At 60.0% G+C, this 138,125-nt stretch overlaps 3 protein-coding genes and 1 long non-coding RNA gene across 6 annotated transcripts; 2 read left to right on the top strand and 2 right to left on the bottom strand.

The window, feature by feature from the left end:
* The first annotated feature begins 18,998 nt into the window (after window positions 1-18,998).
* DDR2 (discoidin domain receptor tyrosine kinase 2) lies at window positions 18,999-99,226 on the top strand. Of its 2 annotated transcripts, none has more exons than XM_084865581.1 (17): window positions 18,999-19,132; window positions 62,904-63,004; window positions 75,478-75,580; window positions 76,202-76,433; window positions 76,519-76,666; window positions 76,887-76,992; window positions 80,326-80,509; window positions 81,558-81,801; window positions 85,603-85,665; window positions 86,324-86,454; window positions 88,931-89,141; window positions 91,493-91,713; window positions 92,643-92,770; window positions 94,563-94,754; window positions 94,910-95,144; window positions 95,773-95,922; window positions 98,861-99,226. In XM_084865581.1, exons 2-17 carry the CDS (start codon window positions 62,923-62,925, stop codon window positions 98,993-98,995), a joined length of 2,565 nt encoding a protein of 854 aa, XP_084721707.1. In that variant the 5' UTR covers window positions 18,999-19,132; window positions 62,904-62,922; the 3' UTR covers window positions 98,996-99,226. The 2 variants fall into 2 exon arrangements, with proteins under 2 accessions (XP_084721707.1, XP_084721706.1); XM_084865580.1 differs by having other exon boundaries at window positions 88,931-89,150.
* Window positions 99,227-103,364: 4,138 nt separating this feature from the next.
* LOC311612557 lies at window positions 103,365-105,687 on the bottom strand. Its single transcript, XR_014793308.1, has 2 exons — window positions 105,287-105,687; window positions 103,365-104,735 (listed from the first exon to the last, which is right to left on the bottom strand). It is a non-coding gene; the product is annotated as an uncharacterized lncRNA (long non-coding RNA).
* Window positions 105,688-105,740: 53 nt separating this feature from the next.
* HSD17B7 (hydroxysteroid 17-beta dehydrogenase 7) lies at window positions 105,741-116,807 on the top strand. 2 transcript variants are annotated; one of them, XM_084865583.1, is made up of 9 exons: window positions 105,744-105,860; window positions 106,333-106,536; window positions 107,404-107,496; window positions 108,806-108,920; window positions 110,693-110,887; window positions 113,607-113,711; window positions 114,378-114,434; window positions 115,619-115,717; window positions 115,850-116,807. In XM_084865583.1, exons 1-9 carry the CDS (start codon window positions 105,826-105,828, stop codon window positions 115,940-115,942), a joined length of 996 nt encoding a protein of 331 aa, XP_084721709.1. In that variant the 5' UTR covers window positions 105,744-105,825; the 3' UTR covers window positions 115,943-116,807. The 2 variants fall into 2 exon arrangements, with proteins under 2 accessions (XP_084721710.1, XP_084721709.1); XM_084865584.1 differs by lacking the exons at window positions 113,607-113,711; window positions 114,378-114,434; window positions 115,619-115,717; window positions 115,850-116,807 and adding an exon at window positions 111,582-113,600 and having other exon boundaries at window positions 105,741-105,860.
* A 1,133-nt stretch (window positions 116,808-117,940) lies between these two features.
* Window positions 117,941-120,688, bottom strand: CCDC190 (coiled-coil domain containing 190). The gene is made up of 3 exons (XM_084866548.1): window positions 120,474-120,688; window positions 119,300-119,420; window positions 117,941-119,224 (listed from the first exon to the last, which is right to left on the bottom strand). The coding sequence occupies exons 1-3, from the start codon at window positions 120,667-120,669 to the stop codon at window positions 118,555-118,557; spliced, it is 987 nt and encodes a 328-aa protein (XP_084722674.1). The 5' UTR covers window positions 120,670-120,688; the 3' UTR covers window positions 117,941-118,554.
* Between the last annotated feature and the right edge of the window lie 17,437 nt (window positions 120,689-138,125).

The raw sequence follows: 138,125 nt of genomic DNA, 5'->3' as shown, positions 1-138,125 counted from the left end.
GAGACCAGAGCTGGGCTGTCTTCAGACGTGTGGCTGTGCAGTGGGAACGTTTTCTCCCCCTCCCCCTCACTGCAGTCTACGCACGTGTCCCCTGCTCGGAAGGGACGCCGAGACCTGTGCACGTGGCCAGGAGAAAAAGGCCCGAGCACTACGTGGGCTCCGTCCCGCTCAGGGGCCGCGCTGAATGCTTCTGGGAGTGAGAAGAACACCCACACCCACGGTGTGCGCCTTGGGGTGCAGGTGGAGTGGGAAACGCACCCCCGGCTCCCTGCTCAGCAGGCACAGACTGTCTGCTGTCAGCACTCGTATCCCAGAAGGACAAACAGGTCATGTGGTCTAAGCATTTTGCATATGAGACAACCAAGGACCAAAGAGAAGTGACCTCTCAAAGTCCTGTGGCTAGTGACAAAGTTCAGATTAGAGTCTAGGTCAGCCAGACTTGGAATTGAGGGCTCTCAGTTCACTGAGAGTAATTAAAGCTTGAAGTGTGGATACAGTGGTAGGAACTGTAGAGGAAGATGAGGAAGGGAAGGTTAGCATGTGCCCAGATCCAAATTGTAGAAATTAGTAAAGTTTTCTTATTTTATACCAGTGCCCTGGTGCATGGATTTGGACATTGAAAGGAAATTAATTAGAAGGTGGTCAGCGGGGCTGGGTGAGATGAATTGGACACGCCCGGGAGCCAACCTCCCGCAGTCTCTCCCGAGCCGTCTGCACCTGGGGTGGTGCTGTGGCTCAAAGGCCGTCTGTAGAGTAAGCGGGGTCCTTCCAGCAGGCAAGTGGGGTCCTCAGCATGGCCTGCAGCAGTCAGGCCAAAACAGGCTCTCTGACATCCCCGAGGGGTCCTGGCGTGTGAGAGGGCACCCTGCAAAGCTGCTGTGGTACAGGGTGTGGAATGCGCCCCAGCAACAATATAACCCACAACCCTGTGAGGAATGGGGCTCCTTCCTCTCTGGTTTCGGGGTGTGTCAGCCAAGTCATTGCAGCTCGGCAACTCCTGAGTTGAGCGTCTGCCCCCTGGTGGTCAGTGCGTGTCATAGTGACCAGTCGGACAGGTGGAGGGACACTTAGCATATTAGCCTATATATATATATGCTCTCCCTACTCCTCCCTCTAACAAAAGTCCTTTGTTTCATTTGTACCCAGAATGTCAGAACGTGGCTAAGCCCTTACAGCACGCAGAGGAGGAGACCTAGAGCCCCATCCCTGCTGCCATTAAAAAACACTGAAACTGTAATAAATTTGTGATTGTAGCTCAGTCTTTTAAGACCCTAATGAAAGGTATGCTTTTATTGTGTTCCTCCCAAAACACTGGGTAACTTGTAGATAGCTTGGCAGTAGTTAAAAACAAACAAACAAGCAAAAATAGGTGATGGCTTTCCACAGGTATCTCAGAGATCTCAACAGTTGGCCCATGACCCCTGTTATAGGCCTTTCTCCTGGACTCAGGTAGCAGCCCACCCACAGATCCCACCAACCGGTCCACACAGAAAGCCTGGCTAAACTTACTGGTGAGGAGCTTTTCTTGCCAAATCCAGTCTGTAAACACTGGAAGAGATGATTGCTTTTTCAAATGTATGACTACAAGATCATGAAGAATCAAAACTGGCACTACCAAAGACAAAAATTTAAGCTCCAGTAATTCATCCTAAAGAAATGGTAATCTACAATAGCTAAGATATAACATCAATCTAAGGTATTAAAAATTTTCATTCTGGACGTTTCAACTTCCTTCTGGACAAAGCCATGGTGGTATGGGCTGAGGCAGAGGTGGTTAGGGGCAATCAGGCCAGCAGGGCAGGGCAGTTGGGGCCTATCAGGTCAGCAGGAGAGTATAGTTGAGGACATCATGCTGGCTGGGAGGGCAGTTGGGGGCCATCTGGCTGGCAGGGGAGCTGTTAGGTGGCAATCAGGCTGGCAGAGGTGGTTAGGGGTGATCAGGCAGGCAGGTGAGTGGTTAGGAGCCAGCTGTCCTGGATTGTGAGAGGATGTCAGACTGCCAGTTTAGGCCCGATCTCAGGGCCTAAACCAACAGTCAGACATCCCCTGAGGGGTCCCAGATTGGAGAAGATGCAGGCCGGGTTGAGTGACACCACCATCTATGCATGAATTTCATGCACTGGGCTTCTAGTATATATATATATATAAAAACCTAAGTGACGAAATGACCAAACAATTGAATGATAATCTATATTTTATAAATGAAAGTCGTACAATGGCTGTCAATTTAATGGAGAAGTCTTTTATAAGTTAAATGTAGTTCCATATACTGAATTCTGGCTCAAACAGGGTAATATGTGGGTATTGATAAGCTATGTCTAAAAATATCACTCAAACAATTGATTAAAAAAAACCCAATAATTTTAAAAATATCAAATTGATTTCAAGGATAAGTTACATTTATATATATATATATATATATATATATATATATATATATATATATATATATATTTTTTTTTTTTTTTTTTTTTCATTCTTTCTATTAAATCAAAATGCATCAAGAATAAAACTCTCTACCTACAGGTTGGGACAAAAGTAGCTTTACAGTTGTTCATATGGAAAATAATACAATAATTACTAAATAATAATATAAGAATAAATTCTATGTTTTGTGTACTCACAACTATAAACCTATTTTTGCCCCACCCTGTATTTAGAATAGTTATTCATTTTATAGATTTATTTTTGTGTGATAGGTATAATATTTATTGATAAAAATATAGCTCTATTTCATTTACAATTTTTTATTATTAAGTCTATGGCATTTGAAATTGAATTTTCTTTTATTATAAGTTGCTAAAATTTAGAGATAATATTATAGTTTCAATTTGTTGTTGTTTTGTTTTGCTTTATTTATTGATTAAAATTGTTTTCAAGGATGTAAACACTGAAACCGGTTTGGCTCAGTGGATAGAGCATTGGCCTGCGGACTCAAGGGTCCTGGGTTCGATTCCAGTCAAGGACATGTACCTTGGTTGTGAGCACATCCCCAATGGGGGGTGTGCAGGGGGCAGCTAATTGATGTTTCTCTCTCACGGATGTTTCTAACTCTCTTTCCCTCTCCCTCTCTGTAAAAAAAAATCAATAAAATATATATATTAAAAAAAAACAAAAATGCATGGGGACATTTTCTTACTTTTCTTTTTTTTTTTTTAAATCAATCTTTATTGTTCATATTATTACAAAGGTTCCTCTTTTCTTCCCCCCTCCACCAGGTTCCCACCCCACCCTCTGCCCCCTCCCCATCCCCCATTGTCCTCATCCATAGGTGCACAGTTTATGTTCAGTCTCTTCCTCCCTCCCTTTCCCCGATAGTAAATCCCTTTTCAGATAGTAAATCTGTTACTTAGCATTTTCTCATATCAATAATACCTCCACATGCCCAATGATACACTTCACACAAAAGACATTTCCAAATAGGTCAACCAGCCTCATCCAGGCCCCACCCAAGGCACTCACAGATCAGCACCCCAGCGCTATACTAACTCAACACATCCAGATCTAAGCCTTCATCACTTGATTCAGCAGACCCTCAAGTTCCCGCAAAAGTTTCCAGCCATGTCTGAGAGGCAGCTGTGGGCAGGTACAGGCGAGGAGCGAGCTGTTTCGGGCCTGGCTGCTCCGGGCCTGGCCTCTGTTGCTCTGGTTCGTTCCACAACCAGCTGCTCCGGGTCTGGTCACTGCCGCTCCCGACCTAGTTGCTCTGGACTTGGCTGTTGCTGCTACAGGCCTGGCCGCACCCGACCCGGCTGCTCTGGGACCGGTTGCTCCGGTCCCGGCCGCTCCGGGCCTGGCCGCTCCCAGCCTGACAGCCGCTGCTCCGGGCCTGGCTGCTCCCAGCCTGGCAGCCATTGCTCCTGGCCTGGCCGCACCAGACCCGGCTGCTCCGGGCCTGGCCGCTCCCAGCCTGGCAGCTGCTGCTCCGGATCTGGCCGCTCCCAGCCTGGCAGCCGCTGCTCCGGGCCTGGCCGCACCAGACCCGGCTGCTCCGGGCCTGGCCGCTCCCAGCCTGGCAGCTGCTGCTCCGGGCCTGGCCGCACCAGACCCGGCTGCTCCGGGCCTGGCCGCTCCCAGCCTGGCAGCTGCTGCTCCGGGCCTGGCCGCACCAGACCCGGCTGCTCCGGGCCTGGCCGCTCCCAGCCTGGCAGCTGCTGCTCCGGGCCTGGCCGCACCAGACCCGGCTGCTCCGGGCCTGGCCGCTCCCAGCCTGGCAGCTGCTGCTCCGGGCCTGGCCGCACCAGACCCGGCTGCTCCGGGCCTGGCCGCTCCCAGCCTGGCAGCTGCTGCTCCGGGCCTGGCCGCACCAGACCCGGCTGCTCCGGGCCTGGCCGCTCCCAGCCTGGCAGCTGCTGCTCCGGATCTGGCCGCTCCCAGCCTGGCAGCCGCTGCTCCGGGCCTGGCCGCACCAGACCCGGCTGCTCCGGGCCTGGCCGCTCCCAGCCTGGCAGCCGCTGCTCCGGGCCTGGCCGCACCAGACCCGGCTGCTCCGGGCCTGGCCGCTCCCAGCCTGGCAGCCGCTGCTCCGGGCCTGGCCGCACCAGACCCGGCTGCTCCGGGCCTGGTTGCTCCCAGCCTGGCAGCTGCTGCTCCGGGCCTGGCCGCTCCCAGCCTGGCAGTCGCTGCTCCGGGCCTGGCCGCACCAGACCCGGCTGCTCCGGGCCTGGCCGCTCCCAGCCTGGCAGCCGCTGCTCCGGGCCTGGCCGCACCAGACCCGGCTGCTCCGGGCCTGGCCGCTCCCAGCCTGGCAGCCGCTGCTCCGGGCCTGGCCGCACCAGACCCGGCTGCTCCGGGCCTGGCCGCTCCCAGCCTGGCAGCCGCTGCTCCGGGCCTGGCCGCACCAGACCCGGCTGCTCCGGGCCTGGCCGCTCCCAGCCTGGCAGCCGCTGCTCCGGGCCTGGCCGCACCAGACCCGGCTGCTCCGGGCCTGGCCGCTCCCAGCCTGGCAATCGCTGCTCCGGGCCTGGCCGCACCAGACCCGGCTGCTCCGGGCCTGGCCGCTCTCAGCCTGGCAGCTGCTGCTCCGGATCTGGCCGCTCCCAGCCTGGCAGCCGCTGCTCCTGGCCTGGCCGCACCAGACCCGGCTACTCCGGGCCTGGCCGCTCCCAGCCTGGCAGCCGCTGCTCCGGGCCTGGCCGCACCAGACCCGGCTGCTCCGGGCCTGGCCGCTCCCAGCCTGGCAGCCGCTGCTCCGGGCCTGGCCGCACCAGACCCGGCTGCTCCGGGCCTGGCCGCTCCCAGCCTGGCAGCTGCTGCTCCGGGCCTGGCCGCTCCCAGCCTGGCAGTCGCTGCTCCGGGCCTGGCCGCACCAGACCCGGCTGCTCCGGGCCTGGCCGCTCCCAGCCTGGCAGCCGCTGTTCCGGGCCTGGCCGCACCAGACCCGGCTGCTCCGGGCCTGGTTGCTCCCAGCCTGGCAGCTGCTGCTCCGGGCCTGGCCGCTCCCAGCCTGGCAGTCGCTGCTCCGGGCCTGGCCGCACCAGACCCGGCTGCTCCGGGCCTGGCCGCTCCCAGCCTGGCAGCCGCTGCTCCGGGCCTGGCCGCACCAGACCCGGCTGCTCCGGGCCTGGCCGCTCCCAGCCTGGCAGCCGCTGCTCCGGGCCTGGCCGCACCAGACCCGGCTGCTCCGGGCCTGGCCGCTCCCAGCCTGGCAGCCGCTGCTCCGGGCCTGGCCGCACCAGACCCGGCTGCTCCGGGCCTGGCCGCTCCCAGCCTGGCAATCGCTGCTCCGGGCCTGGCCGCACCAGACCCGGCTGCTCCGGGCCTGGCCGCTCTCAGCCTGGCAGCTGCTGCTCCGGATCTGGCCGCTCCCAGCCTGGCAGCCGCTGCTCCTGGCCTGGCCGCACCAGACCCGGCTACTCCGGGCCTGGCCGCTCCCAGCCTGGCAGCCGCTGCTCCGGGCCTGGCCGCACCAGACCCGGCTGCTCCGGGCCTGGCCGCTCCCAGCCTGGCAGCCGCTGCTCCGGGCCTGGCCGCACCAGACCCGGCTGCTCCGGGCCTGGCCGCTCCCAGCCTGGCAGCCGCTGCTCCGGGCCTGGCCGCACCAGACCCGGCTGCTCCGGGCCTGGCCGCTCCCAGCCTGGCAGCTGCTGCTCCGGGCCTGGCCGCACCAGACCCGGCTGCTCCGGGCCTGGCCGCTCCCAGCCTGGCAGCTGCTGCTCCGGATCTGGCCGCTCCCAGCCTGGCAGCCGCTGCTCCGGGCCTGGCCGCACCAGACCCGGCTGCTCCGGGCCTGGCCGCTCCCAGCCTGGCAGCTGCTGCTCCGGGCCTGGCCGCTCCCAGCCTGGCAGTCGCTGCTCCGGGCCTGGCCGCACCAGACCCGGCTGCTCCGGGCCTGGCCGCTCCCAGCCTGGCAGCCGCTGCTCCGGGCCTGGCCGCACCAGACCCGGCTGCTCCGGGCCTGGCCGCTCCCAGCCTGGCAGCCGCTGCTCCGGGCCTGGCCGCACCAGACCCGGCTGCTCCGGGCCTGGCCGCTCCCAGCCTGGCAGCCGCTGCTCCGGGCCTGGCCGCACCAGACCCGGCTGCTCCGGGCCTGGCCGCTCCCAGCCTGGCAATCGCTGCTCCGGGCCTGGCCGCACCAGACCCGGCTGCTCCGGGCCTGGCCGCTCTCAGCCTGGCAGCTGCTGCTCCGGATCTGGCCGCTCCCAGCCTGGCAGCCGCTGCTCCTGGCCTGGCCGCACCAGACCCGGCTACTCCGGGCCTGGCCGCTCCCAGCCTGGCAGCCGCTGCTCCGGGCCTGGCCGCACCAGACCCGGCTGCTCCGGGCCTGGCCGCTCCCAGCCTGGCAGCCGCTGCTCCGGGCCTGGCCGCACCAGACCCGGCTGCTCCGGGCCTGGCCGCTCCCAGCCTGGCAGCCGCTGCTCCGGGCCTGGCCGCACCAGACCCGGCTGCTCCGGGCCTGGCCGCTCCCAGCCTGGCAGCTGCTGCTCCGGGCCTGGCCGCACCAGACCCGGCTGCTCCGGGCCTGGCCGCTCCCAGCCTGGCAGCTGCTGCTCCGGATCTGGCCGCTCCCAGCCTGGCAGCCGCTGCTCCGGGCCTGGCCGCACCAGACCCGGCTGCTCCGGGCCTGGCCGCTCCCAGCCTGGCAGTCGCTGCTCCGGGCCTGGCCGCACCAGACCCGGCTGCTCCGGGCCTGGCCGCTCCCAGCCTGGCAGCTGCTGCTCCGGGCCTGGCCGCACCAGACCCGGCTGCTCCGGGCCTGGCCGCTCCCAGCCTGGCAGCTGCTGCTCCGGGCCTGGCCGCACCAGACCCGGCTGCTCCGGGCCTGGCCGCTCCCAGCCTGGCAGCTGCTGCTCCGGGCCTGGCCGCACCAGACCCGGCTGCTCCGGGCCTGGCCGCTCCCAGCCTGGCAGCTGCTGCTCCGGATCTGGCCGCTCCCAGCCTGGCAGCCGCTGCTCCGGGCCTGGCCGCACCAGACCCGGCTGCTCCGGGCCTGGCCGCTCCCAGCCTGGCAGCCGCTGCTCCGGGCCTGGCCGCACCAGACCCGGCTGCTCCGGGCCTGGCCGCTCCCAGCCTGGCAGCCGCTGCTCCGGGCCTGGCCGCACCAGACCCGGCTGCTCCGGGCCTGGTTGCTCCCAGCCTGGCAGCTGCTGCTCCGGGCCTGGCCGCTCCCAGCCTGGCAGTCGCTGCTCCGGGCCTGGCCGCACCAGACCCGGCTGCTCCGGGCCTGGCCGCTCCCAGCCTGGCAGCCGCTGCTCCGGGCCTGGCCGCACCAGACCCGGCTGCTCCGGGCCTGGCCGCTCCCAGCCTGGCAGCCGCTGCTCCGGGCCTGGCCGCACCAGACCCGGCTGCTCCGGGCCTGGCCGCACCAGACCCGGCTGCTCCGGGCCTGGCCGCTCCCAGCCTGGCAGCCGCTGCTCCGGGCCTGGCCGCACCAGACCCGGCTGCTCCGGGCCTGGCCGCTCCCAGCCTGGCAAACGCTGCTCCGGGCCTGGCCGCACCAGACCCGGCTGCTCCGGGCCTGGCCGCTCTCAGCCTGGCAGCTGCTGCTCCGGATCTGGCCGCTCCCAGCCTGGCAGCCGCTGCTCCTGGCCTGGCCGCACCAGACCCGGCTACTCCGGGCCTGGCCGCTCCCAGCCTGGCAGCCGCTGCTCCGGGCCTGGCCGCACCAGACCCGGCTGCTCCGGGCCTGGCCGCTCCCAGCCTGGCAGCCGCTGCTCCGGGCCTGGCCGCACCAGACCCGGCTGCTCCGGGCCTGGCCGCTCCCAGCCTGGCAGCTGCTGCTCCGGGCCTGGCCGCTCCCAGCCTGGCAGTCGCTGCTCCGGGCCTGGCCGCACCAGACCCGGCTGCTCCGGGCCTGGCCGCTCCCAGCCTGGCAGCCGCTGCTCCGGGCCTGGCCGCACCAGACCCGGCTGCTCCGGGCCTGGCCGCTCCCAGCCTGGCAGCCGCTGCTCCGGGCCTGGCCGCACCAGACCCGGCTGCTCCGGGCCTGGCCGCACCAGACCCGGCTGCTCCGGGCCTGGCCGCTCCCAGCCTGGCAGCCGCTGCTCCGGGCCTGGCCGCACCAGACCCGGCTGCTCCGGGCCTGGCCGCTCCCAGCCTGGCAAACGCTGCTCCGGGCCTGGCCGCACCAGACCCGGCTGCTCCGGGCCTGGCCGCTCTCAGCCTGGCAGCTGCTGCTCCGGATCTGGCCGCTCCCAGCCTGGCAGCCGCTGCTCCTGGCCTGGCCGCACCAGACCCGGCTACTCCGGGCCTGGCCGCTCCCAGCCTGGCAGCCGCTGCTCCGGGCCTGGCCGCACCAGACCCGGCTGCTCCGGGCCTGGCCGCTCCCAGCCTGGCAGCCGCTGCTCCGGGCCTGGCCGCACCAGACCCGGCTGCTCCGGGCCTGGCCGCTCCCAGCCTGGCAGCTGCTGCTCCGGGCCTGGCCGCTCCCAGCCTGGCAGTCGCTGCTCCGGGCCTGGCCGCACCAGACCCGGCTGCTCCGGGCCTGGCCGCTCCCAGCCTGGCAGCCGCTGTTCCGGGCCTGGCCGCACCAGACCCGGCTGCTCCGGGCCTGGTTGCTCCCAGCCTGGCAGCTGCTGCTCCGGGCCTGGCCGCTCCCAGCCTGGCAGTCGCTGCTCCGGGCCTGGCCGCACCAGACCCGGCTGCTCCGGGCCTGGCCGCTCCCAGCCTGGCAGCCGCTGCTCCGGGCCTGGCCGCACCAGACCCGGCTGCTCCGGGCCTGGCCGCTCCCAGCCTGGCAGCCGCTGCTCCGGGCCTGGCCGCACCAGACCCGGCTGCTCCGGGCCTGGCCGCTCCCAGCCTGGCAGCCGCTGCTCCGGGCCTGGCCGCACCAGACCCGGCTGCTCCGGGCCTGGCCGCTCCCAGCCTGGCAATCGCTGCTCCGGGCCTGGCCGCACCAGACCCGGCTGCTCCGGGCCTGGCCGCTCTCAGCCTGGCAGCTGCTGCTCCGGATCTGGCCGCTCCCAGCCTGGCAGCCGCTGCTCCTGGCCTGGCCGCACCAGACCCGGCTACTCCGGGCCTGGCCGCTCCCAGCCTGGCAGCCGCTGCTCCGGGCCTGGCCGCACCAGACCCGGCTGCTCCGGGCCTGGCCGCTCCCAGCCTGGCAGCCGCTGCTCCGGGCCTGGCCGCACCAGACCCGGCTGCTCCGGGCCTGGCCGCTCCCAGCCTGGCAGCCGCTGCTCCGGGCCTGGCCGCACCAGACCCGGCTGCTCCGGGCCTGGCCGCTCCCAGCCTGGCAGCTGCTGCTCCGGGCCTGGCCGCACCAGACCCGGCTGCTCCGGGCCTGGCCGCTCCCAGCCTGGCAGCTGCTGCTCCGGATCTGGCCGCTCCCAGCCTGGCAGCCGCTGCTCCGGGCCTGGCCGCACCAGACCCGGCTGCTCCGGGCCTGGCCGCTCCCAGCCTGGCAGCTGCTGCTCCGGGCCTGGCCGCTCCCAGCCTGGCAGTCGCTGCTCCGGGCCTGGCCGCACCAGACCCGGCTGCTCCGGGCCTGGCCGCTCCCAGCCTGGCAGCCGCTGCTCCGGGCCTGGCCGCACCAGACCCGGCTGCTCCGGGCCTGGCCGCTCCCAGCCTGGCAGCCGCTGCTCCGGGCCTGGCCGCACCAGACCCGGCTGCTCCGGGCCTGGCCGCTCCCAGCCTGGCAGCCGCTGCTCCGGGCCTGGCCGCACCAGACCCGGCTGCTCCGGGCCTGGCCGCTCCCAGCCTGGCAATCGCTGCTCCGGGCCTGGCCGCACCAGACCCGGCTGCTCCGGGCCTGGCCGCTCTCAGCCTGGCAGCTGCTGCTCCGGATCTGGCCGCTCCCAGCCTGGCAGCCGCTGCTCCTGGCCTGGCCGCACCAGACCCGGCTACTCCGGGCCTGGCCGCTCCCAGCCTGGCAGCCGCTGCTCCGGGCCTGGCCGCACCAGACCCGGCTGCTCCGGGCCTGGCCGCTCCCAGCCTGGCAGCCGCTGCTCCGGGCCTGGCCGCACCAGACCCGGCTGCTCCGGGCCTGGCCGCTCCCAGCCTGGCAGCCGCTGCTCCGGGCCTGGCCGCACCAGACCCGGCTGCTCCGGGCCTGGCCGCTCCCAGCCTGGCAGCTGCTGCTCCGGGCCTGGCCGCACCAGACCCGGCTGCTCCGGGCCTGGCCGCTCCCAGCCTGGCAGCTGCTGCTCCGGATCTGGCCGCTCCCAGCCTGGCAGCCGCTGCTCCGGGCCTGGCCGCACCAGACCCGGCTGCTCCGGGCCTGGCCGCTCCCAGCCTGGCAGTCGCTGCTCCGGGCCTGGCCGCACCAGACCCGGCTGCTCCGGGCCTGGCCGCTCCCAGCCTGGCAGCTGCTGCTCCGGGCCTGGCCGCACCAGACCCGGCTGCTCCGGGCCTGGCCGCTCCCAGCCTGGCAGCTGCTGCTCCGGGCCTGGCCGCACCAGACCCGGCTGCTCCGGGCCTGGCCGCTCCCAGCCTGGCAGCTGCTGCTCCGGGCCTGGCCGCACCAGACCCGGCTGCTCCGGGCCTGGCCGCTCCCAGCCTGGCAGCTGCTGCTCCGGATCTGGCCGCTCCCAGCCTGGCAGCCGCTGCTCCGGGCCTGGCCGCACCAGACCCGGCTGCTCCGGGCCTGGCCGCTCCCAGCCTGGCAGCCGCTGCTCCGGGCCTGGCCGCACCAGACCCGGCTGCTCCGGGCCTGGCCGCTCCCAGCCTGGCAGCCGCTGCTCCGGGCCTGGCCGCACCAGACCCGGCTGCTCCGGGCCTGGTTGCTCCCAGCCTGGCAGCTGCTGCTCCGGGCCTGGCCGCTCCCAGCCTGGCAGTCGCTGCTCCGGGCCTGGCCGCACCAGACCCGGCTGCTCCGGGCCTGGCCGCTCCCAGCCTGGCAGCCGCTGCTCCGGGCCTGGCCGCACCAGACCCGGCTGCTCCGGGCCTGGCCGCTCCCAGCCTGGCAGCCGCTGCTCCGGGCCTGGCCGCACCAGACCCGGCTGCTCCGGGCCTGGCCGCACCAGACCCGGCTGCTCCGGGCCTGGCCGCTCCCAGCCTGGCAGCCGCTGCTCCGGGCCTGGCCGCACCAGACCCGGCTGCTCCGGGCCTGGCCGCTCCCAGCCTGGCAAACGCTGCTCCGGGCCTGGCCGCACCAGACCCGGCTGCTCCGGGCCTGGCCGCTCTCAGCCTGGCAGCTGCTGCTCCGGATCTGGCCGCTCCCAGCCTGGCAGCCGCTGCTCCTGGCCTGGCCGCACCAGACCCGGCTACTCCGGGCCTGGCCGCTCCCAGCCTGGCAGCCGCTGCTCCGGGCCTGGCCGCACCAGACCCGGCTGCTCCGGGCCTGGCCGCTCCCAGCCTGGCAGCCGCTGCTCCGGGCCTGGCCGCACCAGACCCGGCTGCTCCGGGCCTGGCCGCTCCCAGCCTGGCAGCTGCTGCTCCGGGCCTGGCCGCTCCCAGCCTGGCAGTCGCTGCTCCGGGCCTGGCCGCACCAGACCCGGCTGCTCCGGGCCTGGCCGCTCCCAGCCTGGCAGCCGCTGTTCCGGGCCTGGCCGCACCAGACCCGGCTGCTCCGGGCCTGGTTGCTCCCAGCCTGGCAGCTGCTGCTCCGGGCCTGGCCGCTCCCAGCCTGGCAGTCGCTGCTCCGGGCCTGGCCGCACCAGACCCGGCTGCTCCGGGCCTGGCCGCTCCCAGCCTGGCAGCCGCTGCTCCGGGCCTGGCCGCACCAGACCCGGCTGCTCCGGGCCTGGCCGCTCCCAGCCTGGCAGCCGCTGCTCCGGGCCTGGCCGCACCAGACCCGGCTGCTCCGGGCCTGGCCGCTCCCAGCCTGGCAGCCGCTGCTCCGGGCCTGGCCGCACCAGACCCGGCTGCTCCGGGCCTGGCCGCTCCCAGCCTGGCAATCGCTGCTCCGGGCCTGGCCGCACCAGACCCGGCTGCTCCGGGCCTGGCCGCTCTCAGCCTGGCAGCTGCTGCTCCGGATCTGGCCGCTCCCAGCCTGGCAGCCGCTGCTCCTGGCCTGGCCGCACCAGACCCGGCTACTCCGGGCCTGGCCGCTCCCAGCCTGGCAGCCGCTGCTCCGGGCCTGGCCGCACCAGACCCGGCTGCTCCGGGCCTGGCCGCTCCCAGCCTGGCAGCCGCTGCTCCGGGCCTGGCCGCACCAGACCCGGCTGCTCCGGGCCTGGCCGCTCCCAGCCTGGCAGCCGCTGCTCCGGGCCTGGCCGCTCCCAGCCTGGCAGTCGCTGCTCCGGGCCTGGCCGCACCAGACCCGGCTGCTCCGGGCCTGGCCGCTCCCAGCCTGGCAGCCGCTGTTCCGGGCCTGGCCGCACCAGACCCGGCTGCTCCGGGCCTGGTTGCTCCCAGCCTGGCAGCTGCTGCTCCGGGCCTGGCCGCTCCCAGCCTGGCAGTCGCTGCTCCGGGCCTGGCCGCACCAGACCCGGCTGCTCCGGGCCTGGCCGCTCCCAGCCTGGCAGCCGCTGCTCCGGGCCTGGCCGCACCAGACCCGGCTGCTCCGGGCCTGGCCGCTCCCAGCCTGGCAGCCGCTGCTCCGGGCCTGGCCGCACCAGACCCGGCTGCTCCGGGCCTGGCCGCTCCCAGCCTGGCAGCCGCTGCTCCGGGCCTGGCCGCACCAGACCCGGCTGCTCCCGGCCTGGCCGCTCCCAGCCTGGCAATCGCTGCTCCGGGCCTGGCCGCACCAGACCCGGCTGCTCCGGGCCTGGCCGCTCCCAGCCTGGCAATCGCTGCTCCGGGCCTGGCCGCACCAGACCCGGCTGCTCCGGGCCTGGCCGCTCTCAGCCTGGCAGCTGCTGCTCCGGATCTGGCCGCTCCCAGCCTGGCAGCCGCTGCTCCTGGCCTGGCCGCACCAGACCCGGCTACTCCGGGCCTGGCCGCTCCCAGCCTGGCAGCCGCTGCTCCGGGCCTGGCCGCACCAGACCCGGCTGCTCCGGGCCTGGCCGCTCCCAGCCTGGCAGCCGCTGCTCCGGGCCTGGCCGCACCAGACCCGGCTGCTCCGGGCCTGGCCGCTCCCAGCCTGGCAGCCGCTGCTCCGGGCCTGGCCGCACCAGACCCGGCTGCTCCGGGCCTGGTTGCTCCCAGCCTGGCAGCTGCTGCTCCGGGCCTGGCCGCTCCCAGCCTGGCAGCCGCTGCTCCGGGCCTGGCCGCACCAGACCCGGCTGCTCCGGGCCTGGCCGCTCCCAGCCTGGCAGCCGCTGCTCCGGGCCTGGCCGCACCAGACCCGGCTGCTCCGGGCCTGGCCGCTCCCAGCCTGGCAGCCGCTGCTCCGGGCCTGGCCGCACCAGACCCGGCTGCTCCGGGCCTGGCCGCTCCCAGCCTGGCAGCCGCTGCTCCGGGCCTGGCCGCACCAGACCCGGCTGCTCCGGGCCTGGCCGCTTCCAGCCTGGCAGCCGCTGCTCCGTGCCTGGCCGCACCAGACCCGGCTGCTCCGGGCCTGGCCGCTCTCAGCCTGGCAGCTGCTGCTCCGGATCTGGCCGCTCCCAGCCTGGCAGCCGCTGCTCCTGGCCTGGCCGCACCAGACCCGGCTACTCCGGGCCTGGCCGCTCCCAGCCTGGCAGCCGCTGCTCCGGGCCTGGCCGCACCAGACCCGGCTGCTCCGGGCCTGGCCGCTCCCAGCCTGGCAGCCGCTGCTCCGGGCCTGGCCGCACCAGACCCGGCTGCTCCGGGCCTGGCCGCTCCCAGCCTGGCAGCTGCTGCTCCGGGCCTGGCCGCTCCCAGCCTGGCAGCCGCTGGTCCTGGCCTGGCCGCACCAGACCCGGCTGCTCCGGGCCTGGCCGCTCCCAGCCTGGCAGTCGCTGCTCCGGGCCTGGCCGCACCAGACCCGGCTGCTCCGGGCCTGGCCGCTCCCAGCCTGGCAGCTGTTGCTCTGGGCCTGGCCGCTCCCAGCCTGGCAGCCGCTGCTCCGGGCCTGGCCACACCAGACCCAGCTGCTCCGGACCTGGCTGCTCCCAGCCTGGCAGCTGCTGCTCCGGGCCTTGCCGCTCCCAGCCTGGCAGCCGCTGCTCCAGGCCTGGCCACACCAGACCCAGATGCTCCGGGCCTGGCCGCTCCCAGCCTGGCCGCCGCTGCTCCGGGCCTGGCCGCACCCGACCCAGCTGCTCCGAGCCTGGCCGCTCCCAGCCTGGATGCTCCGTGCTTGGCTACTGCTGTTCTGGGCCTAGCTGCTCCCAACCCGGCTGCTCTGGGCCGGGCTTCTCCGGGCCCAGCCACTCCGTGTCTGGGTGTTCCTGGACTGGCCACCCTGGGCTTGGCCGCCTCTGCCTCAGGCCTGGCTGCCACTGCCCCAGGTCTGGCTGCTCCAGTGCTGGCCGTTGATGCTCTTGTTCTGGCTGCTGCTGCTCTGGGGCCTGGCCACTGCTGCTCCAGGCCCAGCTGCCACTGCCTTGTGCCTGGCCACTCTAGGCCTGGTCGCCGCTGTTCCAACATTCTGTCCCTTTTTTCTCTTTTTTTTTCTTTCTTTTTTTTTTAAAAAAAATAAAACGCATTTATGTTGCAATGTTGGCTGGTGCGTTGAGTTCTGACGTAGTCTTTGATTTTTCAAGATCTTCTTTGTATTCTTTCTTAAGTAATTTTACTATCATTTGCTCTCACTTGATTTCTTCACATTGAGAACTTCTTTGGTTTCTTCCTCCTTGTCCTGGGAGCTCAGCAGGTTGGCCTGTGGCACCCCTTTGTTCTCCGCGGGCTCCCGCGCTGCTCCAGTCTGTTGCCGGGGTCGGCGCCGCCCAGGAAGTAGCCCCCGTCCTTGGCTCCGTTGCCAGCGCTCAGCAGTCGAAGGCTCAGGGGCACCCCCCCCACTGGGGGCCCCGTCGCCCGGCTCCTTGCTGGCGCCCGGCTGGCCGGTGTCCGGCAGGGGCTCCTGCTCCTCGTGGCGTTCCTCCAGTCTGGAGCTTTCTTTCTTCCTCCCACTAGGGGAGTCCAGGATCAGAGTCAACAGGCTGTCCTCTGCGCACAGTGTGCGCGACTCCGGGGGCTCGGCCTTTCGCCGCGCTCCCAGGACTCCACCTCACAGCTCCGTCTCCCCCTGCCCGAGCCTGGGTCCCCAGGGACTGGACCAGACCTGGAGTTCGTGGCGGTCTGGACTGAGGCTCAGAGCTGCCGCCGGAGGCTTTGTTTCTTCCGGCTAGGGTAATCCAGCATCAGAGTCAACATTCAGTCCTCTGCGCGCCATGTGCGCGCGACTCCGGGGGCCCCGCATTTCGCCGTCCCCCGGGATTGTCTCCCCCTGCCGGAGCCTGGGTCCCCAGGGTCTGGCACATAACTTGGGGCTCAGCGCTGCCGGTTCGGGAGTTCAGCCCAGGCTGGGGGTTCTATTTCCTTCCTGCTAGGGAACGCCAGGCAGCACCCAGCCCTCTCCTCCTCTCCGGCTGCGACCTCTCCGCGCGCGCGCGCGTGCGTGCGAGCGCGCAGCATGTCTCCGTACCTTAGGCTTTTTTTCAGCTCCTCTGATTTTCCTTCTGGTTTTCTCCCTCCTTCCTATTGTAGAGTTTTCAATCAGTCGACTACCTGTAGCTCTGGGCAATGTCCACTCTACATTTTAGTTGTATTCCCTTGAAATTGTTGTGAGCTGCTGCGGCTAGGTGTATACCCGAGCAGCCATCTTGGATCCATTTTCTTACTTTTCCCTCTCAGAAGGTTTATATGGGAAATTCTTTTTAACTCTGGAGTGGAGCTTTCCTAGTATTTACAAATCAACCCTGGACCCAAAGCATAATGAAAATATCAATTTTCAGTTGGCAGGCCAAAAAGAAGTTCTATTTTAGACATTCTTATTTTTTCCAAGTGCAACTGAGATTATGATAGTTTTACATTTCTATAATCGACTTCTTTTTTACATAGAGCCTGTTTAGAGCCTCAAACTCAGCACACCAATTTTATTTTCATTGGGTTCTTTTCTCTGAAAACTACAAATTACGTTGCTTTATGTTATTTCCCAAACCTGCTTCCTTTCTTTTCTCCATCCCTGGTTTTCAAGTGATGGCTCCGTGTGGAGACCGGGCAGTAGCTGGTGCTGTGGTGCTGGTTGAAGTCCATATGTCTAACCAGCTGTTTAACCAGGAGCACAGTCCCACCTGGTGGTAACCAGACCTCGGTGTATCTGCAAATAATGTGTCTCCCTCTCCCCGCGAGACCTCCTCATCTGGATTTACATGTACAGCGAGACTCTCGGGACCTCGCGACAAGCAGGACACACCCACATGACATCATTTAACATTGAAAGTGAAAAACTGGACGTCTTACCAATATCCTATTTTTGTCATTCCATAAGATGATTTTTGTGTGGTTGCCTTTTCTACTTTTTCCATTTTCTTTGAGACATTACTTTCAAATGCACATTTTAGGGATATGATTATGTAATATTGTGTTTCAGAGTTGGAGGCTTTGTGGGTTGTTTTTAGAGACCCTGTCTTTTCAACCAACTTCAAAATAGAAATTAAAATGCTGAGGACCCAGATGAAGAGCTGGGAGCCAGGCTGATGCAGTTGGCCCTCAGCAGCCTTAGCCTGTAACACGCTCTGGGTGTTCTGTAAACTGTTCCTCGCCTTCATCAGCATCCTCTGGGAGATGCTTAGGGGCGGACACCCGGCCTCCCGTCTGCCTTATGATGAACCCGAGAGGCCAGGGCCACGTCAGGACTCCTTCCGGCTCCAGTCTCCTCGCCTGCAGAGGGCAGCGGGGTGTGTGTGTGTGTGTGTGTGTGTGTGTGCTTCGCCTCCTGTGCCGAGACTTCGGACTGGTGGCGTGGGGCACTGGGCGGTGAGTGTGGCGGCTCAGGGCCTCCGGTCCCAGGCACCCACGCTCATGGGGGAGCAGTTGTCCTTGCTCTGTCCTCTGGGCCCAGCACGGAAGCTGGCCTGGGGGTGGTGGCCCGGAGCGCGGTGTGGCACGGACTCAGCTGGCCTTTGTCCTGCGCGGAGGGTGCACTGGCCCCAGGCTGCAGCCGTACGGGAGAAGGACTGTGGCGTAGACGTTCCCTCCTGCTGTGGCGTGTGCTGTGTTGGAGCCGAGAGCTGAAAACTACAAATTACGTTGCAGGGCAGCTCGGCAGTGCAGAGAGTCGAGTGGCGGCCAGGGAGCGAACCCTGTCTCCGGAGCCATCTGCCTGTCGCCCTCCTGCAGGCCCTGTGTCTGCGCCTCCCGCTGGGTCCAGGGACAGCGGCCTGTTTCTGAGGAGCATTAGGGCTCTCCTTAGGGGAATGCCTCCTCGCTCCCATTCCTCTGATGAAGAGTCTCCCGCTCCGGGCGCTCTGAGGGACGGTCCCTCCAATGGTCTGCCCACTCCTGTGCGTCCCAGCCTGGCTGGTCGCTGGCTGAGCCATCACCCCAGGGCTTGCCAAGTTGGACGGAGAGACCGAGGTCTGGGAGCCTGGAGGAAGGCAGTGTCTCTGGAGCTGTCTCTGAGGTGCCTTAGGCCCTTTGACCTGCTGCTGCCCCCACCCTGCCCCCACCGTCTCTGGGGCCTGCGCTCTGGGCCCTGCGTGTGGGCATCTGGGCTGGGAAGGGTTGAGGCACCAACAGGGGTGGATGGAGAGGATGGCTATTTGTCATTTAGGAGCCGAGGGAGGCTCCTTGCTGCAGCCCCTCCCCTTCCTCGTGACCTCTGGCCACGGCCCAGACTGAGAAACGACGGGGTGGGGTGGGGGCGGGGGGGAGGGGTGGGGGTGGGGGAGGCTTCCCAAATAACCGAGGAAGTCCTCTCAGCGCTGTGCTGTCGTTTAGCCGCTGTCGTTGCATCAGCCCGTGGATGTGCGCTGCCGCGGCCGCCGAGCGGGAGGCGTCCACCCGCTCCCCTCCGGCCGCTCTGTCCGGCTCCCGCTCACGGAGCTCCTGGATGAGCGTAAGTTCTGCGTGTTTTCCTTTCCTTCGCTTTCTTTCTTTTCCGCAAACGAGAGCTCACTGCCCCGCGTCTCCGGAAGAGTTTACAAAGGAGGCCGCGGGCTCCATCAGGTGGGGCCGGCAGCCGGGCGGCGGGGGGACCAGGCCTCCGCTCGGCCGGCTCTGTTGCGGGAAGAGTGGGAGCTGCGGGGAGGGCCGGGGCCGGGGCCGGGGCGCAGGCCTGGACCGAGCCTGGACCGCTTCCTAATTGAAACCAAATGTGCGGCGTGCTGGATGCTGGGAGCCTGGAGCCGGCCCCTGGGAATTGAGTGGAAAGAGGAGTCCTGAGCCGTGTTTGTGTGGGAGCCGTGGGAGGATGGATGGAGCCGGATCTCCCCGGGCGGGGGTGGGGGCGGGGAGCAGCTCTGTGCTCAGCTCCGTGTGGGACCCCATGTCCGGGGGCTCCGGTACGAGAGTCCCACCGTGCGCTGCGCCCGAGTCCCAGCCCAGGAGGGACAGGAAGCGGTCACCGGGTGGGGACCAGTTCGGGGGGGCGGGGGGGGGGCGGAGAGCTGTGTCTTTAAGACTGTGCATGGTTACACAGACTTTTCTCTCCCGTGAATGGGTTTTGCTGTAAATTACAGCTCTGCGTGGTCCCTTGGGTCGAAAGAGCTGGTCTCCAAACAGAAACAGCTCCGATTGGTGCCCGGGCGTCCCTCCCAGCCGCTTCCTAATTGAAACCAAATGTGCGGCGTGCTGGATGCTGGGAGCCTGGCGCCGGCCCAGGAATCCCCAGAATGTGAGGTTTCTCGCAGCGGCGTCTTGCATCAGCCCGTGGATGTGCGCTGCCGCGGCCGCCGAGCGGGAGGCGTCCACCCGCTCCCCTCCGGCCGCTCTGTCCGGCTCCCGCTCACGGAGCTCCTGGATGAGCGTAAGTTCTGCGTGTGTTCCTTTCCTTCGCTTTCTTTCTTTTCCGCAAACGAGAGCTCACTGCCCCGCGTCTCCGGAAGAGTTTACAAAGGAGGCCGCGGGCTCCATCAGGTGGGGCCGGCAGCCGGGCGGCGCGGGGACCAGGCCTCCGCTCGGCCGGCTCTGTTGCGGGAAGAGTGGGAGCTGCGGGGAGGGCCGGGGCCGGGGCCGGGGCGCAGGCCTGGACCGAGCCTGGCGGGCGGAGGCGCTGGGCGGGAGCGGGGCTGGCGCTGGCCTTCGAGGCCCCCGTTTGAGAGGAGGCGCCTGGTGCTTTGTTTTGGGGGCACCCCGGGCGGAGGGTGCCTCGCCCCGAGGCTCTGTGCGTGGGGCCTCCCGGGCCGGCCCGGCGGCTCTCCCTTTGTCCCTGGACTCGGGCTGTTTGCCTCGTTGGCTGTGGGACGCTGAGCCCGGCCGCGGCCGGTCCTCTGGGCGGGAAGGAGCTGTCTGCGGGCGGACGCCGCCAGCCATTCCAGGCGGGAGCCCTGCGGGCGCGGGGCCTCAGCACCATTTTGCTGTTGGCCTGGCGAGGCCCCCGGGAAGGCGCCCTCCCGGGAGAGGGCCTGAGCACTGGTGTCACCGCCTCCCCGGCCGGGAGGAGCTGTCCGAGGGGGGCCGCGGCTCCCGCGCAGGGACAGCCCTCCGGCCAGCTCCACGGAGCGCTGCGGGCCGCATTCCGACGCCGGCGGGGAGCAGGGTGCCGAGGGTGAGGGCCGTGGGGCCTGTGTCTGCTCACGGCGCCCGGGCTCCGCTCAGAGCTCCGAGGTCGCGGCCCCAGGTGCGGCAGGAGGGGAAGCTGGAGCGGAGGGCCAGCTGCCGCGACGCACTGGACGTGACAGCCTGTCCTGCTGCCGCCTCCCCGGCTGAGCCTCAGCACGGCCGGTGTAGGGATGAGCTGGTGTCTGCTGGGACGTGTCTGCGGGGACTGCTCACGCCCGCACCGGCTGGTCCGCACGGAAGAGCCCTGTCCTCGCGGGAGGAGGACCAGGCCCTGCGCGGCCGTGAGAGGGGCTGGCGCCCGGCGGGGCTCGTGCTGGGCGCCGGGAGAGCGCCGGCTCGGTGGCATCGCCGGCCGTGCTTCCTCCGACCCCGGCCTGGGCGGGGGCAGACGCCCCTGGCGCTGCTGCTCTGAATGCTCTGCAGCGCCTGCACCCCCAGTCCTGTGGGTGGTCATGTGAGCAGCCTGGGGGCGTGCCGGCCCGCGGGCACGTGGGCGTGTGACTGACAGGGTGGCCTGTGTCCGTGGCCACCTCCTTGATGGAAGCCGTCCCTGCTCACGCCCGTGTCCCAGGATTCTATCTGAGCCTGCGGCTGGCATGGCCCTCCCCTCCTCCCGCTGTGCCCGCGTCCCCGTCCCGCGGGGCTGAGGGGTCTGAGGCGCCGGCACCGCCTGTGGCTTTGGGGGAATTGTTGATATTTGGTTCCAAAGAGTATGGAAACATCGATGCTGGGAGACCAGGAGCTTGACTGGCCGCTCCCGTGCCACCCTGGGCACTGCTCTCCCGGCACAGCCCGGGTGCTGTGTGGGCACGGCACCTGCTTCCAGGCCCTGGGCCTGAGGTCTGGCAGGTCCACCAGCTGCTTCACCCGCGATGCCTGAGTCCGCTCAGCCCCCTGGGGTGGCAGGCGGCTACAGGGGCTGGTGGGCAGGTGACAGCATGGCGTCCAGACCACGCCGTTTCCCCTGCCCTGCCACCACCCACTTTCCCAAAGCAGGGGCACCCCCGGCCTCTCCCAGACCCGGAAGTGGGTGAGAGCGGGAGCCCCAAGTGTGTGCTCACCCCTGAACCCCAGCCACCCCCTTCCAGGAGCCGGCTCCTCAGGGCAGCGGGCTGCTGGGCACTGTGAGCACTAGCACCGCCCCAGGTCTGCCCTCCACGGGCCCCGCCCACTCCCCTCCAGCAGGCACCTCCTCCTCGGTGCACGGGCACCTCCTCCTCCCCCACACCTGGGCACCTCCTCACTGCCCATCCCTGCCCGCTGGGCCTCCACCTTCAGGGGCATCACAGGCCCCTGCGAGCTGTGTAAACAGGCAGATCCCAGGCTCCACCCCGACGGCAAAGAAGGACGTCTCTGCCTGGTGACAGGCACCGGATCGAGCTCCTCCCTCGGGGACTCCGGTGGCGTCCGGCCTGCAGTGGGGGCCTGGAGGGCCACGCGGTGTTTTGTTTTCTTCTCAAGAATGACTGTGGCCGGGACCGGTTTGGCTCAGTGGATAGAGCGTCGGCCTGCGGACTGAAGGGTCCCAGGTTCAATTCCTGTCACGGGCATGTACCTTGGTTGCGGGCACATCCCCAGTAGGGGGTGTGCAAGAGGCAGCTGGTCGATGTTTCTCTCTCATCGATGTTTCTAACTCTCTGTCCCTCTCAATTCCTCTCTGTGTAAAATCAATAAAATATATTAAAAAAAAAAAGAAAAAAGAATGGCTCTGAGCGGAGAACGTGCTCTTGGGAAGGACACGCCTCTGGCCAGACCCTGGAGACACAACTCAAAGGCCCTTCGCAGACCGTCGCGCTCCGGGCCGGTGTGGGAAGCGCGGCTCCGGGTGCGGGAAGCGCGGTCACCGCCGGTGCTGAGCGAGGCGCCGGATAGCCAGGCGCGAAGGCCCGTGGCCCGGGAAGGAGCGTGTGGACGTGGCGTTCCTGCTTCACTCCGTCCGGGCTGACGGGCCCCACTCCTCCGGCGCAGGGGTCAGTGCCGGCTGGGGCCTGATGCCGGCCGCTCCCGGACCGCCTGTGGCCTCGGCTCCGTCTGCGCTCTGCTCGCCCGGCCGCCTCCCTCCTCAGGCAGCCGCCCTCCACGTTCCAACCGCTCCTGTCGCAGGGTCTGGTCTGCGTCACGAGCCCGGGCCGTGCAGCTGGGGTTCTGGCGAGAGCTCGGCTACGGAAATGGTCCCTTCTCTGAGACAACGGACACCGAACTAGTGATGCTTCAGGATCAGCCAGTCCTGGTCTCCTCTCACCCCCGCAGGCGACTGTGGAGCAGGGCCAGTGTCCCCAAGACCCTCCCGGCGAATCCACCCGTCACCGCTGCTCTCATAGCAGCACTAGGTGCTTCCCCCCCCCCCCCCCCCCCGCCCCTCTCTCTCTGACGTGACATTCGCTCTCGCAGCAAATTGAATCCAGAAGCAGCGGAGACTGTCCCAGGGCCGCCTTCTCGCTAAGTACTTCTGAAAAGACATATTTTTAGAAAAAGTCATTATTTGTGTTAACACACAATTGTCATTTCACTGAACTCGTAAGTGACGGCCTCTCAGTCCTCAGTGTCCCCTTCCAAATTGATGACGTCATGAGCAGAGCCCTCTGGACGGCTGTGGGCCCAGGTGGGTGTGAGGTCAAAGGGGAAGAAAGCGGGAATGAGGCCGAGTTCGTGCTGAAGCACCGAGCCCGGTCTGGCTTCAGTGGTCTAGAACGTTCCGAGGCCTGTGGCCGAGGCGGAGCAGCGGCGGGAATGAGGGAGCACAGGCCAGCTTTCCTTCGGAATCCATCCTCAGAGCACGTCCTGCGCCTGCTGACGGAGGAGGCGGCCGGCGCTGTCTGTGGGAGGTTGGCTGATGGCAGGAAGGAAGGTGTGCAGTGCTAAGGCTCAGTCAGCAGCCCTGTGTGCAGGGCCCTCAAGCCCCGCTGGCCTGGCTGGGACACCCCCGGGCCGGGCTGTGCCTGGCGCTCATGTGAAATTCGGGGACGACGCCCTGAGTGCAGGAACCCGAGGCTGAATGCTTACTCTCCACCCCAAATAGAGGTCAGTTCTGGGGTTCCCACCCCGCGTGGCCAGGATGCCGGCTCAGGACCTGCCCGGCCCTCTGGTTCCTGGGCCCGTCTGGGTTTCTGCTGACATTGCAATGCTCTTTATTTAAAATGCTACCTTCCAGCAGTAACTTCGGGGGCTGAGGGGAAATACTTAACAGAACTACCGCCAGCAGCATGACGGCCAGAGCCGGAGAGGTTCAGAGGCCTCAGTCCTAGGGACCCTGGCCCCGGCCTCTCCTGCAGACGGGATAAACCCCTCTATCGCCGTGTCCTCTATCGCCGGGTCGCTGTGTCTCCATGTCGCCATGTTGGCAGCAGCTCAGCGGGTCGGTCTGGGTCTGGGACTGTCAGTCAGCAGGCCGAGTGTGCAGTGTGCAGTGCTGGGACTCAGACAGCAGCCCCGTGTGCAGTGCTAGGGCTCAGTCAGCAGGTCCCACGTGCAGTGCTGGGACTCAGTCAGCAGCCCATGTGCAGTGCTGGGCTCAGTCAGCAGCCCCACGTGCAGTGCTGGGACTCATCAGCAGCCCTGTATGCAGTTTTAGGACTCAGTCAGCAGGCTGAGTGTGCAGTGCTGGGGCTCAGTCAGCAGGCCGAGTGTGCAGTGCTGGGACTCAGTCAGCAGGCCGAGTGTGCAGTGCTGGGGCTCAGTCAGCAATCCAGTGTGCAATGCTAGGGCTCAGTCAGCAATCCCGTGTGCAATGCTAGGGCTCAGTCAGCAGGTCCCGCGTGCAGTGCTGGGACTCAGTCAGCAGCCCCGTGTGCAGTGCTAAGGCTCAGTCAGCAGCCCTGTGTGCAGTGCTGGGACTCAGTCAGCAGCCCCGTGTGCAGTGCTAAGGCTCAGTCAGCAGCCCTGTGTGCAGTCCTGGGACTCAGTCAGCAGCCCCACGTGCAGTGCTGGGACTCAGTCAGCAGCCCCGCGTGCAGTGCTGGGACTCAGTCAGCAGCCCCGCGTGCAGTGCTGGGACCAGGCTGGTCCCGGAGTCTGGAGTCTAGACCTGCACCCGAGGGAGGAGCCCTGTCCTCTGTGCCAGCAGAGAGAGGGAGCGGCCCAGATGGTCTGGTTCCTCGCAGCCTCTGCAGTTTTCAGAGCGAAGAGTCAGGAAAGTGCCTGTGAGCTCGGGGGGAAGGCTGAGTCCCAAGGCTTTCTCCTCACTATTAAGACTCTTAAGGGTTTGCCCACCCCCGTGGCTCCTTAGCCACCTTGTGGGAGAACATTTCCAGGTGCCGTGGTCCCCACAGACTCCTTGAAAGGAATTCTTCCTTCTTTCCCCTTTCTCTCCCCCCACCCCCGACTCCCGGCTCTGGATACTGCACTGCTAGAGGTCTCCGCCCAGCCTCCATGGCATGCATTTCCGAATGAACAATCGTAGCTACAGCTCACACTCCCCGGAGTTACAGCAGGCTTCCCGTTACCTGGGGGCCCCCTCCATTCACCGTCTGCGTCCTTCTGCACCTTCAGAAACTGTCACTGGTTCCTTCCCGGCCACTCCGTTGTGACTGTTTCCAAAAATTACTCCCTCGCTGTCCAAGGCATGTGCTGGGTATGGCTTCGCCCAGAGCCTGGTCCGAGCCCCAGACCCAGCGGCGGGCCGGGAAGTGCCCCGGGGAGCCCCCTGGGGCCCTCTGGTCACGGACTCAGGCTCATTCCTCTCGAGAACAGGAGAGAGTGCCGCTCGGTTTCCTGCGTGTCATTAACAGGGTCAGCCTCTGCCCTGGACCACCGGAGGTGAAGCTGAGACGCTGGGCCCAGGCCGCCCGCGCCTTCACCCTCGCGCTCTCCCCCCTCAGGGCCTTGGGGGGAGTCCGGCCTCTGCGCCACGCCATGTCCGTCCTGTCCGGGCCGGGCTCTGCCTGGGCGCCCAGCACTGCGCACTCCCAATGGTCCCCCGGGCCCTCGGGACGTTAGCACGTCCGGGGACTCAGGCTGAAGCTCAGTGCCACCGCCCGCTGGCCCCTCTGAGCCCCCTTCCCTCCGGCATCCTGCCCCATCTCCTTTGTGTCTCTGTGGATGGAAGGGGCCACATGCTGACCTGACAGCCCAGGGGAGGCCTGCGTGGCGGTCTGCAAACTCAGACCTAAAGTCACCACAGAGGATGGTCTGAAATTAGCTTCTAATTAAAGCAGTGATGGTGGGCAGTTATGTCCTACGCAGGTATCTTCACTGACAAGGTCAACCTTTACCTAAGCTGAGCCTGTCTGTCTTTCTGTATCTATGGTAACATCCTTGAAACGTCTGGGTCACTTGTAACTTCCCTTTTCCTGGACGCCTGGGGGCACAACCTAATGTGCTGGGCGCCAGGATGGAGACCACAGATCCCTCCATTGTTATTGTTCCCAAACCCACCTAAGTGTGTGTCTATCACTTTACTTTTTATCCAATCCCAGGGACCCCTCCCCTCACTTCCTCCCCCCCCCCCCCCCCCCCCATAGCTTTGCTTTCTCCCGCCTCTCTAGTCTATCACCAACAGATTTCCTGTGACCTCCCAAGTCCCTCCTTTGACTGCCATGAACAAGAGTAGATGAGAGACCTCCATTCTCCGGAGCACTTTGCTTCCTGGCAATTGTCGACAGTTTGGTTCAAATAAACTCACAAAAATTCTTTCCGGGTTTGAATCTCTGTCTCCTCGCCACCTGTCACCCTTTCTTCCCCTCACTGGAGGGTGGCTCCCGTGAGCAGTGCTGCGGCGCCGGCTCCTCCGTGAGAGGAAGGGCTTCAGGGTTTCCCACGAGAGCCGCCGCCGCACCGGGTGGGCCTGGTCCAGGGGTTGGCTGGGGGGAGGCACGTGGGGGCTGGAGGAGTGGCTGCTGTCTCAGAGTGGCCCACAGGCCGGCGGGAATGAGACAGCTGGTTGTCGCTGCACAGACCTCAGGCCGGGCGTTGGGATCTGTGCCAGTGGCCATGGAGGAGGCCAGGCCGCCGAGAGCATCAGGAAGCCCTGGTCACATTTTTGTCGTAAAACCTGACTTCCCAGAGCCCTGGCCAGTGCGGAACCGCTGCCTTCAGGAGGAAACACCGGGCAAGCCCTGGGCAAGTGGCAGGACTGATGACCCGAGAGGCCGGCAGTGGGGTGGGCGGGGTGGGGCCAGGTGGGGCGGGACAGAGCGGGGAGCTGGCCTCTGCAGGCAGGAGTGGCCCCAAGGACGCCCGGTAAAGGTCACATGAGCTGGTCTCTTCCCCACAGTTGAATTTTATGGAGAATTTTCTTTTCTTCAAAGAGGAAATGTATTTGTAACTAAAGAAATATCAATGAGACAGAAACGCCTTGCATTCAGTAAAGACTCCGGTAATTCTATGTGAGCAATACGACCCCAGAACGTGACTCAGTGACCGAGCCCCGTCCACGCTGTCGGGGTCTGTTCAGGGAAGACACTCCCCACGGGACCGCGTGTGTCCCAGCCTCGGGTGAGGCAGGTGCCCGGGCTGGGGAGAACAGTCTCTGCTTTAAAACGACGCTTCTGAGGATTTCAGGTGCTACAGTTTTGTTCACTGAAGTAACAAAGTTGTAGAAAGGCATTCAATCCGTTATGTAAAAATGCAGAGAAAAAACCTCGAATGAAGCGGGCCCGGGGTTAGCCAGGCTGACTGCACGCCTTCACCATTGGGAGGAAAGGAGTTGGTAATCTCCATGAAAGGGCCTCTTCCCTTCCGGGACTTGAGGCTTTTTGCTCTTGGAAGTCTGTCCAGCTCCCAGTGGAGTCCTCACCGCATGCCAGTCTGTCCCTGGGGACGAAAACTGCTGTTCGCGCTCTGCTCGTCACACGCGGATCTCGGGCATGCATGGATCTCCAACACACACGGATCTTGGGCACACGTGGGTCTCAGTCACCTACATGGAATGGAGATCTAAATGCTTGGCTTTCTGTCAGCATCTTTTAGACTCAAACCCAGTTGCGCCTCTGGCTTCTCTGCCACACGCACTCTGCTCAGTCAGAGCCCCTCAGCAGCACGGCTCCACCTGGGGCCCAGCTTCCTGCTCTGACCCTCCACTCAGCCCAGGGACAGCACGCTCTACCCAGCCCAGTGGGCCAGGGCCCCTTCCACATGCCAGGCGGATGGTGCTGGGTGGCACACTGTGACTGAGGGAGGTGGCAGCTGGTTGCCACGGCTCCCTGCAGCTCTGGAGCTGGTGACCGTGTTCTGTCCCAGATGTGCCTGTCTGCACCTGCCTGGGTGCCTGTCGAGCTCATGTTCCTTTTCTGCCAGATGTGTCCCCAGTGGTTCCAATCCACAGCGACTGTACAGTCCATTGGCCACACGTTCCTACCGCCTCCTATCAAAGCCATGGCATGCGCCACGGACCCACGGGTAGTGTTTGAATAAGAATTCAGCTGTGGGGAGACCAAGGACATGTCGGGAAGAAGGTGCAAACTTTCTGGCGCCGGCCTGAGAAACCCTTGGTTTTCTGTCAGCATCTTTTAGACTCAAACCCTAGCGGCCGTCCACAGCATTTCTGGGAACCTCAGGGAGCCGCACCCGCCTCAGCTCGTGGGTGTTCTGAGTCTCAGGACTTCTTTTCCCAACCGCAGCCTCTCCTTCCAGTCCCTGCCGGCTCCTCTTCCTCCTTCCGCCACCCACCCTGTCCACGCCGCTAGGAGAGGTCGGCCGGAGAGAGGTGAGGATGGCAGCACACTGCCAGGCCCCTCAGGGCACACGGGGGAGGCGTGTCCTGGCCTCACGGCCGGCTGGCTGGGGCGGGCTCCTTGTTGGCCTGCCCGGGATCGCTTCCTTAGCCGTGGAGGAGTCTGAGCTGCTTACAGGTAGGGGTCTTGCCAGTTCGTCTTTGCAACTCTTTCTGGAACCTACTCTGGTGCTGCACGCAGGCAGGGTCGGTGCTGGAAAGGACGAGTGATGGAGGAAGGCACGCCGAGGGCAGTGTGAACTCGGTCTGCGGTGTGGTCAGAGCCGATGACCGGTCATTCATTGCTCAACCAATCTTCCGGTGGACACATGCACCCCAACATTGCTAGATGGTGAGGGGCAGTCTGGGTGCAGCAGATGCCTCGTGGATTTGTAGGAATATGGCAGCAGAGACGGGCGGACCCGTCATGATTTGCACGTCTGAGGAAATATTCAGGGAAATGCAGGCAAGCTGCTTTGGGCTCATAGGACACACCAGGCACGGGCGGACCCCTTCACGTGGACTCCTCGGCTCCCACGTGCCCACAGGCTCGGTGACGAGGCTGTGCAGGCGCTCTGGGCTCCCCAGCCGGGGTCGGACACATGCCTCCTGCAGGAGGACAGACACAGCACAGGGTGGCCGGCGCCCTGCCTGGTCACCAGCAGGGCGAGGGGGGGGTGTGATGGTGGCTGAGGACTCAGGCGCCTGGTGCTGGGGCGGGGGCTGCACTGCCGCCTCAGGAGCGGAGGGGACAGGTGGCCAGTGAGGGGAGTGGGGGAGGGGACGGGTGGCCAGTGAGGAGGTGGGGGGAGGGGACGGGTGGCCAGTGAGGGAGTGGGGGAGGGGACGGGTGGCCAGTGAGGGGGAGGGGGAAGGGGACGGGTGGCCGGTGAGGGGGTGGGGGGAGGGGACGGGTGGCCGGTGAGGGGGGTGGGGGGAGGGGACGGGTGGCCGGTGTGGGGGGTGGGGAAGGGGACGGGTGGCCAGTGAGGGGGGGTGGGGGGAAGGGATAGGTGGCCAGTGGGTGGGGCAGGGGTGGGGTAAGGGGTGGGGGGGCGGTGACACAGGTGGCCTGGCCGTGCGCAGAGGCCGGGGAGGGACTGGGGGCAGCGGGGGAGGCACAAAAACCACAGTTTTGATCGGAAAGAATTGGGATGAGATGACCGAGGCAGGAGAGGGAGAGAGAGTGGGAGAAAGCGCAGAGTCCTCCCCAGGAAACGACCATTGCCACGGGGTCACCCAGGGGCGAGGCGAGGTGGGAGCTGGGCGGGGAGCTGGCGAGGCAGGCCGTGGAGGTGGAGGCGGAGGCGGTGCTGAGGCGCCAGGAGAGGGCGCGGAGGGAGAGGACGCCGGAGGGAGAGGCGGGGAAGGGCATTAAGATGGGCACCACCTCAGCACGCTCAGCTCTGACTGTTCTCACTCGCTCATGCAAACACTGTTGCTGTCTTGGGTGGAAGGAATGAGGTGTGGACACTTCCCAAGGGCGTGGGCATCACAGCTGCCTTCCTGATAGCCACGCTGCGTCCGGGGAACCGCCCTTCCCTGAGTCCTGCAGTCCCCGCAGAACAGCCCACATAGTCCCGCAGACCGGCCCGCACAGTCCCCGCATGCCACACAGTCCCCGCATCCCACACAGTCCCTGCATCCCACATAGTCCCGCAGACCGGCCCGCACAGTCCCCGCATCCCGCACAGTCCACGCATCCCACACAGTCCCACAGACCAGCCCTCACAGTCCCGCAGACCGGCCCTCACAGTCCTGCAGACCGGCCCGCACAGTCCCCGCATCCCACACAGTCCCACAGACCAGCCCTCACAGTCCCGCAGACCGGCCCGCACAGTCCCGCAGACCGGCCCGCACAGTCCCCGCATCCCACACAGTCCCCGCATCCTGCACAGTCCCACAGACCAGCCCTCACAGTCCCGCAGACCAGCCCGCACAGTCCTGCAGACCGGCCCTCACAGTCCCGCAGACCAGCCCGCACAGTCCCTGCAGACCGTCCCAGAGGCATCCTTAGGAACAGCCCCTCATCCACGCACCCACGGAACCGGGCGCCCTCTGACCCGGCCCCGTGTTCCACTGATGCCGCTCTGGTCTGTGCTCAGCCGGGCTGGGCCGTGGAGGCAAAGGCGGCAGCCGGGCAGAGCGGTCGGCATCCTCGAGGCGGCCGGTTGGCGGCCACACGTCCTGCGGCCGGTCCGCAGGCCTCCAGTACCGCCTGAGGCAGCGGCATCTCCGAGCTGGCTGTCCGCCTCAGCCTCTGCCGGGCCGCTCTGGTGGTTTCTGGCCGTGTTTGTGAACTACCCACAGCCTCGTGGCTGGACCACGTGTGCTGCAGGGCACATGCCATGCTGTCCTTCCACGCCCCCCAAACGGCAGGGATCTCTGTTATCTGCATGCATGTTACATGGACACATGTCATGACACACAGATTCCCGCACACTCTGTTTCTTTATTAACTGGCCTTGTGTTTCGATGATGCTTCAAGTGAGAGACTTACACAGGTGAGCCCCTCCCCTCGTGTGGCAGGACTCCGTTCCCAGCTCCCGTCCCGGTCCTTCTCCTGGAGGCACGCTGGTGGTCCCGGGAGCCTGTCCCCCTGACCCGGGCCTCAGAGACCCGGACACGCCCGAGCGGGGCTTGTCGCCGGCGCTTGTGCGGGAGCTCTGGGCGCAGAGCCCGAGCTGGTCCCCGGCAGCGCCCCATCACCACGTCCTTGGTTCCGCCTCGCACGCCCGCCGCCCTGTGCGGAGGTGAAGCGCTCGTTTGCGGACCTACAATGAGGTACACGAACTCTCAGTCTGTGCCGCAGAGAAAAGCACTGCACCCCTGCAGGCTCGGGGGTGGGAGGAGACCTCTGGGGCGGCTCGGGGGCTGGCCGCGGCCCCGGGAGCCCGCCCAGGAGGGGGCAGCCGGTCCGGCCAGGCCAGGCGGCCCACAGTGAGCGCCTCTCGCTGTGCAGCCCCGGCCCCGCCTGGAGGGGAGCAGTGCCATGGGGCTCAGGGCGCCCGGGGAGAGTACCGTCCGGGTGTCTGCTTTTGTTCCCCATGGCCTGTGAGGGGGAGGAGGTGAGGAGACTAGATTCACGGAGCGTGTGCTTCATATTTGTGTGTGGCCAGCTAATGGCCTGCTATTATCTATTTATCTATCTATCATTTATCATTCTATTATTATCATCTATCAATTGATCTATCTTCTATCTATCATCTACCTACTTATCTGCCATCTATTACCTATCTATCATCTGTCTATCATCTATCTATTTAGCTATCATTTTATTACTATCATCTATCAATTGATCTATCTTCTACCTATCTACCTATCATCTACCTTCCTATCTATCATCTATCTATACCTATCTATCTTTCTATCACTATCATCTATTGATCAATCTATCTATCATCTATTACCTATCTACCAACTATCTATTTAGCTATCATTCTATTACTATCATCTATCAATTGATCTATCTTCTACCTATCTACCTATCTATCATCTACCTTCCTATCTATCATCTATCTATACCCATCTATCTTTCTATCACTATCTTCTATTGATCAATCTATCTATCATCTATTACCTATCTACCATCTATCTATTTAGCTATCATTCTATTACTATCATTTATCAATTGATCTATCTATCTTCTACCTATATATCTATCATCTATCTATTTAGCTATCATTCTATTACTGTCATTTATCAATTGATCTATCTATCTTCTACCTATCTATGTATCATCTATCTATATCTATCTTTCTATCACTATCATCTATTGATCGATCTATCTATCATCTATCTATGTTGGTCCTATTCAGTTACATACCTGACTCCACAGTGAATGATGGGTGTTTGGGGTGCACATACCAGGCATTGGTGGGGTGATGGGGGCCATTCTTGGGGCTGCGGAGGAGCTATGTCCATGATGGAGGTGAGCGTCAGTCCGCACGCACAGCTCCGACAGGAAAGCGTGCTGCTGCCTGGGGGTGCCTGTTTGGGAAGTCTGATGGCTCAGGCGTCCGTGGCTGGGAGTGGAAGGAGGCCGTGAGAGGCCCGTGGCTCTGGATGCGCCACGTGGCTGTGATGCTGGGAACGCGGAGCTGGGGCGGTGACCGTGGACCAACGTGTTTGTCCATGAGGCAGAGTGTGGCCTGCGCCTGCTGCCCACCTCACCCGGCCGTGAGCGTGGCCGTGTTCACTGAGGCGGCGACGAGGCTCCCGGCCGATGTCCCGTGAGGGGATGGTGGTTCCGCGGGACGTGAACCAGCAGCCCCGGCCCCGGAGCTGGAGCTGGGCACCAGGCCGCGCTGGCACCATGAGCCTGTGTGTCCTCGGTGTCAGTGTGTGTGTGGGCAGCACTTATGCCCGTTCCTATGAGCAACGCGAGCTGTGTGGGGGTCTGAACGGGAGTCCGTCCATCTGGAGGCTCTGCGTGACTCCCCAGAAGGGCGTCCAGGTGTGGCTGGCCTGGTCAGTGGAAGGCTGTCCAGGCTGAGCCTCTGTGGCTCCAGGACACTGGCTGGAGAAGGTGCCCTCAGCCTTGCCCCCGCCTGTGGTGCCCGTGGTCCCCCTGGTGCCCGTGGTGCCCCTAGTGCCGGTGCTGCCCATGGTGCCTGTGGTTCCCGTGGTGCCAGTGGTGCCGGTGCTGCCCATGGTGCCTGTGGTTCCCGTGGTGCCAGTGGTGCCTGTGGTGCCCATGGTGCCTGTGGTTCCCATGGTGCCCATGGTGCCGGTGCTGCCCGTGGTTCCCGTGGTACCCGTGGTTTCCGTGGTGCCTGTGGTGCCACTGCTGCCCGTGGTGCCCGTGGTGCCCGTGGTCCCCATGGTGCCCGTGGTGCTCGTGGTGCCTGTGATGCCGGCAGGGATGGGCTTCTTCGCTCTCATCGCTGGCTTGGCACCTGGTGCCTTTGCTGCCCCGGGGGATGGAGGCCCAGCCGGGGTCTCCACAATGTCCTGCCGACACGTGTGCTCTGTTGTGACATTTCCTGACGCAGTCCGGGGGCCGTGGCTCTGCGTGCCTCGGTGGTGCCCATTGCCCTGCGGGTGGGGCCGTGGCTCTGGGCAGTGGCCGGGTTGTCCCAGCTCAGATAGAGTGAGGACACGTCCGTGCACCCGCTGTGTGGCTGAACCGACGACGCACGTGAGCCCATTGGATGTGCCGTGTGCGCTGACGCTCTACCCATTGAGCAGACCAGCCAGGCACCAGGTTGGTTCGAGCTGTCGACGGTCAGTGAGTTTCTGGAGTGGGACCTGACCTCACGGCCGCAGTCACTCCCAGACGCAGGCCGTTCCGACGGGTGTTGCCACGGCACGCCGTGTGGCAGGATATCACGGGAGACGGGTCAGCGCTGTGGGGGTCAGCGCTATGGTCGGCATGCCCACCGGGGAGCAGGGACAGGAAAGACTGAGGATGGCCGCTGGGGACAGGCCATGCGGGAAGGCTGGTTAGGGACACGGGGCTAGGGCAGCACAGGTGTGTGCGTGTGGGGACATGGGGTACAGGTGTGTGCGTGTGGGGACGCGGGGCACAGGCGTGTGCGTGTGGGGATGCGGGGCACAGGCGTGTGCGTGTGGGGACGCGGGGCACAGGCGTGTGCGTGTGGGGACGCGGGGCACAGGTGTGTGCGTGTGGGGACGCGGGGGACAGGGGTGTGCGTGTGGGGACGCGGGGGACAGGGGTGTGCGTGTGGGGACGCGGGGCACAGGGGTGTGCGTGTGGGGACGCGGGGGACAGGGGTGTGCGTGTGGACACGGGGCACAGGGGTGTGCGTGTGGGGACGCAGGGGACAGGGGTGTGCGTGTGGGGACGCGGGGCACAGGGGTGTGCGTGTGGGGACGGGGGGCTCGCGGCACAGGTGTGTGTGTTGGGCCTGTGGGGACTAGCACCTCCATCACCGAGTGGAAAAGGCTCCCGAGCGGCCACGGACGGTGTCTGGTGGCTGGGGGGGTGAGTGCGCCTGGAGCGGGGCCCCCTCCTGGGGACGGGAGCGGAGGCGGAGGGAAGCAGCTGCTCCTCCCGCGGCCCCTCCTGGCCGCTCCGTGTGCTCGGCCCCGTCCCTGGCCCTGCATGCTGTTGGCTGGGCTCCTTCCCCTCGGCTTCTTTCTCCGGGGCCCGTCTCAGGGGCTCAGGGCCCACAGGGCCCCTGGCGGGCATCCCGGCCGCCATGGCCACGCAGGCCAGCTGGAAAGAGCCGGTCGGGCCATTTGCCGAGCGCTGGGCAGGCCCCGCCGGACAGCAGCTGGCTGCCTGCCCTCTGGGTGGGGCCCAAACCACTGCCTTCAGGGAGGCCCTCCTCCTCCCCCCTCCCCCTTCCTCCTTTCCCCTCCCTCTCCCTCCTTCCCCTCCTCTTCCCCCAGAGTCTGCAGCTGCCTGCATCGGACTTCTGGACCTGAGGCCCTGACTAGCTGCCAGCCTCCTGCTCGCTGGTGTCCCGCAGTCCCCGTGCCCTCTCTGCTCCTGGTCCCGCCCCCTGGCGCCCAGACCCAGCTCCCGCCTCCATGGGGAGGGAGTGGTGGGGGGCACAGCCTTTGGCGCCTGTCTCTGGGCAGAGCACCTCCGCTGCCGTGGATGGGCTGCTCGTTGGAGCTCTGAGAGGATGCGGAGGCAGACGCAGCGTTTGGAAGAACGAGGAGCCCCTGCCCAGCGGGCGCCGAGCCCACGCCAGGTCCTGTGCCCACGGTGCCGTCTGCGTGGACTCCGGCTTCCGTGTCTGGAGCCGCTGGCTCTCTCGTGGGCTTGCCCACGGGAAGGCGCGTCGGCCAGAGACCGGCTGGAGGACTGCGACGTACCAGTCCCGCCACGCGTGTGAGGCTGGCACTGGCTCCCCATGCCCGTGTCTGTGTGGCTCACTCAGGGCTAACTCCCGTGAGGCCATTTACTGCCTCTCCACTGAGTCACTTACTGTTTCCGCCGAGTCCATCTGCGTCAGAGCCAGGCTGGTTTCCCCTGGGCCGCCTGAGCGGGAGCGCGGCCTCTGGGGACGGCCTCAGGAGAGGCTTCACCTGCGAACAGGCAGCGACTCAGGAAGCCTCTTCCCCCGAGCGCCGGCTCCTCCGCTCCGGTGTCAGGCCCGACGGCGAGCCCGGCGTCCAGACAGCCTGCTGCTCCCCGGCCCGGACCGCACGGCCACAGAGGCGGGTCCGCCCGGAACCCGGGCCTTGTCTGAGCCGCTCTTGATGCTGGTCCTGCGGGCTCTCTTCCCCCTGCAGACTCTCCCCCCTGCGGGCTCCCCCCCCCCCCCCCCCCGCGGGCTCTCTTCCCCCTGCAGGCTCTCTCCCCCCTTCAGGCTCTCTCCCTGCAGACTCTCTTCCCTCTGCAGGCTCTCTCCCCGCTGCGGGCTCTCTCCCCCCTGCGGGCTTTCTCTCACCTGCGGGCCTCACCTACGGGCATGGCTCTCTGTTTGCAGCCCAGCTGGGCCCTCGCTGGATCTCGGCCGTGGCCCCCTGGCTGCGGTGTCAGCCTGAGCAGGGCCTCTCGCTGTGGCAGACCCTGGGCCTAGAGCCGTCCGGACACTGGTCTGTGCCACGTTCCCCTCCAGGGACCCGGAGCTGGGCACCGTGCAGCCACTCCGGTGCCGTCCCGGAGGCACACCTGGGCCGTTTGTCCCCGGCAGTGGGGACCTGGGCTCTGGGACGGAATGGAGACTCTGAGCCCCGGGCGTTCTGGCATCGCTGGCGGGGACGCTGGTGCACGCGGGCTCCCCGAGGGCTGAGCCGCGCGGCCCCTCACTGAGTGCACATTAAACACGCACACCACATGGTTTAACGTACATTCTCTCCAAAGTGTGAGAGGCACCGGAGCCCGGGACTCCCGCTGGTGGGTGTGACAGCCGCTGGAAGGCGTGTTCCTGAGAAAGGCAGCTCCGAGGGGTCAGCCGGCCGCGGTCCGCACGGTCAGGCCGGCAGCATCCGCCCTCCCCCTGCAGTGTGAGCAGCAGGGAGCTGGTGGCGGGCCCTGAGCCACGGCTTCTCCCGGGCTCTGACTCCCACCGTTTGCCAGGACACGAGGCGGGACACGCACTGGACGGCTTCAGCTCCTGCTCGTCTCAGGCGGACGCCGAGGCCGGTAAGGGCCGGGCCAGGCCCCGGGAGGACGTGGCCACGGGCAGCCTCCCTGGCGGAGCGGACACCTGAGCAGCTGACCCCAGGAGACCACTCTTCCTGTGGCTGCACGGCTGGCTGCAGCGTGTGGGAAGGCCATCGTTTGCCCTCCGGCTCTGGCTTCCGAGGGAGCTGAGCGCCGCCCGGAGCAGGGTCGCTGCAGAGCGCTGTCCTCACCTGCCACGTGGCCACCGAGTCTGGCCAGGCCACACGTGCCCAGAACGCAGGCGGCGTGGCCGCTCTGTGTCAGCGTGCCGGCCGGCAACCGTGGGGGCGCCCATGCGTTCCTCCCAGCACAGCCTGCTGCCAGCCTCGCTGCCGCCGTGGCTCGCACGGCTGTCCAGGTGCATTGGGTCGTGGCCCTCCCCTCCTTCCCAGTGGGTCAGTCCGTCCTTCTCCCTCGGGGCTGTCTGCCTCTCCCCTCGGCTGGAGCAGACAGGCTCTCAGGCCCCTCTGCCCTCCAGCCGGGAGGCCGCCCGGACCAGTGACCTCCGAGGCCCCGCATGTAAAGCCGTGGTCCCGGGCGGCGGCCATGTCCACCTGGGCCTGCGGGTCTCAGAGGGTGTGGCTTATGGGCTACAGAGGAGCTGCTCTGACCTGCAGTTTATTTATTTATTTTTTTTAAAAAAATATATTTTATTGATTTTTAACAGAGGAAGAGAGAAAGATAGAGAGCTAGAAACATCGATGAGAAAGAAACATTGTCCAGCTGCCTCTTGCACACCCCCTACCGGGGATGTGCCCGCAACCAATGTACATGCCCTTGACAGGAATCGAACCTGGGACCTTTCAGTCCGCAGACCGACACTCTACCACTGAGCCAAACCGGCTTTGGCTGACCTGCAGTTTAAATGCTGCCTCCTCCTGTCACTCCCGACCGCACTGTTCTCAGCTGCGGGTTTAGCCCGAGGACGCGCTGCCCGGGGCCGGGGGTGGGCCCTGCCGGCTCTGCGGCCCTCGGGGTCCGCGGGCAGAGTCGGGTGGTACACAGACCCACTCTCAGGGGAGCAGCTGCTCAGAGGCTGTTTCCGCTGAGCACTCAGCTGGCAGAGAAAGGGACGCAGGGTGGCATCTCTGGTCTATGGTGTGTGCATGTATTGTGTGTGCACGTGTGCGCACATCATGTGCACACATGTGCCTCATGTGTACATGTTTGAGTGTGGCTGTGTGAGTGTGGTGTGAGCCTGCACGTGCACATGTGTGCACATGTTGCTGGCGTGCAGAAGGCCAGGGGCTGCTAGCGGCCGCGTGTGTGTAGCCTTCCCTCCTTCGGAGGCCCCACACAGTCAGGCCGCTCCCAGAATGTGAGGCCCAGGGGCTCTGCGGGGGGAGCCGAACAGCGCTGATGCTGCTCCCGGCCGCCTTGTGGGGCGGCTGATACCTTGAGGACAGCCGGCCGTTGGGGAAGCCCGAGGGAGACTCCTCTCCACGTGGCTCATGGCTCCGTCCCCTGAGTGCGATGCCTCCCAGGCCCGGGCCGGCCTCCTCCCGAGGCCTCCGCTGGACTCCTTGGCTGTCTGTGTGCCCAGAGAGGACAGGATCCTGCAGCCTGGGCGTGGCCTGCCCTCTGCCGGGCCCATCGCTGCGGCCGGGCCTCTGCCCGGAGTGACCGGTCCGCCCCTCACTGCCCAGCGCGTGGCCACAGCGACGCTCCCTCCCGATGCCGTGTGGACACAGACGCTCCCCCGATGGCCCGTGTGGACACAGACGCTCCCCCCGATGGCCCGTGTGGACACAGACGCTCCCCCCGATGGCCCGTGTGGGCACAGACGCTCCCCCCGATGGCCCGTGTGGACACAGACGATCCCTCCCGATGGCCCGTGTGGACACAGACGCTCCCCCGATGGCCCGTGTGGACACAGACGCTCCCCCCGATGGCCCGTGTGGACACAAACGCTCCCCCTGATGGCCCGTGTGGACACAGACGATCCCTCCCGATGGCCCGTGTGGACACAGACGCTCCCCCCGATGCCGTGTGGACACAGACGTTCCCCCGATGCCGTGTGGACACAGACGCTCCCCCGATGCCGTGTGGGCACAGACGCTCCCCCGATGGCCCGTGTGGACACAGACGCTCCCCCGATGCCGTGTGGGCACAGACGTTCCCCCGATGCCGTGTGGGCACAGACGCTCCCCCCGATGGCCCGTGTGGACACAGACGCTCCCCCGATGCCGTGTGGGCACAGACGTTCCCCCGATGCCGTGTGGACACAGACGCTCCCCCCGATGGCCCGTGTGGACACAGACGCTCCCCCCAATGCCGTGTGGGCACAGACGATCCCTCCCGATGGCCCGTGTGGACACAGACGATCCCTCCCGATGGCCCGTGTGGGCACAGACGTTCCCCCGATGCCGTGTGGGCACAGACGATCCCTCCCGATGGCCCGTGTGGACACAGACGCTCCCCCGATGGCCCGTGTGGGCACAGACGTTCCCCCCGATGCCGTGTGGACACAGACGCTCCCCCGATGCCGTGTGGACACAGACGCTCCCCCGATGGCCCGTGTGGACACAGACGTTACCCCCGATGCCGTGTGGACACAGACGCTCCCCCGATGGCCCGTGTGGACACAGACGCTCCCCCGATGGCCCGTGTGGACACAGACGTTACCCCTGATGCCGTGTGGACACAGACGTTCCCTCGATGGCCCGTGTGGACACAGACGCTCCCCCCGATGGCCCGTGTGGGCACAGACGCTCCCCCGATGGCCCGTGTGGACACAGACGCTCCCCCGATGGCCCGTGTGGACACAGACGCTCCCCCCGATGGCCCGTGTGGACACAGACGCTCCCCCGATGGCCCGTGTGGACACAGACGCTCCCCCGATGGCCCGTGTGGACACAGACGTTACCCCTGATGCCGTGTGGACACAGACGTTCCCTCGATGGCCCGTGTGGACACAGACGTTCCCCCGATGGCCCGTGTGGACACAGACGCTCCCCCCGATGGCCCGTGTGGGCACAGACGCTCCCCCGATGGCCCGTGTGGACACAGACGCTCCCCCGATGGCCCGTGTGGACACAGACGCTCCCCCCGATGGCCCGTGTGGGCACAGACGCTCCCCCGATGGCCCGTGTGGACACAGACGCTCCCCCCGATGGCCCGTGTGGACACAGACGTTCCCCCCGATGCCGTGTGGACACAGACGCTCCCCCGATGCCGTGTGGACACAGACGCTCCCCCGATGGCCCGTGTGGACACAGACGCTCCCCCGATGCCGTGTGGGCACAGACGTTCCCCCGATGGCCCGTGTGGACACAGATGATCCCTCCCGATGGCCCGTGTGGGCACAGACGCTCCCCCGATGGCCCGTGTGGACACAGACGCTCCCCCGATGGCCCGTGTGGACACAGACGCTCCCCCGATGCCGTGTGGACACAGACGCTCCCCCGATGGCCCGTGTGGACACAGACGCTCCCCCGATGCCGTGTGGACACAGACATTCCCCCGATGGCCCGTGTGGACACAGACGCTCCCCCGATGGCCCGTGTGGACACAGACGCTCCCTCGATGGCCCGTGTGGACACAGACGCTCCCCCGACGCCGTGTGGCCGCAGACGCTCGCTCCGGTGTGGCCCTCTCCTCTCCCGGGGCTGGTTCTGTGCGAGGGGCCGGGCAGCAGGGCTTCGTGCCGTCGCCTGGAAGCTACAGACTCTTATGGTGCAGGCAGCGGCGTGTGGGGGCCGTCTTCGGGACAGGTGGTGGCTGGTGCTGAGCTCGGCAGCTTGCAGGCAGGGCCGAGGTATTGTGGTGGCAGGGGGCCCGAGGGCGGCGGGCCAGCACTTGTCTGCGTGGGCCCCCCCAATCTCCCTGCCCACCTCTCCTTGCACTGGCTTGTGAGCCCGGGAAGCTGGACCGACCGTGTGTGCCATTTTACGTCCTCACTAAGGGAGCCCCAGCTTGTCCGAGTCCAAGGCCACAGCCCGCTGTCCGTCACGCAGACCCTCCCTGCTCTGCGCCGCCCTGGGCCCCCTCAGCTCCCTGTCCCCTGCCCTCCGGCCCTCACAGCACCATGCTGCCGGCTCACCGTAGCTGTGGCCCTTCCTTGGTGCCCGCCCCTCCTCCCCCCGCCCCGATTACTCAGCAAACAAGTGCACAGATGTGGTCCCATGGCCGATGCCTACTCCTGCCCACACGCAGGGGCCTGCAGGAAGCGCTCTCCACCAAGGGGAGTGGCACTGGCCGTTAGAAGCGCCCACCCTGCATCTGCCTCAGAAGAGGGCACTGTCTGTGCCCGGCACTGGGCGACCCTCGCCTTCCAGAGGCCCACGTGGGCCTCCTGCGGGGACAGGAAACGGCCCCCTGAGGCTTGGCGGGTTTGTGTCTCGGTGACAGAGACATGGCCAGGCCCCCGCCGGCTCCGAGCCCCTGCGGACGAGGCCTGTGCCAAGGAGCCAGCAGCCGAGGGCCGGCCCAGGGGGCCACGCACCACCACACGGAGCCTGAAGGCCACGCTGTCTGGGCCGCAGCTGGTTCCTGGGCGCCTGCCCCCAGGTGGGAGCGGGTGTGGGGTAGCGGGGTGGGGGGCGAGCACTGCCTCTGGGAGGCCAGCCACGGCAGCGCCTGCCATCGGCCGGGCCTGTGTTCTGGGAGGGGGTGGGAGTGGGGGCGCGGGGATTCAATTCTCGGGCTCGACAGCGGCCTCAAGAGTGTGCACCCACCTGACAGCCACCCGGTGCCTGGGGAACTTCCCTCCGGTTTAAAGAAGCCGTCACCGAGACGAACAGGCCTGAGCAGGGGGCGTGCCGAGAGCCACAGGCGGAGGGGGCCGGAGAGGTGGCAGGCCGGCCCGCTCTGGCCCCGCCTGCCTCACCTTGGACGAGACAGGACTGAGAAAGACGGGCTCTCGGTCCGTCCTAACTCCCGTGGCGGCGCTCTCTGACCTTGAGGACGGGCATCCCTCCCCCATCATCGCCAAATGCACTGCCGCAGCCCCTCCTGCCCACCTGCTTGGCTCTGTGGGGGTGCCTCCCGGTGTCCGGGCGGGGCTCAGCGGCAGGATGACAGTCCAGGGACGGAGCAGAGTGTTCAGGAAGGAGCCGGGATGCTGGCCAGCGAGGCTCCGTGGCCGTCCGGGATCACTGGACACTGGGTGCAGCGTGGGCAGCAGGTCACTCTGCTTGGAAAGGCCGCTGCCTCTGTCCTCCCGCGTCCCCTCCTCAGAGAGGGTGTTGGGTGTGAGCCCTCTGATTCCGTGTGGGCAGCACGACGAGCAGAGGGCATCCCCAGGCATGTCTGTGCCCGCTGCCTGAGGACCGTGTGGCTGCCGTGCCCGTGGCCAGGGAGACTGGGAGCTCTTGCCCCGCGACCTCGCACAGCTCTCGTTGTCTGCATCTTACAGAGGAGAGAGCGAGACCGAGGGGAGCACCAGGCAGCGGGGCTGGCTGCTCCTTCCGTCTGAGCGTGAGGTCACCTCAGGTCACCAGCATGTCCATCTTGGACACCTAGGAGGGGCGGGTGGAGACCTCAGCACACACTGAAAAGCAAGAAGACCCGTGAGGAAGTTGGGGCAGCTATGGGATATGTGCATGGGTGTTTGCACATGTGTGTGCATGGGTGTTCATGCATGTGTGTGTGTGTGTGTGGGGGGGGGGAGTTTGGGGGCTGTCTCTGCCAAACCCGGGCCCACATCTGCACCTTGTTTGCTGAATATAATTCCTCCCCGTCCACTTCCCCTTGGTTGAATCTGAAACGAAAATGACTCAGCAGAAAGGCAAGCCGCACCCTACGCCTGAGGGAGAACATGCGTGATCCCCCCACCCCCAAGCCCTCGTCACCACGGGCACGGGCCTGGGCTCTGCTTCGACGTCTGTTACCTCGCCCCTCCCATGGCCTCGGGCCCCCTTCCTCAGGGAGGCATCCGTGCAGGTGGAGGCCCCCTGGGGCCACGGGGCCTTCCTGGAGGGCCAGCCCTTCCTCTCTGGCTCCGCCGCGGGGGTTGGGACTGGTGTTCAGATCCCGGGAGACCAGCAGTGCCGTGCGGCACCTGCTCTGGGGGGTAGCCTGGCTGAGGCCCGCTCCTGCCTGGGGGTTTTGCTGTTGGAAGGCACTGCCCTGGTCCTTGGGGAAAGGGGAGAATGTCCGTTGGTGGGGACTCCCTGATGGGGGTGAGCAGACGGAGCACGTGTGCACTCTGGGTGCGATGTGACGTGTGCTGCGTGGAAGCTGTCCGCTGAGGACTGAGGGCTGGCGGGGGGAGGGGCGGCGGGAAGGGGGTTTGGCTGTTTCCTAGCTTAGCTTCAGAGGAAAAGACGGTTGTTCATACTCGGACTTCGGGAGACAGAGCGCCGTGCCCGGGGCATTGCTCAGGTGTGAGGCCCCGAGGCCCGGGGCTCCCCTTCTGTTAGAACAAAAGCCCCAGGATCTGCTCCCCATGCTACGTCTGAGTGACCCTGAGCTGCTCCTGCAAATACGTGAGGTTACTTACAGCTACGCTTCGGGCGCCTTCCCTGTGAATCTAAACCTCCGCCTCCATCCCCCATCAGCCTCCGTCTTCTCTCTGTCCAAACACCCAGCGACAGCCATCACCTCTCTGTCCAAACACCCTGTGCCGTCCATCACCTCTCGGTCTAAACACCCTGCGCTGTCCATCACCTCTCTGTCCAAACACCCCGCGCCAGCCATCAACTCTCTGTCCAAACACCCCGCACTGTCCATCACCTCTCTGTCCAAACACCCTGTGCCGTCCATCACCTCTCTGTCCAAACACCCCGCACTGTCCATCACCTCTCTGTCCAAACACCCGGCACTGTCCATCACCTCTCTGTCCAAACACCCTGCACTGTCCATCACCTCTCTGTCCAAACACCCCGCACTGTCCATCACCTCTCTGTCCAAACACCCTGCGCTGTCCATCACCTCTCTGTCCAAACACCCCGCGCTGCCCATCACCTCTCTGTCCAAACACCCCGCACTGTCCATCACCTCTCTGTCCAAACACCCCGCGCTGCCCATCACCTCTCTGTCCAAACACCCCGCACTGTCCATCACCTCTCTGTCCAAACACCCCGCACTGTCCATCACCTCTCTGTCCAAACACCCCGAACTGTCCATCACCTCTCTGTCCAAACACCCCGCACCAGCCATCACCTCTCTGTCCAAACACCCCGCACTGTCCATAACCTCTCTGTCCAAACACCCCGCACTGCCCATCACCTCTCTGTCCAAACACCCCACGCCAGCCATCACCTCTCTGTCCAAACACCCCGCACTGTCCATCACCTCTCTGTCCAAACACCCCGAACTGTCCATCACCTCTCTGTCCAAACACCCCGCACTGTCCATCACCTCTCTGTCCAAACACCCCGCACTGTCCATCACCTCTCTGTCCAAACACCCTGCACTGCCCATCACCTCTCTGTCCAAACACCCCACGCCAGCCATCACCTCTCTGTCCAAACACCCCGCACTGTCCATCACCTCTCTGTCCAAATACCCCGCACTGTCCATCACCTCTCTGTCCAAAAACCCCGCACTGCCCATCACCTCTCTGTCCAAACACCCCGCACCAGCCATCACCTCTCTGTCCAAACACCCCGCGCCAGCCATCACCTCTCTGTCCAAACACCCCGCACTGTCCATCACCTCTCTGTCCAAAAACCCCGCACTGCCCATCACCTCTCTGTCCAAACACCCCGCACCAGCCATCACCTCTCTGTCCAAACACCCCGCACTGTCCATCACCTCTCTGTCCAAACACCCCGCACTGCCCATCACCTCTCTGTCCAAACACCTCGCACTGTCCATCACCTCTCTGTCCAAAAACCCCGCACTGCCCATCACCTCTCTGTCCAAACACCCCGCGCCAGCCATCACCTCTCTGTCCAAAAACCCCGCACTGCCCATCACCTCTCTGTCCAAACACCCCGCGCCAGCCATCACCTCTCTGTCCAAACACCCCGCACTGTCCATCACCTCTCTGTCCAAACACCCCGCACTGTCCATCACCTCTCTGTCCAAACACCCCGCGCTGTCCATCACCTCTCTGTCCAAACACCCTGCGCTGTCCATCACCTCTCTGTCCAAACACCCCGCGCCAGCCATCACCTCTCTGTCCAAACACCCTGCACTGTCCATCACCTCTCTGTCCAAACACCCCGCACTGTCCATCACCTCTCTGTCCAAACACCCCGCGCTGCCCATCACCTCTCTGTCCAAACACCCTGCACTGCCCATCACCTCTCTGTCCAAACACCCTGCACTGTCCATCACCTCTCTGTCCAAACACCCTGCGCTGTCCATCACCTCTCTGTCCAAACACCCCGCGCCAGCCATCACCTCTCTGTCCAAACACCCCGCACTGTCCATCACCTCTCTGTCCAAACACACCGCACTGTCCATCACCTCTCTGTCCAAACACCCCGCGCTGCCCATCACCTCTCTGTCCAAACACCCTGCACTGCCCATCACCTCTCTGTCCAAACACCCTGCACTGTCCATCACCTCTCTGTCCAAACACCCCGCGCTGCCCATCACCTCTCTGTCCAAACACCCTGCACTGCCCATCACCTCTCTGTCCAAACACCCTGCACTGTCCATCACCTCTCTGTCCAAACACCCCACACTGTCCATCACCTCTCTGTCCAAACACCCCGCACTGTCCATCACCTCTCTGTCCAAACACCCCGCACTGTCCATCACCTCTCTGTCCAAACACCCCGCACTGTCCATCACCTCTCTGTCCAAACACCCCGCACTGTCCATCACCTCTCTGTCCAAACACCCCGCACTGCCCATCACCTCTCTGTCCAAACACCCCGAACTGTCCATCACCTCTCTGTCCAAACACCCCGCACTGTCCATCACCTCTCTGTCCTAACACCCCGCACTGTCCATCACCTCTCTGTCCAAATACCCCGCACTGTCCATCACCTCTCTGTCCAAAAACCCCGCACTGCCCATCACCGCTCTGTCCAAACACCCCGCACCAGCCATCACCTCTCTGTCCAAACACCCCGCACTGCCCATCACCTCTCTGTCCAAAAACCCCGCACTGCCCATCACCTCTCTGTCCAAACACCCCGCACCAGCCATCGCCTCTCTGTCCAAACACCCCGCACTGCCCATCACCTCTCTGTCCAAAAACCCCACACTGTCCATCACCTCTCTGTCCAAACACCCTGCACTGTCCATCACCTCTCTGTCCAAACACCCCGCACTGCCCATCACCTCTCTGTCCAAACACCCCGCGCCAGCCATCACCTCTCTGTCCAAACACCCCGCACTGTCCATCACCTCTCTGTCCAAAAACCCCGCACTGCCCATCACCTCTCTGTCCAAACACCCCGCACCAGCCATCACCTCTCTGTCCAAACACCCCGCACTGTCCATCACCTCTCTGTCCAAACACCCCGCACTGCCCATCACCTCTCTGTCCAAACACCCCGCACTGTCCATCACCTCTCTGTCCAAAAACCCCGCACTGCCCATCACCTCTCTGTCCAAACACCCCGCGCCAGCCATCACCTCTCTGTCCAAACACCCCGCACTGTCCATCACCTCTCTGTCCAAACACCCCGCACTGTCCATCACCTCTCTGTCCAAACACCCCGCGCTGTCCATCACCTCTCTGTCCAAACACCCCGCACTGTCCATCACCTCTCTGTCCAAACACCCCGCACTGTCCATCACCTCTCTGTCCAAACACCCCGAACTGTCCATCACCTCTCTATCCAAACACCCCGCACTGTCCATAACCTCTCTGTCCAAACACCCCGTGCTGTCCATCACATCTCTGTCCAAACACCCCGCGCCAGCCATCACCTCTCTGTCCAAACACCCCGCACTGCCCATCACCTCTCTGTCCAAACACCCCGAACTGTCCATCACCTCTCTGTCCAAACACCCCGCACTGTCCATCACCTCTCTGTCCAAACACCCCGCACTGTCCATCACCTCTCTGTCCAAATACCCCGCACTGTCCATCACCTCTCTGTCCAAAAACCCCGCACTGCCCATCACCTCTCTGTCCAAACACCCCGCACCAGCCATCACCTCTCTGTCCAAACACCCCGCACTGCCCATCACCTCTCTGTCCAAAAACCCCGCACTGCCCATCACCTCTCTGTCCAAACACCCTGCACCAGCCATCGCCTCTCTGTCCAAACACCCCGCACTGCCCATCACCTCTCTGTCCAAAAACCCCACACTGTCCATCACCTCTCTGTCCAAACACCCTGCACTGTCCATCACCTCTCTGTCCAAACACCCCGCACTGTCCATCACCTCTCTGTCCAAACACCCCGCGGCAGCCATCACCTCTCTGTCCAAACACCCCGCACTGTCCATCACCTCTCTGTCCAAAAACCCCGCACTGCCCATCACCTCTCTGTCCAAACACCCCACGCCAGCCATCACCTCTCTGTCCAAACACCCCGCACTGTCCATCACCTCTCTGTCCAAATACCCCGCACTGTCCATCACCTCTCTGTCCAAAAACCCCGCACTGCCCATCACCTCTCTGTCCAAACACCCCGCACCAGCCATCACCTCTCTGTCCAAACACCCCGCGCCAGCCATCACCTCTCTGTCCAAACACCCCGCACTGTCCATCACCTCTCTGTCCAAAAACCCCGCACTGCCCATCACCTCTCTGTCCAAACACCCCGCACCAGCCATCACCTCTCTGTCCAAACACCCCGCACTGTCCATCACCTCTCTGTCCAAACACCCCGCACTGCCCATCACCTCTCTGTCAAAACACCTCGCACTGTCCATCACCTCTCTGTCCAAAAACCCCGCACTGCCCATCACCTCTCTGTCCAAACACCCCGCGCCAGCCATCACCTCTCTGTCCAAAAACCCCGCACTGCCCATCACCTCTCTGTCCAAACACCCCGCGCCAGCCATCACCTCTCTGTCCAAACACCCCGCACTGTCCATCACCTCTCTGTCCAAACACCCCGCACTGTCCATCACCTCTCTGTCCAAACACCCCGCGCTGTCCATCACCTCTCTGTCCAAACACCCTGCGCTGTCCATCACCTCTCTGTCCAAACACCCCGCGCCAGCCATCACCTCTCTGTCCAAACACCCTGCACTGTCCATCACCTCTCTGTCCAAACACCCCGCACTGTCCATCACCTCTCTGTCCAAACACCCCGCGCTGCCCATCACCTCTCTGTCCAAACACCCTGCACTGCCCATCACCTCTCTGTCCAAACACCCTGCACTGTCCATCACCTCTCTGTCCAAACACCCTGCGCTGTCCATCACCTCTCTGTCCAAACACCCCGCGCCAGCCATCACCTCTCTGTCCAAACACCCCGCACTGTCCATCACCTCTCTGTCCAAACACACCGCAGTGTCCATCACCTCTCTGTCCAAACACCCCGCGCTGCCCATCACCTCTCTGTCCAAACAACCTGCACTGCCCATCACCTCTCTGTCCAAACACCCTGCACTGTCCATCACCTCTCTGTCCAAACACCCCGCGCTGCCCATCACCTCTCTGTCCAAACACCCTGCACTGCCCATCACCTCTCTGTCCAAACACCCTGCACTGTCCATCACCTCTCTGTCCAAACACCCCACACTGTCCATCACCTCTCTGTCCAAACACCCCGCACTGTCCATCACCTCTCTGTCCAAACACCCCGCACTGTCCATCACCTCTCTGTCCAAACACCCCGCACTGTCCATCACCTCTCTGTCCAAACACCCCGCACTGTCCATCACCTCTCTGTCCAAACACCCCGCACTGCCCATTACCTCTCTGTCCAAACACCCCGAACTGTCCATCACCTCTCTGTCCAAACACCCCGCACTGTCCATCACCTCTCTGTCCTAACACCCCGCACTGTCCATCACCTCTCTGTCCAAATACCCCGCACTGTCCATCACCTCTCTGTCCAAAAACCCCGCACTGCCCATCACCTCTCTATCCAAACACCCCGCACCAGCCATCACCTCTCTGTCCAAACACCCCGCACTGTCCATCACCTCTCTGTCCAAACACACCGCACTGTCCATCACCTCTCTGTCCAAACACCCCGCGCTGCCCATCACCTCTCTGTCCAAACACCCTGCACTGCCCATCACCTCTCTGTCCAAACACCCTGCACTGTCCATCACCTCTCTGTCCAAACACCCCGCGCTGCCCATCACCTCTCTGTCCAAACACCCTGCACTGCCCATCACCTCTCTGTCCAAACACCCTGCACTGTCCATCACCTCTCTGTCCAAACACCCCACACTGTCCATCACCTCTCTGTCCAAACACCCCGCACTGTCCATCACCTCTCTGTCCAAACACCCCGCACTGTCCATCACCTCTCTGTCCAAACACCCCGCACTGTCCATCACCTCTCTGTCCAAACACCCCGCACTGTCCATCACCTCTCTGTCCAAACACCCCGCACTGCCCATCACCTCTCTGTCCAAACACCCCGAACTGTCCATCACCTCTCTGTCCAAACACCCCGCACTGTCCATCACCTCTCTGTCCTAACACCCCGCACTGTCCATCACCTCTCTGTCCAAATACCCCGCACTGTCCATCACCTCTCTGTCCAAAAACCCCGCACTGCCCATCACCTCTCTGTCCAAACACCCCGCACCAGCCATCACCTCTCTGTCCAAACACCCCGCACTGCCCATCACCTCTCTGTCCAAAAACCCCGCACTGCCCATCACCTCTCTGTCCAAACACCCCGCACCAGCCATCGCCTCTCTGTCCAAACACCCCGCACTGCCCATCACCTCTCTGTCCAAAAACCCCACACTGTCCATCACCTCTCTGTCCAAACACCCTGCACTGTCCATCACCTCTCTGTCCAAACACCCCGCACTGCCCATCACCTCTCTGTCCAAACACCCCGCGCCAGCCATCACCTCTCTGTCCAAACACCCCGCACTGTCCATCACCTCTCTGTCCAAAAACCCCGCACTGCCCATCACCTCTCTGTCCAAACACCCCGCACCAGCCATCACCTCTCTGTCCAAACACCCCGCACTGTCCATCACCTCTCTGTCCAAACACCCCGCACTGCCCATCACCTCTCTGTCCAAACACCCCGCACTGTCCATCACCTCTCTGTCCAAAAACCCCGCACTGCCCATCACCTCTCTGTCCAAACACCCCGCGCCAGCCATCACCTCTCTGTCCAAACACCCCGCACTGTCCATCACCTCTCTGTCCAAACACCCCGCACTGTCCATCACCTCTCTGTCCAAACACCCCGCGCTGTCCATCACCTCTCTGTCCAAACACCCCGCACTGTCCATCACCTCTCTGTCCAAACACCCCGCACTGTCCATCACCTCTCTGTCCAAACACCCCGAACTGTCCATCACCTCTCTATCCAAACACCCCGCACTGTCCATAACCTCTCTGTCCAAACACCCCGTGCTGTCCATCACATCTCTGTCCAAACACCCCGCGCCAGCCATCACCTCTCTGTCCAAACACCCCGCACTGCCCATCACCTCTCTGTCCAAACACCCCGAACTGTCCATCACCTCTCTGTCCAAACACCCCGCACTGTCCATCACCTCTCTGTCCAAACACCCGGCACTGTCCATCACCTCTCTGTCCAAATACCCCGCACTGTCCATCACCTCTCTGTCCAAAAACCCCGCACTGCCCATCACCTCTCTGTCCAAACACCCCGCACCAGCCATCACCTCTCTGTCCAAACACCCCGCACTGCCCATCACCTCTCTGTCCAAAAACCCCGCACTGCCCATCACCTCTCTGTCCAAACACCCTGCACCAGCCATCACCTCTCTGTCCAAACACCCCGCACTGCCCATCACCTCTCTGTCCAAAAACCCCACACTGTCCATCACCTCTCTGTCCAAACACCCTGCACTGTCCATCACCTCTCTGTCCAAACACCCCGCACTGTCCATCACCTCTCTGTCCAAACACCCCGCGCCAGCCATCACCTCTCTGTCCAAACACCCCGCACTGTCCATCACCTCTCTGTCCAAAAACCCCGCACTGCCCATCACCTCTCTGTCCAAACACCCCACGCCAGCCATCACCTCTCTGTCCAAACACCCCGCACTGTCCATCACCTCTCTGTCCAAATACCCCGCACTGTCCATCACCTCTCTGTCCAAAAACCCCGCACTGCCCATCACCTCTCTGTCCAAACACCCCGCACCAGCCATCACCTCTCTGTCCAAACACCCCGCGCCAGCCATCACCTCTCTGTCCAAACACCCCGCACTGTCCATCACCTCTCTGTCCAAAAACCCCGCACTGCCCATCACCTCTCTGTCCAAACACCCCGCACCAGCCATCACCTCTCTGTCCAAACACCCCGCACTGTCCATCACCTCTCTGTCCAAACACCCCGCACTGCCCATCACCTCTCTGTCAAAACACCTCGCACTGTCCATCACCTCTCTGTCCAAAAACCCCGCACTGCCCATCACCTCTCTGTCCAAACACCCCGCGCCAGCCATCACCTCTCTGTCCAAAAACCCCGCACTGCCCATCACCTCTCTGTCCAAACACCCCGCGCCAGCCATCACCTCTCTGTCCAAACACCCCGCACTGTCCATCACCTCTCTGTCCAAACACCCCGCACTGTCCATCACCTCTCTGTCCAAACACCCCGCGCTGTCCATCACCTCTCTGTCCAAACACCCTGCGCTGTCCATCACCTCTCTGTCCAAACACCCCGCGCCAGCCATCACCTCTCTGTCCAAACACCCTGCACTGTCCATCACCTCTCTGTCCAAACACCCCGCACTGTCCATCACCTCTCTGTCCAAACACCCCGCGCTGCCCATCACCTCTCTGTCCAAACACCCTGCACTGCCCATCACCTCTCTGTCCAAACACCCTGCACTGTCCATCACCTCTCTGTCCAAACACCCTGCGCTGTCCATCACCTCTCTGTCCAAACACCCCGCGCCAGCCATCACCTCTCTGTCCAAACACCACGCACTGTCCATCACCTCTCTGTCCAAACACACCGCACTGTCCATCACCTCTCTGTCCAAACACCCCGCGCTGCCCATCACCTCTCTGTCCAAACAACCTGCACTGCCCATCACCTCTCTGTCCAAACACCCTGCACTGTCCATCACCTCTCTGTCCAAACACCCCGCGCTGCCCATCACCTCTCTGTCCAAACACCCTGCACTGCCCATCACCTCTCTGTCCAAACACCCTGCACTGTCCATCACCTCTCTGTCCAAACACCCCACACTGTCCATCACCTCTCTGTCCAAACACCCCGCACTGTCCATCACCTCTCTGTCCAAACACCCCGCACTGTCCATCACCTCTCTGTCCAAACACCCCGCACTGTCCATCACCTCTCTGTCCAAACACCCCGCACTGTCCATCACCTCTCTGTCCAAACACCCCGCACTGCCCATTACCTCTCTGTCCAAACACCCCGAACTGTCCATCACCTCTCTGTCCAAACACCCCGCACTGTCCATCACCTCTCTGTCCTAACACCCCGCACTGTCCATCACCTCTCTGTCCAAATACCCCGCACTGTCCATCACCTCTCTGTCCAAAAACCCCGCACTGCCCATCACCTCTCTATCCAAACACCCCGCACCAGCCATCACCTCTCTGTCCAAACACCCCGCACTGCCCATCACCTCTCTGTCCAAAAACCCCGCACTGCCCATCACCTCTCTGTCCAAACACCCCGCACCAGCCATCGCCTCTCTGTCCAAACACCCCGCACTGCCCATCACCTCTCTGTCCAAAAACCCCACACTGTCCATCACCTCTCTGTCCAAACACCCTGCACTGTCCATCACCTCTCTGTCCAAACACCCCGCACTGCCCATCACCTCTCTGTCCAAACACCTCGCACTGTCCATCACCTCTCTGTCCAAAAACCCCGCACTGCCCATCACCTCTCTGTCCAAACACCCCGCGCCAGCCATCACCTCTCTGTCCAAAAACCCCGCACTGCCCATCACCTCTCTGTCCAAACACCCCGCGCCAGCCATCACCTCTCTGTCCAAACACCCCGCACTGTCCATCACCTCTCTGTCCAAACACCCCGCACTGTCCATCACCTCTCTGTCCAAACACCCCGCGCTGTCCATCACCTCTCTGTCCAAACACCCTGCGCTGTCCATCACCTCTCTGTCCAAACACCCCGCGCCAGCCATCACCTCTCTGTCCAAACACCCTGCACTGTCCATCACCTCTCTGTCCAAACACCCCGCACTGTCCATCACCTCTCTGTCCAAACACCCCGCGCTGCCCATCACCTCTCTGTCCAAACACCCTGCACTGCCCATCACCTCTCTGTCCAAACACCCTGCACTGTCCATCACCTCTCTGTCCAAACACCCTGCGCTGTCCATCACCTCTCTGTCCAAACACCCCGCGCCAGCCATCACCTCTCTGTCCAAACACCCCGCACTGTCCATCACCTCTCTGTCCAAACACACCGCACTGTCCATCACCTCTCTGTCCAAACACCCCGCGCTGCCCATCACCTCTCTGTCCAAACAACCTGCACTGCCCATCACCTCTCTGTCCAAACACCCTGCACTGTCCATCACCTCTCTGTCCAAACACCCCGCGCTGCCCATCACCTCTCTGTCCAAACACCCTGCACTGCCCATCACCTCTCTGTCCAAACACCCTGCACTGTCCATCACCTCTCTGTCCAAACACCCCACACTGTCCATCACCTCTCTGTCCAAACACCCCGCACTGTCCATCACCTCTCTGTCCAAACACCCCGCACTGTCCATCACCTCTCTGTCCAAACACCCCGCACTGTCCATCACCTCTCTGTCCAAACACCCCGCACTGTCCATCACCTCTCTGTCCAAACACCCCGCACTGCCCATTACCTCTCTGTCCAAACACCCCGAACTGTCCATCACCTCTCTGTCCAAACACCCCGCACTGTCCATCACCTCTCTGTCCTAACACCCCGCACTGTCCATCACCTCTCTGTCCAAATACCCCGCACTGTCCATCACCTCTCTGTCCAAAAACCCCGCACTGCCCATCACCTCTCTATCCAAACACCCCGCACCAGCCATCACCTCTCTGTCCAAACACCCCGCACTGCCCATCACCTCTCTGTCCAAAAACCCCGCACTGCCCATCACCTCTCTGTCCAAACACCCCGCACCAGCCATCGCCTCTCTGTCCAAACACCCCGCACTGCCCATCACCTCTCTGTCCAAAAACCCCACACTGTCCATCACCTCTCTGTCCAAACACCCTGCACTGTCCATCACCTCTCTGTCCAAACACCCCGCACTGCCCATCACCTCTCTGTCCAAACACCCCGCGCCAGCCATCACCTCTCTGTCCAAACACCCCGCACTGTCCATCACCTCTCTGTCCAAAAACCCCGCACTGCCCATCACCTCTCTGTCCAAACACCCCGCACCAGCCATCACCTCTCTGTCCAAACACCCCGCACTGTCCATCACCTCTCTGTCCAAACACCCCGCACTGCCCATCACCTCTCTGTCCAAACACCCCGCACTGTCCATCACCTCTCTGTCCAAAAACCCCGCACTGCCCATCACCTCTCTGTCCAAACACCCCGCGCCAGCCATCACCTCTCTGTCCAAACACCCCGCACTGTCCATCACCTCTCTGTCCAAACACCCCGCACTGTCCATCACCTCTCTGTCCAAATACCCCGCGCTGTCCATCACCTCTCTGTCCAAACACCCCGAACTGTCCATCACCTCTCTATCCAAACACCCCGCACTGTCCATAACCTCTCTGTCCAAACACCCCGTGCTGTCCATCACATCTCTGTCCAAACACCCCGCGCCAGCCATCACCTCTCTGTCCAAACACCCCGCACTGCCCATCACCTCTCTGTCCAAACACCCCGTGCTGTCCATCACATCTCTGTCCAAACACCCCGCGCCAGCCATCACCTCTCTGTCCAAACACCCCGCACTGCCCATCACCTCTCTGTCCAAACACCCCGAACTGTCCATCACCTCTCTGTCCAAACACCCCGCACTGTCCATCACCTCTCTGTCCAAACACCCCGCACTGTCCATCACCTCTCTGTCCAAATACCCCGCACTGTCCATCACCTCTCTGTCCAAAAACCCCGCACTGCCCATCACCTCTCTGTCCAAACACCCCGCACCAGCCATCACCTCTCTGTCCAAACACCCCGCACTGCCCATCACCTCTCTGTCCAAAAACCCCGCACTGCCCATCACCTCTCTGTCCAAACACCCCGCACCAGCCATCGCCTCTCTGTCCAAACACCCCGCACTGCCCATCACCTCTCTGTCCAAAAACCCCACACTGTCCATCACCTCTCTGTCCAAATACCCCGCACTGTCCATCACCTCTCTGTCCAAAAACCCCGCACTGCCCATCACCTCTCTGTCCAAACACCCCGCACCAGCCATCACCTCTCTGTCCAAACACCCCGCGCCAGCCATCACCTCTCTGTCCAAACACCCCGCACTGTCCATCACCTCTCTGTCCAAAAACCCCGCACTGCCCATCACCTCTCTGTCCAAACACCCCGCACCAGCCATCACCTCTCTGTCCAAACACCCCGCACTGTCCATCACCTCTCTGTCCAAACACCCCGCACTGCCCATCACCTCTCTGTCAAAACACCTCGCACTGTCCATCACCTCTCTGTCCAAAAACCCCGCACTGCCCATCACCTCTCTGTCCAAACACCCCGCGCCAGCCATCACCTCTCTGTCCAAAAACCCCGCAATGCCCATCACCTCTCTGTCCAAACACCCCGCGCCAGCCATCACCTCTCTGTCCAAACACCCCGCACTGTCCATCACCTCTCTGTCCAAACACCCCGCGCTGTCCATCACCTCTCTGTCCAAACACCCCGCGCTGTCCATCACCTCTCTGTCCAAACACCCTGCGCTGTCCATCACCTCTCTGTCCAAACACCCCGCGCCAGCCATCACCTCTCTGTCCAAACACCCTGCACTGTCCATCACCTCTCTGTCCAAACACCCCGCGCCAGCCATCACCTCTCTGTCCAAACACCCCGCACTGCCCATCACCTCTCTGTCCAAACACCCCGAACTGTCCATCACCTCTCTGTCCAAAAACCCCGCACTGCCCATCACCTCTCTGTCCAAACACCCCGCACCAGCCATCGCCTCTCTGTCCAAACACCCCGCACTGCCCATCACCTCTCTGTCCAAAAACCCCACACTGTCCATCACCTCTCTGTCCAAACACCCTGCACTGTCCATCACCTCTCTGTCCAAACACCCCGCACTGCCCATCACCTCTCTGTCCAAACACCCCGCGCCAGCCATCACCTCTCTGTCCAAACACCCCGCACTGTCCATCACCTCTCTGTCCAAAAACCCCGCACTGCCCATCACCTCTCTGTCCAAACACCCAGATCCAGCCATCACCTCTCTGTCCAAACACCCCGCACTGTCCATCACCTCTCTGTCCAAACACCCTGCACTGCCCATCACCTCTCTGTCCAAACACCCCGCGCCAGCCATCACCTCTCTGTCCAAACACCCCGCACTGTCCATCACCTCTCTGTCCAAACACCCCGCACTGTCCATCACCTCTCTGTCCAAACACCCCGCACTGTCCATCACCTCTCTGTCCAAAAACCCCGCACTGCCCATCACCTCTCTGTCCAAACACCCCGCGCCAGCCATCACCTCTCTGTCCAAACACCCCGCACTGTCCATCACCTCTCTGTCCAAACACCCCGCACTGTCCATCACCTCTCTGTCCAAATACCCCGCGCTGTCCATCACCTCTCTGTCCAAACACCCCGAACTGTCCATCACCTCTCTATCCAAACACCCCGCACTGTCCATAACCTCTCTGTCCAAACACCCCGTGCTGTCCATCACATCTCTGTCCAAACACCCCGCGCCAGCCATCACCTCTCTGTCCAAACACCCCGCACTGCCCATCACCTCTCTGTCCAAACACCCCGTGCTGTCCATCACATCTCTGTCCAAACACCCCGCGCCAGCCATCACCTCTCTGTCCAAACACCCCGCACTGCCCATCACCTCTCTGTCCAAACACCCCGAACTGTCCATCACCTCTCTGTCCAAACACCCCGCACTGTCCATCACCTCTCTGTCCAAACACCCCGCACTGTCCATCACCTCTCTGTCCAAATACCCCGCACTGTCCATCACCTCTCTGTCCAAAAACCCCGCACTGCCCATCACCTCTCTGTCCAAACACCCCGCACCAGCCATCACCTCTCTGTCCAAACACCCCGCACTGCCCATCACCTCTCTGTCCAAAAACCCCGCACTGCCCATCACCTCTCTGTCCAAACACCCCGCACCAGCCATCGCCTCTCTGTCCAAACACCCCGCACTGCCCATCACCTCTCTGTCCAAAAACCCCACACTGTCCATCACCTCTCTGTCCAAATACCCCGCACTGTCCATCACCTCTCTGTCCAAAAACCCCGCACTGCCCATCACCTCTCTGTCCAAACACCCCGCACCAGCCATCACCTCTCTGTCCAAACACCCCGCGCCAGCCATCACCTCTCTGTCCAAACACCCCGCACTGTCCATCACCTCTCTGTCCAAAAACCCCGCACTGCCCATCACCTCTCTGTCCAAACACCCCGCACCAGCCATCACCTCTCTGTCCAAACACCCCGCACTGTCCATCACCTCTCTGTCCAAACACCCCGCACTGCCCATCACCTCTCTGTCCAAACACCTCGCACTGTCCATCACCTCTCTGTCCAAAAACCCCGCACTGCCCATCACCTCTCTGTCCAAACACCCCGCGCCAGCCATCACCTCTCTGTCCAAAAACCCCGCACTGCCCATCACCTCTCTGTCCAAACACCCCGCGCCAGCCATCACCTCTCTGTCCAAACACCCCGCACTGTCCATCACCTCTCTGTCCAAACACCCCGCGCTGTCCATCACCTCTCTGTCCAAACACCCCGCGCTGTCCATCACCTCTCTGTCCAAACACCCTGCGCTGTCCATCACCTCTCTGTCCAAACACCCCGCGCCAGCCATCACCTCTCTGTCCAAACACCCTGCACTGTCCATCACCTCTCTGTCCAAACACCCCGCGCCAGCCATCACCTCTCTGTCCAAACACCCCGCACTGCCCATCACCTCTCTGTCCAAACACCCCGAACTGTCCATCACCTCTCTGTCCAAACACCCCGCACTGTCCATCACCTCTCTGTCCAAAAACCCCGCACTGCCCATCACCTCTCTGTCCAAACACCCCGCACCAGCCATCACCTCTCTGTCCAAACACCCCGCACTGTCCATCACCTCTCTGTCCAAAAACCCCGCACTGCCCATCACCTCTCTGTCCAAACACCCCGCACTGTCCATCACCTCTCTGTCCAAATACCCCGCACTGTCCATCACCTCTCTGTCCAAAAACCCCGCACTGCCCATCACCTCTCTGTCCAAACACCCCGCACCAGCCATCACCTCTCTGTCCAAACACCCCGCACTGCCCATCACCTCTCTGTCCAAAAACCCCGCACTGCCCATCACCTCTCTGTCCAAACACCCCGCACCAGCCATCGCCTCTCTGTCCAAACACCCCGCACTGCCCATCACCTCTCTGTCCAAAAACCCCACACTGTCCATCACCTCTCTGTCCAAACACCCTGCACTGTCCATCACCTCTCTGTCCAAACACCCCGCACTGCCCATCACCTCTCTGTCCAAACACCCCGCGCCAGCCATCACCTCTCTGTCCAAACACCCCGCACTGTCCATCACCTCTCTGTCCAAAAACCCCGCACTGCCCATCACCTCTCTGTCCAAACACCCCGCACCAGCCATCACCTCTCTGTCCAAACACCCCGCACTGTCCATCACCTCTCTGTCCAAACACCCCGCACTGCCCATCACCTCTCTGTCCAAACACCCCGCACTGTCCATCACCTCTCTGTCCAAAAACCCCGCACTGCCCATCACCTCTCTGTCCAAACACCCCGCGCCAGCCATCACCTCTCTGTCCAAACACCCCGCACTGTCCATCACCTCTCTGTCCAAACACCCCGCACTGTCCATCACCTCTCTGTCCAAACACCCCGCGCTGTCCATCACCTCTCTGTCCAAACACCCCGCACTGTCCATCACCTCTCTGTCCAAAAACCCCGCACTGCCCATCACCTCTCTGTCCAAACACCCCGCGCCAGCCATCACCTCTCTGTCCAAACACCCCGCACTGTCCATCACCTCTCTGTCCAAACACCCCGCACTGTCCATCACCTCTCTGTCCAAACACCCCGCGCTGTCCATCACCTCTCTGTCCAAACACCCCGAACTGTCCATCACCTCTCTATCCAAACACCCCGCACTGTCCATAACCTCTCTGTCCAAACACCCCGTGCTGTCCATCACATCTCTGTCCAAACACCCCGCGCCAGCCATCACCTCTCTGTCCAAACACCCCGCACTGCCCATCACCTCTCTGTCCAAACACCCCGAACTGTCCATCACCTCTCTGTCCAAACACCCCGCACTGTCCATCACCTCTCTGTCCAAACACCCCGCACTGTCCATCACCTCTCTGTCCAAATACCCCGCACTGTCCATCACCTCTCTGTCCAAAAACCCCGCACTGCCCATCACCTCTCTGTCCAAACACCCCGCACCAGCCATCACCTCTCTGTCCAAACACCCCGCACTGCCCATCACCTCTCTGTCCAAAAACCCCGCACTGCCCATCACCTCTCTGTCCAAACACCCCGCACCAGCCATCGCCTCTCTGTCCAAACACCCCGCACTGCCCATCACCTCTCTGTCCAAAAACCCCACACTGTCCATCACCTCTCTGTCCAAACACCCTGCACTGTCCATCACCTCTCTGTCCAAACACCCCGCACTGCCCATCACCTCTCTGTCCAAACACCCCGCGCCAGCCATCACCTCTCTGTCCAAACACCCCGCACTGTCCATCACCTCTCTGTCCAAACACCCCGCACTGTCCATCACCTCTCTGTCCAAACACCCCACACCAGCCATCACCTCTCTGTCCAAACACCCCGCACTGTCCATCACCTCTCTGTCCAAACACCCCGCACTGCCCATCACCTCTCTGTCCAAACACCCCGCACTGTCCATCACCTCTCTGTCCAAAAACCCCGCACTGCCCATCACCTCTCTGTCCAAACACCCCGCGCCAGCCATCACCTCTCTGTCCAAACACCCCGCACTGTCCATCACCTCTCTGTCCAAACACCCCGCACTGTCCATCACCTCTCTGTCCAAACACCCCGCGCTGTCCATCACCTCTCTGTCCAAACACCCCGCACTGTCCATCACCTCTCTGTCCAAAAACCCCGCACTGCCCATCACCTCTCTGTCCAAACACCCCGCGCCAGCCATCACCTCTCTGTCCAAACACCCCGCACTGTCCATCACCTCTCTGTCCAAACACCCCGCACTGTCCATCACCTCTCTGTCCAAACACCCCGCGCTGTCCATCACCTCTCTGTCCAAACACCCCGAACTGTCCATCACCTCTCTATCCAAACACCCCGCACTGTCCATAACCTCTCTGTCCAAACACCCCGTGCTGTCCATCACATCTCTGTCCAAACACCCCGCGCCAGCCATCACCTCTCTGTCCAAACACCCCGCACTGCCCATCACCTCTCTGTCCAAACACCCCGAACTGTCCATCACCTCTCTGTCCAAACACCCCGCACTGTCCATCACCTCTCTGTCCAAACACCCCGCACTGTCCATCACCTCTCTGTCCAAATACCCCGCACTGTCCATCACCTCTCTGTCCAAAAACCCCGCACTGCCCATCACCTCTCTGTCCAAACACCCCGCACCAGCCATCACCTCTCTGTCCAAACACCCCGCACTGCCCATCACCTCTCTGTCCAAAAACCCCGCACTGCCCATCACCTCTCTGTCCAAACACCCCGCACCAGCCATCGCCTCTCTGTCCAAACACCCCGCACTGCCCATCACCTCTCTGTCCAAAAACCCCACACTGTCCATCACCTCTCTGTCCAAACACCCTGCACTGTCCATCACCTCTCTGTCCAAACACCCCGCACTGCCCATCACCTCTCTGTCCAAACACCCTGCACTGTCCATCACCTCTCTGTCCAAACACCCCGCACTGTCCATCACCTCTCTGTCCAAACACCCCGCACCAGCCATCACCTCTCTGTCCAAACACCCCGCTATGTCCATCACCTCTCTGTCCAAACACCCCGCGCCAGCCATCACCTCTCTGTCCAAACACCCCGCACTGTCCATCACCTCTCTGTCCAAACACCCCGCACTGTCCATCACCTCTCTGTCCAAACACCCCACACTGTCCATCACCTCTCTGTCCAAACACCCCGAACTGCCCATCACCTCTCTGTCCAAACACCCCGCGCCAGCCATCACCTCTCTGTCCAAACACCCCGTGCCAGCCATCACCTCTCTGTCCAAACACCCCGCACTGTCCATCACCTCTCTGTCCAAACACCCCGCACTGTCCATCACCTCTCTGTCCAAACACCCCGCACTGTCCATCACCTCTCTGTCCAAACACCCCGCACTGCCCATCACCTCTCTGTCCAAAAACCCCGCACTGTCCATCACCTCTCTGTCCAAACACCCCGCTATGTCCATCACCTCTCTGTCCAAACACCCCGCGCCAGCCATCACCTCTCTGTCCAAACACCCCGCACTGTCCATCACCTCTCTGTCCAAACACCCCTCACCAGCCATCACCTCTCTGTCCAAACACCCCGCACTGTCCATCACCTCTCTGTCCAAACACCCCGCACTGTCCATCACCTCTCTGTCCAAACATCCTGCACTGTCCATCACCTCTCTGTCCAAACACCCCGCACTGTCCATCACCTCTCTGTCCAAACACCCCGCGCTGCCCATCACCTCTCTGTTCAAACACCCCGCACTGTCCATCACCTCTCTGTCCAAACACCCTATGCTGTTCATCACCTCTCTGTCCAAACACCCCGCACCAGCCGTCACCTCTCTGTCCAAACACCCCACGCCGGCCGTCACCTTTCTGTGCAAACACCTCGCTGCCTTCCATCATCTCTCTTTCTGAACACCCCGTGCCAGCCATCACCTCTCTGCTGCCAGCTATAACCCCCACCTGCCGCTTCACCCTCCTGTGATCCTTCTCCCCACGTCCTCAGCCACCCGCTCGCTCTGTACCCGCGCTCACTGCCGCCATGACCACAGACACCACCTTTTTGGAGACAGACAGCTGCCGGGTTCCCCAGGTGCCCAGAGCACCGCCCCCCCCCCCCCCCCCCCCCCCCGCCCACAGCCCCAACTGTGTCCCAGGGCGGGAGCTCACAAGAGAGATCTCCCCAAGTTTCGTCATTTACAAAACATTGCACCAGCAGCCTCAGGGGCCCCCCTCCACACTCTCACCTACATGTGCCGTCTCTTATTTGTATATATATTTTAAAAATAATTTTATTGATTTTTTACAGAGAGGAAGGGAGAGGAATAGAGTTAGAAACATTGATGAGAGAGAAACATCGATCAGCTGCCTCCTGCAGGCCCCCTACTGGGGATATGCCCGCAACCAAGGTACATGTCCTTGACTGGAATCGAACCTGGGGCCCTTCAGTCCGCAGGCCAATGCTCTATCCACTGAGCCACACCGGTTTCGGCTCTTTGTATATTTTTGAACAATGGCCGTCCAGCCAGGTTTGAGGTGGTCTCTTGTGCTTTGGACTTGCATTTCCTGATGGTTAGCTATGCTGAACATCCAGAATCACCTGCTGGCCACTCCTGTGTCTTCCTTGGAGAAATGTCTAACTCCTGAGCCTGTCGTTTGCTTTTACTTTCGGGGTTGGCTGGGGACGCTTCCACACGCTCTGGGAAGTCCTCTCTTGCAGACGTTCGGTTCCCGAGGTTTGCTCCCACCTCAGAGGCTGCTTTTCTGTCTGCTGGTGGCTCCTTCGCGCAGGAGCCTTTGGTTTGTTTGTTTTGTTGCCTGTACGTTTGCTGTGATATCTATCAAGTCAGTGCCAAGACCACCGCCACGAGCTGGTCCCTGCTTCCTTCTGAAGGTCTTACAGTGTCCGGCTTCCGTTCTGAGCCGCGTCCGCGTGGAGCAGGGTGCGGCTTTCTCAGCACCCATGGCCCAGCCGGGCCTGTCCTCGCGTCCCTGGCTCCTTTCTTGAAGATCTCTGGGCCACGGCCTCGATGGAAACAGTAGGAAGATGCTAACAAATAAATAAAACAAAGCCACCGGGGTCACCCAGCCATCCTTCTGCTGGGCATTTGTCCAAAATGACAGCAACGAGGGCCTGAGGGCAGCTGCTCACGCACGCCCCGCAGAGCTACTCAGAGCCACGCGGTGGGACGGCCTGTCCCGGCGATGACGGGTGAGGGCCGTGTGTATGTCCGCGCAGCCGAACGCTGTCCAGCCTTAAAAAAGGGCCTTCGGCACCTTGTGGCATGAGCCAGTCACAGAGACTGACTCCGCTCGCTGCTGCTGCTGGTCCCGGGTGGCTGCCAGGGGGGGCTGCCAGGTGCCGCGGGGACAGCAGCATCCTGGAGAGCTGATGTCCTTGTTGTGCATAGGGTCCCCTCCTCGGTGGTCGGGAATCTCTCCTTGGTTTCTGGTCCCTCTGACACCCCCTCGTTTTGTGAGTGTCGCTCCCTCAGCTTCCAACACCAGAAGTCTCAGGCGCGTCTTGTCCGTCTCCCGCCCTGGCCCAGAGCAGCGATGGTGTTCGGCACAGGTCTGCTCGGGGAGCGTGCTCATTGCTCTTGGGGTGCCGTTCTCACCCTGTCCGCCGACAAAGCGCAGACACATCCGTGTGCGTACCACCCGCGTGCGTCCATGTCCACAAATATTTCATTAAGGCGGCGTGGTTCGTGCTGACGTCTCCGCTCCGACCCTCCCGTTGGTTGTTCTCGGGGGACTGCACGTCCCAGGCCCCGGCCCGGCCTGGCTGCTGAGTCCGGGCAGGGCTGGCCTCACACTGTTTCAAAGGCAGACAATGAACATCACAGAATATTTTTGTTTAATGTCGGTATTAGTATCAGAATTATGAAAATATTCTCAGTGTAAGTTTTACTGTTTCATCACTCACCACTTGGGTAAGTATTAACCTTAGGGCAGCTCTGTTTGCTGCCTATAGTACCGTATGAGCGTCCTCATCCCAGGAGCGTGCGAACTAACAGTGTGAGAGTCTCATTGTGTGACTATCGCATGTTCTACTCTCAGGGCCTACGGTTTGAAGCTCTCAGTACAGAAACCAACGCTGTGGAAGCATGGGGCTCGGGCCCATGTGCCCTCGTGTGGGCGTGCTCACTCACGGCTCTCCTTCTCTCTCCCGTGCCCGCCGTGGGTTGCTGCAGGTCCCTCGCTGCCTCTGAGATGGCCCTGCCCCCCAGAATGCCCTCCGCGCTGCTCCTGCTGCTGCCCATCTTGAGTTCTGCAAGAGCTCAGGTCAACCCAGGTAACGGCGTCGCTCAGCTGGGCCTGACAGGCCGGCGGGATGGGGGGTGGGGGTCACAGCAGGAGCAGACGGGAGCCCACTCCCACTGGGGAGAAGCACGGGGAGACCTATCAGAGTCGGGGAGAGGCGGCAGCCACGGGCATGCATCAGGAGAGCCGGAGCCATGGCCGGCTCAGGCTGCGGTTTTCCTGGTGGGTCTACAGCGGGTCCTCCTTCCTGCCTGTGCGGCGTGCTCAGCAAGAATCATCTCAGGAGGAGGCGGTTAGTCCCCATGTTTTCATTGCATGTATTTTAAACTTCACATTGACATAGACTAGGGGTGTCGAACTCAATCAGAGAAGGGGCCAAAATCTAAAATCCAGCCTAAATCACGGGCCGAATGGTTTACTGAACAGTCATAAACTGACAGCGGAGTGCAGTGATGACAGCGCAGTGCGGGCCACATTGCAAGGCCTGGCGGGCTGGATTTGGCCCGCGGGCCTTGTGTTTGACACACGTGACATAGACAATGGCATCACCTGCCTGTTACCACGGTGATGCGCCTGGCCACCTGGGCGGGGGGGGGGGGGGTGACAATCGGGCCTGGATGGACCGTTCTCTGAGTTCCTCTTGGTCCCCCACGAACCTGGGCGGGCTGGCACTGCCCGTCTCTGTGGCCTGGCTCTGAGGACCGGATGCTGCTGTGCCCCAGCTGGTGTGGGTGCATTGCCGCGGACATGGCTTGGCGGCCAGAGCAGATGCGGGGAGTGCAACACCGCCTCGGCCAGCCTGTCGTGGGCCTGGGGGCCCGGGGTGGGAGGGCCAGGGCACGGACACCATTCAGGGTGCGAAGGATCGGGGCTGCGTGTGTACCGGCCGCCGATGCAAACCTGGGGGAGCAAACACGCAGGTGCTCCCCACGCCCCGGCCCATGCCTGGGCCTCAGCCCCAGGTCGGCAAGTGGCCACATGCCCATGCGCCCAGCCCGCGCCTCCTCTCGGTGAGTCTGCTGGCTGTGCACGCCCGTCAGGCCTTCCGGGCACGGGGTACGCGTGCGCCCGGCTCTCCCTTCGGTGTTGCCGTGTGTGCAGGGGACTGTCGTGTTGAGTGTCGTGTGTCCGGGCCCCGTGGTGGAACAGGGCCTTCGGGTGCGGCCGTTACGAGGAAGCTCCCGACCGAGCCGTGCAGCCTGTCGTGGGTGAGGGCGCTCATTCTCCTGGGCGTGGCCTCAGAGGGACTGTCTGGATTTCGTGTCACCGGGGCCATCTTGCACTCGGCCGTGGGTTTCCCAGACCCTTTGCTTGTTCGCAGCTGCGCAGCGTGAGGCTCTGCTCCGTCCGCACTTCTGCACTAGGACCTGAGAGCATTTTCATTTTCTTGACTTTTTACTGAATGTATTGGGGTGACACTGGCTAAACAATCATCCGGTTTCAGGTGCACAATTCCACCACACACTGTCTGCCCATCACCACTTACCCTGTGCCCCCTCTCCGGCCCCTCTCCTCTCCCGGGCCCCTTCCCCCTCCCCTCCTCCTCCCCCTCCACAGCCCATTTCTATGTTGTTCCCTCACTTAGCAGCAGAGTCACTGGTGAGCGCGCTCACCCCTTTTTCTCGCGGAAACCCCGCCTCCACAGATGGGCTTGAGCTGCTGGGAGGGTCATGGACGCACCTCACGCTCAGGACGCGCTGATCGGCCCGCCAGTGCCTGGCTGTGCCGCGGGGGCCCCCGTGGCCCGGCCTGAGCCGGATGCCCTCTCTCCTGTCCTGCTCCCACTGTGGGGGGAGGGGGTGGCTCCTGCTCACAGACAAGCCTGCTGCTGTCATTGTGTTGCTGTCCTTGCTCTGGCCGCCAGGAGAAGCCTGTGAGTGACAGCTCGGTGCTGGCCACTGGGCACACCCATGAGACGCGGGCAGGAGGCTTCCCAGCAGCAACGAGGAGCAGCCTCCGGCTGGAGGCCCAGCTGCGGCGGGAGCAGGAGTGTAACCGGCCGCACTTCACGTGTCTAACGAATGATCGGTATAGGAACACGGAATGTCTGTGTGTGCTGCGTGTGTTGTGTGTGCATGTGTGTGCATGTTTTGTGAGCGAGTGCATGTGTATTTGTGTGCGCACATTTGTGGGTACATGTGTGCATTTGTATGTCCACAGTGTGTGTGCGCGTGTGTGTGCACTCGTGTGTGCAGACTTTCCATGGCCTCACAGAGCCCTGGGAGGAGACCCCCTGGTTGAACTCCTCTCCACGGGTGATGCGAGCGTGTGTGCTGCTGGCTTGTCTGCCCAGAGGTGCTCCGTGTCCGTCCTGCCCGGGAAAGGGTGGCTCCACGGAACCACGGAACTGCACCCGCCCCCTTGGCCCCTGGACTGTGCCCAGTAGAAAAGCAAGGACCCCACTCCAGGAGAGGGCCGATGGCAGTCCCTGAGCCCTGAGCACCTTCCCCAGCCGCCAGCACTGCGTCCTCCCGCCCCCCCGGAGGCAGGTCGGCATGATCCACATCCCAAGGAGGACTCGGGCCCCCATGCACGAGGCAGCTTGCTCCGGTCCACAAGGCAGCTCGCTCCGGGTGCAAGGGGCAGAGCTGGGCCTCACCGCCACCAGCCAGCACCTTCCTGACCTCTGTGCTCTGCCTCCTGAGCTCCCAGCAAGGGCTCCAGTGCCATCGTGCTGAGGTGGAGGGTGAGAGAGAGAGAGGGAGAGGGGCCTGGCGAGGTCAGGCGAGCAAAGGACAGGAGAGCAACGGAGCTGGAACACGTCCCAGAGGCACCAGCAGGAAATGAGGGCTGTCACGCAGGCGCCAGGCACGGGAAGCAGGAGCGCCTGGTTTTGGGTCCTCAGCGGGTGACTGGAGTGTGGTCAACGGCTGTCTTCCCCTGTGGTAACAAAATGCCATGCCACGTTCTCCCTCCCAGGATGCAGGTTCCTTTGTTTTTTAAAATTAGATTCTTTATTTTATTTTTAAAAATTTCAATAAATTTATACCCCTTCAGCCATCCCTCACACCCTCCATCTCCGGCCACTGACCACTGGTTCTCTGTCTCTTTGATCTGAGTGTTTTGTGGTGATGTTTTTTTAGATTGCACGTTTAAGAGAAATCATATGATATTTGTCTTTCTCTGACTTCTTTAGTTTAGCATAATACCCACTCGGTCCATCCATGCTGTCACAGATGGTTAATTTCCTCCTTTCCATGGTCTTGTGGCATTCCACCGTGCAAATGTACCACAGCTTTTCAGTCCAGTCAGATATTGGTGGGCATCCGGTTGCTTCCTTCTCGTTGCTACTGTAATTATCACCGCAGTAAATCTGTAGATGGCTTTGGGTAGCACAAATACTTAAACAGCATTGGTTATCCCACTCCATGAGCATAGGATATCTCTCCATTGCCCTGTGTCCTTCTCAGTGTCTTTCAGCCCTGCGTGTAGTTTCTAACACACAGGTCTTTCCCCTCCTCGGTTAGGTCTGTGTGTGGTTTTTAACATACGGGTCTTTTCCCTCCGTGGTTAAGTCTTTTTGCTGGCCCTTTAACTCTTTCTGACACAATGTGAGTGGGCTTGTTTTCTCTCTCTCTGGCTGGTGGTTCTCGTCAGTGGAGATGCAGCAGCGTTTGTGTGTTGACCTTGTCCTGGAGCGGGATGCAGGTGTCAGCTGCCCTGGGGCCGGCGCTCTGAGACGTACACAGGCCTCCCAAGTCCTCTGCCCACATTGCTGCCAACTTGGTTCTTGTCCCTGAGGCGCACGCTACAGCGGGGGGAGGGTGTGGTGACGGCGGCGTGAAGACACAGGCCTGTGACCTCCCCACAGCCATGGAAGTCAGGAGGTCTCGGTTCTAGTTCCAGCTCGGTTCTAGTCAGCTTAGTGACTTTGGGTGAATCTCTGGGCCTCACTATGCTCACCTATAAAACGGGCAGAGTAAGCTGCTCTGCACTTCACAGGAAACCAGGTGAGACAATAGGATTTTGGAAAGTCATATGCAAATATTGAGGGTTGGGATTTGTCACTTTTGGATTTGTGATTTTTTTTAGAGAGGAAGGGGAGGGAGAGAAATAGTGTGAGAGAGAGAGAGAGAGAGAGAGAAAGAGAGAGAGAGAGAGAGAGAGAAAGGGAGAGAGAGAGAATCATGGATAGGTTGCCTCCTGCGTGTGCCCTTCCTGGGGGATTGAGCCTAAAATGTGGGTATGCGCCCTGACTGGGAATCAAACCCCCACCTTTGTGTACGGGATGACTCCCCGCCAGCGGCCAGGGCGGTGGATTGTTGCTTACGGAAGAGGAAGCATTGGAATCCCCGGACAGCATGAAACAATCGTTCTGCCAAGCAGCTGATGGAGGAGGAAAGCAAAAGACCTCCTCAGTGACCACAAGGAGACTCAGGGGACCTTTGGGGTGTGTGTGTGTATGTGGGGGGAAGAGCGGGTCCCCCCAACCCTGGACTCTGGCCGCCCTAACTGCCAGGGGGCTGGGGCCTGTGCCGGGGCCTGTGCAGGCCGAGTGTGCCCCCTGACAGGGGTCTTTTTCTGGAAGAATAGTCTGACTGCTGACTTAGCTCTTGGTCTGACCAGCAGGCCTCAGAGAAGCGTGGATGTGGCAAGATTGGCCTTCCAGCGTGTTTTTTTAAATGTGTTTTAAAAAATTGATTTTAGAGAGAAGGAAAGGAGAGGGAGAGAGAGAAACATCTATGTGAGTGAGAAACATCGATGAACTGCCTCCCACATGCACCCCAGCTAGGGATGGAACCCACACCGGGTTATGTGCCCTGACAGGGAATTGAACTGATGACCATTGGAGCCTGGAATCATGCCCAACCCACTGAGCCACACAGCCAGGGCCGCCACCCAGGACTTTTTGATGGTTTGGACACATATACAGTGAAGTAAACGTTTGACTTTATAAACAGTGAGGTGGAGGGGGGGGGGGCATTAAGTAGGAGGGTGAGCTGTTTAAAAGCCTGTGGCTTCCTCCTGCTTCCCAGAGTTCATGACCGGCCACTGTCCCTGAGCTGTGGTGACCATGGCTAGCTCATGACCTGCCTCCCGCCTCCCTGCTGCGTGCTTCCATCAGTAAGGGGTGAGTTGGTGGGAGAGGCAAAGGAAGTCCAGGAGCTCCCACGCTTCTCTGTGATCTTCTGTAAAAAAAGATCCACGTCATCCACGTGGGACATGGCCTCACGGGAGGATAGGATGCCGAGAGGGTCCTGTGGGCTATCACCTCTTTACAGTAAAGGGTGGGGATCCTGACCCCAGAGGGGCTATAGAGGGGACCTGGAGTCCTGCAGGCCCTGCTGTGGCCCTGCCATCCCCCCTGCCCTCTCCCTGCCCCGCCTCCCCCTGGAGTCAGGACTTGAGGTCTAACAGGTGCATTGTGTCCTAAGCACAAGCAAACTTAAGCAAAGGTCCATCCTGGCACAGGAGCCCAGCTATGGGGCAGGGTAAGGGCACCATGAGAAAGCTGTGATTTTAATTTGTTTGCTCTTAGGGGTTAGGCCAATACTTAAGACTTCATTACAGCTTCCTTATTGAGGAATTTGCTCAGCAGTGACAGAGCTTTGCTAGGAACTACTAATGCTGACAGCAACAGCATATATCTTCGCTATTGATTGTGTTTCATAATTAGATAAAATGGACCCCTAATTTCTCTTACGGGGATGGATCTGGATTTCCCCCTTGAAATGCCAGGAGCAAGAGACTCAGTCGTATTTGGACACATGTGAGCACATTCCTCTTGTTTATAGCCACCGAGATGCCTGGCCTGGGCAGCCATTGGCCTCTCTTTAAAGGATCTTTCTCAGGAAGATGTGAGCCCATGGTTGGACTGGCCGGCAGTTAAATGGCGGGCGTTGTCTGCAGCTCCCCCCGGTGGGTCCTGAACTCGGATCTTGCTTGGTCAGAACTCAGCGCAGCCTCCCTAAGTGTTTAAGTTGCTGTCTCCACACCCAGCAACTGTGCTGAGTGAGAGAGGCTGCCTCCAGGGGGCGTCTCTGGGAGCTCGGGCCTGTCTCCTGGGACACTGCCTGTGCAGAGCCCGTAGTCCACCCCTTGCCCAAACCCACAAGCAGCTCAAGTGGCCGCAGAGGGTCTGTCTCCCGTCTGCCCTCTGCTCTCCGACCTCAGGGAGGATCAGGTGCCCTCAGAGACCATCTGTGGATTTCATCTGTTCCTGTGTTTCTCCTCAAGGGGGCGCTGGTTCCTGCCAGCTCCTCCATCCCACCAAAAACAGGACTAAGAAGCTAACTTGTACCTGTGGCCATTGTGAGTCAGGCGAACTGATTACCTTTTACTTTTGAACTTGCTACTAGGAAGCTCAGAGCCCAATTTGAGGCCCATCATTAGCAAAACATACAGAACCAAGTGCAATGTGTTTGGGATATTAACCTGAAATAAGCTCCTTTTATTATAGTCCCTATTTTTTGTTCCCCTTAACCCCTTTCTTTCCTCTCTTCCTTTCTTCCTTCCTTTGCTCCCCCCTCTCCCTTTCCTTTCTCTCTCTTTCTTTTCTTTCTCTTTTTCTGTCGTATTTTATATAATTTTGGAAGCCAACTGCAATCTTTTTTTTAGGCTGTGTCAGAGGGAAAATAATTATAAAATAAACAATACTGCCCAGCTGGCATGGCTCAGTGGTTGAGTGTTGACCTATGAACCAGGAAGTCAAGGTTCGATCCCCAATTAGGGCACATACTCGGGTTGCAGGCTCGATCACCAGAGCAGGGGGTGCAGGGGGCAACCGACCAATAATCCTCTCTCATCATTGATGTTCCTATCTCTCTCTTGCTTTCCCTTCCTCTTTGAAACCAATAAAAAAATCTAAAAAATAATCCTAACTTTTGTTAAATTAGTAGTTGACACATATTAACTCATGTGTGTCACATCGTTCCTATAACCAAGTTATTCCCATTCAACTGCAAGCAACCTTCCAAGCCATGCCTTCCAGGAGGCCCCCATCCGCTCCGAGTGCCCCGTTTCTCACAGCACCCAGCTCCGTATGACCCCACAGATCCCCACCGGCGTGTACAGACAGGAAGGCAAGGAAGGCGAGCTGGGAGAGGGCAGAATCAATGCTGAGTGTGGGTGACTCCTGGCCGCCTGGCCGCAGCTTCCCTGCTCCTGGGCCCAGCCGCCTCTCTGTTCAGCGCCCTCTGGCGGCGAGGTGCGTGGTTGCTCTGTGCAGCCTCTGCCTCTGACCAGGGGAGGGTGCCCCTGTCTGACCCTCGTGCAGTGCCTGGACTCCAGGACAGCTCAGAGAGTTCAGCATGGTTGCTTCTGGAGAGGTCTGGGTCTTCCAGAGGAACTGTGATCCCAAAGGGAGTTCCTAAGGGGAGTCCCAAGGCAGGCAAAGGGGTCCTGGCAGCACAGCTCCTGTCCCTGGAGCAACCCCGTCATCGTCCGAGGCCCCGGCGGGACCCCAGGCCCCGGGCCTCCCTGATGCTGCCCTGGCGGAGCTGCAGGTGGGCCTGTGGGGACCCTTGGGGGCCCGTGGGGTCAGCTTCTCTAACTGGTCATCCTGTGCTTTCTGGGCTTGGGAGAGCTAGACAGTGGTAGCCTGGGGTCGACGGGAGCAGACAGGGATCAGGAGAGGCAGCTGCACCCGGGTAAGCCCGCCTCCGCTCCGGCTCCGGGATTTTACGTGGGGCCGTGGCTGGGGCTTGTCTCCTGGCGGCCCTTCTGGCTCTGAAGGCTCAGTCCGCGGGCTCCTGTGACCACCGACGTCTTGAGCGCCCCTCCCGGTCACTCGTGTCCTCCGGTACCCAGAGGGGCCTCGCGTGCGCCTGGCATTTTCCTGGAAGCGAATAGGACTCGCACTGACGGGAGCCGAGGCCGGGGACTCGAGCCAGACAGCAAACAGCACGAACAAGCAGCCCTTTGAGGCTTCCACCTTGGCAGCATCGGGGCCGTGGTTCCTGGGCAGCGGCTCCTCCCAGGCCGGCCCGCCAAGCCCACCGGACGCAGCTCTGGGGTGCGCCCCTGGGCTGGGCCTCGGGCACCGGTACTTTTCCACTCCGGGAGCTGGAAGAGGGGGGCGGCTTCTCCTCCGGGAGACGGGCAGGGGAAGCTTCGGGGAAACCACCGGCACAGCCTGGCAGCAGAGCCAGGAGCCACGCTCTGCCTGAATGCCAGGCCCATGCCCCTCGCTGCGCCCCCTCCTGGCCCTGGCTGTGCCCGCACGGGTTCCCAACAGGCCTTGGGGTCTGAGGAATGGCAGGGTGGGCGTGGGGGCCTCGGGCCTGGCACTTGGCACCTGGGCCACTTGGCAGCTCTCACCTTTGGTCTTGGCTGGGACCCCCGGTGCTGCCGATGAATGCCGCACCGGTGCAGGGCCATGGCTCATCCTGGTCCCAGGGACCCACTGGGATGCAGGACGCCAGCCCCAGCTGGTCCTTCCCCTGCGGCTGAGGGGCCCTGCCCAGCTGAGCCTGTGCCCGTGTGAGAACTCTCAGAAGGGGGCTGGCCGTGACCTGCTTTTCCAGGTTGCTAGGCTGTTCGGGGATCTCTGCCCTGTGAATTTTGGAATATTTTTGTTTATTTATGCAAAAACGCCTGTCCCAAGGCTGTGGCTGGTGGCGCGATGTCCTCACAGACCTCCCTGCGCCCCCTCCCCGGCCTCGCTCGGGAGCGGCTCAGCGCTGGTGCGGGGTGCGCCCTGCGGGCCGGCCTCTGTCTGTCCATCCGTCTGCGGGTGTCTCACATCACGTCCTGGAAGGACAGCTCTGCCTCTCCTTGGGCCTCTATGCTGTCGCCATGACGCCTTTTACCGTTGGGTACGGCATGGACCCACATTCATTATTGCTTTTGTTTAAACGGCTACTGCCCTTAAAGAGATACAAATACCATGAACCCCCCTCCTCCTCGGTGTCCTGATGGAATGGCCGTTTGGACAGGAAGTTGCCTTCACGATGTCGGGGCCTCTGGCCACAGTGGTTCCTTTTCTCCGGCCGCTGGAGGTGTTCTCTGAGCCCGTTTCTAAGCAATTGGAGGAGGACCTGTGGTACAGCTTTCTCCATGCTCCTCGTGCTTTAGCTCATAGATCTTCTTGGGTTTAGACTTTTTATCAAATTTTTTAAAAAATCAATCTTTATTGTTCATATTATTACAAAGGTTCCTCATTTCTTCCCCCCTCCACCAGGTTCCCACCCCACCCTCTGCCCCCTCCCCATCCCCCATTGTCCTCATCCATAGGTGCAGTTTATGTTCAGTCTCTTCCTCCCTCCCTTTCCCCGAAAGTAAATCCCCTTTTTATCAAATTTTTTAAAAATAAATCTTTATTATTGAAAGTATTACATATGCTCGCTATTGCCCTCTTCACCCCTCCCCCCTTCATCAAATTTCATTCAATTAATTTTCTGTCTCCTCCCCCCACTTCCTCACGGAGCCCACTGACCTGAATCCAGGAGGCCTGGAAGTTCCCACAGCTTACTGATGCTTTACTTTTGTTGATTGATTTTCAATCTTGTTTTTTGTGTTGTATAGTTTCCATTGATGTTTTTAAGTTCATAAATCTTTTCTTTGACGTGTGATCTGTAATCCCATGGGATCATAATCCCATGCTTATCTCACACGTTCAGTCTCATCTCTAGAAATCTGATTTACTAATTCACTATCTCTCTCTCTATAAAAGCCAAATATGCAAAGTGTCCCCTCGGGAGTTCAACCAGGAGTTCGATCGCTTGCTATGACGTGGGCCGAAGGGAGGCCCTGTCCGCACCTGGCAGCGGGAAGGCAGGCCCCGCTGGAGCCAGCAGCTGCTAGGGACTCCACCATATCCGAATGTCATGCACTGGGCCTCTGGTCTATATATATAAAAGGCTATTATGCTAGGTGTCCGTCCTACCGTCCAACCAGCTGCTGTGATGTGCATTGACCACCAGGGGGCAGTGGCAGTTCTGGGGTGACGCACCCCGAAACCAGAGAGGAGGGAGCCTGTTTCCTCGTGGGGCCACATGATTCCACCTTCAGCCGCGGGCGATGTTGTTGCTGGGGCGCTGTCGCTCCGAATCTGGTGACTGCTCGCTTGTGTTTGTGTTCCACACCCCGTACCACAGCAGCTTTGCAGAGTGCCCTCTCGCACCCTGGCACCCTCGGGGAATGTTGGAGAGTTGAATTTGGCCCCATCCCCACAGGCCAGGCCGAGGGACCCCACCTGCCGGAGGGACCCCGCTCACTCGGCCGATGCCACCCCAGGTGCCGCTGCTGAGGAGGGACCATGGAGGTTGGTTCCAGGGCGTGTCCCGCCCTGCCTGCCACCTTCTGATTAATTTCCTTTCAATGTGCACAAATCCATGCACCAGGGCACTGGTATCATATAAGCTCTCCTTACAGTTTAAATACATGCAACACAGTTCTGTTTTACTGTTTGAGTTCCCAACTCTCATTTCTATATTCGCTCTGAATCAGTTGCAGTTGATTGATTTTTTCTCATTAAAGGTTCGATTTCCCTGCTTCTTTACATGACTGTTTTTTCCTAATTACACGGGACATGTTTAGCTCAGGGTATTTGTTTTTGTCTGGAATGTAAGTGTAGCTGGGAGGCCTGCACTTCCTCTGGCTCGTCCTTCCTGCAAGCTCTGTCCCCTGTCCTCTGGGCTCCGCTCTGTCCCCTGTCCTCCGGGCTCCGCTCTGTCCCCTGTCCTCCGGGCTCCGGGCTCCGCTCTGTCCCCTGTCCTCCGGCTCCGCTCTGTCCCCTGTCCTCCGGGCTCCGATCTCCCCTGTCCTCTGGGCTCCGCTCTGTCCCCTGTCCTCCGGGCTCCGCTCTGTCCCCTGTCCTCCGGGCTCCGGGCTCCGCTCTGTCCCCTGTCCTCCGGGCTCCGGGCTCCGCTCTGTCCCCTGTCCTCCGGGCTCCGGGCTCTGCTCTGTCCCCTGTCCTCCGGGCTCCGGGCTCCGCTCTGTCCCCTGTCCTCCGGGCTCCGCTCTGTCCCCTGTCCTCCGGGCTCCGATCTCCCCTGTCCTCCGGGCTCCGGGCTCCGATCTCCCCTGTCCTCCGGGCTCCGATCTCCCCTGTCCTCCGGGCTCCGCTCTGTCCCCTGTCCTCCGGGCTCTGCTCTGTCCCCTGTCCTCCGGGCTCCGCTCTGTCCCCTGTCCTCCGGGCTCCGGGCTCCGCTCTGTCCCCTGTCCTCCGGGCTCTGGGCTCCGCTCTGTCCCCTGTCCTCCGGCTCCGCTCTGTCCCCTGTCCTCCGGGCTCCGATCTCCCCTGTCCTCTGGGCTCCGCTCTGTCCCCTGTCCTCCGGGCTCCGGGCTCCGCTCTGTCCCCTGTCCTCCGGCTCCGCTCTGTCCCCTGTCCTCCGGGCTCCGATCTCCCCTGTCCTCTGGGCTCCGCTCTGTCCCCTGTCCTCCGGGCTCCGCTCTGTCCCCTGTCCTCCGGGCTCCGGGCTCCGCTCTCTCCCCTGTCCTCCGGGCTCTGGGCTCCGCTCTGTCCCCTGTCCTCCGGGCTCCGCTCTGTCCCCTGTCCTCCGGGCTCCGATCTCCCCTGTCCTCCGGGCTCCGGGCTCCGATCTCCCCTGTCCTCCGGGCTCCGATCTCCCCTGTCCTCCGGGCTCTGCTCTGTCCCCTGTCCTCCGGGCTCCGCTCTGTCCCCTGTCCTCCGGGCTCCGGGCTCCGCTCTGTCCCCTGTCCTCCGGGCTCCGCTCTGTCCCCTGTCTTCCGGGCTCCGGGCTCCGCTCTGTCCCCTGTCCTCCGGGCTCCGCTCTGTCCCCTGTCCTCCGGGCTCCGCTCTGTCCCCTGTCCTCCGGGCTCCGGGCTCCACTCTGTCCCCTGTCCTCCGGGCTCCGCTCTGTCCCCTGTCCTCCGGGCTCTGCTCTGTCCCCTGTCCTCCGGGCTCTGCTCTGTCTCCTGTCCTCCGGGCTCCGCTCTGTTCCCGCTCAGGACACCCTCTAGCCCCCAGGGCTCTGCTCCTGAGCCCGGCCCGGTGGCAGGAGCTGGTGCAGAGTGGGCTCGTCGCCTCCTGTCCTTTCAGGGCCGCTGCCCTGCATGGTCTGATGTCCGCTGTGTTGGACCCAGTTTTCCACGCTTTGTCCTCTTCTGTGTTTGTTTCACCAGGAGAGCGCCTGGCCCGGCCCTCCCTCGGTGGAGGATCCATCCCAGGTTCCGGACTGAGCCGGGTCCAGCCAGTGCCAATGGGCCTCGAACTGCTCAGTGCCTCCCGGGCCTCTGGGCTGCTCCAGTTCCATGAAACACCCCGGAGGAAGGGGTGCTCTGGGCCCGGCCCGGGTTGTGGGGAGCCCACACCTGCTGGCAGGGAGCGTGTGTGGGGGAGCGACACAACTCGCATTAGAGTCCTTGTCAGTGTTTGGACCGATCGGTACTTGGGCCACGGGTCAAGGGTCAACGCTCGGACGATGGCGTGGTCATCGATTTGGGGGCGGAACCGGGAGCAAGGCTGAGCGTCACAGGAGCAAAGCGGGTCACAGCCACCCTGAGGATGCGGCCGCCTTTTCCCATCCAGTAACCACTGCGCTCTCCTGGGGCTCTGGACGTAAAGCCACGGTTTCCTGTCTTTGCTTTCCCCCGGTCCAGCCGTGTGCCGCTACCCCCTGGGCATGTCGGGAGGCCACATTCCGGACGAGGACATCACCGCGTCCAGCCAGTGGTCAGAGTCCACCGCGGCCAGATATGGACGGTGAGGGCGGGCCCCGGGGGGGGCAGCCTGACGGCAGACGCGGGAGGTACAGGCCAGCGAGGACCTGCGCTCAGAGACGAGCCTCCGGGGCCTGCTCTGGGAGCACCCTGCTCCCAAGGATGCCTCCCAGGAGCCCCCCACCCCCCACCCCCCACCCCCGGGAACGTGGTGCTCCGTGCTCAGGGACTGGTCTCTGCAGGAATCGGCTCCTTGTCCCAAGCCCCTCTGCTTGTTAGGGCCAGATAACTCCGGTTCTCCACCCCTCCCTCCCACCATGTCTCCCCCTGCTGGGCGGCACGCCCCTCCTGCCAGCTGCACTGCCCACACGGGAGCCTGAGCCCCTCCTCCCACCCGCGGTGACATCCAGGCAGCCATCGGGGCGGCAGGTGCCGTGACTGTGGGGAGGTGTCACGCACGGCCCTTCCACTGAGGTCCTGCCTCTGGAATCAGGCCTCCCGTGGCCTGAGGCCCAGCTCCCAGGGTGACTGTCCTCTGGCCCCGGGTGCCGGGGAGAGGGGCCTGACCCCGCGGGGCCCGGGGGTGCAGTGCCTCACGGGGAACGGCGTGTCTGCGGGTCACAGTGTGTCTGGGGGTCACGGCCCCGTCCCCCGTGTGCCGCAGGCTGGACTCGGAGGAGGGGGATGGAGCCTGGTGCCCGGAGGTCCCGGTGGAGCCGGACGACCTGAAGGAGTTCCTGCAGATCGACCTGCACTCCCTGCACTTCATCACCCTGGTGGGCACCCAGGGCCGCCACGCCGGCGGCCACGGCATCGAGTTCGCCCCCATGTACCGGCTGCACTACAGCCGGGACGGCGCGCGCTGGATCTCCTGGCGGAACCGGCACGGGAAGCAGGTGGAGGGGGCGTCGGCCCCGGGGGAGCCCGGGAGGGGGGTCCGCGGGTGTCACGGCCGCCGCACTCGCTCTGCTCTCCGCTCAGGTGCTGGACGGGAGCAGCAACCCCTACGACATCTTCCTGAAGGACGTGGAGCCGCCCATCGTGGCCAGGTTCGTCCGCTTCATCCCGGTCACCGACCACTCCATGAACGTGTGCATGCGGGTGGAGCTCTACGGCTGCGTCTGGCTCGGTAGGTCTGCGAGCGGCGGCGGTGGGCGGCCCCGGCAGCCGCCCCGGTCAGAGGAGAGAAGGGCATCGCTCACCCAGCGCTGGTCCCCTCCAGGGTGGGGGTCCCCATCACTTCAGTCGCCTGCTGCTCTGTGGACTCCGCAGCTGGGCTCCTGTGCCCAGGTCAGGCCTGGGGGCTCGGGGCTGGCCGGCTCCCGGGCTGACCATCTGTTCCCCTCCAGACGGCTTGGTGTCCTACAACGCCCCGGCCGGCCAGCAGTTTGTGCTCCCTGGAGGCGCCGTCATTTACCTGAACGACTCTGTCTACGACGGAGCTGTGGGGTCCAGGTAAACCCTGGGACACGGGGCTGTGGGGTCCAGGTAAACCCTGGGACACGGGGCTGTGGGTCCAGGTAAACCCTGGGACACGGGGCTGTGGGTACAGGTAAACCCTGGGACACGGGGCTGTGAGGTAATCCCTGGGACACGGGGCTGTGGGTCCAGGTAAACCCTGGGACACGGGGCTGTGGGGTAATCCCTGGGACATGGGGCTGTGGGTACAGGTAATCCCTGGGACACGGGGCTGTGGGTACAGGTAAACCCTGGGACACGGGGCTGTGGGTACAGGTAAACCCTGGGACACGGGGCTGTGGGGTAATCCCTGGGACACGGGGCTGTGGGTCCAGGTAAACCCTGGGACACGGGGCTGTGGGGTAAACCCTGGGACACGGGGCTGTGGGTCCAGGTAAACCCTGGGACATGGGGCTGTGGGGTAAACCCTGGGACATGGGGCTGTGGGTACAGGTAATCCCTGGGACACGGGGCTGTGGGTACAGGTAAACCCTGGGACACGGGGCTGTGGGTACAGGTAAACCCTGGGACACGGGGCTGTGGGTACAGGTAAACCCTGGGACACGGGGCTGTGGGGTAAACCCTGGGACACGGGGCTGTGGGTACAGGTAAACCCTGGGACACGGGGCTGTGGGTACAGGTAAACCCTGGGACACAGGGCTGTGGGTACAGGTAAACCCTGGGACACAGGGCTGTGGGTACAGGTAAACCCTGGGACACAGGGCTGTGGGTACAGGTAAACCCTTGGACACGGGGCTGTGGGGTAAACTCTGGGACACGGGGCTGTGGGGTAATCCCTGGGACACAGGGCTGTGGGGTAAACCCTGGGACACGGGGCTGTGGGGTAAACTCTGGGACACGGGGCTGTGGGGGTAAAGTCTGGGACACGGAGCTGTGGGTTACCGGTAAACTCTTGGAGACTTGGGTGCTCAGAATGGGAAATGGCTACTAAAAGAGAACTCTATTTTATCATGGTTTGGGATCAATAGCCAATCAATCAATCAATCAACCATCCAGTGTTTCTTCAGACTCTGTCTTGGGCACTGTGAGATAATTCAGATGATGCCAGCGGGTAGCGTACTCACCAGGCAGTGGGGCCTGGCGGGGAGACTGAGGTAACGGGATGGCTCCGGGGCCGGGGGGCAGCTGTGCTCTCCCTGGAAGCAGAACACAGGGTCTGACGCACGAAGGGCAGCCGTGCACGGCCGCAGGGAATGGGGCGCCCGTTAATAAACTGCACAGAGTGACCCCCATAACTATAGGTGCTTTAGAAGGAGAAAAGACGGGGCCAGGAGGAAAGGCTTAGGGTAGACAAGGCGGGTTTGGCTTTGAGGACGGGCTGGTCCTTGGAGCCCGGGGGCGGGGGGTGGGGTGGGAAAGTGTGCAGTGAGGACAAGGACACCAGGCCCAGGAGCGGAGCTGAGGGTGGGGTGGGGGTGGGGGATTTGAGGGCCCAGGAGCTGGAGCAGTGACGGCCTGAAGTGACTGTGAGGCTGTGTTCGGGCCTGCGGGAAGTGGGGTTGGATAAGACCTGTCCCACCTGCCCGCCCCTGTGCCACCACACCTGGCCGTTTGCCCGCCCACGTCACCACCTCAGCTCCTCCGCTCAGTATGATCGGCAAAAGTGGAGCCTGCGGAGGCAGCCCACAGCACGGGCCGGACGGGAGCTCTGAGGTTGGTGACTCAGGAACGTGAGGTCCATGCCCACGGCCCCGAGGGGAGAGCAGGCGGCTCCCTCCACCCTGACCCAGCCTCCTGCTCCGCACTTCCTTCCCGCCTGCTGGGCCTGCTCCCCGCTGCTTTATCAGCCACAGCCCGGCGATTCCCTGGCCCAGAGGAAGTGCCAGGCTTCAGTCCAGTTCGCTCACCAATCGGCCTGAGGGACAGATGCAGCCGCTGGCCCGGAGCGCACAGTAGGGCTGGGCTGCAGCAGGTACCAGCGGCCGTGCGTGGTGTGAGAGCATGTCCCCAGCGGCCTGGCGCAGAGGAGGGCCACGCCAGGAGGAGCCCAGCCACAAGGGACCCTTCGCTTTGTCCGAGGCTCATGTGATGGAAACCATGGAAGTGCCCGTGAAGGGCCGGCGAGCACCCTGGCGGGGAGGGGTGGCTAGATGGGCCCGGACGGTGGCGGAGCCAGCAGGCAGGGCATGGAAATGGCGCCGGAGGCAGAGGGGCAGCAGGTGGACAGGACCACAGCCTCCCTTTAGGGGGAGAGCAGCAGTTCGGTTCACTGAACCGCAGGCGCAAGGCAGAGGGAGGCAGATTTTATCACAATTCAGAGGAACCGGAATGCCAGGGCCAGGACGGGGTGGGGGCAGGATGAGGTTCCGGCCACATGGTGACGGGGGTGGGGGTGCCGAGGGGCATTCACGCAGGGAACGAGGCGTGGAGGCTGAGCCGTGACACGAGGAGGGGGAGCAGAGACGCCGAGGCTGAGAGGACAGAGCTCCCAGGCAGAGTCCCTCCTGGAAAGGCCCGAGCTCCCACCCGCAGGCCGTCCTCGGAGCGCCCTGTCGGGGCAGAGGGCTGCCGGCCCCGTGTCACCCATGCCCCTCACCCTGTGGGGCTCATTGTCTGTGCGTTAAGTTAAATATAAATGAGTGTTAAATGTGGCAGGTTTTTATTGTGAATTACAGTTTACTTCCAGTATGATTTCGGGTTGTTTTCAGGTGAACAGCGTAGTAAGTAGACATTCCTATCATTTACCGAGTGGCACCTCAAGAAGTCTACCCGCCCCCCCCCCCCCCCCGCGCCCCGTGCGGAGCCGCCGCACGGTCCTCGGCTCTGTGCCCTGCGCCGTGACTCCTGGGACTGCCGGCTCGCCCCCCCTGCCTCCTGCCCTCGGCTTGGTGTGGGATGGGGTGCTGGGGTGCGGGCTGGCTGCCTGGGACTCACTCCCTGAATAACTGGTTTCGCACCAGCTCAGGGACAGCACATGGGACGGGCAGGCCGCTGTCCACTCCCTGTACGTCCTCACTCGCTCTCCTGGATTCATCAGTCAATGTCTTCGATAACATTGGGTCATTATAACAAGACCTGTTAGTTCAGTGTGTAAGAATAGGTAAGGACACAAAAGAGCATAGGAAGTGATAAGATATTGTTTAAAAACTTTGCTACTGAAGGGAATCAAAACCAAATGTTTTGCAAACTGCGTCGGTGTGAAGCTTAGGCTGCTTCGATGCGGATGGACGAGCCCACGCGGTGAGGTGTGTCGGGTTTTTCATGCCCCACGCCGCCATGGTAGCCAGCTCTCAGAACCGGCGGACGGCGATTCTGAGATTCCGGGGGCGCTAACGCGGGCCTCTGTCCCCCTCTCGCCCGTGGCGGCAGCATGACCGAGGGGCTGGGCCAGCTGACGGACGGCGTGTCTGGCCTGGATGACTTCACCCAGACCCACGAGTACCACGTGTGGCCCGGCTACGACTACGTGGGCTGGAGGAACGAGAGCGTGGCCAACGGCTACATCGAGATGGTGTTTGAGTTTGACCGCATCCGGAACTTCACCACCATGAAGGTCAGCGGGCCATGGCGGGGGCTGCTGACTGGCCATGCCCGCCTGGCATCTCCTCGCTGTAAACAGGCTGCAGGCGGATGAGGTGCTGCCCCTTGCTGTGTGGTGCCAGGGTGATGCCAGCGTGTAGCCTGTGCGCCCATCGGCACGGCTGGCGGTCTCCAGGGCCCACCATGCTTGTAGGCCCACAGAAATGGTTAACTTCTTTAAATATCAGAAGAAAACAATTACCTTTGGGGCCAAAAATTACCCTCCCCTTTTAACAACACAGCTTGATTTAATATCTCGTTAAGTGGGGAGGGGCCCCCAGAGGCACAAGTGCCAGGCTGGGCAGCGACCCTGTGCAGGGAGGTGCCACCCAGAAGGCTGCCCCACCCCGGAGGCTGCCCCCCCAGGAGGCTGTCCCCCCCAGAAGGCCGCCCCACCCAGGAGGCTGTCCCACCCCGGAGGCCGCCCCCCAGGAGGTTGTCCCACCCCGGAGGCTGCCCCCACCCCCCCGGAGGGACCTCTGTTTGGTGCTTTCCCCAGGGCACGGGGCGGGGGGAAGGGGGCTTTGCATTTTGAACCACTTCCCACCCGGCGCCTCCCCAGCCCTGAGCACAGCCGTCCACAGGCAGGGTGTGCCTGGTCTCTGGCTGGCCCCGGCTCCTCCACGGCCTGTGGGCTTTGGCCCTGCACTCAGCAGGGGACGCTCAGTCACCGCAGGGCGGCCAGGTCACCACTCCAGTCGCTGGTGCCAGTGTCTGTCTCTAGGCCAAACGTTCTGCCACGCGGGTGCGGGGAGGCGCTTGAGGGCAGGAAGGGGCCTGGCAGAGCCCTGTTTGGGTCACAGCCCCGCAGGCCAGTGACCAGGGAGCAGCTGCGGGCTCCCCGTGGCCGGAGCTCGCCCTCCCCCTGCCCCCCATGGCAGCCTCGGCCTTTCTCGGGAGGGACCCGGGGGCTCTGTCCAAGGACTGGTGACCTCCGCCGCCTGAGGCCTGGCATGCAGGGGATGCGGTCTGTGTGCGGGGTGCAGGTGTGGCGGGAGAGTCACACCCCCCCCCCCCCCCAGGTGCACTGCAACAACATGTTCGAGAAGGGCGTGAAGACCTTCAGGGAGGTGCAGTGCTACTTCCGCTCGGAGGCCGGCGAGTGGGAGCCCAACGCCGTGAGCTTCCCGCTGGTGCTGGACGACGTGAACCCCAGCGCCCGCTTCGTCACCGTGCCGCTGCAGCACCGCATGGCCAGCGCCCTCAAGTGCCAGTACCACTTCGCCGACACCTGGATGATGTTCAGCGAGATCACCTTCCAGTCAGGTGGGCCGGGCCCCTGCGGGGGCGGGGCCGCCGTGGTCTCCCGGGCACGGAGGGACCCGCGGGCACAGGGACGGCCGTTGGGGAGGACATTTGCTGGCTGCAGGAGCTGAGAGGAGGACTGGAGAGCCAGGCGCGGCGTGCCGGACGCCGCTGTAGTGGGCCGTCCGCGGAGGCCCACGTCCTGTCCAAACGTCCGGAGGAAACGTTCTGAACACAGGAAGGAGCACAGCCCTCGGTCCCCGCTCCGGCCCTCACACCTGCTTGCTCTGTTCTCCCCTTTGCCACAGCATTTTAGGGTGAATCTAAGGCAATGTCTGATTTCATCCCTAAAGATGTTAGGGTGCCGCTTGGAAAATAGCACGGTCTTCACACGCACACACCACGTGACATCTAGCCGTGTCCCCGAGGCCCGCCCCCTCTTCCTGCTGTCTCGTGATGTCTCTGACTTGGCTGATGGGAGAAGGCCCTCTCGGGCTATTTCCTTTATTTTATTCCCAAATGTCTCTTTTAATCTGAAACAGCCCCTTTTAAAAACTGCGTTCTGGTTTGGCTGGTGGCTCATCCCTCAGACGCGAGGGTATGTCTAAGGCTGATTTCAATTCTGGTTCCATGTTTATTTTTGTCAATGGCTCTTAGATGGTGCTTTGAGCTTTTTTATTTTTATTATTATTATTTTTTTTTTTTGCAGAAAGGGGAGACTGTTTTATTTATTTTTATTTAAAAATATTTTTATTGATTTTAGAGAAGAAGAGAGAGGGAGAGAGAGATAGAAGCATCAGTGATGGGAGAGAATCATTGTTCTGTTGCCTCCTGCATGCCCCCTACTGGGGATTGAGCCCACAACCGGGGCATGTGCCCCTGACCAGAATTGAACCCAGGACCCTTCAGTCCACAGGCCAACATTCCATCCACTGAGCCACACCGGCCAGGGCTGATTGCTTTATCAGGGAAATTTTTGCCTGATTAACCTGCCAGAGCGTTCACCCCTCCCCCTAAAAAAATGTTTTGAAAGGACAAGCAGTAGGCTTGCATAGGTTTTTAGTCTTTTCCTGGTTTCTTTTCTGAAGGCGATTTGTGAGTAACCTGGGAGTGGTGAAACTTTCTCACGGGTCAGGAAGTCAGCAGATTTAACCTCCGGGATGTGTTCAGTGCTTTAGGTCAAACCTGGCTGGGCTGTTAGGGGCGCTCTCGGGCAGGGAGAGGGACGACACCCATGAGCCTGCACCTCCATGATGCCCGCTGCTTGAGCAGTCGGCTCCTCAGGGATGCTGACGGGTGGCCTCCGCCTCTTACATTCCTCTGCACTCACCAGCCGCCGCGTCCTCTGACCGGGCCCCTCTGCACATGTGTGCCCAGGAGGGCCGGAGCAGCCTGGTTTCCCCCTCGTCTGCTGTCAGTGGGAGCAGGTGCCCTCGCACCTTCACGGACGTCCAATGAGCTGTTTGCTTTCCGTCCTTGTCTGTTTTGGTTCATTGCGCACTTACTTCACTGCTCTTTATGAATTCAGTGTGTGAGTCACATACAGCGCCTCTGCTTTCTGATGCTCAGACCGTCCTGCGGGGAGCACCCGGCCCGGCCCCACAGCCTCGGGAACGCTCCTGTGTTGAGGAACAGGTGCCCCAAGCCCGTTCTGAGCGTTTACTGCCCCAGAGGTGCGCCGGCCACTTCCTCCGGCGATCGTGGCTGCTGTTGGAGGGAATGACATCCAGAGGTCACCGCGGGGTCAGGGCACTGTGCCAGGTCAGAGAAGCCAAAGGGCATTGAGGGACCAGCAATCAGTGGCCAGAGGAGAGAAGAGGCCGCAGGCAGTGGTGTTGCCGGACGCTGCCCGGGGACTGGGCCCATGTGTGGCCGGAGGACACGTGTGGGCGAGGAGCAGCAGGCGAGGAGGAGAGACGGGCTCAGGGCGAGCCAGACCCCCTTCCTGAGCTGGCTTTAGAGAAGAAACTAAAAGATGCATCGCCCTCAGGAGGCGCTGCTCAGAAAGCCAGGCCGTGCCCGCGTCCTGTGGGCGAGGTCCGTCTGAAGCCATGGCTGGCCGTCCACGGGAAGCGTTGGTGAAGAGCAGACGGACCGATGTCCCAACGCGCTTACGTGTGTGAACGGGGACCGCGGACTCCCGTCCACGCGCAGGGGGTGCCCGCGCTGGCACCGGTGCCGCTAATGGCAGCCTGTTCCGTGTTTGGCTCCTGGGCCTCCTGAGCTTTGGTTCCACGTCACAATAATCTCGTGTTCACCGGACCCCGAGGACCCAATTCCGGGACTTCCCGGAAGGCCAGCACGGCGCACACGTGTGAAGCGTGCAGAGGGAGAGGCGTGCGGGTGTGGATAGACATGTCTTCGGAACAGAAGGGCAGGTCCAGCTCTTGGCCACCTCGGCCAGACGCCCCAGAGGGAGCTTTAGTGCCCACCTCAGTCTGGTGAATGCCGGGTCCAGTCCTGCAGAGCGGCCTCCCAGAGAGAGCACTGGGTGCTGCCTCTGTGCCAGGACAAGGCGCCCTCACCAGTCCGGGCCAGGCCGTTGCAGGGTGAGAGCCCTTCGGGCGCACAGCTGGACTCCTGCAGGGACAGAGGCTCTTGGCAGGAGCCTGCCCGGCCCCTAACCTGGTTCCTGTGCCCTCTCTGACTTCAGGTCTTACTTCCTATGAGCTTTGTGATAATATGTAGTCACGGCTCTTCCCATCACCTTTTCCCCATCTCTTCCTTCCCTCCCTCCCTCCCTCCCTCCCTCCCTCCCTCCCTCCCTCCCTCCTTCCCTCCCTCCCTTTCTCCCTCTCTTCCTCCTTCTCTCCCTCTCTCTCCTTCTTCTCTTTCCTTCTTAGTCCTCACCCAAGGACTTTTCCCCATTAATTTTTAGAGAGGGGGCGGGGGGCGAGGAGACACACAGAGAGAAACATCAATGTGAGAGAGATACGATTGGCCAAGACTGGTTTGGCTCAATGGATAGAGCGTCGGCTTGGGGACTGAAGGGTCCCGGGTTCGATTCCTGTCAAGGGCATGTACCTTGGTTGTGGGCATATCCCCAGTGGGAGATGTGCAGGAGGCAGCTGATCGATGACTCTCTCTCATCGATGTTTCTGGCTCTCTCTCTCACTTCCTCTCTGTACAAAATCAATAAAATATATTTAAAAAAAAAAAAAAAGAGAGAGAGATGCGATTGGTTGCCTCCCACATGTGCCCTGGTTGGGGATGGAGCCTGCAATCAAGTATGTTCTCTTGGCCAGAATTGAACTGGTTACCCTTTAGGCCATGGGCTGACGCTCTAACCACTGAGCAAAACGGGCCAGGGCCACATCACTGTTTCTCATATCATGGCGCCTAGTCTATAATGACTTACACAGAAGTTTCACAAAAGTTGTGCTTACTAAATATATGAGTGGTGATATTTTTGTTTAATGTAAGCCATGATTTCATGTTTAACCCTTTAACTGCCATGCATCCAAAATGGAAACCATCCCCACACACCATGGTATTTTGAATTTAATTTAAAAAATCAATTTGCATTGAATATTATAAATATATTACTCACAATCTGGGAGCTCTTGAATATTTTCAGCTGAAAATTCTCATGAAAAAATGATTTTGAAGTTGGTCAGGGCTGCACTTAGGGAAAGCTTTTTTTATAGACACATGTGGTGTCGGGGGAAGGTCTGCCTCTTGTGTCTGCAGACGCTGATGGCGTCCGGTGGGTTAAGGAAGGTGGGTGGCAGGCCGCGGAGCTGATTTCACGCCGGGCCGGGCCGGGCTGCCGCTGGGAGACCTGCCTGCTTCCGCCCACGCGCTGACTCGCTGTCCCCGCAGATGCCGCCATGTACAACACCTCTGGGGCCCCGCCCGCCTCGCCCGGGGCGCCCACCACCTACGGTGAGTCTGCCGTCCACAACCCGGGTGAAGGGGGCTCCTGGGGCGGAGGCGGCACCTGCTGTGTGTGTGGGCGCTGGCGCGGGTGGCTCTGCGGCAGACAGCGCCCCCACGGGCGGGCCCCGCGCCCACCCCTCCCTGCCCGCATGTGCTCGCCCAGGCGGAGGCGGCCTGCTTCCAGCGGCTTCGTGAGAGCTGGGGAAACGGGAGCAGAAGCAGGGGGAGGCCCCGGGGTCTCCATGGACGGGTGGGATGCTGAGAGCCGCACTGGTCTCTCTAATCGGAGATAAATGTGCAGACGTGTGTCCGTCGGTCCGGACACTCACTGGCCACAGGAGCCAGCCGCCTGGGAATGTGTGGCCCTGGAGCTGTCACATCTCAGAGAGCACAGGCCGGGACCCTGCCCCGGTTCTCATGCGGGGTAACCAGGGGCCGTGGACCCGGCTGTGCTGATATGGGAACAGCATTGGGGATAGTCGGAAAGCTGTCCGTGACCCAGTCTGACACGGGGGGAGGAGCGAGAGGACTGAGTAGCAGGTCGAGAAGAAGCAGGTGCTGAGGTGGCACCGGAGGGATTACCTGAGGCCCCTGGCCCTGGCCCAGCCCCTCCTCTTCCTCGTCCCGCGCGATGACAGCGTTCTCCGTCTCTTCCTGGGTGCAGATCCCATGCTGAAAGTCGACGACAGCAACACCCGGATCCTGATTGGCTGCCTGGTGGCCATCATCTTCATCCTCCTGGCCGTCATCGTCACCATCCTGTGGAGGCAGTTCTGGCAGAAGATGCTGGAGAAGGTGAGGCGGCGCCAGGCCGAGGCTGCCCAGCACCCAAGGGCCAACTGTGAGAGTTTGTACCTGTGAGGAGCCCGCCCAGGCCCCGGGAGGGAGCCAGGAAAGGACGGGCCAGGCCCACGCTCTCGCTGTCAGAGTGGAGACTGGGACCTCCCAGAGGACTCCTCCCCATTGTTAGGTCTCAGTCAGCTTCGCCGTGGAGATGCCTGTTCCTGGGGAGAGGGGGCTGCAGGCATGTGCGTTAAAAATCATTAACAGGAGGCCCAGCCAGCGTGGCTCAGTGGGTGAGCATCGACCAGGATCATGGTTTGATTCCCGGTCAGGCACAGGCCTGGGTTGCAGGCTCCATCCCCAGTGTGGGGCCTGCAGGAGCAGCTGCTGAATGATTCTCTCTCATCATTGATGTTTCTCTCTCTCTCTCTCCCTTTCTTTCTGAAATCAATAAAAAATACACATACGCTTATTTATTTTAAAACATTAGCAGGAGCCTAGCTGGTGTGGCTCAGTGGCTGAGCATTGACCCATATACTAGGTCACAGTTGGATTCCCTGTCAGGGCTCATGTCAGGTTGTGGATGTGCAGGAATCAGCTGATCAATGTTTCTCTTCCATCGATGTTTCTATTTCTCTCTCCATCCCACTTCCTCTCTCTCTTAAAACACAATTTAAAAAAACTAACAAGTGATTCTGATGGACAACTCTTATCTACCTAAAATCTCTGCCAATGCTGCTCCTCTTTGCTGTTTACTTTTTGGTGTGTGTGTGTGTGTGTGTGTGTGTGTGTGTAAAATAACCAGCCTCACTAATATCCAAGCCACGTTCTCACAGTTCTATTCCTATTTCTTTGCTCGCGTAGTTACAGTTGTCCATCCCTTTGGCCCTTCCTCAGAGTTTTTTATCCGGGCCGAATTATCTGAGTAATTGTTACTACATTTGTCTAACACTGTACCGTCTACCAGCACTTCCACGTGACCCTCCCTGAGGGATGGCGAGTTGGGCAGAGTGTGCCTGACGGCCTTTCTCATGACAATACGTGACATGCTCTCCATCACACGACTCACACGTGGTCTCTGTGTTCTTTCAATCTTGAAATATGTTATTTCTTCCCAAACGTGCTCAACTCACACAGGTGCACTAGCTATGACTCGCTTGGTTGCTTGGGCAGAGGCCAGTTTTCTGGACACGACTGTTCAATGTCTCAGGCTCCTCCGAGGAGTAACGGTTCCTACCTTTGGCCGTGGATGTCCTCCTGGGCCGGGAGCTCCCGTGGACGTGGGCTGTGGGGCTGGCACTGCCTGTGAGGGGCGGGGCGGGGCGGGGCGGGGAGGCAGAGCCTGGGAGATGCCCGGAGACCGTGCCCACGGGGAGGGGCGGGGAGGCAGAGCCTGGGCAGCCCCTGGAGACCAGTGCCCACGGGGAGGGGGGGCAGGAGAGGCCGGGAGGCTGGACGGCATCGCAGGGCTCCAGACTGAGCTGCCCAGTCAGCGTCTGGGATGACCGAGGTTGGCGCTGGGCTTTCGGCCGCAGCATTTCACAGCGGCGAGGCTGTGCTTCCCTGCGGCTCAGGCCTCCATCGGCCGTCTGAGAGTACTTTCCCTGAGGCAAAGCCCTCACCACAGACAGCGACTGAGACGGACAGGAGGCACCTGCCGCAAGCGTGATGCCTGGCATTTGTCTGCCATCCAGGCGGGGGGTGGCCGGGGGGCGGGCAGAAGTGGAGGTGCTGGTCTGTGGACTGAGGTTGCGGGCAGTAGAGCTGCCATGTCCTGATGGCACAGCAGGTTGGGACCAGGGGCGGCTCTTTGCTCCCCATGCCAGAGCCAGCTCTCTGAGAGCCAGGCTTTCCCCCTCCCCTGGGCCTCGCTTTCAAAACCACTGGTGTGCTGGCTCCGCTTGGGTTTGGGGATTTTACTGCCACGGGGACCGGCAGGCTGGGGACGGGGCAGGTGTCTGAGTGTCTCACGACACCACAGTGTGAGGTGAGGGCCCAGCAGCCATAGAGTCAGACTTTCTGAAGGAGCAGCCGTCACGTTAGGCAGGACGCCAGCAGGAGCTGCTGTGCTCTGAAGCAGTGGGTGCACCTGGCACGCAGCCCTCTGTCCATCACATGGCGCTGGTAGAGCTGGTAGAGCTGGTAGAGCTGGTAGAGCTGGTAGAGCTGGGCGCAGGGGTCGGTGAGCTCGGACTCTCTGTGCTGTGGCACCTGTGGGGCTGCCCAGCTGCGGGGGAGCCGGCCCAGTCACTGCTGGGAGGACATCCAAGCTGGGACTGAGCTCTGGTGAAACAGACGGGCTCTTAGCGGGCCAGGTGAATAGCGTCTGTCAGGGCCTCAGGGGACGCGAAGTGAGGCCTGGGGCAGGGGGGAGGGGAGGACGTGGCCGGGGAGAGGGGGGCTGGGGGGGACGGAGGAGGGGGAGGGGGCAAGGTAAGAGGAGCCAGAAGGCCCCTGAGCAGCAAGCCCCCCGCCCTGCCCTGCCCAGGCTTCTCGGAGGATGCTGGATGATGAGATGACCGTCAGCCTGTCGCTGCCCAGCCAGTCCAGCATGTTCCAGAACCACCACTCCTCCCCGCCCAGCGAGCAGGGCTCCAGCTCCACCTACGACCGCATCTTCCCGCTGCGGCCCGACTACCAGGAGCCCTCCAGGCTGATCCGCAAGCTCCCGGAGTTCGCCCCCGGGGAGGAGGAGCCGGGTGAGGCTGGTGAGGCGGCAGAGCTGCGGGCAGCCGTGGCCGGGGTGGGGTGCCACCGGGGGTCAGCGGGAGTGGCCACGCCGCCCTCCTGGCGCCCACGTGCCTCCACAAGCACCATGCCTCTGCTCCTGCCCGAGCAGACGCTGGCCGGCCCCCCTCCGAGGTGGGAGCAGGTGCACAGAGGGGTCGCTGAGGCCTCTGTGCCCGAGGGCCTCCCGCCCACCTCACCGGCCTCCTCGGGCGACAGAGCGGCCAAGTGCCCAGAGAAGGGACTTCCCTGCTCCACGTCTGTGGGGTCCCCTGTAGGGGGGGCAGACGAGGCTGCGGGGCCCTGGGTGCCTGGCTCCCCATTTCAGCTCTCTTTGGTGAGGTTTCCTGGGGTCACGCAGGTTTATTCTGAGCGTATTGCTGGCTTCTTCGGGAAAAGCTTCGCTTGTAAAGCAGTGCTAGCGGGCTCACACCCCAGTGTCCTTTTAAAAATGGCCGTGGGGCCACACAGAGGGGCTGCTGAGCCCCGTCGGGGGCGGGGACGGTGCTCAGGGGAGGGGAGGGCAGGCGCAGACCCGTGGGGCGCCCGCGGAGGGAAGAGAGGGAGCTGCCTGCCGGGACTCAGGGAGGCTGTGCTGAGGGGTGCCGGCCTCGGGGTGCACAGCCAGGCCGCAGGGAAAGGCAGAACCTGAACGTCGTCCCAGGTGGAGCAGCGCAGCTGGCTTCTGGACGCTGACCCCCCTCATGCTTTAATGCTTCTTCCAAGTGAGGAGGTGCCTGGCTCGATCCTGTGAATTTGCCAGAAAGCATTCAGCACCTCAGCGAGGTCTAAGCCAGTGGTGGGGCCTCACAATGAAGGGCGATGCTGCTAGAGAGAGCTCCAGCCTCAGTGCCCGCCCAGGCCACGGCCTGGATGGCGTCCCAAGGTCACCCCAGGGCATGCTGCGGGCCTGTGGTCTGAGGAAGGCGGAGGGCCAAGGCCTACACGCCGAGGCCAGGAGGACGCCGCTGGGAGCCCCACGTGGGGTGGAAGGCGGGACTAGCCCATCCCGGTCACTCACGGCCCCCCAGGCCCCATCCCCGTCACTCACGGCCCCCCCAGGCCCCATCCTGGTCAGTCACGGCCCCCCAGGCCCCATCCCGGTCACTCACGGCCCCCCCAGGCCCCATCCCCGTCACTCACGGCCCCCCAGGCCCCATCCCCGTCACTCACGGCCCCCCCAGGCCCCATCCCCGTCACTCACGGCCCCCCGGCCCCATCCCGGTCACTCACGGCCCCCCAGGCCCCATCCCCGTCACTCACGGCCCCCCCAGGCCCCATCCTGGTCAGTCACGGCCCCCCCAGGCCCCATCCCCGTCACTCACGGCCCCCCCAGGCCCCATCCTGGTCAGTCACGGCCCCCCCAGGCCCCATCCCGGTCACTCACGGCCCCCCCAGGCCCCATCCCCGTCACTCACGGCCCCCCCAGGCCCCATCCCCGTCACTCACGGCCCCCCAGGCCCCATCCCCGTCACTCACGGCCCCCCCAGGCCCCATCCCCGTCACTCACGGCCCCCCGGCCCCATCCCGGTCACTCACGGCCCCCCAGGCCCCATCCCCGTCACTCACGGCCCCCCCAGGCCCCATCCTGGTCACTCACGGCCCCCCCAGGCCCCATCCCCGTCACTCACGGCCCCCCCAGGCCCCATCCCCGTCACTCACGGCCCCCCCAGGCCCCATCCCGGTCACTCACGGCCCCCCCGGCCCCATCCCCGTCACTCACGGCCCCCCCAGGCCCCATCCCCGTCACTCACGGCCCCCCAGGCCCCATCCCCGTCACTCACGGCCCCCCCAGGCCCCATCCCCGTCACTCACGGCCCCCCAGGCCCCATCCCCGTCACTCACGGCCCCCCAGGCCCCATCCCCGTCACTCACGGCCCCCCAGGCCCCATCCCAGTCACTCACGGGCCATCCCAGGCCCCATCCCCGTCACTCACGGCCCCCCAGGCCCCATCCCAGTCACTCACGGGCCATCCCAGGCCCCATCCCCGTCACTCACGGCCCCCCCAGGCCCCATCCTGGTCACTCACGGCCCCCCCAGGCCCCATCCCAGTCACTCACGGCCCCCCCGGCCCCATCCCGGTCACTCACGGCCCCCCAGGCCCCATCCCAGTCACTCACGGGCCATCCCAGGCCCCATCCCCGTCACTCACGGCCCCCCAGGCCCCATCCCAGTCACTCACGGGCCATCCCAGGCCCCATCCCCGTCACTCACGGCCCCCCAGGCCCCATCCCCGTCACTCACGGCCCCCCCAGGCCCCATCCCCGTCACTCACGGCCCCCCAGGCGCCCCGGACCGGAGCTCGCTCGCCCTGTCTTCCAGGCTGCAGCGGCCTCGCCAAGCCCGGCCCGCCCGGCGCCGAGGGCGCGCCCCACTATGCGGAGGCGGACATCGTGAACCTGCAGGGCGTGACCGGGGGCAACACCTACTCGGTGCCCGCGCTCACCATGGACCTGCTCTCGGGGAAGGACGTGGTGGTGGAGGAGTTCCCCCGCCAGCTCCTGGCCTTCAAGGAGAAGCTGGGGGAGGGCCAGTTCGGGGAGGTGAGTGGCCTGACGGACGCGGAGCCGAGTCCCTCCAGGCGGACGGGCCTGCGGTGCCGCCACCCTCCGCGGTCTCCCTGTGCCCGCCTGCGGCTCCGGGCGCGGGCTTCTGTGGGAGTGTCAGAGCAGACACAGCACCGCTCTCCATCCCTGAGGGCCGTCAGCATGTTCCTTTTGTTGGGAACAGAGGGCGGGACCCGCGATGTGCCGCTCTCAGGGACTGCCCCACACCTTTCCCGGTGGCCGCTGGTTCCCCCTCCATGGGAGTTACGTGTTCGAGGATTGCACACTCCCCGCCTGTGTCCCCCAGCCGCCCGGCCTGACTCGCCGCCGAGCCGAGGAGGAGCAGCCGGGGGTGCCTCCGGGCAAGCTGTCCTGGCCTCACCGCGCCTCCTCCAAGGTCAGGGCAATGGCTGGCCACGCTCCGGCGCCCTCGGTGACCGGTTAACAGGCGTGGGGCTGGTTGTCAGGCGCGGCCGCTCCTGCCCTGGTGGGTTGGGGCTGCAGACGTACAGGAGTCCGTGCTCTGTCCCTGTCCTGCCCCGAGGCAAAGAGGCTGGTCACGGGCTGTTACAGGATCCCACACTTGCAATGCCGCCTGCACTAAGGGGTCAGCTAGGACATTGCCCGGCACTTTGTCTGACCGGAAGGTTCGGTGGTTACAGAGGCTCACTGGGCGGGGAGCCCTGCTGTGGTGATTGCTGCTGCACATTCACTCACACGGGTCGCGTTCCGGTCCGTGGACGCTTCCAGTATAAGGCGGGCACATGGCGTGTTGTGTGTATGCGTGTGTGGGTGGTAGATGTGTCACATGTACCTTCTATGTCTGATTGTGGGACGTGTGTGGTGAATGTGTGTCCCTCCCCGAGGCCCCGTTGGGGCTGAGCCGCTTTGGAGCTCGGATGCCCAGATGCGTGCCTTTCGTCCAGGTGCATCTCTGCGAAGTGGAGGGAATGGACAGGTTCAAAGGCAAAGACTTTGCCGTCGATGCCAGCACCAGCCAGCCGGTCCTGGTGGCCGTGAAGATGCTGCGGGCGGACGCCAACAAGAACGCCAGGTAGGTGGCTGCGCTTTGCGTTGCCTTGATGTGTCTCATCCTCAGTCAGGGACACCCGGGAACTCCTGGGCAAGCTTTTCTCTGGAGAGGGCGAGGTCTGTGAGTCACTTCACGTTTCCGTGGTAACGCATTATCTTCTTCCGGGCCGGCATCCTCACCTTGTTCTCCATCGCCCTCCCAGACAAAGGCACATTTCCCCCTGGACTCGCTCCCTGTTCACATCCCACACGTGGCCGTTGTCCATAGAGGCCCTGAGTGTCCTACCTGCCGGTTACACACGCTCCCGCTCAGCCTTCTCGTCCTTGTTTCCATCTCCATTTCCTTCTCATCGTCCCCTCTTTTGTGCTCCTTTTCTCCTATGTCCAGCAACTCCCCGTGAGAAGCTACCTCCACTTAGAAAAGGACCATGGACCTCAAAGCGAAGGATCCACGGTCCTTTATCAGTTTCCCCCACAGGGACCCCCTCCCCTATAGATCGCAGTCCCCGCCCCTCCACTGTCCTCAACCTTTCCGAGGACTTCCTCCCTCCCCCCTCCTCCCCTGGGACCAGGCGCTTCCCCACTCGTGTTGGCCTCCTCATCTCGCTGAGACTCAGAGCGAGAGAGTTTCTGATCGCTCCTCAAACACCGTGAGCTCCAACATGGCGAATCGGGCGCAGGAAGGTCTTGCAAAGGGCAGGGTGTGGGGTGAAGAAGAAAAGCCAGGGAGACCTGAGGGGCCCGGGATTGGAACTGAGAACTCCCGTTGGGTCTCATCCAGCGATGGCACCTCTTCCTGCATCCACACCCTCTGAGCAGTGGTGGCGGCCAGGGCTCTGCCCCGTAGAGCCATGGGGACCCCTGTTTGGGGTTGTTGTACTTGACGTGGTTTGGGGGTGTCCATGGATAGAATTTCCCTAGAAAACTCCCAGGAGATCAATGGATCTGTTGCAGTAATTTGGGAAATGTGGGCTGGTGGTCGCACCCACCCAAACATCGCTGTCCCCAACTGCAGGGACAGTTACTATCCTGGCCCAGTGAGCACTTCCTCTGAAATGACCCCCTGTGGCTGCCCCAACGGTAAGAAGCTGTTGCTGTTGGTATGCCGCTGTGCCTGTGTGAGGAACGCCAGCGGGAGAAGATGCAGGGTTACAGATGAACCGAGGGCTCTGGGCCTTATTATTTTTAAATATATATATATATATATATATATATATATATATATATATATATATATATATATATTATTGATTTTTTACAGAGAGGAAGAGAGAGGGATAGAGAGTTAGAAACATCGATGAGAGAGAAACATCGATCACTGCCTCTTGCACACCCCCTACTGGGGATGTGCCTGTAACCAAGGTACATGCCCTTGACCGGAATGGAACCCGGGACCTTTCAGTCCACAAGCCGACGCTCTATCCACTGAGCCAAACCGGTTTCAGCGCTCTGGGCCTTATTAACAGAGCGGCTCCAGGCTTGTCCAAGGGGTGAGCTGCTGTGTGTGTCAGGTGTGATTTCCTGTGAAGGGGTTCTGGGCGGCGTGTGTCAGGTGCAGCCGTGGGCACTCTCCGTGGGCAGGCCTGTAGGCCTGAGGCTGGGTGCAGGCTGCGACATGACATCACAGTTCTTGTTCTCAGAAGGTCCCAGTGCAGCCGGGGCCTGGCTCCAGGTGAGAGTGAGGCAGCCCGGGTCCTCCGTCCGCCCGAAGGCCCTCTGGGAACAGCCTCCTGCGGGGAGGACGGGCGCTGGGCCGCCTTCGCCTCCCGGCTCTGCTCTGCTCGCTGGGCTGATCCCCGTGTCTCTCTCCACAGGAACGATTTTCTGAAGGAGATAAAGATCATGTCCCGCCTCAAGGACGCCAACATCATCCGCCTCCTCGCCGTGTGCATCGCCGACGACCCTCTGTGCATGATCACCGAGTACATGGAGAACGGCGACCTCAACCAGTTCCTCTCCCGCCACGAGCCGCCCGGCTCCACCCCCAGCCAGGGGCCCACTGTCAGGTAAGCGCCAGGCCTCCCTGTCTGCAGCGGGGAGCAGCGACCCCCGCGGCTTGCTGTGTCCGGACGGAATGTGGTGTCGGTTCCCGGGACCGTTCGGAATGTCAGGCACCATGGTTCCTCTGTCCACGGGCGACTTCCCTCTTGTTTTTCCTCAGTTACGCCAACCTGAAGTTCATGGCGACTCAGATCGCCTCTGGCATGAAGTACCTTTCCTCCCTGAATTTTGTCCACCGCGACCTGGCCACACGGAACTGCCTGGTGGGCAAGAACTACACCATCAAGATCGCCGACTTCGGGATGAGCCGGAACCTGTACAGCGGGGACTACTACCGCATCCAGGGCCGCGCCGTGCTGCCCATCCGCTGGATGTCCTGGGAGAGCATCCTGCTGGTGAGCGCCCCCCACCCCCGCCCGGGGCAGGGGCGTGCGGCTGGGGGCTCCCGGGCACAGGCCGCCGGCCTGGTGTCTGCCAGGAGGGGATGGCGGCTTTGAGTGCTCATGGTGACTTGCCATTTCTGCTGGTAAACGTGCCATGCTCATTGTGGGAAATTTGGGGGGAAGGGTTAAAATACACCATGATGATAAGGGGTTTAGTGTTTTCTCCCTCTCTCCTTCCCACATACTGAGTGGTCTTAATTAGTTTAGGGAACTAAAAAACCATTTAAAGAAATGTTATCCACACAAAATAGTTTTCTTCTGTATTAATTTCATAACCATGTTTCAAATTAATTATTTACACTGATCTCTATATTTTTATTTTAATGACTATCACCATTTACTTTTTATTTTAAGTTCATCATTCTTTGTTTTATAGTTTTTATTCAACTCTTGGCCTTCTGGTCCCTGGGGGATAAGAGTCTTTTCTTCCCAAATGCCATTGCTCTGACTATTGGCCCCGAGCGAGGCACGAGGGCCCTCTCAGCACTCCGCCTGCTGTCCAGAGCCCGGGGTGGGGTGGGGTGGGACACCAGCCCCCTGTGGGCAGGGGTCTGATTTCCCTCTCCTGCCCATCACACAGGGCAAGTTCACCACGGCCAGCGACGTGTGGGCCTTCGGGGTGACCCTGTGGGAGGCCTTCACCTTCTGCCAGGAGCAGCCCTACTCCCAGCTGTCAGACGAGCAGGTCATCGAGAACACCGGGGAGTTCTTCCGGGACCAAGGGCGGCAGGTGAGGCGGCTGGGCGGCGGGCGCTCTGTGGGGGGAAAGGGCCTGACTTAGCGGACTGGGAGATGGCACCGGATGCAGTCCTTTGTCGCAAATCATCCAGATAACGTGGAACCAGCCCCTGGCCGGCACCATGCACACACTCCCCCGCCCACCCGGGTCCTTGGGGGGCAGGAGGGCTGGTCAGGCTCCTCTCCAGCCAGACATTCCAGGAAATAAAATCCTCGCTCTCAGGCTTGAGCTAGCTCTTGATTTAAACTGTGAGGTTTGTCTCCCTGGTTAACAAAGAGACCCTTGAAAGGAAGTGATTTATTTGCATTCACGAAAAATCCGTGTGGACCTCCTGGTGGTGTTTCTGGACGACATATCCCGAGACAATCAGGTGCGCCCTGGACCCCACCCTCGGCCGGTCCCGCCTCTCAGGACAGGACAAGCAGTTCCCAGCCCCTAGGCCCGCTCCTGGGGACGCTCTCAGGCCGGTGGCTGACCCCGTGACCTCCCCCAGGGCCCTGGGAGCGGCATCTTTGGCCCCCAGCTGGGGGAGGAGGCTCAGGCAGGAGATGGGAGATGGGGTATGGAGGGCCAGACGGGCGGACGACAAGGGCGCAGGCTGCGTGGGAGGCGGGCGGCTGGGTTTACCTGATCCTTGGGCTGTGGAGCGGGAATTTCAGTTCTCTCTCTGGGTTGTGAGGCAATAGCTCCCTCCGAGGCAAAGGGCAGGTTACCGGAGCGCAGGCGGGAAGCCAGGGCACAGCAGCGCTCCCGTGGAATATGGACAAGGGAGGGAGATGGTGACCTTTTGTCTCTCAGCTTCCTGCGTGGGGACTGGAATCTCACAAGGGAAAGTGCGTCCGTGAGGCTGAATCGGACCATAAACAGCTCCCAGAAGCCAGCGTGCTGGCCCCGCAGGTCCACCGCTGCTCATGTGTCAAACAGCTCGACGAAGCTCTAAGGTTCCAGAAGTGGTTACTTACATGCTATGCTATTCAGTTTCACATAATAGTTTTGTCATTTAATAGAGTTTCAATTTCTAATAATCTCTGGGATTTTTTTTACTCATTTTATTTATTATTATTTCTTAAAATAATTCAACAATATGTCTGCTTCCTCCTCTCCCCCATATTGGCCCCCTCCAGCCCACCCCTGGCCCCGCCTCAGGCCTTCAGCCCCCTATTGTCCGTGCCCATGGGCCATGCATGTGTGCACACAAGGTCTTTGGTTGATGATTCTCCTCACCTTCCTTCCGAGATTTCACAGTCTGTTCCATGCTTCCATGTTTCTGGATCCACTCCGTCCATCAGCTTATTTTGTTCTTTAGATTGCACATACGAGTGAGATCATGTGGTACTTGTCTTTCTCTGACTGGCTTATTTCCCTTAACATGATGCTCTCCAGGCCGCTCCATGCTGTCTCACAGGGTGAGAGGTCCTTCTTACTGCTGCACAGTGTTCCCTGGTGTAAATGTCCCACAGCTTCTTATCCACTCGTCTGCTGATGGGCACGTGGGCTGTTTCCAGATCTCAGCTGTTGTAACTTGTGCTGCTATGAACATAAGGGTGCATATATCCTTTCTGATGAGTGTTTTGGGTTTCTTAGGATATATTCCTAGAAGTGGGACCACTGGGTCAGATGGCAGTTTTTTAGTCATTTTAAAATATTCAGTGTAAAAAAGTCCACCACTTCCCACTGGTAGTGAACTAATATATTCTGATCAAATGCCCAGTGGTTGAGGAGTGAAGTCAAATATTTGACAAAAGCCCAGGCCAAAGTCATATCACCACCCTGTTCTGAGTAAGCCTCTAAGCACAGATTTAAATTTTCAATAAAAATGTATTAATTTGCTCTGGCCGGTGTGGCTCAGTTGGTTGGGTGTTGTCCTGTGCACTAAAGTGTCGCCAGTTCGACTCCAGGTCAGGATACATGCTCAGGTTTCAGGTTCAATCCTTAGTCGGGGGCGTGCAGGAGGCAGCCAGTAGTTGTTTCTCTCTCTCCCTCTTCCTTTCTCTCTCTAAAAATTAATAAACTAAAAAGAAAAAATTATTTAACACATTAACTTACTAAATGTAATTTATTAAATTTATATTTTATTATTTTATATTAGTACATTTTATTAGGTAAATACTAGAGGCCCGATGCACGAAATTCGTGCGAGAGGCCTTCCTTCCCTTGGCTGCCGGCTGGCTTCCCTCTGGCACTCGGGACCCCTGCTCTCTCGCAGCCCAGCTTTGTCAGGAAGGTCTTCTGGCCTAATTAGCATATTACTCTTTTGTTATGATAGATAGAGTATATTAATTTACAATTCCTATTTGCTGCTTTACATTTTGTAGGCAGAGTTTCGGTTGTGACTGTGAAAGTCTGGGCTGGTGCAGAGCGGGTGTCGTGTCCGCCCCCCCCCCCCCCCCCGGCGCCTGCGGCCTCATGCAGGTCTGCCTGTGCTTTTCCGACGGCACCATTACCATCACAACGTACCGAACAAAGCGGCTATCGTTCAGGAAAACTTCAGTGACATGAATTCTAGAAGGAGTTTTATACTCAGGGCAAACCTTAACCTTTTGCATTCAACTGAAAGGGCACAGAAGCCTATACAGCAGTCATTTCAATCCTGAACATAAATGTGCTGAACGTTTTGTTTTCAGTTTAGTTTAACGAGTGGTGAGGACTTTCCGAGGGCACTTTCCTTGGAAGCTCGTGGTCTAAATGGACCCGGGCTCTAACCACTCGTCTCCAGCCTGAGACGTCGTTTTGCTGCCGCCTGACCTTTGGGCGGGTGGTGGGGACCCAGAACAGAAAGTCCTGCTGAAGGGACGAAGGGGGAGGGGCCAGCAGGCGTGGACCCCCCGGGGCTCAGAGATCACCTTGGAGGCGGCGGGCCGAGGGCCGGTCAGTGACGATGAAGCAGCTCTCCCTTCCCCTCTCCTAACGTTCTCCTTTCTGTTCCCAGACGTACCTGCCGCAGCCCGCCATCTGCCCCGACTCCGTGTACAAGCTGATGCTGAGCTGCTGGAGGAGGGACACCAAGCACCGGCCCTCGTTCCAGGAGATACACCTGCTGCTCCTCCAGCAGGGGGACGAGTGACGCCTCGGGGCCGGTCCGCCACGCCGCCCACGCCACGCCGCGCTACGGACGCCAGTGCACGCGAGGCAGGCCGTTCCTTTCCTCCTGCCCTCGTTTCCACTGTCCACCCCCTGTCCACCCCTCACCCACATATACTTGTTTTTTACGTTAAAGAACCAAAAAAGAAAAAAAAAAAAAACCTGCTAGGGCAGATAAAACCCAGTAAGGAAATCTTCATTGATGTACCGAAGTGCTGCGAACAAAGCTAGGTAACTTAGATAATTTATAAAGGCTAAATATGCTTATGTTTATAAATGTGCAGACTCTACAATATTTTTCCACGTTGCCTTTAAAAATAGTTTCAGAAATAAAAACTTGAAGAGTCCTCCTGCCTTAGGGACCCTGAGACGAGGTTAGGGGAGCGCCCGGCCAGCGGGCCGCAGATGCTCAGGGACTCGCCAGGTGGGTCCGCCTCCTGGTCTGGCCTCCGGCTCGGCCACTGCCTTCCTCTTCCGGCCGAGCGTCTGATCCGTTCAGAGCCCCGCTCTGTGGGATGGGCACTCCACTCATCGTGGCTGGGCTCAGGGTTGTGTCTGTGCCTAGAATGCGGAGGCTGCGCAGGAAGATTGTGTGTGGTGGGCAGGGTTGTCATTTGCAAACAAGCGCGGTGTCAGTGAGGCCCTTTGAGTCCATAGAAACTGGTGTTCCGGTAGCTTTCCCTCGGCCCTTTGTCATCCTGTTTTAATAGACGAGCCCGGTGCACCCACGGCCAGCAGGGCTCCCAGGTGTGAGCGATAGGGGGCGCCTGCTCCGAGTGTTCCCACCCCCCTCACTCCCCCTCCCCGCCAGGGGCACCAGGATGAGGGGGCTGAAGAACTAGGGAGACAGACGTGGACTTGGACCCCAGAGCAGTGATGGGTGAGATGGTGTTGGGTGACCCTCTGCACAGGTCAAGCGTGATGGAGAGAAAGAGGGGGGTCTGGCTTCCAAATTTGTGGCAATAGATGCCTAGTGAAATCAGAGCTCCCAAGCCCCCTACCCCCCACCTCCCAGAGTCCGTGGACAGCAGCAAAGGGAGCCCCAATTCCCACAAAGGGGACACAAGAGAGGATGGCAGAGGTCTCAGCTTGCGTCCCTGCTCAGCCCCAGCTTGCTCCAGGCCATGGCAGAGGCCTCACCCCACTCCCCAGGGCAAACTCACCCCGCCCCTCCCCGCTGTGTCCTAGGACTCAGGCTCCCTCGATGAGCCGGAGGCTCACAGGTGGGAGTCAGGACACATTTCTGCTTTGAGCAGCAGTGCCATCTGGACGTCTCTGCCGCCAGATGTGTCCCTGGCTGTAAGGTGAGGGCGCTGCAGCGGTGGCCGCGAGGGCTGCCAGTCCACGTGCCCCGTGCTCGCCGGGCACCGGCTCCTCCTGCCGAGAACTGCGGTCGGGAAGAGGCTGCAGGAAGTGCCGCAGCCGCACTGACTCCGCCACGTGCGCGCTCCCAGCCCGTCCTCCAGCGGACACAGCATCTGACCACGCTCACTCCTTGGGACTTGCCCCTCTGCGTCCAAGATCCATGTGAGCATCACGTCCTATTCGGAGTCCCCAGAGGAAAGCGGACAGGAGGCACACGCCTTTCTGATCTTTAAAGAACCGGCTCAGGTCCTCATTTGTGGGGCTGAGCGAAGACCCAGGAGATCTTGGTGGCCTCTGAGGACAGATCATGGGGGCCAGTCAGGGGAGGAGGCTGAGGAGTCAGCCCAGCTGCAGGCGGAGTGAACTCCTTCCTTCCACCCGATCCTCACCCAAGTGAGTGCCCGCACACCGGACAAGCCGCTGCCTTCCTCAGCCCAACAGCCACAGCCCATCTCTCCGGAAGTAGCTCAGGCATCGACAACAGGACCAGGAGGGTGACCACGGAAGCCCAGTCAACACACTTCTCTAGAATTCAAGGGACGTGAGCCGCCCCCAGGGGAGAGGTCCTGCCAGGACTGCGGAGGGGCGGGAGGGTGGTGTTTCTCCCGTCCTGTGCCTAACGGTTCTCCTCTGGCTTCTTTTCCGCATCCCGCTTTAGCTGGCTGCGTTTCCTGAGCCTGCAGAGGCCGTCCTGTGTAACAGGAATGTGGAGTGTCTGGGTTTCCCCGGCCGTGGGGGGAGAGTCCCCGGCTCCAGGTGGTGTCCTGTTACCCTTTCTAAGTCGCCGTTATTGGGTCTGGGGGACGCTTTCCGTCCAGGGGTGGCTGTGGAGTCAGATGGGAGTGTCTGTGGAGGCAAGTCACCGTGCTGAGAGCCAGGCCCCGCCTGGGTGCACAGCCCAGACTCCCTGCTCAGAGGCCCGGCCTGGTGGCCGGAGCGGCTGCGTGTTAGTGCTGGGCAGGTCGCCGGCAGGTGCCCGCGGTGTGGCGAGCACAGTGAGGAGGGGGGCAGATGGTGAGCGAAGGTGCGAGGGGCTGAGTGGGAGGTGGCGGTGGGAAGAGGCTGCAGGAAGGAGCTCGGGCCTCGCACAGGTGGCTGCGGGGGGTTGGGAAGCCAGTCAGACTCCAGCGAGGGCGAGACTCTGTTCTGGAGACGGCCGAGTGAGGGCAGAAAAAGTAAGTGTCGTGAAGATGAGAGGAGGACATGTGTGCTGAGAAGGAATTGCGGACGTGGCGATCGTAAGAATGTGGATGGGGAGCGGAGCCGGTGGGCATGTGCACAGAGGGAGCTCTTAGAGCCTCCGAGGGCGGAGTCCTCGTGGACGCGGCCCACCGTGCCCGGCAGGAGACCCTTCCTTCCCGAGGAAGCAGGTGGCGGAGGTCTGGGCGCCTGTGTCCTCAGCTGTGGCTTTGCCCGCCGTGGGCCTGGTCCTCAAGAGCTGCCGCGGATCAGCCTGGGCCTGGGGAGCTGGCAGACGGCCACTGGCTTTGCTTCTGTTAAGGGCTCACTGTGGGCCCACAAGGGTCGCAAACAGGGAAGCATTCGGCTCGAGATGGGTCGCCCCAGTCTCGTTTGACACCCACGCAGACGTGGGTGCTGCTGGAAGCCCGGGTCGCTCTCCCTCCCTCCAGGCTCCCCATGGGCGGGGGAACTCAGCCTGTGTTTGTGTCAGAGGAGGACAGAGAAGAGGGGAAGAGAGGAAGTCCCAAGGAGATACTCTAAAACAGAGTAGCATCTGTTCTGCCCAAAACTATGAAAAGTGAAGAAAATTATAGTTAAGGCTTAAATTATTCTTCAAATAGGACTGCTAAGTCCCGGATCCTAAGTCAAGTTTGCAGTCCTGCCTCTTTGCCTTTTCTGTAAGACCTCTGACCTATGGCCTGGCATATGGCAGGTCCCTGAATGCTTCCCGGAGTTACAGATCTGGTGTATGTTAGGAAATCCTCCTGAATTGAAATTGAACATTTTCACAGAAGCAGATGAATGTCTTTTCCACGTGGTAACTGCATTGGAACCCTTCCCAACAGGGGAAGCAGCGGAGTGCTGAATGATGCCTGGACTGCTGGCATTTTGAGCTCTCTGCTACAATCAGCTGCGCTACTTGGTAGGCGATTGTTCTAAAACTAGTTAGGTATTTCAAAACTGGCAGGAAGTAGCAAAACTAGTACCGAGTGGCCTCACCCTAACACCAGGCTTTCCCACTGGTAACCTCTTACGGGACCGCCATGCTTTTCCAAAGCCAGAAACCTGACATTGGTCTGATATTAACGCACCACAGACCATATTCAGACTTCACCAGTTTTTCACATGCACTGAGTCAGTTTCTGGATAGGTTTAACCCTTGCTGGTTTGTAACCTGGCCTTGCTCGGAGGCCTTGAGAAGACACCATCTGGATACAAATGTACTAACTCTTAAGGAGAATGTAACAAGCTCACTTGTTCCTTTATCAGTGAGCATTGTCCTGCCCGGCCTGCGTGGGCATGCATCTGCTGACCTTGCTTGGCTGTTTAGCATCTGGAACAACAATCCAGAACAACTTGGAAGGATCAGGCAACACAGAGGACAGTGAAGACCTGACATGGCTTGCTGGTTACAGAATCAATAATAATAATAATAATAATAATAATAGCATAATATGCTAATTAGACTGGACGTCCTTCCGGATGACCTTCAGGATGAAGCCAGGGCTGTGATGGAAGCCCGGGTCCTGGGTGTCAGCTGGAAGCCGGTGCCGGCAGCCGGGGAAGAAAGGCCTGCTCTTACAGAATTCCGTGCACCGGGCCTCTAGTCAGGCGTAAAGGGAAATCGAGGCGGTTCCTGCTGTTTCTGGAAGGAAGGAGCGTAATTGTGGGCAGAGAGCACTCCAGAGTGAATCAGCCAAGGAGTAGGCGGCTCCAAGTGACGGCCCCAGGGCTCTGTGGGAGGCCTGGAACACAGTGGTCCAGACCCTGAATGTGATAAGAAACTATTTTCAGAATAATAGAGGTTTTATTTGCCTAAATATCTGTTCTGAAATGAAACAAACCACACTAGACCAAATTAAATACTAATTCCGGGGGGAGGGGGTGGTATTGAGGCTCCAGCTCTGTGGCTCCCAGCTGTGAGGTTTGTGGCGGTGTCTTAGTGTCCTGTTTTGGACTCACAAGATTGTACCTTGTTTTCCACTGCGTCCCACATCCTGTACAGCTCCTGGCCCAGACTCACCTGCTGGGCACCCCGTACATGCCTAGTGTTGTTTTTGAATGAATTGAATATAGAAACAGGCACTTGTCAAACTGCATGCCTGGTGAGTTAGGGAGACTGCTCTGCTGTGCTGGAGAGGGCTGGTTTTAATCGGGAGAGAGTAGAAAGGGCCAGACCTTACCTGGCGGAGAACAGACCTTACCCCACCTGTGTACTTCCTGGGTCTACCTTCCTCCTCGAGGCCTGTAGACGGCATTTCAAGGCCGTTCTGTGTAAGGCACCCCATCCAGAGCAGGCACCAGACTCTGGCCCACATTCAGCCCTTTTGAAACAGGTTTGCAGACATCATGTCTAAAAGGAGCAGGCCGAGTCAGTCCCGAGCTCCCCTGAGCTTGCAGGCAGTCAGGACCCGCGGGCACCAGTGCAGGGAGGATTTGCAGAGGTTTTGAGTTTTACTCGGAGTGGAAACCTGTTTTCTTGAAGAGGGTTGGAAAGTAACGAAAGGTGTGAGCATTCCCACAAACACCGAGTTTGCCGGCAGCCCAGCTGCTCACTTGCGCCTGTCACAGCCCACGCCGCCCGTCCCTTCCGGTGGCTTTGCTGCGGGACCAGAGCAGCTTCCTGTGAGGAGAACTTGGGTGGCCATGGGCCTTGTCCAGGGTAAAGAGAAAACTGACTTAATTGTGCTTAAAACTCTTGTAGTCATTCCAAAATAGAGCATGAAGAACTCTCTGTATTAGAAAAAGAACAAGATACCAATTGTATATTTTCTTCTTTATTTATTCTCTGTAAGTCTGATAATGATAAATTGTAAATAACAATGATTAAAGAAACATGCTACTGATGGGCTTGAGCCTTATCACTCTTCCCGCTGGGCCTTGCATCCTTTTTGGAGAAGCGATGGGGCGCCAGGTGGGGTAGGCCCATTTGTGGGGCGGGCTCAGCATGGGGTTGCTGACCCAGGGTTCTCAGACGAGCGGACTTCGTTGGAAGAGAAGCATCTTGGCCTCTGGCATGTCCAAACCCACCAGAGACTGGAGTTCTGTGCTATCAGATGGCCCTGCTGGCAGAGATCCAGTCCGAAATTACTGGCGATCATTTATTGTCACAAAATTGCTTGCTTGATACACAGAAGTCCCTCCAAAATCCAAACATGGTTTGGCTGGGCTACTCCCTACAAAGAGCAACAAAAGCTGTAACAGGAATGCTGACTCCGGTTGTAGCAGAGATTAGGATGAAACCACCCAAACAGCGTGCTTCCTGCCTGCCCAGAGAATGTGTTCACCCGAGTACTGGCCAGGGGGGATGAGGGATGGACGGCCAGGGGGGATGAGGGATGGACAGCCACGGGAGGTGAGGGGTGGACGGCCAGGGGGGGTGAGGGGTGGACGGCCAGGGGGGGTGAGGGATGGACGGCCAGGGGAGGTGAGGGATGGACGGCTAGGGGGGGTGAGGGGTGGACGGCCGGGGTGGTGAGGGGTGGACGGCCAGGGGGGGTGAGGGATGGACAGCCACGGGAGGTGAGGGGTGGACAGCCAGGGGGGGATGAGGGATGGACGGCCAGGGGAGGTGAGGGACTGGGTGTAACTCAGAGCAGCCAGAGGCCACAGAGCGCCCGGTCTGCCCGTGATGTTCCAGGACCACCTCAGCACAGTTTTTGGAAACTTTTTTTTTTTTTTTTTTGAGATCTTGCAGTTTCTACACACAGTTCCCCACAAAACCCACTCCAGAAGACGACTTCAGAGGAGCGGTGTAGGGCAGAGGTGGCGGTCCAGGGGCACTTTGCCTGGGTCCTCAGGTAAAGATGGGCAGTCCTCCGCTTCAGCTGCGAAACCCCAACTTCCCTGTAACAGGAGGGGCCCTGCTGCCCACGCCCCCGCGCGGGCCAGAGACGCGGTGCGAGCGTGGCGGTCGTTACCGGGCGGACAGGTCGTGTGAGGGGTGGAGGGCTGGAGGTTGGGGGGGTCATTTGCGAGGCGGAGAGCGCGGATTGGCTGGGGGCTGTGGCCCTGCCCCTGGGTCTATCTCACCCCACCTCGGGTCCGAGGCAGAGGGCACCCGGCGGGCTGCGATTGGAGGGCCCAGAGCGAAGCCTGTGACGTCAGGGGAGGCGGGGCATCTCCGGGCCTGGGACCTGATTGGAGGACGTGGATTGGGCGTGGCGTGTCTGTGTCGCAGGGTCCTGATTGGGCGCCGGGCATGGGAGGCGGGGCCGGCGGGCTCGGTGCGCGGCTCAGTGGGCTGCGGGGCTTGCGTGCGCCGAGATGAGGAAGGTAGTCCTGGTCACCGGGGCGAGCAGGTGAGGCCCAGCGCCGGCCCGCCGCGTGCCCGCGCCCCCTCTTCCAGTCCGCCCGCGCCCCCGCTTTCCTATCCGCCCGCGCCCCCTCTTTCCTGTCCGCCCGCGCCTCCTCTTCCTGTCCGTCCGCGCCCCCTCTTCCAGTCCGCCCGCGCCCCCTCTTTCCTGTCCGCCCGCGCCTCCTCTTCCTGTCCGCCCGCGCCCCCTCTTCCAGTCCGCCCGCGCCCCCTCTTCCTGTCCGCCCGCGCCTCCTCTTCCTGTCCGCCCGCGCCCCCTCTTTCCTATCCGCCCGCGCCCCCTCTTTCCTATCCGTCCGCGCCCCCTCTTCCTGTCCGCCCGCGCCCCCTCTTTCCTGCCCGCCGGGCTCTGACCGGGAGCCGGCGGGCTGGGCTCTGACCGGGAGCCGGCGGGCTGGGCTCTGACCGGGAGCCGGCGGGCTGGGCACCGTGTGCTTATCCTGTTTCTGTCTGGACAGCGGCGTGGGCCGAGCGCTGTGCCAGCGGCTGCTGGCGGAGGACGCCGCGCTGCACCTGTGCTTGGCGTGCCGGAACCGGGGCCGGGCCGAGGCCGTGCGCGCCGCGCTGCTGGCCGCCTGGCCCTCCGCGCAGGTGAGCACCGTGCAGGTGGACGTCTCCGACCTGCACTCCGTGCTGCGGGCCGCCAGGGAGCTCAGGCGCAGGTGAGCCTCCGGAGGCGGCTTTCTCCCTGTGGCTGTGCACCCAGCAGCTGACACCGGAGAAAGGGCCTGCGGTGTCACACGGAAGTCCTGCCCCTCAGCCCCCGCAATCATGCTTATTTCATGAGAAGTAACCCAGGAGGGCGCCCTGGCCGTGCGGCAGGCGCGGTGCCTTAGGGAGTGAGCGCCTGTGACACCGGAGAGCATTCTCTGCATCTTCGCTCGCTGGGTGCTAAATAGGTCAGCAGGCACTGACCAAAGAGACGCAGACAGTGCCCCAGAGCCCTAGGACTTTCCCCCTGGGTCCTGGAGTCGGCTCTCCTCCCTGGCTCTTCAGGGAGCACATGTAGTTACCGCAGATCAGTCATTTCGTATCAAGTAAGACATTTAGTGAGTTAGCCCAGACTTAGGCAGGGTGGCCATGGGAGAGAAGGGAGCCCTGAGGTACTCAGTGAGCGGTCAGCCAGCGCCCACAGCTTGGGGTGCAGCTCTGCTGTCCTCATTGAATTCTCAGAGCAGCGCTCAGAGGAGTGTGGGGTTGCCCAGACTAGATGGTTGTCGTGATGCAAATTTGGGAGTATGACTGTGTCTGGACAGAGCAGATCAGGTGAATATAACATAAGGTGAATATATAATTTTACTTGTGAATCTAAGAAAATAAAATAAATAAAGCCCCAAACTTCCCCAGACCAAAGGAGGGGTGTTTGATGGACAGGGTAGCTGCAGGGCCTAGTTGGGGGACGAAGCTAAGGAGTATTGATCAGAGAGGTTTGACTTCACAGCCCCCTGTCGCTCCCAAATCCTGTTGGGAGCCGACATCAGAAAAAGAACGCTCATGGGACTGACCCTGTGTCCTGGGTCCGTCGGCAGGTTCCAGAGGCTAGACTACGTGTACCTGAACGCTGGCATCATGCCCAGCCCGCACCTCAACCTCCGCGCGCTGCTCTCCAGTCTCTTCTCCAGGTAATGCCGTTTCCGGGCCCACCGTCAGGGAGGTGCTTGCTTTGGCCCAGTGTTGCCCTGGGCGCTAAGTTGGGTGGCAGGAGGGGGTTGAGAAGAACAGGAGGAAGAAAAGCACTGGTCTCTGGGAAGCCGTGTGTCCCGATTCCGTGTTGTGGCCCGAGATGTCTGCGGGGAGCCCTTCAGGAGAGGGAGGGGCAGCTCGGGCCAGGGCTCTGACCAGCAGCCGGGGAAGCGCTCAGAACTCGCTGTCTCCCTGCAGAGTCTCAGGACAGTGCCCTGGCTCTCAAAAATGTTTGACTCCACCCTGCGGGAAGGAAGCAGTCTTACCTGTGACCTCACGTGCTTATTCATAGAGGTTCTTTCTAGACTTGTTTTACTCGTCCATTGAACACACACACACTTGGTCCCACACGGGCCTTGACCCAATACACGGTCTTGCGGCAGACGCTGTGGTAGGGTGCTCGGTGCTCTAAGAATGGCCAGTGAGCACCAGTGCCTGGCTGTGTGGGCATTTCCCCGAGTTGTGTGCAGGGACCCCTCTCAGCATTGGCCCCACCATTGTCCCTGTGACTTGTGATCTGGTTTAGAAAGAGGTGACGATGGCCGGAACCGGTTTGGCTCAGTGGATAGAGCGTTGGCCTGCGGATTGAAAGATCCCGGGTTCGATTCTGGTCAAGGGCATGTATCTTGGTTGCAGGCACATCCCAGTAGGGGGTGTGCAAGAGGCAGCTGATGGATGATTCTCTTTCATTAATGTTTCTAGCTCTCTATCCCTCTCTCTTCCTCTCTGTGAAAAATCAATAAAATATATATATATATATAAAAATAGAAAGAGGTGACGAGGGTTTTCGCAGGTTTTAGAGGCTCGGATGCTGTGGCATGTGAGCACTCAGGAAAGGAGGCATCTTGCATTGTATTTTTTAAAAATGTATATATTTTATTGTTTTTTTTACAGAGGAAGGGAGAAGGATAGAGAGCTAGAAACATTGATGAGAGAGAAACATCGACCAGCTGCCTCCTGCACACCCCCTACCGGGGATGTGCCCGCAACCAATGAACATGCCCTTGACCAGAATCGAACCTGGGACCTTTCAGTCTGCAGACGGACGCTCTATCCACTGAGCCACACCGGTTTCGGCCATCTTGCATTGTATTTAGCACAGCCCCCCAGTCTGTGAAACAGGCGTTCTCATTCCCGCGTTACAGAACCAGAGACCTGGAGGTGGGGCAGGAAGGGCTCGGGAGGTCTCCTCAGTGGCCCCGGTGGCAGGCGCTTTGGAAAGTCATGCACTTCTCTTTGCTGTTTCAGAAAGGTGATCCAGGTGTTCTCCACCGCGGAGGGACTGCTGACCCAGGACGACAGGGTCACTGCCCACGGGCTCCAGGAGGTCTTTGTCACCAATGTCTTTGGCCACTTTGTCCTGGTAAAGTGCCATCAGGCCTCACTCAGCACCGGGTCCCGAAGGCTGGGCGCATAGCTCTGCTCTGTGGAGCGCAGTGGCATGGGCTGGCCTCTGCTCTGAGTATTTCTGGAAACTGGTCCCTGCAGCAGCCTCTTGAGAGATTAGTTTTCATTTTGCCACCAGCTCTGGAGAGCAGAGGGAAAGCAGAAAGGGACACACAGAGGCGGTCAGAGAGAATGCTCGGTGGTCTTAGAGCTGTCCGGCCTCAGAGAGGAGGCGAGCAGGCAAGCCGTTACTGAATGTGACTCATGGCTGATCTTTTGTCGCCTCTTCTCGAGCCCCGCACTGTGCGCTGCGTCCGGCACAGCTGCCTGTCCAGCTTGCTCCACGCTCGGCCTCCGGCTAAGCTCCGGGTGACATTAGCAGCTGACGCTCACACACAGCTGTGTCAGGCGGCTCACCATTGCTCCGTGCAGGTCCTCCTCCGCTCGCTTTGCCTGTGCAACCTGCTTCTCTGATGCCAAGTTCACGGTCACTCTTCTGCACGTTGAGCCTGTTTTCCCTGAAAAGTGGGCCCCCTCCTGGAGGACTAGCCTATGTTTTATAACAAACGGAGACGTGTACAAACACTGAGTATATGAGACTGTGAAAAGATATGAAGACCGTTGTGCATTGATGTGGGGTAGCCTCCAGGATTTGATTCTTGCGGGAAACAGCGTAAAGCTATACCTTCACAAAGTGCATGCACATATACAATATTTAGGGAATTACATAAATTGGGAACACTGGCTGCTAGGGCCCCGGGAATAAGTGGAAGGTTCATTCTACATCCTTTTGTACTATTTTTTATATGGTACTAGTTTTCAATCAAAAATGAAAAATATAAAGTCAGGATGGGTTGAATTCCTACCTGGTCATTTTAAATATATATTTCACTGATTTTTCACAGAGAGGAAGAGAGAGGGATAGAGAGTTAGAAACATTGATGAGAAAGAATCATTGATCAGCTGCCTCTTGCACACCCCCTACTGGGGATGTGCCCGCAACCAAGGTACATGCCCTAGACAGGAATCGAACCCGGGACCTTTCAATCCGCAGGCCGATGCTCTATCCATTGAGCCAAACCGGTCCCGGCCTACCTGGTCATTTTAAAAATAACTTCACAAGGTCATTATCTTATATCTGTATCTTTTTCCTTTGGCGTCCTTGCTTAGTAAGGTGTTGGTGACGACAGATGCCCACGTGGGCACAGTGCGTGCTTGCTGCCCGAGTTGTAAACTCGGCGTAAGTTTCTGCTCAGGTGTTTCCGGCGGGTCTATCTTGGGTGTGCCCTCATCACGATGGCTTTGCTTCTGTTTGAGCACGGCCTTGCTGACACTGTAAGAATCTTCAAGGTCACTGTGTGTTCCCTGCCCGAGACCTAGAACAGGCCGTTCCTCTGAGGAGAGCTGTCTCCTTTTATTAGAGGGCGTTAGACACCAAAACCCAGTGCTTGTTGAGGCAGCAGGTGCTTCTGGGCCCTCTGCTGGCAGCAAGGGGATGTGCATGTGTGTGCCAACCCAGGGGTGTGCACACGGCTGTATGTTTCCACATGTAACCATCCGCATCCTGAGACTGAACACGAGTCCATGCTGTTGTGTTCACTCCCGTGCAGCACCACGCAGCATTCTGGCCCCTCCCTGCTCACCTCCAGGGACAACCTGCCCCTTTGCAGCAGACAGTACAGTGCTTCCTGACTGTCACCGTCCTCCCCGTAGATCTTGTCTCTCGTTTCATTCCTTCTCCTCACTCAGGTCCGGGAGCTGGCCCCCCTCCTCGGCCGCGGTGACAGCCCGTCCCGGCTCATCTGGACGTCATCCCGCAGCGCCCGGAGGGCCAACTTCAGCCTGGAGGACTTCCAGCACAGCCGGGGCCGCGAGCCCTACAGCTCCTCCAAGTACGCGCTGGACCTCCTGAGCGTGGCCTTGAACAGGAACTTCAACCAGCGGGTGAGGCGGGCTCCGGCACGGGCGGGGGCCTGAGGGCGCTGATCCCGGGCCGCGCTCGCTGTTCTCCGTGGCCGCGGAGAGGGGCAGCAGTGTTTCCTCAGCGGGAAGGCCCTGAGGAAGGGTGGCGCCTGAATGGGACCGATGGCGGGTGTTAGGAACATTCTAGGGCAGAAATAACGGGTCCTGATTTCCGGGGCAGCGGAGTGGGTGCGCCATCCTGCACTTCTTCGGCCTCGATTCCCGGCTGAGCCGCCGCCGCCGCGCCCCCCCCCCCCCGCGGGCTTTAGGTGCTCGCTCTACCCGTGTCCATCCCGCCTTCCCCGCCCGGGGAGCAGGTCTCAGCGCCCCCTTCCCGCGAGGACCCGGAGAGGTTAAGTGAGGAACTAGGGGGTGCAGCTCAGGGTGGCCCCAGGCCGTCTGACTCTGTGGCCTGGGTTCCCCCAAGCCACCCGCACCCCATGTTCATATTGGTGTCCCGGCGGCGAGGTGGCCCGCGGAGAGGAGTTTCTTTGGAGGGCTCCCTGTCAGCCACGCAGTTCCTGAGCCTCGGGGCCTGGGCGTGCTGCGTCCTTGTATGTCTCAGATGTCAGCACCTCCTGTCGTTCCCATGGCTTTTCCTGTGGCTTTTTCTGTGGGTGGAGGTGAGGCTTGGAGCACTTTAATTCTAATATTTACAACGGTCTTCTGTGTTTAGGGCACCGGGCAGGCCTGGGGCGGAAGAGGAGGGAGACATTACGAGAGGACCGTGAAATCATGTGCCCCAGGGGAGCTGCTTTTGTTGGTGGTGTGAATCCTCACAGTGGAGATTTTTTCCACTCACTTTCATTTTTTTTATGTTTTAGAGAGAGGAGCATGTGCACAGGATGTGCTGGTGTGTGCACACAGGTCTGTGTGTGTGTGTGCTTGTGCGTTGTGGGTTGTTGTTCTTGTCACTGTGTTACAGTTGGAGCCCAGCGTGCTGGTCCAATGGAGAGCCTCTGGCTTCTCCAGATGACAGCTTGTCCCAACTGCTGGACCCCTGACCCCTAGGGGCAGGTCGGTGTGGCGGGCCGGTCTGTCTGTCCACGGACAGCACTGGGCTAGTGAGGTCTGGTTGTCAAGCAAGTAAGGCCGGGGCGGGACCCTTTTCTGCCCGGCCCCCTGGTGTTTGTAACATCACTCACTTCCTGTCGCTCCTTTAACATGAATGGACATTACTGTGAGAAACGCTCCTAGAGTGACTGAATTTCCAGTCCTGCCTTGGCAGGGCCAGACCCAATGATCTCGTGGGCTCCTACAGCCCCAGTGCCAGACGTTCCCCACCCCCACAGTAAGGATTGCTCTGGACAGTGTAGCTCAGTGGGTTGGTGCTTTGTTCTGTCCTGGTTCAATTCCAAGTCAGGACACGTACCTAGGATGTGTGTTTGATCCCCGGTCAGGGTACATGTAGGAGGCAACTGGTCAATGTTCCTCTCTCACATCCATGTTCCTCTCCCCCTCCCCCTCTCCCTCTCTCTCTGAAGTCAGTAAACACATCCTTGGATAAGGATAAAAAGAAGGGAGACATAGCTGAGGCTGCTGCCGCCTGGTCTGTGCTGCGGCTCGAGGCCTTGGCTTTTGCTCAGAGAAGCAGCCAGGAAAGAACTGCCCCCTCCAGAGCTGGAGTGATAGTGTGCGGGGCCCCCAGCCTCCCGCCGAGCTGCCGTCCGTGGTGACATCCCCAGTGTCCAGAGCACCGGGCCGCGGGCCGTGGTTCCCGTGGGCAGGGTCGTGGCGGAGCCCCTCCCTGCGTGTTTCTGCTGTTACTCAGCATCAAGGTCTAGTTCACAGACATCTTCGCTTAGGGCTGCCGAGCCCCTGACTGTTCCCAGAGCAGATTCCCGTGCTGTCTCGGGGGAACTGACTTTCTTGGGAGGAGCTGTTGGTCTGTGAGGCTGGCAAACGCGGGGACCCTGCGGCTGGTGGGTGATCAGCGTGCGTCCCAGAGCCTCACCGCCCCGGACAAAACAGAAACTTCGCAGGTGCTTTCTGCCCCGCGGCCGCCTGTTACACTGGAACTTGCAGCATTCCGTGTAAAAAATAAGATGAAAAGTAATAAAAATATGAGTTGAAATGGTCAATATCAAAGAAGGTCAATGTAGTAAAAATTAAAGGATTCACTCATAAAGCAAGTCCCAGTTCTGCCAGGACAGACTGCACAGCGCCCCCTTCTGGTCCATGAGCTGTGTTATTCGGCCCAACAAGACAGCTTTCTAAAATGGGAGTCCTGGCGGAGGCCTGGAGGCCTGCAGTGGGAGGAGGTCTCTGTGCTCTGCCCCTAGGACCAATCCCTCCTCCTCCCCCTCTCCCGTCCCCGAAGCTGGAGTCTGGGTCTGTGCACCTGCTGGGAGGCAGACACACAGGGCAGTTCCTGTCTATCCTGTCTGTCCTTCTGCCTCCAGTGATTTTGGGGTTGATAAGCTGACCTGCCCCTGACCCAACCACACGGGGACTCAGTGCTGGGCCCACTTTCTCCAGCTTCGGGCCTGGCTGCTCTTTGTCACTCATTTTCTGCACCTGTGTATGTCCCACCGGGCCCCTCAGCCCAAGCTTCCACTGACAGGTCCCCAGCGTCCAGGACCACTCAGAGCAGAAGCCTTTCCTGCCTGTCCTGGCGGGGGTGCGTGCCCTCGATTGGCCGGCATGTCCTGGGCTGAGGCAGCACCCCGAGCTCAGCCCTGCCCCGTCCCTGCGCCCCCAGGGCCTGTTCTCCAGTGTGGCGTGCCCGGGGACCATGCTGACCAACCTGACCTACGGAATCCTGCCCCGCTTCGTGTGGACACTGTTGATGCCAATCATATGGCTGGTGAGTGCGCCCGCCCACCACTTCCTTTCTCTGTGGATGCCAGCTGTTCGACTTGGGATAAAGGGTGTGTTTGAGGGTTGGGAATTGAGTTCAGAAATTGAATCTGGAGGCGGCAGAATCTCAGGTCCCTGGCGGATTGAAGTCCATGGCCAGTAGCCTCTGCTTCCCACCAGCTGACCCCCACCCTGCCGCCCTTCTCTGGGAGGGAGCGCCCCGAGCGTGCTGCGTGGGCCCGGGAGGCCTAGGGCCGACCTGGGGGAACCCGGCTGCGTGGCAGTTCCCGGCTCCCCGTGCTCGGTGTGGTCACTTGCTGTGCACACAGCTCCCAGGAGGCCGCGCGTGCGCTCACGGCCGCAGAGCCGCAGGTCAGCTCTTTTGGTTGTGTTCTGAGAGTTTCTCGCAGACGTGCCTTCAGCCATAGAAATGCTCCTTTAGGAGCTGTCCTTCCACGTGGAGCTGAGGAAACACGCCCTCTGGCGCCAGGGCGGAGAGGCATGAGGAGTACCTCCGCTCCGAGGGGCTGGCTGGAGGGCTGGGAGGACGGGACTTCCTCATTTTGGGGCTTAGTTTGCGCTCAGGGATCAGGAGCAGGCCGTCCTTAACATGTGTGGTGAGTGCTGCTTTGGGACTAAACCGCCTCGGTGACGCCTGTTTTCTCTCCGTCAGCTCCGCTTCTTTGCAAACGCTTTCACCTTGACGCCGTACAACGGAGCCGAGGCCCTGGTACGTGATGGTCCCAGGCGGTGGGGCCGCAGGCGGGGCTTCCTGGGAAGGTCGCCTGTGGGCAGCGAAGAGGCAGCGAAGCCCAGGCACTTCCTGGGACGGAGATGCTCCTTCCTCGGCTCACGTCCAAGTCGAGCTGTTACTGTTGGGAAACCGGTGCGTTTACATACGGCGCTCGGGGCCGACGCTGCTCATGGCTCACCGTCATCGTTTCCGCCGGACACACAGGATGTCCCCGAGGCCCTCTACTGCCGGGTCAGGGTGCCCAGGTGCCCTCTGCGCCCTCTGTTCGTGCCGTCTTGGCGAAGTCCCCACTTTGTCACTCCGTGTGTCCATCCATCCCTCACTCAGCGCTCCTTCAGGACAAGTGCAAAGGCCACCACGGAACTTCAAACCGTGTTACTCGTAGAAAGCGACGCTCAGTCTCACACTGAGGAGTGAGACCAAAGTCACTGTGAAACCTCCTTCCAGCTCCGGTGGCGGAGATGAGGGTGTTCGAGATGCTGGCTCGGGCATGCTGGGGTAGATGGGCTCCGGCAGGACCAGCCAACACAGCCATTCCGGCTTCCGTGTCCACCTTCTCTGTGTGCGCAGACTCCCGGCGACGCCGGCCTGTCACTCAGCACCATGCGGCTGTGACAGCAACGCGGTACATCCGTCCACGGGAGACGGATTGCGGAGTGCTGGCTACTTGGAACGAGAAGGACACGACCACTTACCTGGGTACGGTGTCTGCAGATGCGGAGTGGGTCCTGCTTCCGCCAGGGCGAGCAGAGCCCAGCTCCCAGCAGACACGTGGTCTCGGGTGAACAGGAGATGCTGGTGGGCTTTGCCTCCAGAGGGGACGAGAGAAGCCGCCGGCCGCGGGAAGGGGCGGGCTTCCGAGCGGTGTGCCCGTGCTGGTCTGTCACTGAGGCAACGGCTCTGTCTGTGAGTCACCCTGGCGAGTGGGCGCCGATGCGGAGGAGCCGACTCCGGCCATGAACTTGGATTTGGGGACTAAGAGGAGCGGCTTTTGCTGCAGGTGCTTTTTCTTAAGGATGCTGCCAAGCAGCTGCCCTCCTCCCTCTGTCCCAGCAGCAGGCGTGGAGCCATGACACCGAGCTGGTCGAGAGGACTTCTGGTCCCGGTGACCCCGGCTGCGCCCGCGGCCAGACAGCCCAGCGCCCCTTCTTTCTCCCCAGGTGTGGCTCTTCCACCAGAAGCCCGAGTCCCTCAACCCTCTGACCAAGTACCTGAGCGCCACCACCGGCTTCGGGAGAAACTACGTGACGACGGAGAAGGTAGGCCCCGCTGTCCCGGGAGGCTGCGGCCGTTCCCTGCTGGCCCGCCTCCAGGCCTCCCCGCCGGGCGAGCGCCTCCCGGTTCCCAGAGGTGTTCGCTTCGTCCCCGTCACCGTTTCCGTTCCCTTCCAGATGGACCTCGACGAAGACACTGCTGAGAAGTTTTACCGGCGCCTCGTGGAGCTGGAGAGGCGCCTGCGGGCCACCCTCCTGCGCACCGACTAGCTGAGCTGCCCGTGCTCCGTGCTGGGGCTCCTGGCGCGGGGAGTGTCGTCTGTGGTGAAGGGAACTCTCCGTCTCCCTTCCGTCCCCCGTTCTCTGCAAGCTGTGCGTGCTCATGGAAAAGGTTCCAGGTGACAGTCAGCTGGCTGTTCTCCAGGATGGTGGCCCACCCAGCTCAGCCCGAGCCCTAGCCGCCACCTCCTGTCGGGGTTCCTGTCCCGCCAGCTGAGCCCCAGCCAGGCTCTGGGCCAGGCCTGGCCTTGAGGAGCCGACGCGGGCATACGGGTCCTCCTGGCGGGAGACACGGCCACTTGGAGTGACAAGCTCAGCTGTGCCCCTTGTCCTGGGAGCATCTTCCTTAATTCTCCCCTGCTCCTACCGGGCCGGGCTCTGCCTGGCCTCCCCTCAGGTGCTGCGTGGCTGTCGCAGTGTGCCGGGGCCTCCTAAGTTATTTCTTAACAGTTTTTTTAAATTAAAGATGACAATTAATATATATATATATATATATTATTGATTTCATAGAGGATAGGAGAGGGAGATAAAGGTAGAAACATCAGTGATGAGAGAGAATCATCAGTTGGCTGTCTTCCTACTGGGGACTCAGCCTGCAACCTGGGCATGTGACCTCCTGGTTCATGGGTCAGCACTAAACCACTGAGCCACACCGTCGGGCTTTCTTACCATATTTTAAAAGCGTTATCATGACATTGAGGTTAGTCCACGTTACCATGTGCCTGACTCAGATCTGTTTGTTACTCACCCGCCCATTTTCATGCCCATGTTTTAATGGATGTAAATGTGGGCAAAATGTTTTACTCACATTTATGTTTCAATAAAATTTTCTAGCTGAGCTGTTGCTGTTGTTGGCAGTGGTCAGAGGCAATGGTTGGAAGTCGGTTCAGACTTTGTTACATGACATGAAGACAATGCTGAAATGCTTAGGCATTTTTACCCTAAATATAACCACCTAGAGGCCCGGTGCACAAAATTCGTGCAGGGGGTGGGGTGGGGTGGGGGTGTCCCTCAGCCCAGCTTGCAACCTCTCCAATCTGGGACCCCTTGAGGGATGTCCAACCGCCAGTTTAAGCCAGATCACAATAGGATTGGACCTAAACAGGCAGTTGGTCATCCCTCTCACAATCCAGGACTACTAGTTTCCAACCTCTCGCCTGCTTCTGCTTGATTGCCCCTAACTGCTTCTGCCTGCTAGCCTGATCACGCTTAACCACTCCCCTGCCAGTCTGATTGACACCTAACTGCTCCCCGCCGGCCCGATTGCTCCTAACTACCCTCCCCTGCTGGTCTGTTCACTCCTAACTACCTTCCCCTGCTGGTCTGTTCACCCCTAACTGCCCTCCCCTGCCAGTCTGGTCACCCCTAACTATACTCCCCTCCTGGCCTGGTCTCCCCCAACTGCCCTCCTCTGCCAGCCTGGTCATCCCTAACTGCCCTCCTTACTTGCCTGATCACCCACAACTGCCCTCCCCTGCAGGCCTGGGTCCCCAGCAATTGCCCTCCCTTGCTGGCTTGGTCTCCCCCAACTGCCCTCCTCTTCCGGCTTGATCACACCTAACTGCCCACAACTGCCCTACCTGCAGGCAATCTTGTGGCTACCATCTTGTGTCCACATGGGGGCAGCCATCATGTGTCTTGGAGTGACGGTCAATTTACATATTACTCTTATTAGATAGGATACCTGGGACACAGTCAAGTGACTGAAGTTTTGGATGAGTCAGTAACAGTGAAAAATTATAGATAAATATAATTTCCATACATTTTGAACTATGAAATTTTTGTTCTAATCTCTAATTTTATTGCTAAAGATATTTTCAATAAAGTTAAGCCTTCTGCAGGCAAAAATGAGGCTGGGCCCTCCCTGTGGAGGAGGTGAAGTGGGCCCGGAGGGCAGGGGGCGGATTGTCTGCTTCCTCTGCCCGTGGGAACGTGAGCGTTGAGCGCAATAATGTGCGTGAGGGAAGGAAGGAGGCGTTTTCTGGAACGGTGACGAAGTTTTTATTAGAAACGGTGGGATGTCATGGCCAGACGCTACAGGTCAGGCACAGGGTGAACGCACCACGTGAGATGTCTGGACACACGGATGGACCTGGGCGGATCTGTGTGCCCAGGTGCGGAGACAGCTCTATGCGGGGAGTGCACATGTGTCTCCGTCCAGACTGGGGACAAGGACAGGTGTCCTCAGGCCCAGCAGCGCCATGCGAGTCCCCTGGCCTCCGGCTGTGGCTGCAGGAGAAACACTCATGCTAAATGGGGAACTCGGTTCGAGGAGACAGCGGCACAGGTGGCGAGGGCTGGCATGTGATGCAGCCTCTGTCCTGCCACAGCCTCCAGCACGGCAGTGAGTTCTGTGTCTGGGCTGCCCGGGCGCCACCGTTTTGCTGGGAAGGAGATGCTGGTGGGAGCACATGCTGTGGCTGTTCATGATTCGGTGGCCAGTTTGATGTGAGCAGGTGGGAGGGGGGACAGAAAACCAAAGCGGGCGCCTGGAGCGGAAGGCGGTCTGCACAGGCCACAAGTCCAGCTCTCGGGCCCAGCACCCAGGGCGGTGCCCTCAGGCTAGCAGTGGGCACTGCAAGCCCAGAACAGGCGGTTATCGGTTATCGGTTCTCAGAAACCCCTCCCTCGCTTTTCTTAGGCTGGCCTTGCAGATCGGGGAAAGGGGAGACGGCCGGAAATAAAACTGCGCACGTTTCTCCAGGGGCTGACGCGTTACTCTGAGGGGACGGGAGGGCCGGAGAGTGACCCTCGTGCCCAAAAATCTCCCGCAGGCTGAGCAGCCGCTCCGCCTCGAGGGGCGCCCGGTGCCGCAGGTAGTGGGCGTTGGCGGCCCTGGCCAACACCTCGCGGTAGGAGGGGGCCCCCGAGGGCGCGTGCTCCCCGGCGCTGAGGCCGGACTGCGGGCCTGTGGCCTCTGAGCTGGCCTCGCCGAGGGCCCCGCCACCGTCACCGGCTGGGCTGGCCTCGGGGCCGGGGGCCGGGGAGCCGGGGCTGGCGGCCTGGTCGGGCGGTGTCTCCCCGGTGAGGTGGGAGGTCACATGGCTTAGAGGCAGCGGCTGCTCTTGGCTTCCCACGGGGCCCTTGAGGCCGTCGTCGTGGCGGAAGGAGGCCCGGGGCCGGGGCCAGGCCCCGGGTGCTTCCTGGGCTGCGTTGGTGGCCGGGGCTCTGGGAGGGCGAGGGAGGAAGGTTCTCTGAAGCCATGTGGGTGCCCATATGTGATGGCCCATGTGGGGTGTCAGCCAGGCCACAAGGGGGAGGAGGGGCCCTGTGCTGCCCCGGGGGGGGGCGTTTCCTCAGGGAGGGGCCCCGGCGGGGACCGGAAGGAGGTGAGGGTGAGGGGCTCACCTGGCCCCGGTGGCCTGGGGGGCCCTGAGGTCCCCTCCCTGCTGCGGGCGCACGGGGGCGCCTCCTGGTCTCCGCAGAGCACCGTGCCCGGAGGAGGAGGCGCACTTCCCCCTGCCGGCTGCTGCGAGGAAGCACTCCTGTGAGGGTTGAATTGTGCCGCCCCTGATTCCTCGCAGCCCCTGGGCAGCCTGTGGCCGACAGCTCGGGCGCCATGAGGACACCAGGGTCCCTAGTCAGATGGGACTGGTGGCCATCACACGGGGAGATTGGAGCAGACACACGGGGGAGGGGGGGGAGGGGCAGGAGGGGAGGCAGGGAGGACACGGGGGGAGGAGGCCTGGGTGTTGCTGGGCTCCTCCCCAGCGAGCAGCCTGGCCACGCAGGTCTGTCTCCTCCCCTCCAGGGGGCATGGCTGGGTCTAAGCCCTGGCTGCGGGTAGGACGCCCAGACCCAGGGCCGTGCGGGAGGAAGGGAAGCTGAGCCGTCGTTGTCTGGCAGGACCTCCGATAATGGACGCTAGGGCACCAGGTCCCGCCCCCCCCGTTTGCCTCGAGTGGGTAAACCTGGGAAGGCGGTGCCTGGGAGACTGGCTTGTGGGAGGAGGGACTAGAGATCTGGGTGTGTGTCTACGGGAAGAGGCCGGTGTGTGTGTGTGTGTGTGTGTGTGTGTGTGTGTGTGACAGAAACACTGCCCTTGGCTAAGAAGAGCGAGAAAGCCCAGCAGACGCAGTGCAGGGCGGCGAAGCGTCCCAGCCTCGCTCCATGCGGACAGGCGGCGGCTGGGAGGCCGGGCGGCGGGCAGGGCTGGGAAAGCTCACGCCCCATCTGCTCAGCCGCCCCGTCTGCTCAGCCGGCAGACCCCTGGGGCTCGGGTTTGACCCCCTTCCCTAAGGTGCCCTCACACTCACCCCGCACGGTGAGTGGTACCGACCAGGCATGAAGAGAGGTGAAACCCACTCAAACCCAGTGAGAAAGGAGAGCAGAATGAAGAACAAAGCGAGAGAGTAGGGAACAAGGGTTGGTGCAGGAGTGAATTGAAAGATGGAGGAGGGAAGTGGTTGGGGGTGGTAGGGGGTCCTGGCCGCAGCCTGAGGTCAGGGTCTGCGTGTTCCAGGAGCTGCGAGGGCCCGGCCCTGAGCCGTGTGCCCAGCCCCCGCCCGCCCCTCCCGGTTACCTGTCTGCAGCCTCTGCAGCTGTCTCTGCAGCTGCCGCTGCTCCCAGGCCAGCAGCCTGAGCCGGCACAGGCGGGCCCGCTCCAGGCTCTGCAGGTGCTGGCTGAGCCTGGCCTCGGCCTGCTTGGCGTGCGTCCTCTCCAGGTCCCACTGCCTGTGCAGCGGCCCCCTGACCGTGTGCCCCGCCGCCCCCTTCATGTTCCCCGGGCGGCACGCAGACCCGGCGCCGGCCGCGGCTGCCTGTGGGAGGAGGGCACCGGTGGGGAGTCTGCTCTGCGGCGAGTGAGATGCCAGGACCCAGAGGAGGGAGGGGACAGTGCTCCTCTGAGCCCGCCTCTGCCAGAAACCCGCGGTAGATGGCAGAGCACCCCCCTCCGCTCCACCTCCCCCCAACCCCCGGCCCCAGGACCTGCTGTGAGGTCAGGGAGCACAGGACTTTGGGGGAAGAAAAGCAGGGCTGTTTGTGGAGAAGGCACCGCCACCCCCGGGGTCCCTCCCGCCTCCTTGGGGTCCTGCTCAGTGGCTCCCTTCGTTCACTCATTCACACCTTCACTCACTCACTCACACCTTCACTCATTCACACCTTCATTCATTCATTCATTCACACCACAGCTTTGTGGCCATCCTGCATTGATGGCACGGACAGGCCTCAATCTGGAGCGGGGGAGTGGGCTTCCATCCACAACACGATAACACGTGGTGGCAGGATACGGCCAGGGCGCGGGAGGATGAGAGGACCCGGGAGGCCCAGGCAGCCGCTGTGGACGCAGGCCAGGCGAGCAGCGCTTACCTGCAAGCCCAGCTCCCACAGGATGCTGCTCCCTCTGCGCTGGAAGGAGTCCGGCTGCCCTTCTGGGGTACAGGGGTCTGGGGTGGGGGGAAAGGCCCGGGGTTTGGGGTGGGGGCGGGGCCGGGGTCTGGGGTGGGGGCGGGGCCGGGGGTCTGGGGTGGGGGCGGGGCCGGGGTCTGGGGTGGGGGCGGGGCCGGGGGTCTGGGGTGGGGGCGGGGCCGGGGGTCTGGGGTGGGGGCGGGGCCGGGGTCTGGGGTGGGGGCGGGGCCGGGGGTCTGGGGTGGGGGCGGGGCCGGGGGTCTGGGGTGGGAGCGGGGCCGGGGTCTGGGGTGGGGGCGGGGCCGGGGGTCTGGGGTGGGGGCGGGGCCGGGGGTCTGGGGTGGGGGCGGGGCCGGGGTCTGGGGTGGGGGCGGGGCCGGGGGTCTGGGGTGGGGGCGGGGCCGGGGGTCTGGGGTGGGGGCGGGGCCGGGGGTCTGGGGTGGGGGCGGGGCCGGGGGTCTGGGGTGGGGGCGGGGCCGGGGTCTGGGGTGGGGGCGGGGCCGGGGTCTGGGGTGGGGGCGGGGCCGGGGTCTGGGGTGGGAGCGGGGCCGGGGTCTGGGGTGGGGGGAGAGGCCAGCGGGAGCAAGTGCAGGATATGCTTCAAAGCTGGCAGAGCCGTGCCGCGCAGGAATGCTGGCTGCCTGGCAGGCTCTCCCAGGCTCTAAGTGCCAGCGTTCACCCCCCAACTCCCTGGAGGTCCCGCCCCTTCCTGTCCCCGTGTCCATGGAGCCCGGAGTGGAAGCCAGGCATGTCTGCTCACACCCCCTCCTGCCTTCGCATTGCCCTGCCCCCTCCTGTCCCCATTCCTGCTCCTGGGAAACCAGGCAGGCCCGGAGACGCCCGTTCTCTGTCTGTGCTTGTCTGCGGGGCAGGAGGGCTCCCACCGTGTCCCCCAGTTTAGTGCCAGTGATAAGACTTCCCCAGCTCAGCCCCAGAGCGGGAGAGGGAACTGCAGGGACCATGCGGGGCCAGGCCACCTGTTGGTCGTTGCCTTGGGCGTCACCCATCATCCGAGAACAAGAGGTGAATGTCCCGCAGGGTTTCCCAATCCCCGAACCCCCCGGGCAGCCGGGCCCCCTCACACAGGCTTGTAGGGGGTCTCGGGGGCTGCTCTCAGGCGGAGCGCTCCCTCCTCTGCCCTCCCCACAGCATCATCCTCCAGAATGCCAAGGCCTGCCGGCCGGGTTCCAGGAGAAGCACCAGCCAGAGGGCACCTCGCCCCATTGGGGGCCTGGCCGGACCACAGAGCGGCCCGTGCCCACTTGGTGGCCCACAGCTGAGCACAGCGAGGAGGGCGCAGGAGAGAGTTACCCCCTGCCACCCTGTGCCACCCTAGAGGAAGCTGCCAGGGCAGGCTCGCAGAGGGGCCCGAGTTTGAGGGTAAGAAGGAGCCCGAGTGTGGTGACTGGGGGGGATGGGGCCGAGCCCCAGGGTTCAGAGGGGCCGGCTCCGGGTCCTGCAGGAGCGGGGCTGGAGGAGGGGGCAGGGCTGTGGCCTTGCCCCGGGAGACTCCAGGTCCAACGGGGTCACACTTGGCCCAGAGCAGGTGCAGAAAGGGCAGGCCGAGGGCGGGCTGCAGACGAGCGCCCTCCAGGGGTTGTCTTAGGGTTTAAGAGCAGAAAATGGCGGGATGGCTGGGGAAGGACCAGGCGTGCTGCTCATCAGGAAGGGCCTGCCTCGCCCTCCCTTCTGTCCTCAAGCTCAGAGGGCATGCTGGGAAGATGGGGAGGAGGACGCGGGACCAAGGACCCCAGGGTTGGAGGCCGCAGTGACAGAGCGGCTCCCCGCCTCTCTCTCCCGGGACTCACTCCAGGGAGGAAGGATTAAATGACATGGGACCCGACTCAGTGCAAACTGGCTCAGGGGAACCACGTGGTCAGGAGTGTAGGGTCTGCCCTACGGTCCTCAAGGGCCAGGACAGAAATGAAGGACAGACAGAGGAAAGCCGTCACGTTAGCCTCTGAGGAGGCCACAGGGCCAGGCACCCGGCCTCAACCCGGGGGTGTGTGTGGGGGTGGCTCACGGTGGCCTCGCGGACAGACACCGCTCACAGCCGCCCTCAGGCTCAGTCTCCAAGGGCAGAGCACCAGCCGCCCAGCAGCCTGAGCGCAGAGAGCACCGCCCGAGCCTGTGCCACCGAGTCTAATCGGACCTTGAAGTCTGGCCCCGCCACAGATTCGGGGGAGCGAATGGACGAGCTGAGGAAGCAGGTCTGAACACAGGTCTTTCTAGGAGTGATCTGGTTTCTCTGACAAGTCAATAGCAAGGGGGCGGGGGTGGGGTGAAGAAATACTCCCAGACACACAACCAGAGCAGCTCGTTCTGGGACAAGTGGGACAGTGGAAGGAGCATGGGGTTAGAAGACGTAAAGTTCTTGTGGGTTTGTGCTTGGGATAACGGCTTCTGTTAGTAAAGATCCTTACCATCACACGGGCCTGACGGAGAGCAGGGAGGGAGTGTCCGCTCCGAAGCCCTCCAGCCGAGAAGAGGCACTGCCATGTGCACAGTGCCTGCGAGGGGCAGCACGGTCCCACTGAAGCCGGGCTCTGGCACCAAAGGGTTTATTAGGTGATTCTTCCTAAATTGGCAATGTTTTATGTTTTCTATAGTAAGTGCTTAAACACGTGTGAGGCAGCCAGGTGGCGGGGAAACCGATGGCAGCCCAGGACGGCAGCCCAGGACGGCAGCCCAGGACAGCAGCCACAGGAGGTCCAGAATCAGGGGCAGGTTGTCCCCCCGTTGAGTAATGAACACACTCAGATAAGACGCAGGGCGGACATGGGTGTTTGGAAAACACCACGGCGAACTCAGCCTCCCTCCCTCAGCCTCCCTCCCTGGGCCTCCCTCCCTCAGCAGTCGGGGAAAGTACACAGGTTTTGCATTCCACACGCCCCACCTTGCACTTCTGCACAGGATGTCGTCTCCATGGTGACACGCCCATGTCTGCCCCACCTACATGCTAAACATCCACACGGGTGTCCCTGGGCCACCAAAACAGAGTCCCACAAACTGGGCAGTTTATTTTGCTTATTAACTTGTTAATACTTGTTAAATTGATTGGGTGACATTGGCCAACATGAACACACAGGTTTCATGGGTTTCTAGGTTATAAAACCTGTATGTTGCCCACCAGAGTCACATCTTCGCCTGTCACCTCAGGTTAGGATCCCTCTGCCCCACCCCCTCCCTCTCACAACACCTCAGTGCTGTTTGTGTCCATGGCTTTCAGATTCATATCCCACACACAAGTGACATCAGGTGGTTCTTAGATCTTTCCGTCTGACTCCTTTCACTCAGCACAATGTTCGCATGGTCCACCCATGCTGCTGTGATGACGCCATTTCATCCTTCCTTGGCTGAGCAGTATCCGCTGTGTGTGAACAGTCCTCTCGATCCGTCCTGTCGCAGGGCACCTGGGCTTTTCCGTGTTCCGGCCGCCATGAGCGATGACGTAAGGCGCATATGTCTTTGCGGATGCATGGCTCCTGGGGCTTGGAGCCGGGAAAGGGATCACTGGGTCGTGTGGTCGCCCTATTAACTTTTTGAGGAATCGCCAGGCTGCTTTCCACAGTGGCTGAACCGTCTCATTCCCACCAGGGAAGTATGGTAGCAATCATCTCAGGTAAAAACTGCAGTTTTTAACCTTAACTTTAACCCTGCTGTTTGCACAAAGCAGTTACAGAAGTGAAATTGAGCAAGTTAGTTATCTATAAAGATTAACTATAGTTTTGGGTCTAAGGATCACTGAATCAACAGAAACACATTATCTGTAGCTACTGAGGCAATTTAGGGTAATTGTGCTGTTCTGATCCCAGGACCACTGAGACAACCTGAACGAATTTAGGGTAATGGAGCTGTCCTGGTTCCCAGAAGAATGTGCTTCCATAACCAGTGAGATCACAATCAATGGGACATTCAAACCACCATCAATGGCGTACTCAATCCATTGGGATAGCATACGTAAGTTCAGAAAACAAAAATAACTTTTCTATTGTTTTAGCAAGCAAATAAGTACAGAACTATTGTAAATAGCTAGGACTGGGTGAGACCCCTGCTCTCTTCTGATGGAGAGACAGTGACCCAGAGCCTATGCAGTGTTTTTTTTTAATATTATACCCCAAATACCAGGAAGTTTTACTAAAAGTCAAGACAAAGGAGATTATTTGCATTCTTGAGTGGGCCTGGGTCATATTCCTTCCTGGTGCTTGGCTGGATTTACATAATCACCCCCACCCCCACCCCAACCCCACCCCCCCGCACCTGGTAGAAATGAAGGGCAAGCTGACAACACTGCCTTTTGGCAGATTGTGTTTCCAGGGAGTGGCTTTGCTGACCACCTGGATTCAGCTGACAATGTAAAGAAATGCCCATGTGCATCCGGTCCCAGCTTTTTCCTTCCATCTTTGTGTCTGTCTCTTCCTTTCATTTTCTCAATCCTCAGCTGCCCCTACTCAGGAACTGGACTTCTCTCCAGCTGCGTTGGACGCAGAAAAGAGAAATATTTGCAATAGTTAAAATGGCCAAATTATCCAGAGCAATATACAGATTCAATGTAATCTCCATCAAAATCCCAATATCATTTTTTGAAGAAATAGAACGAGAATTCGTCAGATTTGTATGGAAACACAAAAGAGCCCAAATAGCCAAAGTTGTCCTGAGAAAAAAAAGAAAGAAGCTGGAAGTATCACACTATCTGACCTCAAAGTATACTGCAAAGCTACGATCATCGAAACAGTATGTTCCTGCAGAGAAACAGACACAGATCAATGGAACAGAAAGGAAAGCCCAGCTATAAACTGTTGTGGGGTCGAAACCTGGGTTCAAAATAAGACCACCGGAGGCTGATGGTTAATTAAAAAAAGCAGGCAAGGATTTATTGAACTGGCCAGGACAGCCACAAGAGCACCACACGCAGGTGGTCTCTACACGACTGCACTGTTTCAAGGGTAGGCAATTCTTTCTAAAGGTTTAAACCACAAGAATTTTCCTTTTGTTCCTAAATCCTAAAGACTAAATTCTAAAGACTGGGGACAGCCACATCCTGCTGGACATTGGAATGTGGCCCTATCTTGCGACAGCGATAATACAGAAGCAGAGCTCAGCGGTTAGACTCTAAAGGTTATCTACAGTTTCTATCCCCGAAGCTACTGAGTCAGTGGGAATCAATCTCCTGTGGTCCTGGCCCCTAGGCAAGGGGAAATTGCCTTAGCCTCCAGGTCTCCACCTGGAAGCTGAGGTAAGTACCCAGTGTTTTAATCAGATGCAAGAGCCAGACTTAGCAGGGTTAAAATTTAAACAGCAGTTTTTACCAAAGTATGGTTGCCACTATATTTCATAAACCATCTGTTTAGACAGAGAGAATTTTCGACAAAGGAGCCAGTAACGCACAGTGAAGTAAAGATAGTCTCGTCAATAAATGGTGCCGGGAAAACTGGAAAGCCACATGCAAAAGAATGAAACTGGACTGCAATTTGTCCTATTAATGAAAAAACCATTGAAACCTGTAAAGAATTTTAGTGAGTTTATTTGAGCCAAATTGCCAACATATGCTGGGAAACAGAACCTCAATAAATTGAGATAATGCTCCAGAGAATGGTGGGTTACATTTGTATTTATACATTGCAATCAAAGGAGGGACGTAGGTGGGTTATGTGAAATTCATTGGTGATAGAGTAAGGAGGTGGGAGAAAGCAAAGCGGTGGGAAACCCCTGGGATTAGATAAAAATAAAATGATGGACGTGTACTCAGGTGAGTGCAGGAACAATTAACATGATAACGAAGGAATTTGAGGCAGCTGCCTGGCGCCCACCACATTGGGTTGTGCCCCAGGGGCTCCGGAAAAAGGGAAGTCACAAGTTACCCAGACATCTCTCAGATATGTTATCTTAGAGGCAAAAAGGCAAATGGGCTCAGTAAAAAGATCGGAAGTTGATCTTTGTCAGGGAAAATATCGGCCTAGGACATGACTACCCACTATAACCTGTTTGTAGTTAGATATTTAATTTTCAAACCATCTTTTGTGGTTACTTTAGGTCTGAGTTTGCAAGACTGCCACGCAGGCTCCCCTGAGCTTGTCAGGTCAGCATGTGGCTCCTTTCCTTCACAGTCCCCACGTGCAAAACTAAACTCAAATGGATCAAATTAACAATGCTTTGTAATTTTCAGTATATAGGTCTTTCACATTCTTTGTTAAGTTAATTCCTAGGTATTTTATTATTTTGGTTGCAATTGCAAAAGAAATCCTTTTCCTGAAGTTTTGTTGTTAATATACAGGAAGACAATGGATTTTTGCATATTAGCTTTGTATCCTAAAAGTTGACTATATTTGTTTATTGTGTTTTTTTTGGGTTTTTTTGGTGGAATCTTTAGGGTTTGCTATGTACAGAATCATGGTGTCTGTAAAAAGCGACAGTTTGACTTCTTCCTTTCCTATTTGAATCCCTTTTATTTATTTCTCTTGCTTTGTTGCTCTGGCTAGGCCTTCGAGCACTGAATAAGAGAGGTGAAAGTGGACATCGTTGTCTTGTTCCTGATCTTAGAGGAAAGCTTTCAGTTTTCACCATTGAGTATGGTATTAGCTGCAGGTTTATCATAAATGGCCTTCATTATGTTGAGGTACTTTCCTTCTATTGAAAGATGAGACAGAGGGCTGAAAACCAGGACTACAGGCTTTATGAGAGGAGAAGGACCTGCCGGGCTGTCTCAGAAGAGGGGAGAAGAACACCCCTTTTGAGGGGAGGAATGGGAAGGGATGGGGCTTAGGGTACTTGGCACACACTGGTTGGTGGTTTCATATAAGGCACATGATTAGGGACCTAGGGACTTAGGAATCAGGGACTTAGGGTATTTGTCAGGTGCTGATTGGTGGTTCAATGCACAGTCCATATCAGGTGCCTGGTTAGGAGCTCAGGAATGTCCAGGCCGCCGGTGCAGGTTACTCTGTCCATCAGGTGGGGGAAGGGAGGATCTATCACTATTCCCATCTTACTGAGTGTTTTAATCATAAATGGATGCTGTATCTTATCAAGTGCTTTTCTGCATCTATTGATAAGATCATATGATTTTATCCTTTCTTTTGTTAATGTGGCCTGTTACATTGATTGATTTGTGAATGGTGAACCATCCTTGTGCCTGTGGAATGAACCCCACTTGATTGTGATGTGTTGCTTTTTGGATGTACTATTTTATTCGATGAGCTAGTATAATATTTTGTTTAGGATTTTTGCATCTGTCTTCACCAGAGATATTGGTCTGCAGTTTTCTTTTTTTGTGTTATATTTGCCAGGTTTTGGAATCAGTTATATTGGCCTCATAGAATGTGTTAGGAGGGGTTGCCTCTTGTTCGGTTTTTTGGAAGGGTTTGAGAAGGACAGGCTTTAATCTTCTTTTGAACGTTTGGTAGAATTCACTGGTGAAGCCATCTGGTCCTGGACTTCTGTTTTTTGGGAGGTTTTTGATGGTTGTTTCAATTTCCTCACTGCTGTTCTGATTATTTGGACTTTTCAATTCTTGCTGATTTAGTCTAGAAAGGTTACATATTTTTATGTAACTTATCCAATGGAAGGAACTTATCCATTTCTTCTGGGATATTGAATTTGGTGATATGTAGTCTTTCATATCATCCTTTGTATTATATATCTGTAAAGACTTTTTTAGTGAGTCTTTTCCTTTTTTCCCTTAGTGAGTCTAGCTAGGGGTTTGTCAATTTTATTAATCTTTTCAAAGAACCAGCGCTTTCTTTTAATGATTTTTTTTTGTAGAGTCTTTTTTGTTCTCTATTTCATGTAATTCTGCTCTAATTTTTATTACTGCCTATCTTCTGCTGACTTTGTCCTTTTCTTTCTAGTTCTTTAAGATGTGATATCAGGTTGTGAATTTTGAATTTCTCTTGCTTATTGAGCTGGGCCTGTGATGACATAAACATCCCTCTTATTACTGCTTTCGCTGCATCACAGAGGTTTTGACATGTTGTATTGTCAGTCTCATTTGTTTCTATACATCTTTTGACCCAGTCGATTTTCATAGTATCTTCTTTAATCTCCACGCATTTGTGGCTTCTTTACCTCCTCTTTGCAGCTGGTTCCTAATTTCAAGGCATCGTGGTCAGAGAATCTGCTTGGTATCATTGCAATCTTTTTGAGTTTGTGGATGCTAGTTCTGTGACCAGACATATGGTCTGTCCTTGAGAATGTTCCATTCGCGCTGAGAAGAATGTGCAATCTGATGCTCTGGGAGAAAGGCTCTGTAATGGCAATTATGTCCATTTGGTCTAGTGTGTTATTTGAGGCCGATATTTCTTTATTGGTTTTCTGTTTGGTTGGTCTAGAGCTGCTAATGGAGTATTAAAGTCCCCAATTATGACTGTGTTTTTATCTATTTCTTCTTTTAGTTCTGTGAGGAGTAGTTATATATACTTCAGTGCTCCCTGGTTGGTGCATATATAATAGCAAATGTTGTTTTCTCGAGGTGTTATTATAAAGTATCCATCTTTGTCTCTTGTTATCTTTGTTGTCTTGAAATCTATTTTGTCAGATATAAGTATGGCTACACTGCTTTTCTGTGAATGTTATTTTCACGGAGAATCACTTTCCATCCTTTTATTTTAAATTTACCCTTGTCTTTGCAGCTTAGAAGTATCTCTGATAGGCAGCATACAGTTGGGTTTGGGGGTTTTGATCCACTCTGCTACTCTGTGCCTCTTTATTGGTGAATTCAGACCATTTACATTTCGGCTAACCATTGATGTATGAGGATTTCCTATAGAATTTTTTTTTTTGTTTTCTGGTAGCTCTGCCTCCATTGGTTCTTTCCCTTTATGTTTCTGTCTGTTGTTTTTCTTTGGTGGTATTCCATATATATTTCCTGTTTCCTTTTTTTTTTTTTTTAAGTTGTATGTTTTATGTGTGGTTACCATTAGGTCTATGAAAAATTAAGTTGCATATTGTCAGGGACAGGTCAATTCTCATTGGTGGGGCAGTCAAAGAAGCCATGAGAGGTTGTATAAGAATGTATAAGGTGTATAAGAATGAGTCTTTATTGCAGAAGCCAGTGGCCATATAACCATCAGACAAAACAGTTCTTTACAGCAAAGTCCATATAGGCAGGCAGCTGGACACCGGTTAGTTAGCATGTACCCCTTTCCCACAAAGCCGTAGCAATCTCTGTGCTCACAGCTTTTATCTGAGTGATACCTTAGCTCTCTGCCTCAGCGGCTGCTCCAGCCTCTCTGCCTCAGCGGCTGCTCCTTTCTCCCCTGCCCAGAACACTGGCTGGTCTTGTAGCCTCACATACCGTGTTTCCCCGAAAATAAGACATCCTCTGAAAATAAGACCTAGCTCATGGAAAAATAAGACATCCCCTGAAAATAAGACCTAGCGCATCTTTGGGAACAAAAATTAATATAAGACACTGTCTTATTTTTGGGGAAACAGGGTAGTAGCTACCTCTGAGCTCTCTATGAGCCCTTAGTCTTACATCGTATCAGCAGCAGCTCTCAGCTCTGTCTGAGCTCTCCTCCCTCACACACATAGGAGCTGATTCTCTGTTCTCTGAGCTCCCTCTCCTCTCTAGTCAGTAACCTGTATGTTATTCCAGAGACAGAAGGCTAGCTGCCACAGTGACGTCAATCATTTTGCTACAGAAGCCTACAGAGTCCAGTGAGATCGCTGTGGCCTTGCAGCTGTTTATGGCATCTTAGTCTTGGGCATCCCTATTAGACTCGTGCTCAGAGCACTCTTGGCCATGCTGGTGTATTGACAACGAGGCCTCTGTGCTCCCATTGGCCTGACTATCCTGGGACTCATATATATATGGGCTCCCACAGATATATATCATAGTGCTTTTCTTTCGAGTTCATCTGGTCTTCATCTTCTTTGTCAGTTTAGACCTTTCCCCTATCCCCTTTATGTTTTTGTTGCACAAATTATCCCTATTTATGCTATAAATGTTTTTGTGCTCTCACTTGTAGTGTTGTAACCTGTGTTCTTTAAGGTAAAATTACTCCTTTGAGTATTTCCTGCAATTGAAGTTTTCTGGTGATAAAATCTCTTAGCTTTTGCATGTCTGGGAATGTCTTTATTTCTCCTTCATATTTAAAGGAAAATTTTACTGGATATATTACTTGTGACTGGTAATTTCTTTCTTTCAGATGTTTAAATATTATACTTGGTTCCACTCTCTTCTGGCTTGTAGAGTTTCTGCTGAGAAGTCAGGTGAAATTCTCATGGGTTTCCCTTCTTTTCTCTGGCTGCTTTGAGGATTTTCCCTTTGTCATTAATTTTTGACAGCTTCAATATCAAGTGCCTTGAAGAGGGCCTCTTTGGATTGAGTTAACTAGTTGTTCTGCTTGCTTCTTGAATTTGAAATCTATGGAAAGAACCAGATACTCAAATTCAAGAAGCAAGCAGAACAACTAGGTTACTCAATCCAGAGTTCCTCCTCTATGGTTGTGGGCACATCTCCAGTAGGGGACATACAGGCGGCAGCTGATCTATGCCCATCCATGCCCCCTCTCTTCCTCCTCTTCAGTACCTATCACTCTAATAGGCTTTTTCTGATGGAGTCAGATAGGTCTCACAGAGGTCTTTCCTTTTTCTTTATGCTCAGGTCTCTCTCTGCTTCCCTCTGCATCATTCCTAAATGCCTACTTTTGATATCACTGAGTCTTTCCTCTCTCTGGTTGGCTCTGTTTTCTATGCTCAATAGTTCATTCTTTGAAAAAATGTATTTTTATTGAATTTGGAGAGGGAGAGAGAGATAGTTACATCAAGGATGAGAGGGAATCATTGATCAGCTATCTCCTGCATGTCCCTACCGGAGACCAAGCCTGCAACCTGGGCATGTGTCCTGAAACATGACTTCCTGACTCATAGTTTGATGCTCAACCACTGAGCCAAACCGGCTAGGCAGTAGTTCATTCTTCTTTTAAAATATATTTTATTGATTTTTTTACAGAGAGGAAGGGAGAGGAATAGAGAGTTAGAAACATCAATGAGAGAGCAACATAGATCAGCTGCCTCCTGTATGTTCCCTACTGGGGATGTGCCCACAACCAAGGTATATGCCTTTGACTGGAATCGAACCTGGGACCTTTCAGTCCGCAGGCCGACACTCTATCCACTGAGCCAAACTGGTTAGGGCAGTAGTTCACTCTTAATCTCCTTAATTGCATGCAGGATTACGGATTGGTTCCTTTTTAAAATTCAGTCTCTTTAGTAAATTTACTCCTTTTGTTCATTGATTTGTTTTCTGAGGGCACTGTGGGTATTTTCTCACATCTTGTTGAGTATTTTGAGAACTACAACCTTGAAATCTGTCATTTATACACACATTTCCATCTGTTCCAGCTTGCTTCCCAGGGATTTTTCATTTTCTTCCTGATCATTCTCATTACTGTGATTCTTCATAGTATTTGCTGTCCTCCTTTGCTTACACGTTTATCTCTGATGAGCTTTCTACTATTTTCCTGTAGATGGCACTGAATTGCAAGATTTTTTACCTCTGTGGTCTCCCAATCTTGAACCTCTGTGGTTTCTATAAGACCAAACTGCCACATTGCTTGGTCATAGGGTTTGTTTGCCTTCACTGGAATGGCGACCCCTGACCTCCATGGGGTTCCACCCAAGCACCCTTCCTGGGGATCAGTTACAGAGCAAACTGTGGTTCTACTCACCAGCTCTCGGTTTACAGATGATGTGCTCCTGGGCCCGACTCCAAGGGCCACGGGAGCTGAGTTTTGGGAGTCCAAGTGGCAGCAGGGCTCTGTGGTTCCGTTTCTGTGTCTGAAACACCAGCGCTGGCCGCACAGAGCGGAGCCTCTTGGCAGAACCTTGTGCTCTGGCAGGTGTCTGCTGACTCAGACTCTGTTCGCTCTCTTGCTGCTCACCCTGCTGGGCTGTCCCCACAGCTCCTGTCCCTCCTGGCCAAAGGCAGTGCCTGCTGCCCCTGCTCTCTCCCCTCTCCCCTCTCCCGGCTCAGCTGCCAGCTCCTAGCTGCAGGGCTGCGTCTGCGGCCGTCACGCTTTCCTCTCTTCTCATCTCCCCTTTACTCCCGGTTCCCCACCTTTAGATGCTTCAGTGTGCGGTCTGTGTTGAGCAGGGATTTCTTGATTTAATTATATCCGTTAACTTGCTGACATTTCAGGGGGAGAAGAAAAGGTGCGCTCTCACAGGGCCATTCCTCTGACATCACTCCAGGTGGTTTAAAAAACCAGGAACTTACTCTCTCGTGGATCTGGAGCTGGAAGTATGACGTGGAAGTGCTGACAGGCCCACACTCCTCCTAAGCCTCCGGGACCCTTCCTCACCTCTCCCAGCTCCTGCTGGTCCCGATGCTCCTTGGCAATGGCTGTGTCAGGCCTGTCTCTGCCCTCTCCTCCTCTTCCAAGGACAGCACCCACCCTCCTTCAGTGTGACCTCATCTTAAACCCATCACAGCTGCAAAGACTGCGTTTGTAGATAAGGTCACACTCCCAGGGACCAGGGGTGAGGACGGATGTAGTTTTGGGACCACGATTCAACTATGACAGGGACAGGTGCACAGGTCCTGTGACAGGGATGGGGTTGAAGACAAGGATGAAGGCAGTGACATAGTCAGTGAGTGGGGGGCTCTCACCCTGAAATGCCCAGACCTTCGGCAACCTGTGTGGTTGAGGGAGGAGGTCATGTGATGATGATGGTGGTGAGAGTGATGGCCAGTTCACTGGCTCTCCTTTGCTTTCTAATTCTTGCCCGAGGATATGTTTATCGATTTTAGAGAGGAAGGGAGAGGAAGAAGGAAGGAGAGACATCGACCAGTTGCCTCCCATATGCAACCCAACTGGGGATTGAACCACAACCTCGGTAAGTGCCCTGGCTGGGAATGAACCTGCCGCGGTCAGTGTCCGGGACGACACTCCCCCCACGGAGCCCGCTGGCCAGGGAGGAGTCTCCCGAAGCCACACGGAGAACGATCAGGCCTGTGCTGGAGCTCAGGTCCATGGGCCGCAGGAGCAGCCCCGGCCTGAAAGCAGGTGATGGGTCTCAGTTGGGCTTGTCGAGTTAGAGTTCAAGTGAACACTTGTCGTTTCTGAGTGAAACACGAGGGGGCGCTCCCGCACCACACACTGAGCGGCCAGCTGAGCAGGACAGGAGTGGGAGTGGGAGCCGGGCACTCTGCCCTTCCTCTTTCCTGGCATTTACACCGGCAGGGCCTACATCCTGCTCCCGTGTCCTTGCATCGGTTTTCACTGTTTTTCAGCCACTGAAGCTGAAGCTATTTTTTTTCGGTCAAAGTTAGGAAACATTTTTAAAGGATAAAAGGAAGCTCCTGCTCCATCGCCTTTTTCGTGTTCGGGGACAGAGCCGAGGTGTCTGAATCAGAAGGAGCTTCTGCAGGCTCCTGCAAAGGCTCTGTCCCTGTCCACTAAGCCTCCGGAGCCACCTGCAGGAAACGCACACCATCAGGTGACAGAGCAACGGGCTTCTAAAACCAGAGTGCCCAGCTCAGACATGCCCGGTGATGCTTTCGTTGTGTGAAGGAAAAGAGCCACATGCTGACCTGGCAAGCTCAGGGGAGGCCTGCGTGGCAGTCTTGCAAACTCAGAGACTAAAATAACCACAAAAGATGGTTTGGAAATTAAATATCTAACTACAAACAGGTTATGTCATGTTCTAGGCCGATATCTCACCTGACAAAGATCAATTTAGATCTTTACTGAGCCCATTTGCCTTCCTGCCTCTAAGATAACATATCTGTGAGATGTCTGGGTGGCTTGTAACTTCCCTTTTTCTGGAGCCCCTGGGGCACAACCCAATGTGGTGGGCGCCAGGACAGCTGCCTCAAATTCCTTCTTTATCATGTTAATTGTTCCTGCACTCACCTCAGTACACCTCCATCATTTTACTTTTTATCCAATCCCAGGGGTTTCCCACCGCTTTGCTTTCTCCCGCTCCTTACTCCATCACCAATGAATTTCATGTAACCCACCTATGTCCCTCTTTGATTTCAGTGTATAAATGGAAATGTAACCTGCCATTCTTCGAGCATTATCTCAATCCATTGAGGTTCTGCTTCGAGGCATATGTCGACAGTTTGACTCAAATAAACTCACTAAAATTCTTTACAGGTTTCAATGATTTTTTTCGTTAACAGTTGTAAGGTTCGCATGGGCAGGAGGCTGAAGTGCCTTCAAACTGCTGAGGACTCGGCCAGTCTCCTGGCGCCTGCTTCAGCCCCCGGACACGGAGCAGACCTCGGAGCAGCCCCGCCTCCGGGCTGTCTGTCCCTCAGGGCCGTCCTGGCCCTGCGTGAGCCGCGCCACCTGCTTTCTGCTCATCGGAGCCCGTCCGCTTCCTGGCGTCTCCTCCTCGGGGACCTGCCTGGCACCAGCCTCACGCCCAGCCATTGGGTGCCGGCTGGACCTCTAGACGTCGCTGTAAATTCACTTACAAAAGGGAGCAGCCCTGGTCCGCTCGGTTGTGTTCGGTGCTGATGGCCTTTATTTCTCACTTTTCTGCTGCTTTGAGGCTCCCGCTCTTCAGACACAACTCCCAGCGGTGTCTCCTTCTCTGTAACGGTGTCCCAAGCCTCCTGGCCGCGGTGTGGCCCGTGTGTCAGCGCCAGTGACGTTGCCCTGAGGGGCTCCTCGGGCTACTTCCTCTCTGAGTCAAGTCCTTGCCCTGAAGCCAAACTTCTGTGCTATGAAGCGGAACCACAAACAGGCTTCTTGGTGCTGCAGAAGACCAAAGAAAACCAAGGACGCTTCTGAGAAAAAGAAGGGACACTATTTAATACACTGGCGGACTCAGGGAACAGCCTTCGAATCTGAGTGAAGGAGCAGGCATGGGCCTTCCTTCATATCTCCCTGTGGTCCTTGTCCCGGACATGGATTATGCTTCCGGTCCTTTTCTTTTCTTTCTTTCTTTTTTTCCCCCTCATCCCCAGTGGTTTTATTTTATTTTATTTTATTTTATTATTTTTTTAATATTACTATCTGTGTACATATTTTAACATTGCCCTCCCTCCTATTCATACCCTCCCTCCCCAGAGTTTTGTGTCCATTGGTTGTACTTATATGCATGTATACAAGTCCTTTGGTTGATCTCTTATATCCCCCAGATCTCCCTACCCTCTCCACTGTAATTTCACAGACTGCTTGTTGCTTTACTGTCTCTGTATCTATCTTTTGGTTCATCAGTTTATAATGTTCTTTATTATCCATAAATGAGTGAGGTCATGTGGTGTTTCTCTTTCATTGATTGGCTTATTTCACTCAGCATGATGTTCTCCAATTCTATCCAGGTTGCTACAAATTATGAGAATTCCTCCTTTTTTATGGCAGCATAGTATTCCATTGTGTAGATGTACCATAGATTTTTGATCCAATCATCTGCTGATGGGCACCTAGGCTGTTTCCAAATTCTAGTTATTGTAGATTGTGCTGCTATGAACATAGGGGTGCATATATCCTTTCTGTTTGGTGTTTCTAGTTTCTTGGGATATATTCCTAGGAGTGGGATTACTGGATCAAATGGGAGTTCCATTTTCAGTTTTTTGAGGAAACTCCATACTGTCCTCCACAGTGGTTGCACCAGTCTGCATTCCCACCAGCAGTGCACGAGGGTTCCATTTTCTCCAAAACCTCGCAAACACTTGTCCTTTGTTGATTTGTTGATGTTGGTTATTCTGACAGGTGTGAGATGGTACCGCATTGTTGTTTTGATTTGCATCTCTCACTTCCGGTCCTTTTTGAGGCTTTGCAATAAGGCCCCAGGTCTTGGGGTCTTCAGCCATATCTGAGAGTCTGGCCTGGCACCCGCATTAATAACCCCCCTCCGGGGCAGGCACTGTCCACAGTGACAGGCTCTGCAGGACCAGGGTCAGGGAAGGAGAGAGGGACTTCACTACAGGTTATCAGGATGTGCACCGAGCTCGCTGGCGTGGATTCAGATCACTTGCCCCGAATATCAGGGTTCCATTGGAATTAGCCCTTTTTAGCCTTCTCATCTCCCCTACCCCCCCCTTGTCCCACAAGCTTCTCTTAGCTTGTGGTACAATGACTACGGGATGTTATGGTGAACATGGACGATGACTGCTCTTAACTGCTTTCAGCTGGAAAGGGGCGATGACAAGGGGTTAGCACCCCGTGAGGGGTTTGTAGGGAATTAGTTTAAAGTCATTCCTGTCCAGTTTGCAGGCAGGCAGAGGTAAGCAGCAGTCCCGCTCACGTGGATGGTTCCTTCAGGGAGCACCGGGGGAAGGGGTGTTTTCAGCCTTGAGGATAGAGTTGCATAGTTCATCTGGGTGACGACCTGTTGGATGTTGGCCCTGGGCACTGCTGAAACCTTACAATTAGTTAGCTGCACATTGGCCGTGACAGGTCCTATCGTTTTTTCCATACAATACAATCCCCCCTACTCCAACCCCCCACCCACACAAGCACACACGTGCATTTGGTAGTGGAGTTGTAACATGCCACAGGCTGATAAGAATAGCTAACAAACATCTGGCTTGATGGGGCTTCCCTATAGGCTACCTGGTCTAGCATATTTGGGGAGTGAGTTTCTAAGCAAGGACACGTGGCAGCGGTCCCTATGGGAGCAAGTATGTGCTCGCTAGTATTGTTAGTGGCGCATGTTATTCCCTCTATTTCTGCTCAGTGGGGCCCACAACAGTGAGCCGCTAGGACAGAGCAGTATTATGGCCGTCCCTGCAGGGCAGATGGAGCCAAGGATGGCACGACAAGGTGCAGTCCAGCAACCCACGATGAGGCCTCTGTTTCCCTGCTGTGTGAGAAGCAGTAATTTTAAGGTGCTTCTGTGTCTCTGGGCAGATGAGTTCGCCTGG

Source organism: Pipistrellus hanaki, assembly GCF_964339955.1.
Source record: "Pipistrellus hanaki genome assembly, chromosome: 18".
NCBI lineage: Eukaryota > Metazoa > Chordata > Mammalia > Chiroptera > Vespertilionidae > Pipistrellus > Pipistrellus hanaki.
This window is presented reverse-complemented; position numbering and strand designations above follow the sequence as displayed.

Coding starts and splice junctions, on each gene's coding strand:
- DDR2 (XM_084865580.1), top strand. CDS start 62,923: ATGGCCCTGCCCCCCAGAATGCCCTCCGCGCTGCTCCTGCTGCTGCCC. Junction 76,993..80,325: donor GACGGAGCTGTGGGGTCCAG/GTAAACCCTGGG, acceptor CCGTGGCGGCAG/CATGACCGAGGGGCTGGGCC. Junction 86,455..88,930: donor GGCAGAAGATGCTGGAGAAG/GTGAGGCGGCGC, acceptor TGCCCTGCCCAG/GCTTCTCGGAGGATGCTGGA.
- CCDC190 (XM_084866548.1), bottom strand. CDS start 120,669: ATGAAGGGGGCGGCGGGGCACACGGTCAGGGGGCCGCTGCACAGGCAG. Junction 119,421..120,473: donor GCTGCAGAGGCTGCAGACAG/GTAACCGGGAGG, acceptor GCTTCCTCGCAG/CAGCCGGCAGGGGGAAGTGC. Junction 119,225..119,299: donor CCCCAGGCCACCGGGGCCAG/GTGAGCCCCTCA, acceptor CCCCCGGGGCAG/CACAGGGCCCCTCCTCCCCC.
- HSD17B7 (XM_084865583.1), top strand. CDS start 105,826: ATGAGGAAGGTAGTCCTGGTCACCGGGGCGAGCAG. Junction 105,861..106,332: donor CTGGTCACCGGGGCGAGCAG/GTGAGGCCCAGC, acceptor CTGTCTGGACAG/CGGCGTGGGCCGAGCGCTGT. Junction 107,497..108,805: donor CTCTCCAGTCTCTTCTCCAG/GTAATGCCGTTT, acceptor TTGCTGTTTCAG/AAAGGTGATCCAGGTGTTCT.